Source organism: Triticum aestivum, chromosome 5B (assembly GCF_018294505.1).
Source record: "Triticum aestivum cultivar Chinese Spring chromosome 5B, IWGSC CS RefSeq v2.1, whole genome shotgun sequence".
In the NCBI taxonomy this organism is placed as follows: Eukaryota; Viridiplantae; Streptophyta; class Magnoliopsida; order Poales; family Poaceae; genus Triticum; species Triticum aestivum.
Window position 1 is genome coordinate 660,010,639 of NC_057807.1, and position 144,179 is coordinate 660,154,817.

At 46.8% G+C, this 144,179-nt stretch overlaps 7 protein-coding genes across 8 annotated transcripts; 3 read left to right on the forward strand and 4 right to left on the reverse strand.

The window, feature by feature from the left end:
- Positions 1–37,283: 37,283 nt before the first annotated feature.
- LOC123115204 (zinc finger protein ZAT12-like) lies at positions 37,284–40,415 on the reverse strand. Its single transcript, XM_044536433.1, has 2 exons — positions 40,398–40,415; positions 37,284–37,742 (listed from the first exon to the last, which is right to left on the reverse strand). Exons 1-2 carry the CDS (start codon positions 40,413–40,415, stop codon positions 37,284–37,286), a joined length of 477 nt encoding a protein of 158 aa, XP_044392368.1.
- Positions 40,416–43,919: 3,504 nt separating this feature from the next.
- On the forward strand, positions 43,920–46,228 carry LOC123113977 (anaphase-promoting complex subunit 11). 2 transcript variants are annotated; one of them, XM_044535324.1, is made up of 2 exons: positions 43,920–44,230; positions 45,724–46,228. In XM_044535324.1, the coding sequence occupies exon 2, from the start codon at positions 45,746–45,748 to the stop codon at positions 45,998–46,000; it is 255 nt and encodes an 84-aa protein (XP_044391259.1). In that variant the 5' UTR covers positions 43,920–44,230; positions 45,724–45,745; the 3' UTR covers positions 46,001–46,228. The 2 variants fall into 2 exon arrangements, with proteins under 2 accessions (XP_044391259.1, XP_044391258.1); XM_044535323.1 differs by having other exon boundaries at positions 43,973–44,230; positions 45,737–46,228.
- Positions 46,229–49,144: 2,916 nt separating this feature from the next.
- On the forward strand, positions 49,145–52,613 carry LOC123113978 (dihydrolipoyllysine-residue acetyltransferase component 4 of pyruvate dehydrogenase complex, chloroplastic). The gene is made up of 6 exons (XM_044535325.1): positions 49,145–50,123; positions 50,220–50,411; positions 50,518–50,605; positions 50,710–50,780; positions 50,897–50,980; positions 52,267–52,613. Exons 1-6 carry the CDS (start codon positions 49,236–49,238, stop codon positions 52,369–52,371), a joined length of 1,428 nt encoding a protein of 475 aa, XP_044391260.1. The 5' UTR covers positions 49,145–49,235; the 3' UTR covers positions 52,372–52,613.
- A 32,173-nt stretch (positions 52,614–84,786) lies between these two features.
- Positions 84,787–92,638, forward strand: LOC123113979 (NEDD8-activating enzyme E1 regulatory subunit AXR1). Its single transcript, XM_044535326.1, has 12 exons — positions 84,787–84,947; positions 85,047–85,210; positions 86,426–86,536; positions 86,696–86,775; positions 86,877–87,027; positions 87,119–87,212; positions 90,582–90,670; positions 91,150–91,223; positions 91,329–91,491; positions 91,591–91,676; positions 92,237–92,320; positions 92,410–92,638. Exons 2-12 carry the CDS (start codon positions 85,154–85,156, stop codon positions 92,636–92,638), a joined length of 1,218 nt encoding a protein of 405 aa, XP_044391261.1. The 5' UTR covers positions 84,787–84,947; positions 85,047–85,153.
- A 2,771-nt stretch (positions 92,639–95,409) lies between these two features.
- LOC123117482 (zinc finger protein ZAT5) lies at positions 95,410–96,159 on the reverse strand. Its single transcript, XM_044538227.1, has one exon. It carries the CDS (start codon positions 96,095–96,097, stop codon positions 95,582–95,584), a length of 516 nt encoding a protein of 171 aa, XP_044394162.1. The 5' UTR covers positions 96,098–96,159; the 3' UTR covers positions 95,410–95,581.
- A 7,487-nt stretch (positions 96,160–103,646) lies between these two features.
- On the reverse strand, positions 103,647–104,551 carry LOC123117483 (zinc finger protein ZAT12-like). Its single transcript, XM_044538228.1, has one exon. It carries the CDS (start codon positions 104,359–104,361, stop codon positions 103,855–103,857), a length of 507 nt encoding a protein of 168 aa, XP_044394163.1. The 5' UTR covers positions 104,362–104,551; the 3' UTR covers positions 103,647–103,854.
- A 32,974-nt stretch (positions 104,552–137,525) lies between these two features.
- LOC123117484 (zinc finger protein ZAT5-like) lies at positions 137,526–138,328 on the reverse strand. The gene has a single exon (XM_044538229.1). It carries the CDS (start codon positions 138,247–138,249, stop codon positions 137,716–137,718), a length of 534 nt encoding a protein of 177 aa, XP_044394164.1. The 5' UTR covers positions 138,250–138,328; the 3' UTR covers positions 137,526–137,715.
- Between the last annotated feature and the right edge of the window lie 5,851 nt (positions 138,329–144,179).

The following is a 144,179-nucleotide window of genomic DNA, read 5'->3' on the forward strand; positions in this document are numbered from 1 at the left end:
TGAAAAGCCTCCCCGAAAACTCAATTGGGAGTTGGGAGGAACTTGAGGATGCTTTCAAGGCAAATTTTCAAAGGACCTATGTCAGGCCTCCAGATGCTGACGATTTAACTCACATAATACAGCAGCCCGGAGAGTCAGCCCACAAACTTTGGAACAGATTCCTCACTAAGAAGAAATCAAATTGTCGACTATCCAGATGCCGAAGCCTTAGCGGCCTTCAAACACAGTATTCGAGACGAGTGGCTTGCAGACACCTCGGCCAAGAAAAGCCGAGAATGATGGCAGCCTTAACAAACCTCATGACCCGATTTTGTGCGGGCGAGGACAGCTGGTTGGCCCGTAGAGGCACCAGCGACCCGGGTACATCAGAAATTCGAGACGGCAACGGGAAGCCACGGTGCACTAAGCACAGGTGTCGGAGTGGCGATAGTCCGGACAACACGGCGGTTAACGCCGGATTCAGGGGCCCTCAACCTGCTCAAGGCAAGAAGCCATACAAAAGCAGTAAAGAGGGGCCATCTGGCCTGAACAAAGTCCTGGACAGATTGTGCCAAATCCATGGCACCTCTAAAAAACCTGCAAATCATACCCACAGAGAATGTTGGGTCTTCAAGCAGGCCGGCAATTTAAACGCCGAACACAAGGGAAGCCAAACACCAAGCGAAGACGAGGGCGAACCTCGCCAGCCGAACACCGGGGGCCAGAAAAAATTCCCACCGGAAGTCAAAACGGTAAACATGGTACACGTAACTCACGCAGAGTTCGTAGCCCCCCAATTCAATCTCTGGGTGACTTGCCCGATCACTTTTGATCACAGGGACTACCCGGCCAGTATCCGGCACGGAGGATCGGCTACATTGGTGCTCGACCCGATAATTGATGGATACCATCTTACTCGCGTCCTAATGGACGGCGACGGCAGTCTTAATCTGATATATCAAGACACCATCCGCAAGATGGGGGTAGACCCATCTAGAATAAGTCAAAATAACGCCACCTTCAATGGAGTAATTCCAGGCGTGGTAGCCCACTGCTGGGGCTCCCTCGTATTAGAAGTAACATTCGGTTCTCCCGACAACTTCAGAAGCGAGAACCTACTCTTCAACATCGCCCCTTTCAGCAGCGATTATCATGCATTGCTTGGAAGAACGGCCTTCGCTTGCTTTAACGCAATACCAAACTACGCATGCCTTAAACTCAAGATATCCGGTCCACGCGGCGTCATCACGGTTAGCAAAAACACAGAGCAGTATGCGGTAGCTCCCGCTGCCGGACTCTAGGCGGCCTCTCCCTCCGAAACGCATTATCGGTCGTCAAGACCACGGACACGGTTAGACGAGTCCAGTACACCATTTTTTACAACAGCTCGGATAAACCTGCGCTAGGGGCTGTGCATGTGTCCCCATAAATAATACGAGGGGCTGCAAACATGTAGCAAAAGCCCACAGTTCGGCTTAACTCATTAATAGGCCGGATGACGAAACATTCCTCGAGCATAGCTAACTTTTCGCATGTCTTCTTTTTTTTCGTTCCTACAGACACTACTAGTGCGACACCCTTTCAGGATATGGCACAACGGAGACACAGGCGCAGACGTGCAGCAGGGCCCCGCCCACAGGTTTCTCTTTAGATTAAGCCCCTGCGTAAACCTTCTTTACTGTCTCTTGTTGCTCGACATCCCATGGGCATTTCATAAACCTATAAGGGATACTGGTGTTATAGGCTTTTTGCCACGACAGATAATTGCACGTACCTGGAATCACAAGGTCAAGGGCGTTATTCAACCCAATATATGTTATAAAGTCCGAATACCTTTGGGAGTGTTCGGCGTCACGAGTTTGGCCTTATATGCATCAGCTCCGAATCATGTCTTTGGTCAAATGTTGGGTTAGTCCGGCTCCTGGGTTTGCTACCTTACATTCCGTTCTATCGGCTAAGGCGGCCAAAGGAGAACTACTGCGATTGTACCCTAGTTATTCCGGTTGAACACCTCGGTAGAGAAAGCCGAAAACTGACTGTCATGATACAGTGAGAGACTGGTCACTCGAGGACTCATCAGAATCTATAGGATTCCTCCGCATTAACGAAGGACCGGTCTACCGGTCAAGTATGCGCACCGTATCCGGACGCTCGCGGAAGTGCCAGGGGCTAGATTGTAACCCCACCTTTCAAACTCCTATGGCTAAGTGGAAAGTGTTACAGCTATATAGTCTGGTTGCCTGGTTCGACGTGCGATCACCTCCTTAATAGACCAAGATGTTGGATCGAGTGTGTTCACACATATTTTCTCGAACACCCCCGCATTATGTGTGTGGGGGCTGAAGCCAACGACTGCTAACTTTCACGTTATATGCATACATAAACAACCGCACAAGAGACATTATAATACTTTCAGGAAAAAGTATAGACAACAACCTCTACAATCAAACACATAATTGTTTACACTTAATAGAATCGTCACTCAAACATGACATTCTTTGAGCACTGTGCCTCTATTCTACGGACACCTTCTATGACCTGCTCAAAATAGTGCTCGGCTGGGTCTTGGCTTCCTGCCGGACCCTGGGTCGCAATGCTGATGGCCTCCATATCCGCCCAGTATGTTTTCACACGGGCAAGAGCCATCCGTGCACCCTCTATGCATGCCGATTTCTTCACGGCATCGATCTGCGATCTGGCGCCAAATAATTGTTGCACCAAACCAAAGTAACTATCCGGCTTCGGCCCCTTCGGCCACAGATGGTCTATCACAGACCTCATTGCAAGGCCGGACAGCCTATGGAGCTCGGCTATAGCTGCCATCTTCTCACTCAAGGGCAAGGAGCGCGCTGGCGCATTAAACTGCGACCAGAACAGTCTTTCTATTTTATTATCTTCATGGTCCTTTGATACATCCCCAAAGTATCTATAATTTTTGATCCCTTCATGCTACTTTGTCTACTGTTTCGGACTATATTGGGCTTTATTTTCCACTTTCATATTATTTTTGGGACTAACCTATTAATCGGAGGCCCATCCCAGAATTGTTGTTTTTTGCCTATTTCAGTATTTCGAAGAAACAAAATATCAAACGGAGTCCAAACGGAATAAAACCTTCGGGAACGTGATTTTCTCACCGGACGTGATCCAAGAGACTTGGACCCTACTCCAAGAAGTGCCAGAGGCGGTCACGAGGGTGGAGGGCCCCCCCTGGGCGCGCCCCCCTGCCACGAGGGCCCCCTATTGCTCCACCGACGTACTCCTTCCTCCTATATATACCTATGTACCCCCGTCAGATCAAATACGGAGCCAAAAACCTAATTCCACCGCCGCAACCTTCTGTATCCGCGAGATCCCATCTTGGGGCCTTCTGTATGCCGGGGAGGGCATCTACCATGGAGGGCTTCTACATCAACACCATAGCCTCTCCGATGAAGTGTGAGTAGTTTACTTCAGAACCTTGGGTCCATAGTTATTAGCTAGCTGGATTCTTCTCTCTTTTTGGATCTCAATACAATGTTCTCCCCCTCTCTTGTGGAGATCTATTCGATGTAATCTTCTTTCTGCGGTGTGTTTGTTGAGACCGATGAATTGTGAGTTTATGATCCAGCTTATCTATGAACAATATTTGATTCTTCTCTAAATTCTTTTATGTATGATTGAGTTATCTCTACAAGTCTCTTCGAATTATCCGTTTGGTTTGGCCAACTAGATTGGTAGTTCTTGCCATGGGAGAAGTGTTTAGCTTTGGGTTCAATCTTGCGGTGTCCTTACTCGGTGACAGAAAGAGTTGCAAGGCACGTATTGTATTGTTGCCATCGAGGATAACAAGATGGGGTTTTTATCATATTGCATGAATTTATCCCTCTACATCATATCATCTTACTTAAAGCGTTACTCTGTTTTACTTAATACTCTAGATGCATGCTGGATAGCGGTCGATGAGTGGAGTAATAGTAGTAGATGCAGAATCGTTTCGATCTACTTGTTTTGGACGTGATGCCTATATACATGATCATACCTAGATAATCTCATAATTATTCACTTTTCTATCAATTGCTCAACAGTAATTTGTTCACCCACCGTAGAATACTTATGCTCTTGAGAGAAGCCACTAGTGAAACCTATGGCCCCCGGGTCTATTCTTATCATATCAATCTCCATTACTTTATTTACTTGCTTTGTTTTTACTTTGCCTTTTACTTTTTACTTTGCATCTATCTATCAAAAATACCAAAAATAGTATCTCTATCAGATCTCACTCTCGTAAGTGACCGTGAAGGGATTGACAACCCCTAAGCGTTGGTTGCGAGTTGCTATCATTTTGTGTAGGTACGAGGGACTTGTGCGTGGTCTCCTACTGGATTGATACCTTGGTTCTCAAAAACTGAGGGAAATACTTACGCTAGTTTACTGCATCATCCTCTCCTCTTCGGGGAAATCCAACGTAGTGCTCTAGAGGTAGCAAGAAGAATTTATGGCGCCGTTGCCAGGGAGTTCGCGCAAAAGTCAACTATACCAAGTACCCATCACAATCCCTATCTCTCGCATTACATTATTTGCCTCTCGCTTTCCTCTCCCCCACTTCACCCTTGCCGTTTTATTCGCCCTCTCTTTCCCAATCTCCTCCTCTCTTTCTCTTTTGCCTTTTTCTCGTTTAACTTTGCTTGTGTGTTGGATTACTTGTTGCCATGGCACAAGATAATACCAAATTGTGTGATTTCTCGAATACCAATAATAATGATTTCCTTAGTACTCCGATTGCTCCTCTTAATAATGATGAGTCTTGTGAAATCAATACCGCTTTGCTGAATCTTGTTATGAAAGATCAATTCGCCGGCCTTCCTAGTGAAGATGCCGCTACTCATCTAAACAATTTTGTTGATTTGTGTGATATGCAAAAGAAGAAAGATGCGGATAACAATATTGTCAAATTGAAGTTATTTCCGTTTTCACTTAGAGATCATGCTAAATTTTGGTTTTCATCTTTGCCTAAAAATACTATTGATTCTTGGAACAAGTGCAAAGATGCTTTTATCTCTAAATATTTTCCTCCCACTAAGATCATCACTCTTAGGAATGATATTATGAATTTTAAACAACTTGATCATGACCATGTTTCCCAATCTTGGGAAAGAATGAAATTGATGCTTCACAATTGCCCTACTCATGGTTTGAATTTATGGATGATCATACAAAATTTTTATGCCGGATTAAATTTTGCTTCTAGAAATCTTCTAGACTCGGCCGCGGGAGGCACGTTTATGGAAATTACGTTAGGAGATGCTACAACATTGCTTGACAATATTATGGCTAATTATTCTCAATGGCATACCGAAAGAACTTCTAGTAAAAAAGTGCATGCTATAGGGGAAATCAATGTTTTGAGTGAAAAGATGGATCAACTTATGAAAATGTTTGCTACTAAAAATACTTCTCTTGATCCCAATGATATGCCTTTATCTACTTTGATTGAGAATAATAATGAATCTATGGATGTGAATTTTGTTGGAAGGAATAGTTTTGGAAATAACGCGTATAGAGGGAATTTTAATCCTAGGCCTTATCCTAGTAATCCTTCTAATAATTATGGAAATTCCTACAACAACTCTTATGGAAATTTTAATAAGATGCCCTCTGAATTTCAGAGTAGTGTTAAAGAGTTTATGAATGCACAAAAGAATTTTAATGCCTTGCTTGAAGAAAAATTGCTTAAAGTTGATGATTTGGCTAGGAACGTTGATAGAATTTCTCTTGAAATTAATTCTTTAAAGCTTAGATCTATTCCTCCTAAGCATGATATCAATGAGTCTCTCAAAGCTATGAGAATTTCCATTGATGAGTGCAAGGAAAGAACCGCTAGGATGCGTGCTTCCAAAGATGCCTTTATTAAAGCGTGTTCTTCCGATTCCTATGAAAATCAAGATGAAGATCTAAAAGTTATTGATGTGTCCCCTATTAAATCCTTGTTTTGCAATATGAATCTTGATGAAACTGAATATGATCTTCCTTTACCTAGAAGGCATCCTAAGAATTCTGAGTTTCTAGATCTCGATGATGAAATTGATGAAAGTGGGATTGAAAGAAATAAAAATCTTGATGTTGCTAAACCCACTATTTTGGATCTCAAGGAATTTAATTATGAAAATTGCTCTTTGATTGGTTGTATTTCCTTGTTGCAATCCATGCTAGATTCTCCTCATGCTTATAGTCAAAATAAGGCCTTTACCGAACACATTGTTGATGCCTTGATGCAATCTTATGAAGAAAAACTTGAGTTGAAAGTTTCTATCCCTAGAAAACTCTATGATGAGTGGGAACCTACTATCAAAATTAAAATTAAACATTATGAGTTTCATGCCTTGTGTGATTTGGGTGCTAGTGTCTCCACTATTCCCAAAACTTTGTGTGATTTGCTAGATTTCCGTGACTTTGAAGATTGCTCTCTAAACTTGCATCTTGCGGATTCCAGTATTAAAAAGCCTATGGGAAGAATTAATGATGTTCTTATTGTTGCCAATCGGAATTATGTGCCCATAGATTTTATCGTTCTTGATATAGATTGCAATCCTTCATGTCCTATTATTCTTGGTAGACCTTTCCTTAGAATGATTGGTGTGATTATTGATATGAAGGAAGGGAATATTAGATTCCAATTTCCCTTGAGAAATGGTATGGAACACTTCCCTATAAAGAAAATAAAACTACCATATGAATCTATCATGATAGCCACCTATGGATTGCCTACCAAAGATGGCAAAATTTAGATCTATCTTCGCTTTTATGCCTAGCTAGGGGCGTTAAACGATAGCGCTTGTTGGGAGGCAACCCAATTTTATTTTTTGTTCTTTGTTTTTGCTCCTGTTTAGTGCTAAATTTTGTTTCTATTTTCTGTTTAGATGTGGTTTTGTGTTTTAATTAGTGTTTGTGCCAAGTAGAACCTATAGGATAAGCTATGATGATAGTTGATTTGATTCTGCTGAAAAACAGAAACTTTGCGCTCACGAGAAAAAATTCAAGAAATCACAGGAACGTGCTTTTGCATTGATTCTTTTTGGTGCTGATCAATAAACAAATTGTCCAGTACGTCCTATTTTGGTAGAATTTTTTAGAGATCCAGAAGTTTGCGTTAGTTACATATTGCTACAGACTGTTCTGTTTTTGACAGATTCTGTTTTTCGTGTGTTGTTTGCTTATTTCAATGCATCTATGGCTAATAAATTAGTTTATAAACCATAAGGAAGTTGGAATACAGTAGGTTTAACACCAATATAAATAAAGAATGAGTTAATTACAGTACCTTGAAGTAGTCTTTTGTTTTCTTTCACTAACGGAGCTCACGAGATTTCTATTGAGTTTTGTGTTGTGAAGTTTTCAAGTTTTGGGTGAATTCTTTTGATGGATTATGGAACAAAGAGTGGCAAGAGCCTAAGCTTGGGGATGCCCATGGCACCCCCAAGATAATCCAAGGACACCAAAAAGTCAAAGCTTGGGGATGCCCCGGAAGGCATCCCCTCTTTCGTCTACTTCCATCGGTAATTTACTTGGAGCTATATTTTTATTCACTACATGATATGTGTTTTGCTTGGAGCGTCTTTATTATTTGTGTCTTTGATTGTTAGTTTGCCACAATCATCCTTGCTGTACACACCTTTTGAGAGAGCCATACCTGATTTGGAATTTGCTAGAATACTCTATGTGCTTCACTTATATCTTTCGAGCTTGATAGTTTTGCTCATAGTGCTTCACTTATATCTTTTGAGCTTGATAGTTTTGCTCATAGTGCTTCACTTATATCTTTTGAGCGTAATAATTTTTGCTCTAGTGCTTCACTTAGATCTTTAAGAGCGCGGTGGTGGATTTGTTTTAAAAAAACTATTGATCTCTCATGCTTCACTTAGATTATTTTGAGAGTTGTTAATAGCATGGTAATTTTCTTAAAGTTAATATACTTGGTATTCAAGATTTGTGAAACTTTCTTTTGAGTGCATTGAATACTAAGATAAGTTTGATGCTTGATAATTGTTTTGAGATATGGAGGTGATAATATTAAAGCAATGCTAGTAGGGGTAATTATGAATTTAAAGAATGCTTGCGTTGAAGTTTGTGATTCCCGTAGCATGCACGTATGGTGAACCGCTTGTGATGAAGTCGGAGCACAATTTTATTTATTGATTGTCTTCCTTATGAGTGGCAGTCGGGGACGAGCGATGGCATTTTCCTACAAATCTATCCCCCTAGGAGTATGTGTTTAATGCTTTGGTTTTTGATGACTTCTAAATTTTTGCAATACGTGCATGAGTTCTTTTGATTAATGTTGAGTCCATGGATTATACGCACTCTCACCTTTCCGTCATTGCCAGCCTCTCTAATACCACGCACTTTTCGCCGGTATCATACACCCACCATATACCTTCCTCAAAACAGCCACCATACCTACCTATCATGGCATTTCCATAGCCATTCCGAGATATATTGCCATGCAACTCTCCACTGTTCCGCTCATATGACACACATTACTTTTGTCATATTGCTTTTTGCATGAACATGTAGTTGACATTGTATTTGTGGCAAAGCCACTGTTCATAATTATTTCATACATGTCACTCTTGATTCATTGCATATCCCGGTACACCGCCGGAGGCATTCATATAGAGTCATATCTTGTTCTAAGTATCGAGTTGTAATTGTTGAGTTGTAAGAAAAATAAAAGTGTGATGATCATCATTATTAGAGCATTGTCCCAGTGAGGAAAGAATGATGGAGACTATGATTCCCCCATAAGTTGGGATGAGACTCCGGACTTTATGAAAAATAAAAGAGGCCAAAGAAGCCCAAATAAAAAAAGAGGCCAAAGAAGCCCACCAAAAGAAAAAAAAGAAAAGAAAAAAAAGAAAAAATGAGAGAAAAAGAGAGAAGGGACAATGCTACTATCCTTTTTCCACACTTGTGCTTCAAAATAAGCACCATGATCTTCATGATAGAGAGTCTCATATGTTATCACTTTCATATACTAGTGGGAATTTTTCATTATATAACTTGGCTTGTATATTCCAATGATGGGCTTCCTCAAAAGTGCCCTAGGTCTTCTTGAGCAAGCAAGTTGGATGCACACCCACTTAGTTTCTTTTGTTGAGCTTTCATATACTTATAGCTCTAGTGCATCTGTTGCATGGCAATCCCTACTCACTCACATTGATATCTATTGATGGGCATCTCCATAGCCCGTTGATACGCCTAGTTGATGTGAGACTATCTTCTCCTTTTTGTCTTCTCCACAACCACCATTCTATTCCACCTATAGTGCTATGTCCATGGCTCACGCTCATGTGTTCACTACTAGGAAAAGGGCTATAGATGGGATTGACACTAATGGCGCACCAGAAAGATGGTGCGCCATTAGTATATACTAATGGCGCACCACAATCTGATGCGCCATTAGAGTTTAAACTACTAATGGCGCACCATGCTACGGGTGCGCCATTAGTATCAAAAAAAAATTTAACTAGTGCGCCTGTCCAAACATACTAATGGTGCATCCGGGCAAAGTGCGCCATTAGTAGTTGTAACTACTAATGGCGCACCAGTCAGCAGGTGCGCCATTAGTATAGAATTTTTTTTTGAACTAGTGCGCCTATCCAAACATACTAATGGCGCATCCTGCCCAAGTGCGCCATTAGTAGTTGTAACTACTAATGGCGCACCAGGCAGTGGGTGCGCCATTAGTATAGAATTTTTTTTTGAACTAGTGCGCCTATCCAAACATACTAATGGCGCATCCTGCTTAAGTGCGCCATTAGTAGTTGTAACTACTAATGGCGCACCATGGAAGAGGTGCGCCATTAGTAAGTGGGCAGCAACAAGATATTTGGGACAGCCTCTCCTACCCACACACTCACTTTCTCCCCATTTCATTCTCTCCACCTCCTCCTTGTCTCGGGTGCCTCCTCTTTTTCACCTCATTTCCACCATAGATTCATTCAAATTAAGTGGTTAAATTACCTTGTTTTAATAGGTAAGTAAGGGGGGAAGCTATATTTAGGTTGTTCTCCTTACAACAATGTGCACATGCACTTTTTACGGCCTAGCTAGATCTATGTATGTTCGTGGTGTTGCATATGTTTGTGGTGTTGCATATGTGTTTGTGTTTGGAGGTGTACCGGTATTTGATATGCGATAGTTGCCAATATTTTGCCGGAATGTTGATTCATTTCCGTTTCGGCGAGAATTTTGGCATTAAGCATTCTTTTTGGTCCTATTTTTAGGGAAAGTCATGCCAAATTTTTGTTTGGTTCTAAAATATCGTTTTGCTCTACCCCGCAGGCGACCATGGTCCGCACGATGACCGAAGGCATCGTGAATAGGTTTTTGAGGTCCGCGAAGGCCAAGATGCTTCAAAAGAACGAGACGGAGATAAGATGTCCGTGTCGAAGATGCAAGCTGAAGAGCCTTATTGCGGACCCGGATTCCGGGCAGGTGCGGGACCACCTGCTGTTGCGTGGTTTCATGGATGGCTATCGGTGGCAAGGTGATGAAGATGACTACGAAGTCGTCCATGCGGGCCGGGCAAGAAATGAGGAAGGGCAGCAAGACAACCACCGCGGCTCGGGCGGGCGAGAAGACGAAGAATCCCCAGGAGATGATCACGACTGTGATGCTGTACACAGTCATCATGTAGAAGATGCAGGACATGATGATGAGGAAGATGCTGGAGCAGGCGACGGGCATGATCATGAAGATGATGATGCCGGCGGAGCAGACGATGCTGGACCATCGATGGGCTGGGTGCAGGACCCTCATATTCAAGAGCTGCTTCTCAAGCAGACGGATAACGCAAGAGCTGCCGCCCGAGAGAAAGCCAAGATGGATCAACTTGAGTTAGACGCGGTTACTCCATTGTATGAAGGATGCAGGCCCGAGGATACCCGCCTGAAAGTAACGCTCATGGCCCTGGAGATGAAGGTAAAACACAAAATGACCGACGCATGCTTCGACGAGAACATGTCATTCTGGCACGAACGTCTTCCCAAGGGGAACAAGTGCCCGACCAGTTTGGAGGAGGCGAAGAAAATCGTGTGTCCTCTGGATTTACCGCACGTGAAATACCATGTGTGCATGAACAATTGCATCATTTATCGGGACGAGCACGCGGAGTCTACCATATGTCCGGTGTGCGGCGTCACTCGATACAAGAAGAGGAAGAAAGCTCCTCGAAAAGTGGTGTGGTACTTTCCGATCACTCCTCGTCTGCAGCGCTATTTTGCGGACCCTAAGGTAGCAAAGCTCCTGCGTTGGCACGCGGATAGGGAGGAGAAGAAGCGGGAAGATGACGCAAATGATCCGGAGATAGATAAAAAAGACAAGATGCTGAGTCACCCTAAGGATGCGAGCCAGTGGCAAGCGTTGAACTTCGAAGACTCGGAATTTGGGAACGATCCAAGGAACATCGTGCTGGGCGCGAGCACCGATGGAGTCAATCCGTTTGGCAGCCAGAGAAGCACACATAGCACCTGGCCTGTGTTTGTGTGGATGTACAACCTTCCCCCCTGGTTGTGCATGAAGAGGAAGTACATTCACATGAGTATGCTAATTGAAGGGCCGAAACAACCAGGGAACGACATCAATCTGTATCTGGGGCTACTGAAAGAGGAGCTTGACACGCTGTGGAAAACGCCAGCCAATACGTGGGACGCCGCAGAGAAAGAATATTTCCCTATGAGAGCCGCACTGCTCACGACGGTGCACGACTATCTCGGTTACGGATATCTTGCGGGGCAAGTAGTCCACGGATTTTCTGGATGCGTAAGGTGCATGGATGACACAACGTATCGCCAGCTAGATAGAGATCCCGGGTCTTCGAAAACCGTGTTCATGGGACATCAAAGGTGGCTTCGCGACGATGACCCGTGGAGGAAACGCAAGGATCTGTTCGATGGTGAAACCGAACCCCGAAAACGCCCGTGTACGAGGAGCGGCGAGGAAATAGACAAGCTGTTGAAAAATTGGAAAGACTGCCCACTGCCGGGAAAGAAGCAAAAGGCGCCAGAGCCGGGAAAGAAGCGAAAGGCGCCAGAGCCGCTGCTGAAGGTATGGAAAACGAGGTCTGTTTTCTGGGACTTGCCGTACTGGAAGATCCACCGTGTGCCTCACAGCCTTGATGTCATGCATATCACGAAGAACGTGTGCGAGAGTCTGCTTGGTACCCTGCTCAACATGCCAGAGAGGACCAAAGATGGGCCGAAAGCAAGGGCAGACTTGAAATCAATGGGCATCAGGCAGGAGCTTCACGCTATATATTATGATGATGATGATGATGATGATGATGATGATGATGATGATGATGATGATGATGAGGCGAAGCAGGACACAGAAAGTCGTCGCAAAGGCAAAAAGGCCAAGAAGACCGGAAATGACTGCCCTCCCGCGTGCTTCACTCTAAGTCAGGAGGAGATCGAGCAATTTTTCACCTGCCTCCTAGGAGTAAAACTTCCTTACGGTTACGCGGGGAAGATAAGCAGATACCTAGACCCAGCGAAGCAGAAGTTCAGCGGGATGAAGTCTCACGACTGTCACGTGTTGATGATACAGATACTTCCAGTTGCAATCCGTGGGATCATGGACGCGCATGTCCGTGAAACGCTATTTGGCCTATGCAACTTCTTCGATGTCATCTCTCGGAAGTCGATTGGCGTGAGGCAACTCAGAAGGCTACAGGAAGAGATCGTGGTGATACTATGCGAGCTTGAGATGTACTTCCCGCCCGCATTCTTCGACGTTATGGTGCATCTGCTGGTCCATATAGTGGAGGATATCATCCAACTCGGGCCGACGTTCCTGCACAGCATGATGCCGTTCGAAAGGATGAATGGTGTCATCAAAGGATACGTTCGCAACATGTCACGTCTAGAAGGAAGCATAGCCAGGGGCTTTCTGACCGAAGAGTGCATCTCCTACTGCACGAATTATCTAGGCATCGAGAACCCCGTTGGTCTGCCCGTCAACAGGCACCTCGGCAGGCTCGCTGGATGGGGTCACCGTGAGGGTCGCCGCGAAATGCATGTTGACTTCGAGGGTCGACTCGCCGACTTTGAAAGAGCAAACCTAGTCGCGCTACAACACATAGACGTGGTCGATCCTTGGGTGGTAGAGCACAAAACGTTTATTAAAAAGACGTACAATGACGGAAGGACCGGCGCCCGATCGTGCTCCGCACCCTCAAGGAGGAAGTTACTGAAGTGGACTCCAACGGGAATCCAACGGCGCCCGAACGAATAGTCAAGGGGTACTCGCTTCAGCTCGGGTGCATTGTCCGGAGCACCGTCTCGATCAACACCGAGAACCTGAGGCATCCTGACCGAGGGAATTTGCGCCACCTCCTCTTCACGAAGCTGCACGAACGATACAAGTTCCCCGCTGAATTCGAAAACACAAGCCTCAAAGGGAATAAAGTGAACAATGCTGCCCTCACGAAGATGAGCAAGGCCCTGTCTACTTGGAAAAGCAATGTGAAGAGAATGATCGAGAAAGGTGAGAGTTATGAGAAGATCAAGGAGAAAAATCCTTCGATCACCGAAGATGACTACAACGACTTCAAGATCAATTGCTCGAGCACCGCAAGCTCCCAATCAAGTGAGTGGGGGAAACAAATGCGGGAGCTGAACATAGGGGAACACACACTCGGTCCCGGCGGTTATAGAGTGGCGGAGCCTATATGGGACAAGGAGGAGGCGGACCGTGCCGAGCAAGGCCTACCGCCCCTCTTCGATAAATACGGTGACAAGCAGACCAGGAACTTTGTCAGGGCCCGGTACAAGAAGGACCCGAAAACAAAGGAGCTTACCACGGATCCGAAGACCAGGCGGCTTGAGCTTGTTCTGGTAAGGAATACACCCCCGCGTAATTAGCTCCATATGGTTGCATTCTAATTAATGAAGCCGAATTTCTAAATGGTTCACATTCCTTCCGCAGGCGACTGAAAGCAGTAGCGCGGGGTCGACTCAGAGCAACCCTTGGGACATCACTCTAAATAGGGGGTTGAATATAATGAAGAACAAGGATAAGCTCAGTAAGCCGACGTCAGCTGGTCGTGTGGCCGGCAAAGGCTTGTAGACAAAATGGGGGTCATACTATACCGCTGGTGTGCGGAAGGAGAAAAAGACCAGCTCGGAAAGCCAGGTGCGAGAGGTTCAAGAACTCAAGGCACAGGTGGCGCGGATTCCGGAGATTGTCCAAGAGCAAGTGGAACAACGACTCGGAGCGACGATCACCGCCCTTGTGCCTACCTTGATCTCGGGGTTGAGTGCATGGATTGCGGGCGGCCAACAGGGGCCGCCCCCGATTCCTAGCTTCACGGCCAGCAACTCGCATAATGCGATGGCGGGGCCATTGGTGCCTCCGGCGGAGGCGGCATTGGTGTCTCCGACGCCGGCACGGGAGCTTAATGCACCCGGGTGTACGCCGGCCGGCACCTCTTCAGCAAGCGGCCGCTCCGTCAACTGCACGCCCGCCGTTGGCGGTGCCTCTACATTAGCCGAGCTCGACGACATCATCACGGTAACTAATTAAGCCTCTCTCGGCCGAGGACTTCATCTCCTTGCCTTTGACTGGGCATCCCTGATGCCCTACATGTTTTCGCAGGGCGCCGCCGACGTTCCGTGCACTCTCCTCCACTTCGTGAACAACGAGTTGGTCGATGTCGCCAAGGGAAAAATCGTTCAACCGGGCAACCCCTTGTTCCATGGTACCCAGATGCCACCCAACTTGTTTAGGGTTCAACTGGTTCGGGTGCTGCCAGGCTGCGACGACTTGTTACCCCCGATTCGACCCGTCGGGGCTGATGATGATGACGTGATGACCCTCAGCGCCTGCCTGAGCTGGCCCCTGCTTTGGCCGAAGAGCCAGATTCGTTTGGGGGCGGGGGACACCACCCCAAAGACAACACCGCCAGTCGTGCCGGCGCCAAGTCGGCCCCATGGCAAGACCGCCGTAACGGTGCCGGACATCCCTATGCCACTGGATCCAAACATGCATATGGCACAGGATCAGAACGACGACGACGACGACGATGATACATTTGGCAACGTCGATCAGTACTTTGCCGAGCATGGGTACGATGGCGACTTCATGGGGCCTCCTTCTCAAGAACCAAACCCAACAAAAGACGTGTGCGATCTAGCTCGTACCGCGGAGAGGCCAAGTTGCAACAGGCGCCGTCTGGCGTTCAGCTCTCAGGAGACGCCTCCAGCTGCCGACTTCACCGAGCCTCAGATAGGCGAGGTGCAAAATATTATCAGCCCCAACACACTCAAGAAGGCGGTCTGTGAGCAAAACTCGGTCCCATTACAGGAGAAGAAGAAGGCACGCAAAAGAAAGAGTAAGAAGGGTGCGAGCCAGCCGGCACCGAGTATGATCCGTGCTCAGGACGGGCCACCTTCACCTAAGGATATCTCGAGGAGGGTGCATGTGGCGGGTAGGGCGATGCTACCACCAAATATGCTCAATGCTGCAACCGGTGCTATGCGGAGTCTGCACGACAGTGTTCTTTCTTTGGAGAAGCGGCGTCTCAGAGAGAAGGATGTGGCATACCCGGTTTTCGTGGCCAAGGTGCCAGAGGGCAAGGGCTTTGTGGATGGCAACATCGGGGGTACGATCGTCCTGCGGTTTGATGACATCTTTGCTATGTTTAACCTTCATCCGCTGCACTACACCTTCGTTCGGCTATTTTCGCTGAGTATGGAGATGCGGATCATTCGCGACAAGACCCCGGACATCGTGATAGTCGACCCCTTCTACATGCGTGCCAAGATCTTGGGCAGCGCTGGGGACCGGCAAGTCGCGAGTTCTTACCTCGAAGGCGTCATTCTGGCAAACCAAGATAAGGATAACTTCCTCGTGCCTTACTTTCCCGAGTAAGTCCTCCCCTCAACCGGCCCGTAACATATGAATTCTTACATTTCGATCGTTTTTCTTTTAACATTCCGTGTTTTCTGCAGTGACACACGTTGCACGCTCATCCTCCTAAGCCCCAAATATTCCATGGCCACGTATTTCGACCCGGACCGTCAGTCGAACGTAGACTACACAAATGTCAAGAAGGTTCTTGATGATGTTCTCCCCGGCTACGCCAAATCTGGAGGCACCTTCACCAGGCCTATTCGTAAGTACGGCAAGCACGTGTTCTCCCACAATACGATGTTCTGCTGCGTCAAGCAGCCGCCTGGCGGTCAGAAGGGTGCCTACTACGCCATCCATCACATGCGGGCGGTCGTACGGGACCATCATCAACTTCTGCTACCGAGTAAACTCCAAGATTGGGCCGCGAGCGTGTCGGCAATCCAGGACGCGGACCTCCGACAAGAATTCTTTCGCATCCAGTCGGAGTTTGCGGAAATCATCCATCAAGATGTCCTTCGTACCTCGGGGCAGTTCTACCTCAGAAATCAACCGTCCAACAGTGACATCGACACAATGCTACAAATGCAGGATGACAACGCCCGTTCTTTCATGACTCCCACGATAGACGGCGGCTTCATCCACGCTCCGGTCCCTTGAGTCGAGTTGTCTAGTTCTGAAATATCGATTGGCTCATGTTGTAATTAAACTTTAATGAACTTGTAGTATGTCTCTTTGGTTTCGAGAGTCGTTCAACTTAGATGTAATCGATGCTATTAATGTCTTGCTTTTCTCTTCCGATCGTTCTGTTGCATACTTATATATTGCTTATGTATTGTCTGTGAATTGGTACTAACGTTTTGTTTGGCTAGTGCATAGCGATGCCGATGTATGTCGTGTACAAGGGTAAGGTTCCCGGAGTCTACGGTGACTGGGAGGAGTGTCGGAGACAGGTTCACCGATTCGGCGGTAACAGTTACAAAGGGTACACCACTAGGGCCGAGGCCGAATCTAGATACGCCCGCTATCTAGCGGGAGAGGGGAGGGAGCGTTGGAGGAACCGGATGAAGACGAGTTTCATCGTGATGATGCTCATCGTGATGACCGCAGCTCTCTTCTATGTGATGGTAGTTTAGATGATCGATATCGACTTGTAATGCGAAGATAAACTCGCTACTCGCGGTCTCGAGACTTGTAATATAATGTTCTATCTTTGTTCGGTCTTTTCAATTCGGAGACTAATATGATGAATTGTATTCGGAGACTAATATGATGAATTGTATTCAAAGACTAATCTTCTATTGTATTTGATGAATCTATTGTTGATGTGTGCTGTCTATATTTTGTCAAATTATACATTTTGTAACCTGTGCAAAAAACAGAAAATAAAAAAATAAAAAAAACCTAATATTCATACTAATGGCGCATCACATGACAGTGCGCCATTAGTATGACAGTGCATACTAATGGCGCATCACCGGGTAGTGCGCCATTAGTATGCTGCGGTTACTAATGGCGCATCCAGAGGTGGTGCGCCATTAGTATGCCAAAGCACCTGGGTATACATGCCCCCTGGGAGGCATACTAATGGCGCACCCTCGCATATACTAATGGCGCACCAGGTGGTGCGCCATTAGTATACCAGATACTAATGGCGCACCAGGTGGTGCGCCATTAGTAAAAATTACTAATGGCGTGCTATCAATGGCGCACCAGTGATGCGCCATTAATGGCCATATTAGGTGCGCCATTAGTAGTGGTATTTCTAGTAGTGGTTGCGTGAAAGTTGAAAAAGTTTGAGATTTCTAAAGTATGAAACAATTGCTTGGCTCGTCATCGGGGTTTGTGCATGATTAAATACTTTGTGTGATGAAGATAGAGCATAGCCAGACTATATGATTTTGTAGGGATAACTTTCCTTAACCATGCTATTTTGAGAAGACATGATTGCTTTGATTAGTATGCTTGAAGTATTATTACTTTTATGTTAATATGAACTTTTGTCTTGAATCTTTTGGATCTGAATATTCATGTCACAATTAAGAAGATTTACATTGAAATTATGCCAAAGTATCACTCCGCATCAAAAAAAATTATCATTTACCTACTCGAGGACGAGCAGGAATTAAGCTTGGGGATGCATGATACGTCTCCAACGTATCTATAATTTTTGATTACTCCATGCTACTTTGTCTACTGTTTTGGACTATATTGGGCTTTATTTTCCACTTTCATATTATTTTTGGGACTAACCTATTAACCGGAGGCCCAGCCCAGAATTGTTGTTTTTTGCCTATTTCAGTATTTTGAAGAAACAGAATATCAAACGGAGTCCAAACGGAATAAAACCTTCGGGAACGTGATTTTCTCACCGAACGTGATCCAGGAGACTTGGACCCTACTCCAAGAAGTGCCAGAGGCGGTCACGAGGGTGGAGGGCCACCCCCCCTGGGCGCGTCCCCCTGCCTCGTGGGCCCCCTGTTGCTCCACCGACGTACTCCTTCCTCCTATATATACCTACGCACCCCGGTCAGATCAGATACGGAGCCAAAAACCTAATTCCACCGCCGCAACCTTCTGTATCCGCGAGATCCCATCTTGGGGCCTGTTCCGGAGCTCCGCCGGAGAGGGCATCTACCACGGAGGGCTTCTACATCAACACCATAGCCTCTCCGATGAAGGGTGAGTAGTTTACTTCAGACCTTCGGGTCCATAGTTATTAGCTAGATGGCTTCTTCTCTCTTTTTGGATCTCAATACAATGTTCTCCCCCTCTCTTGTGGAGATCTATTCGATGTAATCTTCTTTTTGCGGTGTGTTTGTTGAGACCGATGAATTGTGAGTTTATGATCCAGCTTATCTATGAATAATATTTGATTCTTCTCTAAATTCTTTTATGTATGATTGAGTTATCTCTACAAGTCTCTTCGAATTATCCGTTTGGTTTGGCCAACTAGATTGGTAGTTCTTGCCATGGGAGAAGTGTTTAGCTTTGGATTCAATCTTGCGGTGTCCTTACTCAGTGACAGAAAGAGTTGCAAGGCACATATTGTATTGTTGCCATCGAGGATAACAAGATGGGGTTTTTATCATATTGCATGAATTTATCCCTCTACATCATGTCATCTTACTTAAAACATTACTCTGTTTTACTTAATACTCTAGATGCATGCTGGATAGCGGTCGATGAGTGGAGTAATAGTAGTAGATGGAGAATCGTGTCGATCTACTTGTTTTGGACGTGATGCCTATATACATGATCATACCTAGATAATCTCATAATTATTCGCTTTTCTATCAATTGCTCAACAGTAATTTGTTCACCCACCGTAGAATACTTATGCTCTTGAGAGAAGCCACTAGTGAAACCTATGGCCCCCGGGTCTATTCTTATCATATCAATCTCCATTACTTTATTTACTTGCTTTGTTTTTACTTTGCCTTTTACTTTTTACTTTGCATCTATCTATCAAAAATACCAAAAATATTATCTCTATCACATCTCACTCTCGTAAGTGACCGTGAAGGGATTGACAACCCCTAAGTGTTGGTTGCGAGTTGCTATCGTTTTGTGTAGGTATGAGGGACTTGTGCGTGGTCTCCTACTGGACTGATACCTTGGTTCTCGAAAACTGAGGGAAATACTTACGCTACTTTACTGCATCATCCTCTCCTCTTCGGGGAAATCCAACGCAGTGCTCAAGAGGTAGCATCCTTGAACAACTTGGTTGCATCAGCCGCACTCTTCGCCAAGTCTACATACTTATCTACGGCACTCCATAGCTTATCCAATGGAGCATACTTTGGATCTAAAAACTTCATCCGCAACAAACAAGGATTTCCGGCCGCGATCTCCCGGGCTTGTTGAAGTTCCTCCCGCGCGTCTCTAATCTGAGAGCGCGTCTATTTAGCCGAGTCCAGCGCCTTCTTCAGGTCAGCCGCCTTCGCCTGATTCTCTTTCTCGAGAAGCTCATACTGGCCGGCGGCGTCCCTCAGCTCCACAGCCATCTCGGCTATCTTTTCTTCGCTTCAGAGATGAGCGGCCTGTTCGGCTTTCAATTCTTCGGCTGCCTTTAGAGCAGCCGCATTGCTAACCCGGGCTTGTTCCTTGGCTAGGGCAAGCTCCGCCCTCAGGGCCTCAACGGCAGCAGCTCCGCCTGCAACTATATCACATCACATTAATATTACAACCTTCTTGCAATTTCCCAAAATAGATGTGGATATAGGAAAGCATACTCTGCGACTCCTCTAATCGCTTGTTAACAAGCATGACGTCGGCCTCCACCACGTCAATCTGCCACCTCAATTCGGCGCATTCAGCGGCCTGGTCTATTGCCGAACCCTTAGCAACCTGCACATCAATACAAGTGCGATTATTATCTGGGAGTATGATCCTCCATTTGCCGCCATCGTCTGGCACCCACAATCTCAGGGGCTACTATCTATACAAAGCGCATGTATCGCATGCGGTACAACTAAAAGCTGCGTATTTTTGCGGCTTACCTCAAAGCCTTTGAGCAGGATCCTTAAAGCTTCGTTTAAACCGCTTGTGGCAGAGGAGATTTTCTCCAACACCGTACCCATTAGTGTACGATGATCCTCCAAGAGAGCAGCTGACTCCAGGAGGCCCGTCAGCGTGTTCGGCCGGACACCGGACTCTCCCGGACCCTTTTCATTGTCCGCCACGGGAGCCGAACGCGCCGGGCTCGGGGCGGCCGAAGTGTTAGCTTCCAGCCCCATTGTATCTGGACTCCTCCGTGACGATACCTCAGGGTCGCCCGCTTCACGGGACGGGGAAGCAGGTGAGGGTTCACTCTCCATCATCTCCGGAAGAAGATCCCCCGAGGATGAGCCCTGTTGAGATGAACTGCTGACCGGACTACAAAAAACAGGTCCTGGTTATTACTCTCAGAGGAAAAAGCAATAAGTTCCTTGTTTAATTAAACTTACAGCTCGGTGGAGGGCTAGCCCGTTTGCGGGCACTGTGCGGTGAGGACGCCCTTCGGGGCAGCGCCCTTTGGTGAAGTTCTCTTCCCTTGTTTAGGCGCCCCCGTCTCCAAATCTTCGGAGGCGGCCCTCTTCTTCCCGCGGGGAAGGACACCATAGATTGGCCTCCCCAATTGTCCTCCTCCATGGAGACGTTAATTCCCCTGGTTCGGATGTGCAATGTGTGAGGCCCACTCTTGACTCCCCACTCTACCCTTCAGCTTTTTCTGGTGGCACTTGACTTAGTGTCCATTTAAGAATCCGGGCCATTGCCGGACCGGGCGAGCCTTCGGGAAGCGGGGCCGGACACCTGATCCTCTCCGCCTTACTAAGCCAATCCTGGTTGCGGACAGTATTCAGAACAATGCTATGACAAATATAATCAAGGTGTTCGGTTATAGGTTACTTACTTAGGTATCTAGGCGATTGCAGCTCAGGCCCGCATCCTCGGTGGTGTCCGGACACTTTATTCATGGTCCGAAGAACAACTTATACATCCCTTCGGGCGTCATGCTGAAGAAATATTGAATGGTTCGCGGACCTTCTGGATTGAGTTCCCACATCCGGAGAGGCCGATGTTTGCATGACAGGATCCACCGAACTAGCATTACATGGATTATTTTGATAAGACTAATGTCCCTCTCGAGGAGCTCCCGAATGCGGCTTTGTAGCATTGGTACATCATTCGTAGGCCCCCGGTTTAGTTCCATGTTGGCCCACGATGCTAGTTGAGGTGGAGGGCCCGAGCGGAAGGCGGGCGCGGCCGCCCACTTTGAGCCTCGAGGAGCTGTGACATAAAACCACCTCCATTGCCATAGATCAGATACCTCCGGGAAGGAGCCTTCGGGCCATGGGGCATCGATGTTCCTACTTATTATGGCGCCTCTGCACTCTGCGTGTCACCCCTCAATCATCTTCGGCTTCACATTGAAAGTCTTGAGCCATAAGCCGAAGTGGGGGTGATGTGGAGGAAGGCTTCACACACAGTGATAAATGACGAGATGTGGAGGATGGAATCCGGAGCTAGATCGTGGAAACCTAGCCCGTAGTAGAACATGAGCCCCCTCACGAAGGGATCAAGAGTAAGACCTAAGCCCCGGAGGAAGTGGGAGACAAATACGACGCTCTCGTTGGTCTCGGGAGTGGGGATAACCTGTTCGGGAGCAGGAAGCCTATGCTTGACATCGGCGGTCAAATACCCAGCCTCCCTGAGGTTCGCAATATCCTCCTCTATGACAGAGGAAGCCATCCATCGGCCTTGATAGTCAGATCCGGACATGATCGAAGATTCGGGGTGCTTAGGCTCGAGCTTTGGGTGTTGGAACTCAGGGTGCGAGGTGTACGAACGTGGAGATAGATGGGTAGGCCTCGGCTCCTTTATAAAGGGGGAAGAATATCAAGCGTCCCCGAACGTGGTCGTTCGGGACTTGCCTAAAAACACGGGGTCATGCCAACAGGCACGATTGGATTACCCATACCCGTATTGATGAGAATCCCGTAGTAAGGAGGACACGATCTCTGCTCTGACAGGACGTTCCAAAGAAACCGCCTCGTGGTGTGTGCGGTAGCAAGTTGTAAAAACGGTTCGAATAAAAACCGGACCATGGCGTGATGTCACTTTTCAAAGAATTGTCAGCAGATTAGATTCATGGATTATTATTCTCTCTACGGTGGTATATGGAATTTATCCTACAGAGCCGGACACGGTCCTTGTGTTCGGAATTAATTTTGGAGTATTCGGAGGTGGAACCTGCCTCGCAATGTCGAAGACAATCTACGCGCCGGACTCATCGTCATTGAAGCCTGGTTCAGGGGCTACTGAGGGAGTCCTGGATAAGGGGGTATCCGGACAGCCGGACTATACACTTTGGTTGGACTGTTGGACTATGAAGATACAAGATAGAAGACTTTGTCCCGTGTCCGGATGGGACTCTCCTTGGCGTGGAAGGCAAGCTTGGCGAATCGGATGTAGATCTCATCCTCTGTAAACCGACTCTGTGTAACCCTAGCCCCCTCCGGTGTCTATATAAACCGGAGGGTTTAGTCCGTAGGACAACAACAATCATACCATAGGCTAGCTTCTAGGGTTTAGCCTCTCTGATCTTGTGGTAGATCAACTCTTGTAATAATCATATCATCAAGATCAATCAAGCAGTAAGTAGGGTATTACCTCCATCGAGAGGGCCCGAACCTGTGTAAACATCATGTCCCCAGTCTCCTGTTACCATTAGCCTTAGACGCACAGTTCGGGACCCCCTACCCGAGATCCGCCGATTTTGACACCGACAGTCGTCCGCCCTATGGGGCGGGGAAATCTGTGGAGGCGTTTCGCTCTCCATCATCTCCGGAAGAAGGTCCCCCGAGGAAGAGAATTGTTGAGGGAGGCTACATGCCGAACTGCAAAATATATATTTTAAATATTACCCTTGCAACCAAGAAAGAATGGGGTATGTTTAAAACACCCTTGTTCACTTACAATTCGTCTAAGGCCGGTCCCTATGGAGGAACTGCGTGGCAACATCACCTCCCGAACCAAAACCCCCTGACAGGGATTTCTTCCCTCGCTTGGAAGCCTTTATCTTCAAGTCTTTGGAGGCGGTCCTCTTCTTCCCATGGGGAGAGGGGATGTCAGTTTCTCCTTCCCTTTCATCTTCGGAAAAGGGAGTTCCAATCTCCCCAGACGCGGTGCCTGACATACCCCTAGAGTAGGGGCCACTCTGGACCTTCCTACTCCTCTCCTTGTCTTCCTCTGATGGCACTTGATAGGGTGCCGGATCCAGCATCCTTGTTAACACCGGATCCGCTGAGTCTACGGGAAGAGGGACCGAACACCTGATCCTCTCCGCCTTCTTTATCCAGCCCTGGCCGAGTATGGTTTTCTCAGTATATTGTTATGAGAAATTTAACTAAACTGTGTTCAGGAGTCGAGTGCTTACCGAGGTATCCGGGTGGTTGTAGTCAAGGCATGCGTCCTCTGTGGTGTCCGGACACTTTTTTCGTGATTTGAAGAATAATTTATACATCCCTTCGAGCATCGTGCCGAAGAAGTGCTGAAGGGTTCGAAGTCCTTCCGGATTGAACTCCCACATGCAGAGAGGTCGTCGCTGGCACGGTAGGACCCGATGGACTAGCATTACTTGGATTACCTTGACAGGACCGGTGTCCTTCTCAATAAGGTTACGAATGTGGCTTTGCAATGTCTGCACTTCATCAAGCGATCCCCAGTTCAGCCCCTTATTAATCCATGATGCAAGCTGTAACAGAGGGCCAGATCGGAATACGGGTGTAGCCGCCCACTTTTTACCACGGGGTTCCATGATATAAAACCACTCATGTTGCCATAGGTCGGAAGTTTCTGTGAAGGAACCCTTTGGCCAAGAAATATTGGTAAGTTTGCTTATTGTAGCACCTCCACACTCTGCATGTCTCCTGTCGACTACCTTCGGCTTCACATTAAAGGTCTTGAGCCACAATCCAAAGTGTGGGGAAATACGGAGGAAGGCCTCACGATAATAAATGACGAGATGTGAAGGAAGGAGTCCAGAGCTAGATCATGAAAATCTAGCTCACAATAGAACATGAGCCCTCGGACAAAGGGGTGAAGAGCAAACCCTAGCCCTCGGAGGAAGTGAGAGATGAATACAACTCTCTCATTGGATCTGGGAGTAGGAATAACCTGCCCTTGAGCAGGGAGCCTGTGGAGGATTTCCGCGGTCAGGTATCTTGCCTCTCGGAGCTTTGTGATATCCTCCTCTATGACAGAGGAAGCCACCCACCGGCCTTGAAGGCTGGGTCCGGACATGACTGGGAGGCGTGAAGCAATTGAACCTTGGGTGCTGGAGCTCGAGGTGGGAGAGGTTGAGGAAAGAACTAGCATAAAAGAGAAAGGATGGGTCTTAGCCCTCTTATAGAGGCAAAGGATATTAAGCGTCCCCTCTTAGGCCCTAAAAACTGCCTATTCCCAAGGAATCTTGCCAACAGAACGGTTGGGTTATCCACACCCGTATTGATGAGAATCCTGCAATAAGGGGACACGATCTCTGCTTTGACAAGACGTGCCAATAAAAGCGCATCTTGAAATATGGAGCGGTGGGCTAAAAATGGTTCAAATAAAGACCGGACGGCGACGTGACGTCACGCTATGAAAAGTTGTCAGCGGATTGGACTCATGAAATATTATACTCTCTACGGTTGTGTGTGGAATTTTTTTTGCAGAGCCGGACACATTTCCTGTGTTCGAAGGAAGATTTGGAGTATACGGAGAAGGAACCCGCCTTGCAATGCCGGAGACAATCTGCACCCCGGACACCTCGTCATTGAAGCCTGGTTCAGGGGCTACTAAGGGAGTCCCGGACTAAGGGGTCCTCGGACTGCCGGACAATTGATGTGGGCCGGACTGATGGACTATGAAGATACAAGATAGAAGACTTCGTCCCGTGTCTGGACGGGACTCTCCTTGGCGTGGAAGGCAAGCTTGGCGCTCGGATATGAAGACTACTTTCTCTGTAACCGACTTTGTACAACATTAGTTCTCTCTGGTGTCTATATAAGCCAGAGGGCTTAGTCCATAGAGGGAGATACACAATCATAATCCCCATAGGCTAGACTTCTAGGGTTTAGCCATTACGATCTCGTGGTAGATCAACTCTTGTAATACTCATATTCATCAAGATCAATCAAGCAAGAAGTATGGTATTACCTCCATAGAGGGCCCGAACCTGGGTAAACATCGTGTCCCCCCTCTCCTGTTACCATCGACCTCGGACGCATAGTCCGGGACCCCCTACCCGAGATCCGGCGGTTTTGACACCGACAGCCGGGGCTCCTCATCATCGTCCTCGCTTTACGACCCCTTCTCCTTATTCTCAGCATTTAACTTGCCGGCCTGTTTAAAAACCCAACACTCTCTATTGGTATGATTGGCTGGTTTATCAGGAGTGCCGTGGATTTTACATGGACGATTGAGTATGCGGTCCAAGTTGGACGGGCCCGGATTGTTTCTTTTATATGGCTTCTTCCGCTGGCCGGACATAGAGCCACTGAATCCGGTGTTGACCGCCGTGTCCTCGATGTTTTCACTGCTGCTTCGATGCTTGTGTCTGTTGCGTTGGGGCTTGTCGTTGCTATTCTGGCTTCAGAAGTGCCAGGTTCGCTTGTATTCTTGTTGCTACAGGCTAGCCAGTTATCCTCGCCCGCACAAAAGTGGGTCATAAGTGTCGTTAGGGCTGCCATAGACTTCGGCTTTTCTTGGCCGAGGTGTCGGGCGAGCCATTCGTCGCGGATGCTATGTTTAAAGGCCGCTAGGGGTTCGACATCCGGACAGTCGACGATCTGGTTCTTTTTAGTTACGAATCTAGTCCAGAATTTCCTGGCCGACTCTCCGGGCTGTTGAACTATGTGACTTAAGTCGTCGGCATCCGAAGGTCGGACGTATGTACCCTGGAAGTTGTTGAGGAAGGCGTCTTCCAGGTCCTCCCAGCTGCCAATTGAGTTTTTTGAAAAACTGTTCAACCAGTGCCGAGCAGGTCCCTTGAGTTTTAGCGGGAGGTATTTGATGGCGTCAAGGTCATCACCGCGGGCCATATGAATATGGAGGAGAAAATCCTCAATCCGTACCGCGCGGTCTGTTATCCCATCATATGATTCGATGTTCACAGGTTTAAACCCTTCTGGGAATTCATGTCCCGTTACTTCATCAATGAAGCAGAGGGGGTGTGTCGCGCCTCTATGTCGGGCCACATCACGATGCAGCTCGGGTGGAGTTAGTCTGCAGTATTCGGCCTGGACATGGTTATATTTGTCACATCCGGCCGGATGGCCGTCGTCGCGCATCAGGGCACGCCCCCACGATCCGTAGATCGGTCTGGTCTGACCCGCTCTATTTTCCAGGTCATGCCGCAGGTCATAGGTGTATCCCCGAGCTGTTGTCTCTTTGTTTTTATGATGAGGTAGTGCAGGCTGGTGTTCGGCTTGAGTTGCCGCTTTGTCCCGGCCACGTGGTGGTCGGTCAGCCGCATTATGCGCTGGTAGGACGGGCTCCAACACCTCGTCATCGAATTGGGGTAACAATTTGCGCTTCAGGTAAATTTTGGTTGGGCGCTTAAGGCCGTATTCCTCGGCTGCCAGGACATTAGTCCATCTGTCATTGAGTAGATCTTGATCAGCTTGAAGCTGCTGCTGCTTATTTTTCAGGCTCCTTGTAGTGGCTATGAGCCGGTGCTTAAAGCGCTCCTGATTGATGGGCTCCTCAGGCACGATAAAGTCTTCGTCGCCGAGGCTCGCCTCATCCTCGGAGGGTGGAAGGTAATTGCTGTCCTCCGAGTCTTTGTTAATGGCATGTTCGTTAGGGCTGACTCGCCCATCTTCCCGTTCATCATGTTCGGAAGTTGGCTCAACGGGGTCTTCGTTGTCTTCGGCATCGTCCGGAGTGTTTTCTCATGTGCCGGTATTGCTGTTTTATCCATGGCGTGGTCTAGAGCCGCGCCGCTGATGTCGGCACTTTGGCTGTTTCTCCGGAGGCTTATCCTCGACTGGATCCTTTTTATTGTCGCCATTGTTCTCTTTGGGTGTATCCACCATGTATATGTCATACGAGGAGGTGGCCGTCCAGCACCCTGTACGTGGTGGTTCTTGTGCCTGCTCCTCTCCGGCATCGTCGTCCATACCGTCGATGTCTTTGGAGTCGTAACCGAGCATGTCGGTTAAGTCTTCGATAGTGGCTATGAAGTGGGTGGTGGGTGGGAAGCGGAATTCACCGCCCTCAGCTTCCAATCCAAACCGGATATAGTTTGCTGAGAATTCCCTGATAGGGAGAGCGCTTTTAATGAGTTTAGCACATAGCCAAAAGGTGAGTGCCGGAAGATGTCCGCGGAGCTGAACTCAACAATCGGCGCCTGATCAGGTTCGATGGGCACGGATGCACGCGGCTTGGAACCAATGGCCGGAGACGAATCTGAGATTCTGGTAACACAGGCCCTGCTCGAGGTCAGATCTGTGTGCGGCACCAACGTCGATCAGTCTGCGGCTTCCGTGGCAGGGTTGAGCTTCCCGTCCTCGGACGACGCAGTCTGCTCTGGACCTAGGGCTAGAGCAGTTACAGGCGCTATCTCCTGGGCACGGTCCGGTGACAGATCTAGGTCATGTTCATCGTGGCGGCAGGGAGCGGCTGTCATGGGCTCGAATCCGTCGAAGATCGAGTCTCCGTGGATATCGGCAACATAATTCAAGCTTCCAAATCTGACCTAATGGCCAGGGTCGTAGCTGTCGATCTGCTCTAGATGGCCAAGCGAGTTGGCCCACAGTGTGAAGCTGCCGAATATGAAGATCTTTCCGGGGAGGAAAACCTCACCCTAGACTGCATTGTTGTAGATGATTGATGGAGCCATCAAAAACCTTTTGGTGACGACGCAGCGGAACTCTCAATGAAAGCACCAATGTCGGTGTCAAAACCGGTGGACCTCGGGTAGGGGGTCGCGAATTGTGCGTCTAAGGTCGATGGTAACAGGAGGCGGGGGACACGATGTTTACCCAGGTTCGGGCCCTCTCTATGGAGGTAATACCCTACTTCCTGCTTGATTGATCTTGATGAATATGAGTATTACAAAAGTTAATCTACCACGAGATCGTAATGGCTAAACCCTAGAAGTCTAGCCTGCATGATTATGATTCTTCCTCTACGGGCTAAGCCCTCCGGTTTATATAGACACTGAAGGGGACTAGGGTTGTACAGAGTCGGTTATAGAGAAAGGAATCTTCATTATCCAGACGCCAAGCTTGCCTTCCACGCCAAGGAGAGTCCCATCCGGACACGGGAGAGAGACTTCGGTCTTGTATCTTCATAGCCCAACAGTCCGGCCCATGCTTCACAGTCCGGCCGTTCGAGGACCCCTTAATCTAGGACTCCCTCAGTGACCCTGCTGGGCACAAGATACCAGGGTGCGCCTGGCTTGCCAGGCGCGCCTAGATGGGATATGCCACCTCGGGTACCTTCCGGACTCCATTTTTCTTCCATTTTCTTATTTCCCAAGATAAAAAATCTTTATATACCCCCCGAACCTGTTGACCTCCGTATCACGGAGAAATCTCCTGTTTTCTTTTCTCACTGTTTTTTGTCAGATCTGTTGAGCCAGGCATCATGTCTTCTTCTCCCTCTAACAATATGGAAGAGGATGCTTGGCTGATGAAGATCGAGCTGAAGAGGGAAGAGCCCGTTGGAGCAGCCAAGGAGGACAAGATCAAGGAGGCCACCGGAGATCAAGTGCCGAAGATCGAGCAAGCTGCTACCTCTTGAGCTTGTGTTGGTTTTCCCTTGAAGAGGAAAGGGTGATGCAGCAAAGTAGAGTAACTATTTCCCTTAGTTTTGTGAACCAAGGTATCAATCCAGTAAGAGACGATGCACAGGTCACCGAATACCTGCCCAACAATCAAGAACTTGCAACCAACGCGATAAAGGGGTTGTCAATCCCTTCATGGTCACTCACAAAAGTGAGATCTGATAGAGATAGATAAACGGTAAAGTAAATATTTTTGGTATTTTTGGTTTATAGATTGGAAAGTAAAGATTGCAAAATAATAGATCGGAAACTAGCAAGATGTAATCGAGATTCAGTAATATGGAAAAGAGACCCGAGGGCCATAGGTTTCACTAGTGGCTTCTCTTGAGATAGCATATATTACAGTGGGTGAACAAATTACTGCCGAGCAATTGATAGAAATGCGCATAATTATGATGACATCTAAGGCAATGATCATAATCATAGGCATCACGTCCGTGTCAAGTAGACCGACTCCTGCCTGCATCTACCACTATTACTCCACACATCAACCAATCCAGCATGCATCTAGAGTATTAAGTTCATAAAGAACGGAGTAACGCATTAAGCAAGATGACATGATGTAGAGGAACTAACTCAAGCAATATGATGAAAACACCATCTTGTTATCCTCGATGGCAACAATACAATACGTGCCTTGCTGCCCCTACTATCACTGGGAAAGGACACCGCAAGATTGAACCCAAAGCTAAGCACTTCTCCCATTGCAAGAAAGATCAATCTAGTAGGCCAAACTAAACCGATAATTCGAAGAGACTTGCAAAGATATCAAATCATGCATAAAAGAATTGAGAGAAGAATCAAATAATATTCAAAGATAATCTTGTTCAGAAATCCACAATTCATCGGATCTCGGCAAACACACCGCAAAAGAGTATTACATCGAACAGATCTCCAAGAACATCGAGGAGAACATGGTATTGAGAATCAAAGAGATAGAAGAAGCCATCTAGCTAATAACTATGGACCCGAAGGTCTGTGGTAAACTACATCAAAGAGGTAATGGTGTTGAGGTAGAAGCCCTCCGTGATCGAATCCCCTCTGGCAGATCGCCGGAAAAGGCCCCAAGATGGGATCTCACGGGTACAGAAGGTTGTGGCGGTGGAAAAGTGATTTTGTGGCTCCCCCTAATGTTTTTAGGGTATAAGAGTATATATATAGGCGAAGGAACTAGGTCAGGGGAGCTATGAGGGGCCCACGAGGGTGGGGGCGTGCCTACCGCCCCTGGGTGCGCCCTCCTGCCTCGTGGCCGCCTCGTTGCCTCTCCGACTTCATCTCCAAGTCTTCTAGTTTGCTTTCGGTCCAAGAAAGATCATTGCGAAGGTTTCATTCCGTTTGGACTCTGTTTGGTATTCCTTTTCTGCAAAACTGTAAAATAGGGAAAAAAAGAGAAAGTGGCATTGGGCCCTCGGTTAATAGGTTAGTCCCAAAAATAATATAAAAGAGCATATTAAAGCCCATTAAACATCCAAAACAGATAATATAATAGCATGGAACAATCAAAAATTATAGATACGTTGGAGACGTATCACAAGCCCTGCCTGCCGATGAGGAAGAGGAAGATATCGTTGGACCTTACTATGCTCATGTTAACCCCACTGAGATTGCAGCTTTCAGGATCATTGAGACGGTTCATGTGCAAAATAAGTACCTCACCCGTGAAAATATTCTGCATTAAGAGCACATCACCTTCCTCGGGAGCGTCATCCGTAGATTGGAGAATCTCTTGGTCCTTAAGGACCGGGTCGCTTCTACTTAATCACCACCACCTCCTTCTTCATCACCAAAAGAAAATTGAGTATCGGGTATGGGCACTCCCCTTGGCTTTTGCCAAGCTTTGGGGAGGTGCCCCGGTATTGTATCATCTCCACAATCATTTGCCTTTACTTTTCTTTGTTTGATCTGTTGTTATCTTTTGCTTTAGATGAATAAAAGTTTAGTTCGATCCTTTCTTTTCGAGAGTTTGCTTAGTGATCTATCTTTGTAATCGAGTGCGTGATATATAATAAAGTTTAGTTTGAGTTTTGCTTTCTTTACTTTCTTGTTTCAATAAAAAGAAAGGAAATAAATGAAAAAGATCATATGCTAATCTTGTGGTAAGTGACGACATTACACATGGAAAAGTATAAGTAGTAAATTTTATTGTAGATTGACAAACATAACATTGGTTAATGATGCAACTCATGTAAGAATTAATAAGGGAAGAGAAGATTCACATGCAAATACAGTATCCTTGAAATCTTTTGTGATTGTGAGCACCCATCAAAATATTATATGCCAAAATTGTTGACGTTGGACAAGGAAGACAGCGAAATGATTTATGTTTGTTCATATTCACATAGAAGTTATATTGTCATAGATCCTTCACCATGTGGTGTTTGCCCCTATATTTGCTAGCCAAAAATTCCGCACTAAGTAGAGATACTACTTGTGCATCCAAAACCCTTAAACCCAAATCTTGTTTTGAGAGTCCACCATACCTACCTATGGATTAAGTAAGATCCTTCAAGTAAGTTGTCATCGGTGCAAAAAGGCAATAAAATTGCTTCTAAAGTTTTGTGATCATTTAGTGTAAGGGAAAATTGAGCATTGTACGAACTTGTGATGGCGAAGAATAAAAGCGACAGACTGCATAATAAAGGTTGCCATCATAAGGGGCAATATAACGTGACATTCTCTTGCACTAAGGGGTTGAGCATACAAACAAAAAGCACATGGCAACCTCTGCTTCCCTCTGCGAAGGGCCTATATTTTACTTTTATGTATTTAATTTCATGCAAGAGTCAAAGTTTTCTCTCTATTCCCTTTTATTTTCTCCTTTAGCAAGCATCATGTGGTGAGGAAAGATCTAGGCACATATATCCAGTTGAATATGGGTAGCATGAGTTATTATTGTTGACATCACCCTTGAGGTGAATACGATGGGAGGCGAAACTATAAGCCCCTATCTTTCTATGTGTCCGGTTGAAACGTTTTGCTCATGTGTACGCGGTGAGTGTTAGTAATCATAGAAGACTAAATGATGGTTGAGTATGTGAACTTGCCAAAAGGCTCCGATACATGACCCTTCCTGAAAAGATGATGAATTGTAGTTGCAAGGTTGAATGAGAACATAGTTTATTGGTTTCCAATGGAGTTTATGCTTTATACTTCGATGTTGTGATGGATTGTTACTTGTTCATGAGAAGTCTATGATAAAAGTTCTATGATAAAAGTTTTATGTTAAAGTTTGTTGCTGTTATAATAAGTTACATGATGTTGCTATGTACGTATCTTTGTTTTTATCGACACCTCTCTCTCTAAGCATGTGGACATGTTTTTCAATTTCGGTTTTCACTTGAGGACAAGCGAGGTCTAAGCTTGGGGGAGTTGATACGTCCATTTTGCATCATGTTTACCTACTGTTATTTATGTTGTTTTATTGCATAATAATGCTTTTTGGAGTGATTCATACCTTTTCTCTCATAATATGCAAGTACACATAAAAGGGGAGAATTCTGGCAGCTGGAAATCTGGACCAGAAAAGGCTACGTCAGGCTACCTATTCTGCACAACTCCAAATGAGCTGAAACTTCATGAGGATTTTTTATGGAATAAATAAGAATTTTTGGAGTCAATAAGTACTAGAGGGGCCCCACCAGGTGGGCACAACCCATCTGGGTGCGCCGGGGAGCCCAGGCGCGCCCTGGTGGGTTGTGCTCACCCAGGCCCACCTCTGATGCCCCTCCTGCTATATAAGTCATTTTGACCTAGAAAAAAAATAAGGGGAGGGGACTTTCGGGACAAAGCGCCGCCGTCTCGAGGCGGAACCTGGGCAGGAGCTCTTTTGCCCTCCGGCAAAGCAATTCCTCCTGGGGAACTTTCCTCCCGGAGGGGGAAATCATCGTCATCATCATCACTAACAACTCTCCCATCTTGGGGAGGGCTATCTCCATCAACATCTTCAACAACACCAACTCCTCTCAAACCCTAGTTCATATCTTGTGTTCAATCTTTGTCCCTGTTCAAGAATTCATCCTCTCAAACCCTATGATATGTATGTTGTGATTCCCTTAGTGGTGTCATGTGAATGTCGACTACATGACACTTCACCATATTTGGGCCTAAGGGAATGCATTGTGGAGTAGTTATTAGATGATGGGTTGCGAGAGTGATAGAAGCTTAAACCCTGGTTTATGCACTATTCTGTAAGGGACCGATTGGATCGAAAAGTTTAATGCTATGGTTAGAATTTATTCTTAATACTTTTCTCGTAGTTGCGGATGCTTGCGAGGGGGTTAATCATAAGTAGGAGGTTTGTTCAAGTAATAATAGCACCTAAGCACTGGTCCACCCACATACCAAATTATCAAAGTAGCGAACACGAATCGATCCAACATGGTGAAAGTGACTAGATGAAATTGCCGTGTACCCTCAAGAACACTTTGCTTATCATAAGAGACCGTTTTGGCATGTCCTTTGCCTCAAAAGGATTGGGCTACCTTGCTGTACTTTTGTTACTACTACCGTTACTTGCTCGTTACAAATTATCTTGCTATCAAACTACTCTATTACTTACAATTTTAGCACTTGCACGCATTACCTTGCTGAAAACCACTTGTCATTTCCTTCTGCTCCTCTTTGGGTTCGACACTCTTACTTATTGAAAAGGCTACAATTGACCCCATATACTTGTGGGCCATCAGCTGTATAGGTTACATCTGGTAATGGGCCGCTTTTGTCTTGTCTTTTTTTCTTTTCTACTGGCCGAGCTGTGGTCGAGTTGTAGTTCGCTCACTCGTTACAACGGTTGTTCACTCTTTTTTCTTCTTTGTTTCTCTTTTATTCATTTAACATTTTTTTCTCTTTTTCTTTTCTAGATTTTTTATTATCGACGATTTCCATTTCTGTATTTTAAGCTGACAAGAATATGTAATTGATACTTAGATGATTTTAGTTTATCTTAACCAACAACATACCATACTGTTGGCTCTGTTCCTAAATATACGACGTTTTGGTAGCCCAACAAAACGTCATATATTTAGAAATGGAGTGAGTAGTTGCAAATGAGAGTTGTAACTACACATTCACAAAACGGGATTGTAATGACAAGTTTTCAAGTTGATGTCAGAACTATAAGTTTTCAAGGCAAGTTTTTGGACAGTTCAATGTCTACCATTAGACACACGCTAGTGCAAGCGGTGTAACTCGACTGAAACTGCATGGGCCACTATGTGACATCAATTGAGGGTGCGAGGGGTTTGCTGGGCCAATTGCATGTCCACCACTACATACGCAACTACAGGTGTTGTAAACTGGTCGCAACTTGCATGGACCCCAATACGACCGCCATTGAGACTTGAGAGAGTTGTTGAGTCAGTTGCATATCCATCACTAGACACCCAATTGCAAGTGTTGTAATATGACTGGCAGATGAAAGTGTTGTAACCTGACGCGCAACTGCAAGTGTTGCAACCCGACGCGCAACTTCAAGTGTTGTAACCTGGCCTACAACTGCAAGTGTTGTAACCTGACCTGCAACTGCAAGTGTTGTAACCCAACACGCAACACAAGTGTTGTAACCCGACCTACAACTGCAAGTGTTGTAACCCGGCGTGCAACTGCAAGTGTTGTAACCCGGCACGCAACTGCAAATGTTGTAACCCAACTTGCAACTGCAAGTGTAGTAACATGATATGCAACTGCAAGTGTTTAACTCGACTGCAACTATGCAACCCTCAAAGAGATTGAGGAAAGGGGTTGTTGGCCAGTTGCATATCCACTAACAGACATGAAACTACAAGTGTTGTAACCCGATTGCAAGTGCACGGACACAGAAAGCGGCTACAACTGGGTCAAGAAGGGGTTTGGTCGCCTAGTTGCATATCCAACACCAGACATGCAACTACAAGTATTTTAAGCCGACCGCAATAGCACGACCGACAAAGCAACCGCAACTATGGCTGGAGGGGGTTGTCGACCAGTTGCATGTCCACCACCAAACATGAAACTGCAAGTATTATAACTCAACCGCAACTAGGCGACCCACAAAGTGATTGCACCTAGGTGGCATGAATGGATTTGGTCTGCCAGTTGCATGTCTAACACTGCGTATGCAATTGCAAGTGTTGTAAGTCGACTATAACTACACGAGCTTCAAAGCGATTGCAATTGAGGGTGATAAGGGATTGTCGGTCGGTTGCATGTCAACCACCAGAATGCAACTGCAAGCGTTGTAACTCAACCGCAAAAGCACACGACCATAAAGTGATCTTAACTAGGGGCGACAATGGGAAACCTATCGGCTAATTGCATCTCCAACACTACACATGCAATTGCAAGGTTTGTAAACATGATGAACATTTTTCTTAGATATGAGATGAGCCTTTCTTTAACATGCGGCGAATATAATTTTTGCGGAAAAGGCGGTGAGCATTTTTATATACGCGGTTAACAATTTTGAATATGCGGCGAACATTTTTTCAAATGTGTGATGAAACATTGTTTTGAAATAAGTGACAATGTTTATTTCAACTACGCGGTAAGCTTTTTTAGAACGATTTCATTTTCTGCATTATAAATATTTTTTTGTTGGTTATCATTTCTAAAATAATTTTTAGATATTTTAAAACTAAATGAATAATTAATGTGTAGGACGGAATTGATCCTGCGCGGCAGAGGCATCATGCTGGCTACTACTGCAGAAAACTGGAAGAAAAACAAATACACCAAATAAAACACTCATTTTTTTAGACAACGAAGAAAACACTCGAATATTGGGTTCGGCAAATATAAACAAGTTGTAGAGGTAGGCACACTAGGCCCAGTTCTTTTACAGGATTCTCCCAGAATCTGCCCCTCTCTAACTTCTCCTAGAATCTTTGACCTCCTTTTGTTTTATAATTCTACCTAATTAGATCTTAACTAGATAGGATTGTAAAATAAATAGGGCTCAAAGATTCTGGAAGAATCTGGGTAGGGATCGGATTTTGGGAGAATCTGGTAAAAGAACTGGGCCTAAGACATACATACATTGCATTCTAGATGTGACCGCCGACGAGATTCCGAACTTCTTTTAATTCAATAAAGCGGCGGCATTTATCCTAAAAAAAGTTCAAAAACAAAAAAAAAGACGTACATACATGCTTGTCGTATGGACTCGTACATTTGCTCTGGTACGAGCGACAGGAGAAACAAAAGGCCAAACCCAAAAAGAAACACGATACATGCAAATCGTGAGCAGAAGAAAAAGTCTAGCCGACGTATGTGATGATGTCACATGAATGAGACCATAAATAATCAGGTGCTCCCATTCTGTACACTAGTGCATGCATTTGCATATGAAAAGAAGGTTGGAGGAATCATTTTTATGTCCTGGTAACTTCTATGCAAACAACATGATAATATACACAGTGCAGATGTGATAACTTAGTTAGCCTAGACGTGGTAACTTTTTGCCTGAAAAAAAATGTCATCGAAACATACCAACATGGAATCTAGTTTTTAAGATTTCGTCACGACGAATCTTTTATGTGAAAACAATTTTCAATCAGAGCGACGGTTAGAGCTATAGATTAGAACTATAAAACATTTTGAATCTTTGAATTTGGTGGAATCTCAGTAACATCAGCATTTTCGTCTTATATGCACGGATGGAACAACTAGGAGAGGGAATGAGAGGGAATGCGTTGAATGTGTCTGGCATGCAGCTTTTTTCAAAGAACTAACGCATGCATGCAACTGCTAAGAAAATCTTCCGCATGGAGGGTCGTTCGGATCTACTCCCTCGGTTCCTAATATTTGTGTTTTTAGAGATTTCAAATGATCTACTACATACGGATGTATATATACATGTTTTAGAATGTAGATTCACTCATTTTGTTCTGTATGTAGTCATTTGTTGAAATCTCTAGAAAGACAAATATTTAGGAACGGATCAGAAAGTTTGATGGATATAAACAGCCCATCCTTTTTTGGGGTGGAAAAATCCAAATCAATCAATTGACAGCAACCAATATTGTACAAGAAAGAAACTCCACACCCCCCTAGGTTAGAGAAGAGTAGTAGGAGGGGAGCTATTGCAGAAGGAACAGCAGCCCACCGGTCCTCGGTTCGGTCAGGCCCAGAGAGAGAGGTCCATGGCCTGCTCAGCGGGAGTAGCGTTCAGGTCCAAGCCCAGCAGCAGCCCCCTTCTTGTCTCGCCGGGCTCCCGCTCGGCGACTACCGGCCCGTGAGTGCTCCCCTCCTGCTCGTGGGCGCGGTGGCGCCTCATGTGCCCGCCCAGCGCCTGCCCGAGCGCGAACTCCACGCCGCACACCGTGCACCCGTGCCTCCTCGCGGGCACCGGCGCCGGCGCCGGCGCCTGCTCGCTGATCGGGTCGCCCCGCGGCCGCTTGTGGCTGGCGCGGTGGCCGCCGAGCGCCTGGAACGACGGGAACTGGCGGTTGCACGTCTTGCACTCGAACGCGCGCGGCCGCGCCACCGCCACCGGCTCGCCGCCCCCCATCGCGGCGCTCCGCGCGGCGAGCAGCATCATCACCTCATGGGCTATGGCGGCGCCGTCCACCTCCGCCTCCTCGCCAAACCTCAGCCTCTTCATTGTCGGATCGATGGACTGAGATGGAGCTCTTCGCGTTGTGTGCTACTACTAGACGACGACGTAACGTATTTATACTATAGGCTGGCCGCATCCATTATGTAGTAGTACGAGCTAGTTCGTTAGCTCGGAGAATGATACGACTACTAATTAATCATACAAGTGTTATACTAGCTACTATAGTACTTGTGGACCTTTCAAAAAATTATGCTACTTGTAGCATTGTCTATGCATCTTTTGTGAAAGTCTCTCAATCATTATCTGTTCGCTTGGACTTTGGGTGCTCTGTGATGACAGATTAACGCGTGGTGCGACTTCGTAGGAGTTGACAAGCTACTGCTCGTTGGTTGAGATCGATAGAGCAGTTGTGAGGAGTTGACTTGGATACATTTTAGATCAAGCACTCCTAATAATTTGGGATGATAGATGATACTACTAGATAAGTTTGCAGCTCCGAGTGAAATCTGACTGACTGCAGCACCCATGCGCGCAGTGAGAGCGACTGGTGTTTAGTATAATTGCCTTTTCTAGAGAAGTATATATATTTGCCTTCTTTGTACTGCACTAGCTAGTTACTACCTCCCCTCAAATGAAGTTCTTATATTGATTGCACTACATCATACTCATAGCAACAAATAAGTAGGCTGAGTTCATTAGATTTATCAATCCCATCCTTCACTAGATTGGACTTTAGATTGATAAACCCATCCTTCATAGCTGCTGCTCCGGTGCTCCCTTTCGTCCAGAGTTTTAGAGGAAGGCGGTATTCTATATATGCCTAATTATGTATGTATGCAGCTGGTTACCCAATTTCATAGTTTTGCTCTAGTCAATAGTGTTCAAATTAAGCAATTGAAACGAGCGCCGTCCTTGGGATATTTTTTGTCGTCTGAACTTTTTTCTTGCCCTGTGGATGTTTATCTTCTTTTACAATTGCATTATTAGTTCTCCTGAGCTCACCTCATACTATCATAGTCATAGCAAAAGAAGTTGAAGACTTTATAAGTTGCAAGCAATAAAAATGAGCAGCCAGTGATTCTTATTTGTCTTATCTGCCGTCCTTTGTATTCTTCTGTCCTCCTCCGAACTTATTCTCCCCTGGATGCAGCTTATCTATCCATCCTTTGACTATTTAAGATTTCTTCTGACTTTGCTAAAAAAACAGCTTGGCCGGGAACTCTGAAGCTCAACGATGCATCTACAACTACCTCGCCACGCCGCTCAGTCCAAGAATAAGTACATAAATAAATTATACTTGAATGGAGAATTATAACATAGCTAATGACCAATCCGGGCTAACGTAATCCATGACCTGCGCAACTCGAAGTCATACTTAGTGCAGCTGACTTGGCCAGCAGAGTTCAATCCCATTCGTTCTCTCATTATATATACTCTGCAAAGCATCTTCAGAGCCACGAAAAATGCAGCCACTGCCGTCCACATACAGTGCATGTCAACCAACTCCCTCGTCACCGATTGTCTCCACCATTTTTTGTCAAACAAGAAAGCCCGCGTTGACTTTGTTGCTGTTTGAAGGTTTATGGTGGTTGAGGAAAATAAGAAGCGTCGAGCAAAAATAATCAAACAGTGAAAAAACATAAGGTGCCAACAGAAAAGTACCAAATAGATGAGACCAGTACCAAATATAGCAGTACGAGTACCTACATTGTTTCCTTTTATTTATTTATTCAATGGTAGATCTATAATTTTGCTATTGTAGAAGGATGGCTGGGACTGTGTGTGTCTCAACGAGAATCAATCTGTTCATGTGCGTTTGGTGGATCAATCGGCTAGCATAGTGTAGCGACCCGATCCCAATGGATCGAAATCTCTGTGCTTAAGTGTCATCCCTGAATTGGTATGCTGACACACACAGTACTCAAGGAATTATAACAGAGTTCAATCACACACTTATTACATCGAGGTCCTCATAAAGAGTATTTATTACAAAAATAATATGACTGAAGGCCATCTAAATAACTGCGGAAGCTTCGAAAATAAATGAGTCCATCAACTCCACGGCATAATTGAGTGCATGACAACGACCTAGCGCATCTTATTCTTCGTCGGAAAACTCTGCAACACGTTGCAGTCATGTAGGTCAGCACATGAAATATGCTGGCAGAGTCACACTATAGAGCAAATGAATGAAAGAAACTATATCTACATGCATATTTGGCTGGTGGAGGCTCTATGTTTAAGTTTTGCATAAAGCTAATTTTCCCCTAGAACAAAGGAGTAAATTTTATTTACTACCAAGTTTATACCATTATTGAGAAGGTTCCTCCAACTCAATCCCAAAGTTACCAAGTATAATTAATAAACCCAATACATTAATTATAGAGTGAGGAGATTAATAAATAATATTCACTTCCAGATACTTAAACTGTCCATACTCGGGGACAAGGCTAACCATGATTAGTTTATACACTCTGCAGAGGTTTGCGCATTTTTCCCAGAAGACTCGACCGCATCCATGATCGGAAGATCGAGACATAGTCTTTCTGAAGCATTAACTCTTTACTCTGGGTAGACCGGTACACCTACTTTCCCCTACATCTGTTAGTCTACCACTGAAAGAGGTCACACAACTTACTCAACTATGCCAGAGCCCATAATGGCTTGTGGCTGCACACGGAAGTTTCTAGGCATGAAATATCATATGATCCCTTTGAGTTTGGGTGGCGAACCTAGGGTAATCACACGGGTACTCCGGGATTTCCATGGGCAAGCGCTGGTTTCTCCAGGTGCCCCAAACAATTCACCCAAATGTGTATTAAAGTTGCCACCTTAATATTGTCCAAAATTATTACCTCTGGCAACTTACATGAATCTCACAAACCAATCCTCGTCTACGAGCATGCTAAGCAATATATGAGCATAACGTATTCTCGGGGTGATCAAGGCAATAGGTTCCTACCTCAAGAACTACAACCAAACCACATGCTCCCAATCCTACTCATGCAAATCTTTGAGGGTATAACTAATGCATAGTAAAAACTGGGTATTAAAGAGTATGATCAAAGTGTAACTTGCCTTGCTGACGATCGGAAAACTCTAGGAATTTGTAGTAATAAGCTTCGCACTCTGGAAAATCTATCATAAACAAACAATAGCATACATAAGCACTCAAGCAAAAGATGCAAAAAGAAATCGAAGAAAAGATCCAGAAAACTCAAAAACAAGCAAATAACTAATCTAAATAGAAAACAAATTTTAACAATATTATATTTACGTGGATTAGATCTTAACAGAAGGTACAAGTGATTAGCTACGATTTGCAAAAAGAATCAACTAAAACGGAGCTACGAAACTCAAGATACGAACAAAACAAGATTAAATTCAAATATGAACTAAACTCAATTTTTAAAGTTTCAAAAACATGTTCAAGTTGGTTTACTGAATAGATGGGATCGCTCTGAAGATTTTGGCGTTGGTTTCATCGAATTCTGACATACGAGCAAAAAGTTGTGCTAGTTTGAAACACACGGACTAATCTGCAAATGAAACTACGAATAGGTCCCTGGCAGAAAACTAAAATTAAAAAAACTATCAAACAAACGTTTGCTAAAGAACCTAACAGAACAAAAACCGTTCGTTTCAGAATCTTAAGCGATGAACGTTCACTAAATAACGAAAACGAGAAATACAAACGAGATCTAACCCGTCGGATCGAGATCCGATGGTCGAGATGAGATCAGGGGCTACCGCTGGCGGCGGCGGTCAATGGCGACCAAGCGGACGGCGGCGGCGGTGGCTTGCGGGGCGACGACGTCGGCTTGTGGGACGACGGCGTCGGCGACTAACGGCAGCGGCGGTAGCGGCGCGGGCTTGCGGCGGCGCCGTCAGCGGCTCGATGTGGATAGGAGGTGCCGGGGGACCCGGTATTTAAGGAGGAGGGCGGTGACTTCTTGGGGAAGTGATAGACAAAGGGTTTTAGGGTTATGGGCTTCGACACCTCTAGGATTCGGCCACAATAACATATATATATATAACAAGGGGGGTACCTCATCGGATACAGATACAATTGTACAGAGTTTACAATACGTACAAGTCTACAAGTCTAACACCCTCCCTCAATCTTAACCGTGATCTGAAGAATTCAGAAGATTAAGATTGCGACGACATCCCTCAAACTGAGGTAGTGGCAATGGCTTCGTGAAGATGTCGGCAAGTTGATCCTTCGATGGAATGAACTTGATCTGAAGCAACTTCTGTGAAACTCGTTCTCTGACAAAGTGATAGTCAACTTCAATGTGTTTCGTTCGGGCATGAAATACCGGATTTGAAGAAAGGTACGTAGCATCGATGTTGTCACACCAAAGAACATGTGGGTGACGCTGAGAGACTCTCAACTCTCGAAGCAAGGCCTGAACCCAGATAAGTTCAGCGGTGGCATTGGCAACTACTTTGTATTCAGCTTCAGTACTGCTAGAGACAATGTAGCTTGTTTACGAGCACTCCAGGCGATCAGATTAGGACCATAGAACACTGCATATTCCCCCGTGGATCGCCTGTCATCTGGGCTACCAGCCCAATCTGCATCAGAAAACGCCGAGAGGCTACCAGAAGGGGCAGACCGAAGATGCAGGCCCAGAGCAGCAGTCACCCAAACATAGCGCAGAATGCGCTTCACAGCAGTCTAGTGAGTATCCCGAGGAGCATGAAGAAACTGGCACACGCTGTTCACCGCATAAGAGATATCAGGACGAGTAATCGTCAAATACAATTGTACAGACAAAGGGTTTTAGGGTTATGGGCTTCAACACCTCTAGGGGTCGGCCACAATAACATATATATAACAAGGGGGGTACCTCAGCGGGTACAGATACAATTGTACAGAGTTTACAATACGTACAAGTCTACAAGTCTAACAGGGAGGGGGCAAGGCGGTGGGGGTGGAGTCTGAGCGGGACTCGGCGGCGGCAGCGAGTGCTCCGGCCGGACTCCAGCCGAAGTCGGTCGGGCGAGGTGAACTGGGCTGGGCCGCGGCCTGGCGGGGTGCTGGGCCGGCCCGGTCCAGCAGGGAAGTTTTTTTAAACATTTTTCCAGAGAGATAAAAACACAAAAACAAATAAAAATAAGAATCTAAAAATACCAGAGAAATTCACATAATAATACGGCCTTATTACTGACCTAGTGAACATTTTGCTGGGCCTAAATGCCTAAACTAAAAATAAATATTATAGTACTAATTACTCCGCAAATAAATAAATTCGCAAATAAAATCAAATAAATATCCAAAAATTCAAAATTCAATTTCCAATATTTCTTTGTTGTTTTTTAAGAAGTCCTTTTATCTTCTCTCTTTATTTTGAATCAATTAGAAAAGAATTTTGAAAAACAATTTGATCCAATTTAGCAATTTTGATAAATCAAAAATGGTCTTTTTGTGAAACCTCCAACTCTCTCAAATTGGTCCTTGAGTTGCTTAAGGTCTCTTGGATCAGAATGCAACTAAAACAAATGCAACAAAATATATAAATCATGGATGCATATGAATGATCTATAAATAACATCTAAATTGAAAATTGGGATGTTACACATAGCTAGCTAACCTCCGACGGAATTCATCTAGCAACTCCGCAACTTGGCCTCTGCAATGACACAAATATAAGACCTAGTTGAGATGCTCAGGATACACACAACCAAACAGGGACGAGTCTATGTTTTTAGTTTAAAGTATTAAGAGTTAAGTTCCAATCACACATTCTTAGTTAGGGATGTCTAATAATTATTGTTTTTCTCTAAAATATATATTATTGTCGATCAATGCTATATGACTATAAAGACTAATATAATAGCAGATTGTAATAGTATAACTACCTCAAATAATAACCAAATTCCAGAGACTCCATCAACATCTGCATTTAAATTATGACCATGTTCCGGTCTGAGATGAAGTTTGTACCCTTGATTTTCATTGACATCAACTTGAAGATGAAAAGAACCTTTTAAAGCAACGTACCTTTTGTGATTCAATAAACTGATTGTCTCTTTTTTTTCCTTTCCTCGGAACCTGACAAATGCTGGCTGCAAACTGCAAACTGGGCTGCTGGCTGCAAACTGCAAACGAGTCTAGCCCAAGTCCTCCCTTCCATTTCATTCATTTATTCTCTATATAATGTTCTTACCAGGCCGAGCCCAATTGCTGGGTGCTGGCTTGTTACGAGATCCTGGGCTCCCTCCAGGCCTCCACTCCCTCGTCTCTCTCCCTCTCGATCCGGCCTCTCTAGCGTCTCGCCCTCTCGAACGCCGCCGGCCGCCGCCTCTCCCCCGTCCCTCTCTCGTCTCTCCCTCTCCGGTGCCGTGGTAGACCGAGCGGAGAGGGGACGGCAGCCGGGAGGCACGAGCGGCTGCGGCGGCTTCTACGGCGGGCTAGCAGTGGGGCGGCACGAGCGGCTGCGGCGGCTTCTACGGCGGGCTAGCAGTGGGGCGGCACGAGCGGCTACCGGCGGCGCAGACAGGTACGGTCCACGTCCACCCCCTCCTCCGCCCTTTTACTAGCAAGCAACGCCCATCTCATGTTGCCTCCTTGTACCCCACCCGAGAGAGAGATAGAGAGGAGATTGAGATGGGAATTATGGCCATATACTCTCTGTCCAATATTCTGTACTCAAAATGCAATGTATGCTGCTGTCAAATATCTTTGAATCCACGATTAGAAGTCATTGGTAGCCATATTTTTGATAGCACGCTCGATGTGTAGATGGTCAAGAAATGAACAAAAGAAAAAAGGATGATTAGGGGAGCCGCTGTTTTTGTTGCACTTGTTGGAATGTCTGTCATTGTTCGGGCTATAATAAGGAAGAGAATACCTCGTATTACCTATGGCTCGATGCATGAAAAAGAAAATTTGGCAATGTGATGTGATGTGTAAAAACATGTTAAGGTTTGAAAGAGCTCCATTCTTTCGATTGTGTGACATATTGAGGGATTGCAAGTTGCTTTTAATAGTCCACATGTAAGTGTGGAGCAACAAGTGGCGATGTTTTTGCATACTATTAGACATAAACCTTCAGAATAGGGTTGTTTTTCCATATTACCATATATTATTGCCTTAAAACAAACCATTGGCACCAATATTTGTTTTTTTTAAGGAAAATTCCACCTAGTTGATGCCGGTTATGGAGCCAAGCCCGGGTTCTTGCCACCATTTCGTGGTGTGAGATACCATTTGAACTAGTGGGGCAGCAATCCGGTCCAAAACGAAAAAAGGAGCTATTCAACCTTTAGCACTCATCTCAAGAGGTGTTTCAAATTTAAAACAAAATTTGAATGGTTCAAAAGTCACAACTACTAGCATTCAGAAAGCGACATGCTCTACAAATTTCCTCATGATATGCAGGGGTGGACTTAACACGAGACATAGGAATACAGTTGAGCCGTAGAGTTCACAGAAGAAACATGATAACTAACTTGGACGCAAAAGTATATCAATGGAAGTAGGAATAGTCAAAAGGAATAGAGCACCGTTTCCCCAGCATCCTCCTCCTTTACACGGCATCATCCTTCTTGAGCCATTTGAATCCACCCCCCATTAGGTTCTTCCCCAGCATAGTCAATCTCAGTTGAGCCATAGCAATTGATGTGCAAGCGCAGCTTATTTTCCGTAAAATCTATGGTTCGACTGTATTCCTACGTTTCGTGTTAATCCATCCCCTTCATATTGTGAGGAAATTTGTAGAGCATGTCGCTCTCTGAATGCTAGTAGTTGTGATTTTTGAGCCATTCGAATGGTGTACTCATTTATTGATTTGTATCCTTGTAGCTATCTATCATTCTATCTTTACCTGCAAGCTGCATCTTCAGCCATAAAATTGAAGACATGAAAGCTAATACATGTGTCCTTTTAGACCATTTAATTTAGTGAATTTCTCTTTCCTGGCTGCCTTATTCCTTCTTGATTGCAATCTGACTGCAATTAGTAATGTTCTCATGAGTCATGTATTGCACCTAGTGCTGTATACCAGGTAACAACCATGAAGGTCAAAATTCTTCAGTGGCATGCGGTGGCTTCTTGGACATGGGACGCACAGGATGAGACATGTGGCATATGCAGGATGGCTTTTGACGGCTGCTGCCCTGACTGTAAGTTCCCTGGTGATGAGTGCCCAATCATCTGGGGTGCCTGCAACCATGCTTTCCATCTTCACTGCATACTCAAGTGGGTCAATTCTCAAACATCAACCCCCCTTTGCCCCATGTGCCGTAGGGAGTGGCAGTTCAAGGGCTAAGGACATCTCAAACTGTGTCAGTACCAAGCATTTTCATATCTCATAGAGCACTAGAATGGATGTTTAACTGGAATGTAGTTGTGTTGTCTTGTAAGTGGTTGGCATACTTTCTGAAATCAGGCATCTTTTAAGTGAAATTGTGAGACCTGAGCCACAGCTGTTGTGCCTTTTCAAGTTGTGACCATGCAAATGCAATGATTGACTTTGAAAGGCCTAAGCAGCCTGAGATTGTGGCATTTTTTCTTGTTCCACTGTTTACCTGCAGATGGTCACCCATGTAGTAATTCAATTCTGGTTGGATAGTATATACTGTAGGTATAACAAGTACTCCCTCCGTCCCATAATATAAGAACGTTTTTGACACTACACTAGTATCAAAAACGTTCTTATATTTTGGGACGGAGGGAGTAGCACTTTAGCAGGCAAATAGCTTGTTCTGCTAGACTTTATATTCATTTTAACAGTGACACCTATATCAGCAGGTTTTAAGTTATTAACATGATTTGATGATCATTTGTGTGGCTATAAATTGAAACGTATCGCGCATGAGCAAGTTACACTGGTTATCTTGTGCCAATTATGCCAGCAGATATCATCTAGACTTGGATTTTATCATGTAAAGTCAAGCATGTTTTAGGCGAACAAGTAAAGACTTATCATGCTTAGTTCATGATATTTACTTTACTACACGCAGGTAATTTGGAGAAAGCATTAGGAACGGTGCATATGATTATATCTAGCATCTGAAACAGCAATCGGTATTGTGCTTATGATCTAGTTTCAGAACTTTGAGGTACTCAAAAAGCTTCTTCATTAGATATATGTATTTTGTGCCGGGATAAACGGTGACTTGAATGGATCCTGTAGTGATATACAAGGCATTTGACCTTAGGTGTGGCAATATTCTTAAACATCTGAGAAATAGCATCAATCATGTCACTACTTTGATTTTCTTTTTCCTTAAAGGCAAGTGGTGTGTATTTTGATGAACATTTTAAACCTGTACAGAAATAATAGATCTGTTCCTCACTATTATTTGGCCATCAGGGTCGCTTCTGATCAGTTGTAATGAAAATATTATTTGGCCATCTTGAATAGCAGTGTGCAGTATTATTTAGCCAGATATACCCTGATCCCTACTTATATGCAAGATATCATAATAAGAATATGGATTGTCCAATGTAAGATTCAATTCCAAGTCTGCCACCTTCCTTGCTACTTCATGAGAGCATTATAATTCTTGAAGGTATATCATGACTACAGAAGAAAGTGGAAATCTTTTGGTATTCATTGGTTAAGTCACAAGAATAATGATCAAATTAAAGCAAAAGAAGGAAATTGTTGTTTAGAAGGCTATTATTATGGTAAATAATATATTGGTGGTTAGAACTTAAGCAAATGGACATTGTGGATGATTTCTACTAGCATTTTGGAGATGCGTCTACAGTTATATTTACGTGTCATAAGTTGGTTCTTTTAGAAATTTTGTGTGCTTTACATTGCATAAATGGTCCACATTGTATGTCATGCTACTCTTCGCGGATCTTGTCTTATGAGTTAGGGTGGAAAGTCAGCCAACAAGCACTAGCATCTTTGGCATTTTTATTCAGAAGAACAAATGTGAACACCATGGGGAGGTCAGGGGTAAGACCCAGGGGCGCATGGTGGTGAGAGTAGCCACACATTTTGGGAAGAGATGTTCTCTAGATGAGTAATAGCCCGGCCTGGCCCGACGTTTGAGCCAGCTTTTTTAGGCCCGGCCCAAAGCACAGCCCGAGTTATGGCCAACTATACTCATGATAAAGGATTGCTATCCTGGAGGTGCTCACGCAAAACATTCATGTTCCAGCATCTGTTGACATTATCAATGAGCTCGGAGACAAACTCAGGCGGGTGGATGCTTCTTGGGTGTACTGATCGTAACATATGATCCCTCGGGATCCAATTATCATTCCAAATATTTGTGCTCTGCCCATTATCAATAGACCTTGTTTTAAGACAGAAGTACCCTCGCAAATTGCTCTCCAAATCTGAGAAGGGTGGCTTCCAAGCTCTGCATCAAGCAAACCAGATTTGAGGGTAGTAGACTGCTTTCAAAATTCTAGCACTAAGAGAGTCTGGATCTTGCAAAAGTCTCCATGATTGTTTTGCTAGCATCGCAAGGTTAAAGACGTGAGTGTCTCGAAATCCCAGTCCTCCTAAGTACTTCGGCATGGTTAGAGTCTCCCATGACACCCAGGCCACCTTCCGCACACCATTTGTGTCGGCTGATTTCATTCATGAGAAACAGGAGATGAATATTGAAGCTCACAAACTTTCAAAAGCAGTAACAACTTTAACTTTTGGTCGCCATGTGTGGCTCTCTACTTTACCAGACTGTATTTGTATTCCTGAGCACATTCTTAGTTAAATATAGTTTCGTTTACCCCTAAAAAAAAGAAAGATAAATGACTGCTCTATAAACCCCCTTTGCTCTAAATGAAAATCTAGGTGGGGAAACTTTGTCCCCCCTCCCTGTTGACGTTTCAATAAAAAAAAACAATGTTGGGTTGGATAAGGCAACATTTTTCTATAGCAAAATCAAGCTTAGAAAGGTGAAATATTTATTACCTGCTTCTCGGAAAAGTTGCAAGCAACGGTTGCTTGAAATTTTATTTACTGAAGAAATCGTCAAGGGTTAAGTTGTTAGGTCCAAGAATAAATATCAAAGCGAACATTTGATCAAACAAATTCCTGGGCAGTCACCTACATTTTCAAAAGGAATACTCCCTACATTTTTTTTCTCCAAAAGAAGGTTGAAACCCCTGGTCTCTGCATCCAAGGATGCACACAATCATTTTTATCAGCTTGCTGAACAAAAGTATAAAACCACGTTTGAGAATTATCAACTGAACAAAAGTATAAAACCACGTTTGAGAATTATCAACAATGCACATATAATCACCGAGAAGGAATTGTCGGGGGGGGGGGGGAGAAAAACAAAGCACCAACAAAAACAAGAGATGACATTTTGGAGAAACTCTCACCAGGCGGCGCAGGGTCTGATGCTGTTCAATGGCACTTTGTACCATTGTTCGCTTCGCAGGCATTTGGTCGAACACAAGTCGAGTGCCAGCCATGCCAAACTCCGCCCCTCTCGCCTCGCTTTCTCCGCCCCCGCCTCAAATACCCAGACCCAACCAAACCCCGCTACCCTCCTCGCCCCGGCGCCCCCCACCCTCGAGCGAGCTCTGCAATGGCGGCGTCCACGGCCCCCCTCGCGTTCTCCGCCTCCGCCTCCGCCCTGTCCGCGCGCCTGCGCCTCGCCGCTCCGCCGGCGCCGCCGTCGTGCGCGGCCACGACGCGGCGCCGCCGCCCGGTGGTGGTCCGCGCCAAGATCCGCGAGATCTTCATGCCGGCGCTCAGCTCCACGATGACGGAGGGCAAGATCGTGTCCTGGGCCGCCGCGGAGGGCGACCGCGTCGCCAAGGGCGACGCCGTCGTGGTCGTCGAGTCCGACAAGGCCGACATGGACGTCGAGACCTTCTACGACGGCATCGTCGCCGCCGTCCTCGTCCCCGCGGGGGAGACCGCCCCCGTCGGCGCCCCCATCGCCCTGCTCGCCGAGTCTGAGGAGGACGTCGCGCTCGCCGTCGCCCAGGCCCAGGCGCTCTCCAGCAAACAGCCCGAGCAGCAGGCCCCTGCTCCTTCCGATGCCGCCGCTTCACCGCCCCCGCCGGCGGCTCCGGTGGCTGCTGCTCCGGCGCCTGTGGCCGCGGGGACGAAGGGCGTTGCCACGCCGCAGGCTAAGAAGCTAGCCAAGCAGCACAGGGTGGACCTTGCCAAGGTGACTGGCACCGGGCAGTTCGGCCGAATTACGCCGGCTGATGTTGAGGCAGCCGCTGGCATCCAGCCAAAACCAAAGGTGGCTCCCACTCCTGCTGCTGCGCCTGTGGCCGCAGCTTCACCAGTAAGGGCTGTGCCGCAGGCGGCCGTGCTTCCGCCGGTGCCCGGTGCCACGGTGGTTCCGTTCACTGCGATGCAGGCTGCAGTGAGCAAGAACATGGTGGAGAGCCTGTCAGTGCCAGCATTCCGTGTTGGTTACCCCATTCTCACTGATAAGCTCGATGCGCTGTATGAGAAGGTGCTGCATCTGGAGTCTTAATTTGGGCTGTGCAATGCCTCTCTGCTTTTCGACCGTGACCAGGTGGTGATGGCTGGATTGATTTTGTTTTATCAGGTCAAGCCAAAGGGGGTGACGATGACTGTGTTGCTTGCAAAGGCCGCTGCTATGGCGCTTGCGCAGCACCCTGTGGTGAATGCTAGCTGCAGGGATGGGTCGAGCTTCACTTACAACAGTTCTATCAATATTGCTGTGGCTGTATCTATTGATGGTGGACTCATCACACCCGTCCTGGAGCAAGCTGATAAGGTAAGAACAAGTGACCTCTGCCTCTGATAAATGTTGTGTTATTTAGGTATACTGCAGCATGCTAGTTTACTGAATATATAGCTTACGAAATGCCACAATGATGCAGCTGGATATATATTTACTCTCACAAAAGTGGAAGGAACTAGTCAAGAAGGCACGGGCAAAACAGCTTCAACCGAATGAGTACAACTCTGGTATGGAAACTATTGGACTGCATAGGATGCTAATTACTAGATTGTATTGCAAACTTATCATGATCATGGAAATTGTACTTACCTGAATGTTTGGTGGTTTGCAGGGACATTTACTCTGTCCAACTTGGGCATGTTTGGTGTAGATAGATTTGATGCAATTCTTCCACCTGGCCAGGTGATGTTTCCTTGCTCCTATTCTACTACTATGTCTAGTAATTTCTAGGTGTTGGTAGAGGTATTATTGTTTTAACGAGGTCGTGGGTCTAAGAATTTGAATGTGGATGACTGCAGGGAGCTATAATGGCTGTTGGAGCCTCAAAACCTACAGTGGCGGCTGATAAAGATGGTTTCTTTAGTGTTAAGAGCAAAATGATGGTGAGTTGTCTTTCACATATTATGAAGGGTTTTTTAAGCGCTAGCCCCTGAGGTAGCGTTTTGCCTCCGCCTTGTACTTCTCTGACCAAAGTGCACCTTAAGTGCAATGAAGTGCTAGGCATTTTGCCTCCGCTCAACGCCTAGGAACTAGTACCAGGGACATTTACACCTTGTGCTTGTGTTCACGCCTAAATTTTCAATTCATATAACTTGTGTGTGTTAAAGCGGTAAATTGGTTCTTCCCCGAGCCACCAGAGCTAGGTGACGCGGGGGTCTGGTTGGCACCGCAACAATGTAGTAATGCTGAGAGAGTGTGTTGACCGCTTTGGACTATTGTTGACATGCCAAGTAAGCCTAATTGGGACCCACCGCATAGGATTAATTATTCCCACAATACTACAATACCTCACTGTTTAGCTAAAGACCGAGTACAAGGTCGAGTAAGAAACCTGTCGCCTAGTCTCATACTGAAAAAAATAGCGCGCTATAGCGTCGCTAATAGCACGCTATAGCGTATTGAGAATTGTCTCGTTAAATATATCAGTGTACAACGTCTCGCCAATAGCACGCTATAGCACGCTAATAGCGTATTTTGAGGTCGGCGCTATTTTGCTGTAGCGCGCTATTTTTTCCTCTCAATACCTTGGTAACATGACTTATGGGATAATATCACAATAAGTATGTCTAGGTAATCTTACTATTCACCGTTTTATAAGTCTTAGATTTATTTACCTGAGCATATGATGAGCTAGACATGATACCTGCATGTTACTGCGAAAATCAGTTACAATATGTTTCAATGAGATTTGGTTATATGGAACATTAATATTTGGTTTAGTAATATGGCAACTTAAACTAAGAACACATAATAATTTATTGTATTTGATTATGATATAGTTGTACAATATTTTTAAAATATAAGTATTATAATAGAATGGATTAGATAAATCTTTTACCATGCATGGTTACAGGTTGAATGTTTTTTTTTGAGAGTACGCAATTGCGTACCATAGTTTTATAGAAGGCAGAATGTTGAGGGGAGCTTTTTTCGTGCATAGTTGCATGTTGGGGGTGGCATGGTTACATGTTGAGAAAAATATGTTATTGGGGATCACCTATTTAGTTATATATGATATCTTTACCATATCAATATATTATCCGTGTGTATGTACCTTTAATCTGTCTCTAGTGTTTGTTTGATCTATGTGTGAATAATGAGTATTTATGAAGAAATATTACCTAAAATTGCCATCATACATAACTAAGTTGATGCAATTTTTCTTCAGGTCAATGTCACGGCTGATCACAGGATTGTTTATGGTGCTGATTTGGCTGCATTCCTGCAAACTTTTGCGAAAATTGTTGAGGATCCTGAGAGCCTAACTTTGTAGGATGTTCTTGGAAGTGGTCTATGAGTTGTTCAACCGTCAGTTCATTTCCAGTTGGAAGTCTATCGCTGAGTTTGTTTTTCGTTTTCCTATCTGTATCTTTGAGTACTCAAGGGGACATTGCTTTCCTGCTGTTTGTACTATTTTCACTTGGAAATACTGGATACTGCTGGAAAGGGGTTACTCTGCTGATGTTATGAAGTTTTGGAAAGAAATAAGTTATATTTGTAGAATAGTTTGCAGTCCATCATTTTGCCTTAGTTCTTCGTATTCTGATTCCCCTTATTTTATTTATTTATTACTTGTTGAATATGTTCGTAAATTTTCTGAGAGAAAAGAACCTGAATAAGAATAAGCAAGGTCCCAAACTTACATCCGTTATCCATAACTCCAGGGGGGCAATAAATCTCAGTGCCCTTTCCTGAATTCTGGCAATACTCCTAAGGCTCTGTTCGTTTGGACTTTTGCTTCTACTTTTGGAGCTTTTCCACTTCGGCAAAAAAGCCAAAAATGCTCCTAAATAGGTGTTTTTTTGCTTTGGCTTTTGGCTTATACCAGCATATAGCAATATTGATTCAAAAGCCAAAAGCCTAAGCAAAAAGCTCCTATTTAGGAGCTTTTATGGCTTTTTTGCCAAAGTGAAAAAGCCGCAAAAGCAAAAGCAAAAACCCAAATGAACAGTGCCTAAATCTCTCCTTGGAGGTAATAACAAACTTCACCTAGGGGTTCTGCCTAGGGCTGCAAGAAAAGCTTGAGGCTCGTGAGCCGCTCGAGATCGACTTGAGTTTTGGATTGACTCGAAATGTGAGCCGCTCGAGATCGACTTGAATTTTGGATTGACTTGAAATGAAATGAGCTGAGTATGAACACATTGACTCGAAATGAAATGAGATGAGTATGAACACTTTAGGTAGCTTGATCGAGAAACGAGTTGATCTTGAGCCAACACTAGCTCACTCGATAGCTCAATTTAGTATAATTATATGAAATAATCTTGACATATATTTAAAAAATTTATAATTTATTGCCATACATGCCGTGTACGATTTTTCTCTAATTTACATACTAGCAAACATGGAAGCTTAATTAAGCACGAAGATAATTAAGCCTCAATATTGTACGAGGTTTGCCGTGTGTTAAATATCATGTTATTCTTAGCCAAAGTTTTATAGTGGAGGCACCTTCATTTTTCGATCTTTCTAGTTCATCCACGAATTTTATAGTGGTTTCTTATGTTGTGTTGTGGCATATCTTGTTTGAAAATTGAATAAGATTATTAAGAAAACCATCTTATTCAACTAGCTCGAGATCGACTCGAGATTGTTATAAGTTGAGCATGAGCAACTTTCTATAGCTCGATCTTGAGGTTCGCTTACTTTAAGCTCGCTCGAATTTTAGTATAAGCTGAGTTGAGCCTAGTCCAACTCGCTCAAGGTCGACTCGTTTGCAGCCTTAATTGGAGTCCGTGTGGCCAATTGTCAAAGTTAACTCAAGTTGAGGAAAGTCCAAGTAGCCAGTCTTGGTCAAGAAGTCAAAGAAGAGAATAAACTAAAAGGAAACACTTCCTATAAAAGGCAAATTCAAAACTCAAGTTGAGAAAAGTGCTCAAAAACGAGGAGAAGAAATAAAAGGCAAATTTAAAAAATAACATTAGGTCAAGGGATGAGTGGGCTAATACGCCATGGACCTTGCCCCCCTCCCCCCCCCCCCCCCCGGCTGTCATCCATAGCCCACCATAGAGTAGTGTGTTGGAAATATGCCCTAGAGGCAATAATAAAATGATTATTATTATATTTCCTTGTTCATTATAATTGCCTATTGTTCATGCTATAATTGTATTAACCGGAAACCGTGATACATGTGTGAATACATAGACAACAACATGTCCCTAGTGAGCCTCTAGTTGACTAGCTCGTTGATCAACAGATGGTCATGGTTTCCTGACTATGGACATTGGATGTCATTGATAACGTCAAGATCGTTATCAAGATCGTGTAGTTCGTTTGCTAAAGCTTTTCTAATGTCAAGTATCAGTTTCTTAGACCATGAGATTGTGTAACTCCCGGATACCGTAGGAGTGCTTTCGGTGCTCCAAACGTCACAACGTAACTGGGTGACTATAAAGGTGCACTACAGGTATCTCCGAAAGTGTCTGTTGGGTTGGCACGAATCGAGACTGGATTATGTCACTCCGTATGACGGAGAGGTATCTCTGTGCCCACTCGGTAATGCATCATCATAATGAGCTCAATGTGACTAAGTGGTTAGTCACGGGATCATGCATTATGTAACGAGTAAAGTGACTTGCCGGTAACGAGATTGAACGAGGTATTGGGATACCGACGATCGAATCTCGGGCAAGTAACGTACTGATTGACAAAGGGAATTGCATACATGATTACTTGAATCCTCGACATCGTGGTTCATCCGATGAGATCATCGTGGAACATGTGGGAGCCAACATGGGTATCCAGATCCCACTGTTGGTTATTGGCCGGAGAGCTGTCTCGGTCATGTCTGCGTGATTCCCGAACCCGTAGGGTCTACACACTTAAGGTTCGATGATGCTAGGGTTATTAGGAAGACTTGTATGTGATTACCGAATGTTGTTCAGAGTCCCGGATGAGATCCCGGACGTCACGAGGAGTTCCGGAATGGTCCGGAGGTGAAGATTTATATATGGGAAGTTGTCATATGGTCATCGGAAATGTTCGGGGGCATACCGGTATTGTACCGGGGCCACCGGAGGGGTTCCGGGGGTCCACCGGGAGGGGCCACCTCTCCCAGAGGGCCTCATGGGCTGTAGAGGGAAGGGAACCAACCCTTGGAGGGCTGGGCGCAACCCCCCTTGGGCCCATGCGCCTAGGGTTGGGGGGGGGACCCTAAAGGGGGCACCCCCCCCTTGCTTGGGGGGCAAGCCCCCTCCCCTTGGCCGTCACCCCCCCCCCTCTAGATCTCATCTAGAGGGGGTCGGCCCCTTCCCCCTTCTCCTATAAATAGAGGGGCGAGGGGAGGGTTGTAGCACCACATCCAAGGCGCAGCCCCTCCCCTCCCCAACACCTCTCCTCCTCCGTAAGAGCTTGGCGAAGCCCTTCCGGAGTACTGCCACTCCATCACCACCACGCCGTCGTGCTGCTGTTGGAGCCCTCTTCCTCAACCTCTCCCTCCTCCTTGATGGATCAAGGCGCGGGAGACATCACCGGGTTGCACGTGTGTTGAACGCGGAGGTGCCGTTGTTCGGCGCTAAGATCGGAATCCACCGCGATCTGAATCGCTTCGAGTATGACTCCTTCATCCGCGTTCTTGTAACGCTTCCGTCTCGCGATCTTCAAGGGTATGAAGATGCACTCCCCTCTCTCTCGTTGCTAGTTACTCCATAGATTGATCTTGGTGATGCGTAGGAATTTTTTAATTTCTGCAACGATCCCCAACAGTGGCATCATGAGCTAAGTCCATGCGTAGTTTCTATGCACGAGTAGAACACAATTTTGTTGTGGGCGTAGATTTTGTCAATTTACTTGCCACTACTAGTCTTATCTTGTTTCGGCGGCATCGTGGGATGAAGCGGCCCGGACCGACCTTACACGTACGCTTACGTGAGACAGTTTCCACCGACTGATATGCACTAGTTGCATAAGGTGGCTAGCGGGTGTCTGTCTCTCCCACCTAGTCGGATCGGATTTGATGAAAAGGGTCCTTATGAAGGGTAAATAGAAATTGGCATATCACGTTGTGGTTTTGGCGTAGGTAAGAAACGTTCTTGCTAGAACCCTATAGCAGCCACGTAAAAACATGCAACAACAATTAAAGGACGTCTAACTTGTTTTTGCAGCATATGCCTTGTGATGTGATATGGCCAAAAAGGATGTGATGAATGAAATATATGTGATGTATGAGATTGATCATGTTCTTGTAATAAGAATCACGACTTACATGTCGATGAGTATGACAACAGACAGGAGCCATAGGAGTTGTCTTTATTTATTGTATGACATGCGTGTCACTCATGTAATTACTTTACTTCATTGCTAAACCGTTAGCCATAGTAGTAGAAGTAATAGTTGGCGAGACAACTTCATGGAGACACGATGATGGAGATCATGGTGTCATGCCGGTGACGATGATGATCATGGCGCCCCGAAGATGGAGATCAAAAGGAGCAAAATGATATTGACCATATCATGTCACTATTTGATTGCATGTGATGTTTATCATGTTTTTGCATCTTATTTGCTTAGAACGACGATAGTAAATAAGATGACCCCTCATAATAATTTCAAGAAAGTGTTCCCCCTAACTGTGCGTCGTTGCGAAAGTTCGTTGTTTCGAAGCACCACGTGATGATCGGGTGTGATAGATTCTAACGTTCACATACAACGGGTGTAAGCCAGATTTACACATGCAAAAACGCTTAGGTTGACTTGACGAGCCTAGCATGTACAGACATGGCCTCGGAACACAAGAGACCGAAAGGTCGAACATGAGTCGTATAGAAGATACGATCAACATGAAGATGTTCACCGATGATGACTAGTCTGTCTCACGTGATGATCGGACACGGCCTAGTTGACTCGGATCATGTATCACTTAGATGACTAGAGGGATGTCTATCTAAGTGGGAGTTCATTAAATAATTTGATTAGATGAACTTAATTATCATGAACTTAGTCTAAAACTTTTGCAAAATGTCCTGTAGATCAAATGGCCCACGCTCATGTCAACCTCAACTTCAACGCGTTCCTAGAGAAAACCAAGCTGAAAGACGATGGTAGCAACTATACGGACTGGGTCCGGAACTTGAGGATCATCCTCATAGCTCCCAAGAAAGCATATGTCCTAGAAGCACCGCTAGGTGAAGCACCCGTCCCAACAAACCAAGACATTATGAATGCTTGGCAGTCGCCTGTTGATGATTACTCCCTGGTTCAGTGCGGCATGCTTTACAGCTTAGAATCGGGGCTCCAAAAGTGTTTCAAGCAGCACGGAGCATATGAGATGTTCCAAGAGCTGAAAATGGTTTTCCAAGCTCATGCACGGGTCGAGAGATATGAAGTCTCCGACAAGTTCTACAGTTGTAAGATGGAGGAGAATAGTTCTGTCAGCGAGCACATATTCAAAATGTCTGGGTTGCACAACCGCTTGTCTCAGCTGGACATTAACCTCCCTGATGAGGCGGTCATTGACACAATCCTTCAGTTGCTCCCATCTAGCTACAAAAGCTTTGTGATGAACTACAATATGCAGGGGATGGTGAAAACCATTCCTGACGTATTTTTGAAGGAAGTATGCCCTAGAGGCAATAATAAAGTTATTATTTATTTCCTGATATCATGATAAATGTTTATTATTCATGCTAGAATTGTATTAACCGGAAACATGATACATGTGTGAATACATAGACAAACATATAGTCACTAGTATGCCTCTACTTAACTAGCTCATTAATCAAAGATGGTTATGTTTCCTAATCATAGACATGTGTTATCATTTGATTAATGGGATCACATCATTAGAAGAATGATGTGATTGACATGACCCATTCCGTTAGCCTAGCACTTGATCGTTTAGTATATTGCTATTGCTTTCTTCATGACTTATACATGTTCCTGTAACTATGAGAAATATGCAACTCCCGTTTACCGGAGGAACACTTTTGGTACTACCAAACGTCACAACGTAACTGGGTGATTATAAAGGAGTACTACAGGTGTCTTCGAAGGTACATATTGAGTTGGCGTATTTCGAGATTAGGTTTTGTCACTCAGATTGTCGGAGAGGTATCTCTGGGCCCTCTCGGTAATGCACATCTTTATAAGCCTTGCAAGCAATGTGACCAAATGAGTTGGTTAAGGAATAATGCATTACGGAACGAGTAAAGAGACTTGCTGGTAATGAGATTGAACTAGGTATTGGATACCGACGATCAAATCTCGGGCAAGTAACATACCGATGACAAAGGGAACAACGTATGTTGTTATGCGTTTTGACCGATAAAGATCTTCGTAGAATATGTAGGAACCAATATGGGCATCCAGGTTCCGCTATTGGTTATTGACCGAGAATAGTTCTAGGTCGTGTCTACATAGTTCTCGAACCCGTAGGGTCTGCACGCTTAACGTTACGATGATAATTTTATTATGAGTTTATAAGTTTTGATGTACCGAAGTTTGTTCGGAGTCCCGGATGTGATCAGGACGTAACGAGGAGTCTCAAAATGGTCGATACATAAAGATCGATATATTGGAAGCCTATATTTGGACATCGGAATCGTTCCGGGTGAAATTGGCATTTTACCGGAGCACCGGGAGGTTACCGGAACCCCCCGGGGGGTTATTGGGCCTACATGGGCCTCGAGGGAGAAGAGGGAAGGAGGCAGGAGGGGGCCGCGCGCCCCTCCCCTTCCTAGTCCGAATAGGACAAGGGAAGGGGGGCGGCGCCCCCCCTTTCCTTCCCCTCTTCCTCCTCTTTCCCCCCTTCTCCTATTCCAACTAGGAAAGAAGGGAGTCCTACTCCCGGTGGGAGTAGGACTTCCCCCTTGGCGCGCCCTCCTTGGCCGGCCGCCTCCTCCCCCTGGCTCCTTTATATACGGGGGCGGGGGGCACCCCATAGACACACAAGTTGATCTACGGATCGTTCCTTAGCCGTGTGTGGTGCCCCCCTCCACCATATTCCACCTCGGTCATATCGTCGCGGAGTTTAGGCGAAGCCCTGCGCCGGTAGAGCATCATCATCGTCACCACGCCGTCGTGCTGACGGAACTCATCCTCGAAGCTTTGCTGGATCGGAGCCCGGGGATCGTCATCGAGCTGAACGTGTGCTGAACTCGGAGGTGCCGTACGTTCGGTACTTGGATCGGTCGGATTGTGAAGACGTACGACTACATCAACCGCGTTGTCATAACGCTTCCGCTTACGGTCTACGAGGGTATGTGGACAACACTCTCTCCTCTCGTTGTTATGCCATCACCATGATCTTGCGTGTACGTAAGAATTTTTTTGAAATTACTACATTCCCCAACAGTGGTATCAGAGCCTAGGTTTTATGCATTGATGTTATATGCACGAGTAGAACAAAAGTGAGTTGTGGGCGATACAAGTCATACTGCTTACTAGCATGTCATACTTTGGTTCGGCGGTATTGTGAGATGAAGCGGCCCGGACCGACATTACGCGTACGCTTACGCGAGACTGGTTTCACCGTTGCGAGCACTCGTGCTTAAAGGTGGCTGGCGGGTGTCTGTCTCTCTCACTTTAGCTGAATCGAGTGTGGCTACGCCCGGTCCTTGCGAAGGTTAAAACAGCACCAACTTGACGAACTATCGTTGTGGTTTTTATGCATAGGTAAGAACGGTTCTTGCTAAAGCCCGTAGCAGCCACGTAAAATTTGCAACAACAAAGTAGAGGACGCCTAACTTGTTTTTGCAGGGCATGTTGTGATGTGATATGGTCAAGACGTGATGCTATATTTTATTGTATGAGATGATCATGTTTTGTAACCAAAGTTATCGGCAACTGGCAGGAGCCATATGGTTGTCGCTTTATTGTATGAAATGCAAACACCCTGTAATTGCTTTATTTTATCTCTAAGCGGTAGCAATAGTCATAGAAGCAATAGATGGCGTAACGACAACGATGCTACGATGGAGATCAAGGTGTCGTGCCGGTGACGATGGTGATCATGACGGTGCTTCGAAGATGGAGATCACAAGCACAAGATGATGATGGCCATATCATATCACTTATATTGATTGCATGTGATGTTTATCCTTTATGCATCTTATCTTGCTTTGATTGACGGTAGCATTTTAAGATGATCTCTCACTAATAATCAAGAAGTGTTCTCCCTAAGTATGCACCGTTGCGAAAGTTCTTCGTGCTGAGACACCACGTGATGATCGGGTGTGATAGGCTCTACGTTCAAATACAACGGGTGCAAAACAGTTGCACACGCGGAATACTTAGGTCATACTTGACGAGCCTAGCATATACAGATATGGCCTCGGAACACGGAGACAGAAAGGTCGAACGTGAATCATATAGTAGATATGATCAACATAGTGATGTTCACCATTGAAACTACTCCATCTCACGTGATGATCGGACATGGTTTAGTTGATTTGGATCACGTGATCACTTAGATGACTAGAGAGATGTCTGTCTAAGTGGGAGTTCTTAAGTAATATGATTAATTGAACTTAAATTTATCATGAACTTAGTACCTGATAGTATTTTGCTTGTCTATGTTTGTTTGTAGATAGATGGCTCGTGCTGTTGTTCCGTTGAATTTTAATGCGTTCCTTGAGAAAGCAAAGTTGAAAGATGATGGTAGCAATTACACGGACTGGGTCCCTAACCTGAGGATTATCCTCACTGCTGCACAGAAAAGTTACGTCCTGGAAGCACCGCTGGGTGCCAGGCCTGCTGCTGATGCAACTGACGACGTTAAGAACGTCTGGCAAAGCAAAGCTGATGACTAGTCGATAGTTCAGTGTGCCATGCTTTACGGCTTAGAACCGGGTCTTCAACGACGTTTTGAACGTCATGGAGCATATGAGATGTTCCAGGAGTTGAAGTTAATATTTCAAGCAAATGCCCGGATTAAGAGATATGAAGTCTCCAATAAGTTCTATAGCTGCAAGATGGAGGAGAATAGTTCTGTCAGTGAACATATACTCAAAATGTCTGGGTATAATAATCACTTGATTCAACTGGGAGTTAATCTTCCTGATGATAGTGTCATTGACAGAATTCTTCAATCACTGCCACCAAGCTACAAGAGCTTCGTGATGAACTATAATATGCAAGGGATGAACAAGACTATTCCCGAGCTCTTCGCGATGCTAAAAGCCGCTCTGGTAGAAATCAAGAAGGAGCATCAAGTGTTGATGGTTAACAAGACCACCAGTTTCAAGAAAAAGGGCAAAGGGAAGAAGAAGGGGAACTTCAAAAAGAACAGCAAGCAAGTTGCTTCTCAAGAGAAGAAACCCAAGTCTGGACCTAAGCCTGAAACCGAGTGCTTCTACTGCAAGCAGACTGGACACTGGAAGCGGAACTGCCCCAAGTATTTGGCGGATAAGAAGGATGGCAAAGTGAACAAAGGTATATGTGATATACATGTTATTGATGTGTACCTTACTAATGCTCGCAGTAGCACCTGGGTATTTGATACTGGTTCTGTTTCTAATATTTGCAACTCGAAATAGGGACTACGAATTAAGCGAAGATTGGCTAAGGACGAGGTGACGATGCGCGTGGGAAATGGTTCCAAAGTCGATGTGATCGCGGTCGGCACGCTACCTCTACATCTACCATCGGGATTAGTTTTAGACCTAAATAATTGTTATTTGGTGCCAGCGTTGAGCATGAACATTATATCTGGATCTTGTTTGATGTGAGACGGTTATTCATTTAAATCAAAGAATAATGGTTGTTCTATTTATATGAGTAATATCTTTTATGGTCATGCACCCTTGAAAAGTGGTCTATTTTTATTGAATCTCGATAGTAGTGACACACATATTCATAGCGTTGAAACCAAAAGATGAAGGGTTGATAACAATAGTGCAACTTATTTGTGGCACTACCGTTTAGGTCATATCGGTGTAAAGCGCATGAAGAAACTCCATACTGATGGGCTTTTGGAATCACTTGATTATGAATCACTTGGTACTTGCGAACCGTGCCTCATGGGCAAGATGACTAAAACGCCGTTCTCCGGAACTATGGAGCGAGCAACTGATTTGTTGGAAATCATACATACTGATGTTTGTGGTCCAATGAATGTTGAGGCTCGCGGCGGGTATCGTTATTTTCTCACCTTCACAGATGATTTGAGCAGATATGGGTATATCTACTTGATGAAACACAAGTCTGAAACATTTGAAAAGTTCAAAGAATTTCAGAGTGAAGTGGAAAATCATCGTAACAAGAAAATAAAATTTCTACGATCTGATCGTGGAGGAGAATATTTGAGTTACGAGTTTGGTATACACTTGAGAAAATGCGGAATAGTTTCGCAACTCACGCCACCCGGAACACCACAACGAAATGGTGTGTCCGAACGTCGTAATCGTACTTTACTAGATATGGTGCGATCTATGATGTCTCTTACTGATTTACCGCTATCGTTTTGGGGTTATGCTTTAGAAACGGCCGCATTCACGTTAAATAGGGCACCATCAAAATCCATTGAGACGACGCCTTATGAACTGTGGTTTGGCAAGAAACCAAAGTTGTTGTTTCTTAAAGTTTGGGGCTGCGATGCTTATGTGAAGAAACTTCAACCAGATAAGCTCGAACCCAAATTGGAGAAATGTGTCTTCATAGGATACCCAACAGAGACTATTGGGCACACCTTCTATCACAGATCTGAGGGCAAGATGTTCGTTGCTAAAATCTGATCCTTTCTAGAGAAGGAGTTTCTCTCGAAAGAAGTGAGTGGGAGGAAAGTAGAATTTGATGAGATAATTGTATCTACTCCCTTATTGGAAAGTAGTTCATCACAAGAACCGGTTCCTGTGACAACTACACCAATTAGTGAGGAAGCTAATGATATTGATCATGAAACTTTAGATCAAGTTTCTACTGAACCTCGTAGGTCTACCAGAGTAAGATCCGCACCAGAGTGGTACGGTAATCCAATTCTGGAAGTCATGTTGCTTGACCATGATGAACCTACGAACTATGAGGAAGCGATGATGAGCCCAGATTCCGCAAAATGGCTAGAGGCCATGAAATCTGAGATGGAATCCATGTATGAAAACAAAGTATGGACTTTGGTTGACTTGCCCGATGATCGGCAAGCAATTGAGAATAAATGGATCTTTAAGAAGAAGACTGACGCTGATGGTAATGTAACTGTCTATAAAGCTCGACTTGTTGCGAAAGGTTTTCGACAAGTTCAAGGAGTTGACTACGATGAGACTTTCTCACCCGTAGCGATGCTTAAGTCTGTCAGAATCATGTTAGCTATTGCTGCATTTCATAATTATGAAATTTGGCAAATGGATGTCAAAACTGCATTCTTGAATGGATTTCTGGAAGAAGAGTTGTATATGATGCAGCCAGAAGGTTTTGTAGATCCAAAAGGTGCTAACAAAGTGTGCAAGCTCCAGCGTTCCATTTATGGACTGGTGCAAGCATCTCGGAGTTGGAATAAACGCTTTGATAGTGTGATCAAAGCATATGGTTTTATACAGACTTTTGGAGAAGCCTGTATTTACAAGAAAGTGAGTGGGAGCTCTGTAGCATTTACTATATTATATGTAGATGACATATTATTAATTGGAAATGATATAGAATTTCTGGATAGCATAAAGGGATACTTGAATAAAAGTTTTTCAATGAAAGACCTCGGTGAAGCTGCTTATATATTGGGCATCAAGATCTATAGAGATAGATCAAGACGCTTAATAGGACTTTCACAAAGCACATACCTTGATAAAATTTTGAAAAAGTTCAAAATGGATCAGGCAAAGAAAGGGTTCTTGCTCGTACTACAAGGTGTGAAGTTGAGTCAAACTCAATGCCCGACCACAGCAGAAGATAGAGAGAAAATGAAAGATGTTCCCTATGCTTTAGCCATAGGCTCTATCATGTATGCAATGCTGTGTACCAGACCTGACGTATGCTTAGCAATAAGCTTGGCAGGAAGGTACCAAAGTAATCCAGGAATGGATCACTGGACAGCGGTCAAGAACATCCTGAAATACCTGAAAAGGACTAAGGATATGTTTCTCGTATATGGAGGTGACAAAGAGCTAGTCGTAAATGGTTACGTCGATGCAAGCTTTGACACTGATCCGGATGATTCTAAATCGCAAACCAGATACGTGTTTTTATTAAACGGTGGAGCTGTAAGTTGGTGCAGTTCTAAACAAAGCGTCGTGGCGGGATCTACATGTGAAGCGGAGTACATAGCTGCTTCAGAAGCAGCAAATGAAGGAGTCTGGATGAAGGAGTTCATTTCCGATCTAGGTGTCATACCTAGTGCATTGGGACCAATGAAAATCTTCTGTGACAATACTGGTGCAATTGCCTTGGCAAAGGAATCCAGATTTCACAAGAGGACCAAGCACATCAAGAGACGCTTCAATTCCATTCGGGACCAAGTCCAAGTGGGAGACATAGAGATTTGCAAGATACATACGGATCTGAATGTTGCATACCCGTTGACTAAGCCACTCTCACGAGCAAAACATGATCAGCACCAAGACTCCATGGGTGTTAGAATCATTACTATGTAATCTAGATTATTGACTCTAGTGCAAGTGGGAGACTGAAGGAAATATGCCCTAGAGGCAATAATAAAGTTATTATTTATTTCCTCATATCATGATAAATGTTTATTATTCATGCTAGAATTGTATTAACCGGAAACATGATACATGTGTGAATACATAGACAAACATATAGTCACTAGTATGCCTCTACTTAACTAGCTCATTAATCAAAGATGGTTATGTTTCCTAACCATAGACATGTGTTGTCATTTGATTAATGGGATCACATCATTAGAAGAATGATGTGATTGACATGACCCATTCCGTTAGCCTAACACTTGATCGTTTAGTATATTGCTATTGCTTTCTTCATGACTTATACATGTTCCTGTAACTATGAGAAATATGCAACTCCCGTTTACCGTAGGAACACTTTGGGTACTACCAAACGTCACAACGTAACTGGGTGATTATAAATGAGTACTATAGGTGTCTCCGAAGGTACATGTTGAGTTGGCGTATTTTGAGATTAGGTTTTGTCACTCCGATTGTCGGAGAGGTATCTCTGGGCCCTCTCGGTAATGCACATCTTTATAAGCCTTGCAAGCAATGTGACCAAATGAGTTGGTTACGGAATGATGCATTACAGAACGAGTAAAGAGACTTGCCTGTAACGAGATTGAACTAGGTATTGGATACCGACGATCAAATCTCGGGCAAGTAACATACCGATGACAAAGGGAACAACGTATGTTGTTATGCGGTTTGACCGATAAAGATCTTCGTAGAATATGTAGGAACCAATATGGGCATCCAGGTTCCGCTATTGGTTATTGACCGAGAATATTTCTAGGTCATGTCTACATAGTTCTCGAACCCGTAGGGTCCGCACGCTTAACGTTACAATGACAGTTTTATTATGAGTTTATAAGTTTTGATGTACCGAAGTTTGTTCGGAGTCCCGGATGTGATCACGGACATAACGAGGAGTCTCGAAATGGTCGAGACATAAAGATCGATATATTGGAAGCCTATATTTGGACATCGGAATCGTTCCGGGTGAAATTGGCATTTTACCGGAGCACCGGGAGGTTACCGGAACCCCCCCGGGGGGTTATTGGGCCTACATGGGCCTCGAGGGAGAAGAGGGAAGGAGGCAGGAGGGGGCCGCGCGCCCCTCCCCTTCCCCTCTTCCTCCTCTTTCCCCCCTTCTCCTATTCCAACTAGGAAAGAAGGGAGTCCTACTCCCGGTGGGAGTAGGACTCCCCCCTTGGCGCGCCCTCCTTGGCCGGCCGCCTCCTCCCCCTGGCTCCTTTATATACGGGGGCGGGGGGCACCCCATAGACACACAAGTTGATCTACGGATCGTTCCTTAGCCGTGTGCGGTGCCCCCCTCCACCATATTCCACCTCGGTCATATCGTCGCGGAGTTTAGGCGAAGCCCTGCGCCGGTAGAGCATCATCATCGTCACCACGCCGTCGTGCTAACGGAACTCATCCCTGAAGCTTTGCTGGATCGGAGCCCGGGGATCGTCATCGAGCTGAACGTGTGCTGAACTCGGAGGTGCCGTACGTTCGGTACTTGGATCGGTCGGATCGTGAAGACGTACGACTACATCAACCGCGTTGTCATAACGCTTCCGCTTACGGTCTACGAGGGTATGTGGACAACACTCTCTCCTCTCGTTGCTATGCCATCACCATGATCTTGCGTGTACGTAGGAATTTTTTTGAAATTACTACATTCCCCAACAATTTTCAATGCTGAAATCAGCGGAGGTGGAGATCAAAAAGGAACATCAAGTGTTGATGGTCAATACAACCACTAGTTTCAAGAAAGGCAAGGGTAAGAAGAACTTCAAGAAGGACGGCAAGGGAGTTGCCGTGCCCGGTAAGCCAGTTGGCGGGAAGAAGCCAAAGCACGAACCCAAACCTGAGACTGAGTATTTTTATTGCAAGGGGAACGGTCACTGGAAGCGGAACTGCCCCAAGTACTTAGCAGATAAGAAGGCCGGCAACACCAAAGGTATATGTGATATACATGTTATTGATGTGTACCTTACCAGTACTCGTAGTAGCTCCTCGATATTTGATACCGGTGTGGTTGCTCATATTTGTAACTCAAAACAGGAGCTGCGGAATAAGCGGAGACTGGCGAAGGACGAGGTGACGATGCGCGTCGGGAATGGTTCCAAGGTCGATGCGATCGCCGTCGGCACTCTACCTCTACATTTACCTACGGGATTAGTTTTAAACCTCAATAATTGTTATTTAGTGCCAGCTTTGAGCATGAACATTGTAACTGGATCTCGTTTAATACGATGGCTACTCATTTAAATCCGAGAATAATGGTTTTTCTATTTATATGAGAGATATGTTTTATGGTCATGCCCCGCTTGTCAATGATTTATTCTTAATGAAACTCGAACATGTTACACATATTCATAGTGTGAATATCAAAAGATGTAAGATTGATAATGATAGTCCCACATATCTGTGGCACTGCCGCCTTGGTCACATTGGTCTCAAATGCATGAAGAAGCTCCATGCAGATGGACTTTTGGAGTCTCTTGATTTCGAATCATTCGACACGTGCGAAACATGCCTCATGAGAAAAATGACCAAGACTCCGTTCTCCAGAACAATAGAGCGAGCAACCAACTTTTTGGAAATTATACATACTGATGTGTGCGGTCAAATGAGCGTTGAGGTCGCGGTGGCTATCGTTATGTTCTCACCCTCACTGATGACTTAAGTAGATATGGGTATGTCTACTTAATGAAACACAAGTCTGAGACCTTTGAAAAGTTCAAGGAATTTCAGAATGAGGTAGAGAATCAACGTGATGGAAAAATAAAGTTCTTACGATCAGATTGTGGGGGAGAATATTTAAGTCACGAGTTTGGTACGCACTTAAGGAAATGTGGAATTGTTTCACAACTCACGCCGCCTGGAACACCTCAGCGTAACGGTGTGTCCGAATGTCGTAATCGCACTTTATTGGATATGGTGCAGTCTATGATGACTCTTACCGATTTACCACTATCATTTGGGGATACGCTTTAGAGACAACTACATTCACTTTAAATAGGGCACCGTCTAAATCCTTTGAGACGGCACCGTATAAATTATGGTTTGGAAAGAAACCTAAGTTGTCGTTTCTAAAAGTTTGGGGATGTGATGCTTATGTCAAGAAACTTCAACCTGAAAAGCTCGAACCCAAGTCAGAAAAATGCGTCTTCATAGGATACCCTAAGGAAACCATTGGCTATACCTTCTACCTTAGATCCGAAGGCAAGATTTTCGTTGCCAAGAACGGGTCCTTTCTGGAGAAAGAGTTTCTCTCGAAAGAAGTAAGTGGGAGGAAAGTGGAACTTGATGAAGTACTACCACTTGAACCGGTAAGTAGCGCAGCTCAGGAAGATGTTCCTGTGGTGCCTGCACCGACTAGAGAGGAAGATAATGACGATGATCAAGATACTTCGGATCAAGTTACTACTGAACTTCGTAGGTCCACACCAGAATGGTATGGCAACCCTGTCCTGGAAATCATGTTGTTAGACAACGGTGAACGTTAGAACTATGAAGAAGCGATGGCGGGACCAGATTCCAACAAATGGCTTGAAGCCATGCAATCCGAGATAGGATCCATGTATGAAAACAAAGTATGGACTTTGACAGACTTGCCCGATGATCGGCGAGCGATAGAAAATAAATGGATCTTTAAGAAGAAGACGGACGCGGATGGTAATGTTACCATCTATAAAGCTCGACTTGTCACTAAGGGTTATCGACAAGTTCAAGGGGTTGACTATGATGAGACTTTCTCTCCCGTAGCGAAGCTGAAGTCCGTCCGAATCATGTTAGAAATTGCCGCATACTATGATTATGAGATATGACAAATGGATGTCAAAACGGCATTCCTTAACGGCTATCTTAAGGAAGAATTGTATATGATGCAGCCGGAAGGTTTTGTCGATCCTAAGAATGCTAACAAGGTATGCAAGCCCCAGCGATCCATCTATGGGCTGGTGCAAGCATCTCGGAGTTGGAACATTTGCTTTGATGAGATGATCAAAGCGTTTGGGTTTATGCAGACTTATGGAGAAGCATGCGTTTACAAGAAAGTGAGTGGGAGCTCTGTAGCATTTTTCATATTATATGTGGATGACATACTTTTGATGGGAAATGATATAGAACTTTTGGACAGCATAAAGGCCTACTTGAATAAGTGTTTTTCAATGAAGGACCTTGGAGAAGATGCTTATATATTAGGCATCAAGATTTATAGAGATAGATCGAGATGCCTCATAGGTCTTTCACAAAGCACATACCTTGATAAGATATTGAAGAAGTTCAATATGGATCAGTCCAAGCAGGGGTTCTTGCCTATGTTGCAAGGTGTGAAATTGAGCTCGACTCAATTCCCGACCACGACAGAAGATAAAGAAAAGATGAGTGTCATCCCCTATGCCTCGGCCATAGGGTCTATTATGTATGCCATGCTGTGTACCAGACCTGATGTAAACCTTGCCATAAGTTTGGTAGCAAGATACCAAAGTAATCCCGGCATGGAACACTGGACAGCGGTCAAGAATATCCTGAAGTACCTAAAAAGGACTAAGGATATGTTTCTTGTTTATGGATGTGACGAAGAGCTCGTCGTAAAGGGTTACGTTGATGCTAGCTTCGACACAGATCTGGATGACTCCAAGTCACAAACCGGATACGTGTATATTTTGAATGGTGGGACGGTAAGTTGGTGCAACAACAAGCAAAGCGTTGTGGCGGGATCTACATGTGAAGTGGAGTACATGGCAGCCTCGGAGGCAGCACATGAAGCAATCTGGATGAAGGAGTTCATCACCGACCTAAAAGTTATTCCCAATGTGTTGGGGCCGATCACTCTCTTCTGTGACAACACTGGAGCTATTGCCCTTGCCAAGGAGCCCAGGTTTCACAAGAAGACCAGGCACATCAAGCGTCGCTTCAACTCCATTCATGAAAATGTTCCAAGATGGAGACATAGATATTTGCAAAGTGCATACGGATCTGAATGTCGCAGATCCGTTGACTAAACCTCTTCCGCGAGCAAAACATGATCAACACCAGAACTCTATGGATGTTTGATTCATCACAGTGTAACTAGATTATTGACTCTAGTGCAAGTGAGGGACTGTTGGAAATATGCCCTAGAGGCAATAATAAAATGATTATTATTATATTTCCTTGTTCATGATAATTGTCTATTGTTCATGCTATAATTGTATTAACCGGAAACCGTGATACATGTGTGAATACATAGACCACAACATGTCCCTAGTGAGCCTCTAGTTGACTAGCTCATTGATCAACAGATGGTCATGGTTTCTTGACTATGGACATTGGATGTCATTGATAACGAGATCACATCATTAGGAGAATGGTGTGATGGACAAGACCCAATCCTAAGCATATCACAAGATCGTGTAGTTTGTTTGCTAAAGCTTTTCTAATGTCAAGTATCAGTTCCTTAGACCATGAGATTGTGTAACTCCCGGATACCGTAGGAGTGCTTTGGGTGCTCCAAACATCACAACGTAACTGGGTGACTATAAAGGTGCACTACAGGTATCTCTGAAAGTGTCTGTTGGGTTGGCACGAATCGAGACTGGAATTTGTCACTCCGTATGACAAAGAGGTATCTCTGGGCCCACTCGGTAATGCATCATCATAATGAACTCAATCTGACTAAGTGGTTAGTCATGGGATCATGCATTATGTAACGAGTAAAGTGACTTGCCGGTAACGAGATTGAACGAGGTATTGGGATACCGATGATCGAATCTCGGGCAAGTAACGTACCGATTGACAAAGGGAATTGCATACGGGATTACTTGAATCCTCGACATCATGGTTCATCCGATGAGATCATCGTGGAACATGTGGGAGCCAACATGGGTATCCAGATCCCCCTGTTGGTTATTGGCCGGAGAGCTATCTCGGTCATATCTGAGTGATTCCCGAACCCATAGGGTCTACACACTTAAGGTTCGATGACGCTAGGGTTATTAGGAAGACTTGTATGTGATTACCGAATGTTGTTCGGAGTCCCGGATGAGATCCCGGACATCACGAGGAGTTCCGAAATGGTCCGGAGGTGAAGATTTATACATCGGAAGTTGTCATACGATCACCGGAAATGTTTGGGGGATACCGGTATTGTACCGGGGCCACCGGAGGGGTTCTGGGGGTCCACCGGGAGGGGCCACCTCTCCCGGAGGGCCTCATGGGTTGTAGAGGGAAGGGAACTAGCCCTTGGAGGGCTGGGCGCAACCCGCCCCTTGGGCCCATGCGCCTAGGGTTGGGGGGGGGGGAACCCTAAAGGGGGCGCCCCCCTTGCTTGGGGGGCAAGCCCCCTCCCCTTGGCCGCCGCCCCTCCTTCTAGATCTCATCTAGAGGGGGCCGGCCCCCTTCCCCCTTCTCTTATAAATAGAGGGGCGAGGGGAGGGCTGCAGCACCACATCCAAGGCGCAACCCCTCCCCTCCCCAACACCTCTCCTCCTCCGTAAGAGCTTGGCGAAGCCTTGCCGGAGTACTACCACTCCATCACCACCACGCCGTCGTGCTGCTGTTGGAGCCCTCTTCCTCAACCTCTCCCTCCTCCTTGCTGGATCAAGGCGCGGGAGACGTCGCCGGGCTGCACGTGTGTTGAACGCGGAGGTGTCGTTGTTCAGCGCTAAGATCGGAATCCACCGCGATCTGAATCGCTTCGAGTATGACTCCTTCATCCGCGTTCTTGTAACGCTTCGGTCTCGCGATCTTCAAGGGTATGAAGATGCACTCCCCTCTCTCTCGTTGCTAGTTACTCCATAGATTGATCTTGGTGATGCGTAGAAATTTTTTAATTTCTGCAACGATCCCCAACATAGTAGGCCCAATTTGCTTGTTGGCATCATCTGAGAAATCTTGTACGACCCAGAGTCGAGCTTGGCTTGAGAGGCTTGTGTCATACCTTTTCGTACAGAGTGACCTTTGGTCGTTATTACAAAATAGTAAAACAAAGCTAGCTACAGCCATCCACAGCAATTTGACGTTTTCAGCCGTCTGATCTCACGTACGAACGCATCAGATTGGTTTACCCTCCCACCGCACGCACCACGACCATTTTAATCTATTACCGCACACATCATCTTCGGCCCAACATCACCGGGCCACTGCTCCGAGGGATGAGCTGCGCGCTCTCTCATCATTTGGACCAAGAAACAGTTGCTGGGCCTTCATTCTAGCCCACTGTGCGGTTCGTTTCCCTTGTGTTCCTTTCCTTAAAAAAAGGTCACCTCAACAGTAACTCCCAAACCCTCCAGCGGCACGCACGCCGCCTCCACCAGCGGCGGGGGCGCCGGCCGCCGGCTCATCCCGCTGCTCCCCACAAGAAAAGAATTCAGGCAGAACACCGAGCAATTGCGACAAGGTGGCAGTGGTACCTGCTGGCGATGGCGAGTGAGTTTGCGACTGCGATGGCGCATGGCAGCGTTCTTTACAAGCGGACAAATTGTTTTCCCCTCTTCCAAGATGGTTTCACCATGTACTCTGTGTCAGATCTTTTGTTTTAATCTCCTGCATGCCCTATCTTGTTATTGATTCTTTACTGATTTGGAGAATTGTTTTTAAGGTTTGCTGTTGGTGCTGAATTGGGGAAGAAAGCCCGCTACCGTCTGCCACAGTTCCAATCGAAAATCTGTATTGTTTTCTCCCTATGCTCCAAATTGTTCATTAGTGGTAAGAGTTAATACATGAGGTTCTTTTGTACGCCGACATTTCACTCAGTTTGCCTGTTTGATTTAAGATATGAAGTTCCGACTATGAGATTGCAGTATGCGTACCTAGCTAATTTTTACTAAATGTAAATGTTAGGAAGGATTTACATCAGTTCACATGTTTTCATCTCTTGGTATTTCTTCCACTAAGTTGAAGGTTTGTCCTATGACACGGGAACCCACAAAAATTATTCAAGTTATGAACGATGAGGTAAAATACTGCTTCATGGCATCCGTATATAAAGCACAAGCCAAGTGTTGCACGGCAATATGCAACCCTCGGTCCCATTAATTTCCTTATGCTAACAACATTTTGTATATAAAATGATTTCAGCTGCTTGATGGAAGAAATTAATACACAGTGATGCAAACAACGGACAATATGATGCTAGATGAATAAGGTGCTTATTCGATATCATTTCTTCTCCCCCCCCCAAAAAAAAGATAAAATTTCTTCTGCTTGGAATATGTGATGTTAAATTGAGCCCTTGACATGTGCCCTGGATATCATACATCCATGGCACCAATGCACATTTTAGGTTTAATATTATACCCACTTCTGTAGCTTGACACTTCTATAACTTATGTAGTTTCACTTAGAATTGTAAATTAAGTATACTTAAGCTCAAGTGTAAAGTCCAGTATTATATGTCATTTCTGTACGTGATGCCACAACTCATTATTTTCACTCACCTACAATTTTTTAAATGTTTCCTTCTCTATCTTCTATCTTAGGGGTCTGTAGAAGATTTGTAAAATCTCATGCGGATTAACTTGTTCAATAATATTTGATGATTATTTGAACTAGCCCTTTAGTAGGGGTATTCAAAATATTTTTTTAATCTGGTATTAAAAATATATTGTTGTCCATGCTAAAAATTGAGGCGTTCAATTCATTTCTTGATTGACAATTATACTTTTCTTTCTCTGATAAGTAGTTATATTGCCATTAATATGGTAGGGCGCGGCAACGCGCGCCTTGATGTTCTAGTGCAAGACTACAACAAACTGTGCCAAATCCCACACAACTTATTTAGGGGAAACCACCCCTGGAAAAAGCCTACACGAACTAACTATGAAAACCCGTGAGCCATGGATGCCAAACCCTAGCTAAGAAGATGGTTAGCATATGGATTTGTGGGCCATGGATGCAAACCATATCAACATGCCATCGATTCGAAACCCTAGCAAAAATCTATGGCGAAACCCTAGAAAAAACAATGTGTTTCTAATGGATCAGACGACCATGTTGTTGGGGAACGTAGCAGAAAATAAAAAATTTCTACGCTTCACCAAGATCAATCTATGGAGTCATCTAGCAACGAGAGAGAGGAGTGCATCTACATACCCTTGTAGATCGCGAGCGGAAGTGTTCAAGAGAACGGGGTTGATAGAGTCGTACTCGTCGTGATCCAAATCACCGAAGATCCTAGTGCCGAACGGACGGCACCTTCGCGTTCAACATACATACGGTTGGGAGAGACGTCTCCTCCTTCTTGATCCAGTAAGGGGGAAGGAGAGGTTGATGGAGATCCAGCAGCACGACGGCGTGGTGGTGGAAGTAGCGGGGATCTCGGCAGGGCTTCGCCAAGCTCACCGAGAGGGAGAGGTGTTACGGGGGGAGAGGGAGACGCCAGGGACTAGGGTACGCAGCCCTCCCTCCCCCCTCTTTATATAGGGGCCCTGGGGGGCGCCGGCCCCTAGAGATCCAATCTCAAGGGGGGGGGCAAAGGGGGGGGGGACTTGCCCCCCAAGTCAGGTGGGGCGCCCCCCATCCCTAGGGTTTCCAACCCTAGGCGCAAGGGGAGGCCCAAGGGGGGTGCACTAGCCCACCAGGGGCTGGTTCCCTTCCCACTTCAGCCCATGGGGCCCTCCGGGATAGGTGGCCCCACCCGGTGGACCCCCAGGACCCTTCCGGTGGTCCCGGTACAATACCAGCAACCCCCTAAACTTTCCCGGTGGCCAAAACTGAACTTCCTATATACAAATCTTTACCTACGGACCATTCCAGAACTCCTCATGACGTCCGAGATCTCATACGGGTCGCCAAACAACTTTCGGGTTACCGCATACTAATATCTCTACAACCCTAGCGTCACCGAACCTTAAGTGTGTAGACCCTGCGGGTTCGAGAATCACGCAGACATGACCGAGACAGCTCTCCGGCCAATAACCAACAGCGAGATCTGGATACCCATGTTGGCTCCCACATGTTCCACGATGATCTCATCGAATGAATCACGATGTCGAGGATTCAAGTAATCCCGTATACAATTCCCTTTGTCAATCGATACGTTACTTGCCCGAGATTCGATCGCTGGTATCCCAATACCTTGTTCAATCTTGTTACCGGCAAGTCACTTTACTTGTATTGTAATGCATGACTCCGTGACCAACCACTTGGTCACATTGAGCTCATTATCATGATGCATTACCGAGTGGGCCCAGAGATACCTCTCCATCATACGGAGTGACAAATCCCAGCATCGATCCGTGTCAACCCAACAGACACTTTCGGAGATACCTGTAGTATACCTTTATAGCCACCCAGTTACGTTGTGATGTTTGGTACACCCAAAGCACTCCTACGGTATCCGGGAGACATTAGAAAAGCTCTAGCAAACGAACTACACAATCTTGTGATATGCTTAGGATTGGGTCTTTTCCATCACATCATTCTCCTAATGATGTGATCCCGTTATCAATGACATCCAATGTCCATAGTCAGGAAACCATGACTATCTGTTGATCAACGAGCTAGTCAACTAGAGGCTCACTAGGGACATGTTGTGGTCTATGTATTCACACATGTATTACGATTTCCGGATAACACAATTATAGCATGAATAATAGACAATTATCATGAATAAGGAAATATAATAATAATCATTTTATTATTGCCTCTAGGGTATATTTCCAACAGTCTTCCACTTGCAGTAGAGTCAATAGTCTAGTTACATTGTGATGAATCGAACACCCATAGAGTTCTGGTGTTGATCATGTTTTGCTCGCGGAAGAGGTTTAGTCAACGGATCTGTGACATTTAGATCCGTATGCACTTTGCAAATATCTATGTCTCCATCTTGAACATTTTCACGAATGGAGTTGAAACGACGCTTGATGTGTCTGGTCTTCTTGTGAAACCTGGACTCCTTGGTAAGGGCAATAGCTCCAGTGTTGTCACAGAAGAGAGTGATCGTCCCCGACGCATTGGGTATGACTCCTAGGTCGGTGATGAACTCCTTCATCCATATTGCTTCATGCGCTGTCTCCGAGGCTGCCGTGTACTCCGCTTCACATGTAGATCCCACCACGATGCTTTGCTTGCAACTGCACCAGCTTACTGCCCCACCATTCAAAATATACACGTATCCGGTTTGTGACTTAGAGTCATCCAGATCTGTGTTGAAGCTAGCGTCGACGTAACCCTTTACGATGAGCTCTTTGTCACCTCCATAAACGAGAAACATATCCTTAGTCCTTTTCAGGTACTTCAGGATATTCTTGACCGATGTCTAGTGTTCCATGCCGAGATTACTTTGGTACCTTCCTACCAAACTTACCGCAAGGTTTACATCGGGTCTGGTACACAGCATGGCATACATAATAGATCCTATAGCCGAGGCATAGGGGATGACACTCATCTTTTCTCTATCTTCTGCCGTGGTCGGGCATTGAGCCGAGCTCAATTTCACACCTTGCAACACAGGCAAGAACCCCTTCTTGGACTGATCCATATTGAACTTCTTCAATATCTTATCAAGGTATGTCCTTTGTGAAATACCTATGAGGCGTCTCGATCTATCTCTATAGATCTTGATGCCTAATATGTAAGCAGCTTCTCCAAGGTCCTTCATTGAAAAACACTTATTCAAGTAGGCCTTAATGCTGTCCAAAAGTTCTATATCATTTCCCATCAAAAGTATGTCATCTACATATAATATGAGAAATGCTACAGAGCTCCCACTCACTTTCTTGTAAACGCAGGCTTCTCCATAAGTCTGCATAAACCCAAACGCTTTGATCATCTCATCAAAGCGAATGTTCCAACTCCGAGATGCTTCCACCAGCCCATAAATGGATCGCTGGAGCTTGCATACCTTGTTAGCATTCTTAGGATCGACAAAACCTTCCTGCTGCATCATATACAGTTCTTCCTTAAGATAGCCGTTAAGGAATGCCGTTTTGACGTCCATTTGCCATATCTCATAATCATAGTATGCGGCAATTGCTAACATGATTCAGACGGGCTTCAGCTTCGCTACGCGAGAGAAAGTCTCATCGTAGTCAACCCCTTGAACTTGTCGATAACCCTTAGCGACAAGTCGAGCCTTATAGATGGTAACATTACCATCCGCGTCCGTCTTCTTCTTAAAGATCCATTTGTTTTCTATCGCTTGCCGATCATCGGGCAAGCCTGTCAAAGTCCATACTTTATTTTCATACATGGATCCTATCTCAGATTGCATGGCTTCAAGCCATTTGTTGGAATCTGGGCCCGCCATCGCTTCTTCATAGTTCGAAGGTTCACCGTTGTCTAACAACATGATTTCCAGGACGGGGTTGCCATACCATTCTGGTGTGGAACGTGTCCTTGTGGACCTACGAAGTTCAGTAGCAACTTGATTCGAAGTACCTTGATCATCATCATCAACTTCCTCTCTAGTCGGTGCAGGCACCACAGGAACATCTTCCTAAGCTACGCTACTTTCCGGTTCAAGAGGCAGTACTTCATCGAGTTCTACTTTCCTCCCACTTATTTCTTTCGAGAGAAGCTCTTTCTCCAGAAAGGACCCGTTCTTGGCAATGAAAATCTTGCCTTCGAATCTTAGGTAGAAGGTATACCCAATGGTTTCCTTAGGGTATCCTAGGAAGACGCATTTTTCCGACTTGGGTTCGAGCTTTTCAGGTCGAAGTTTCTTGACATAAGCATCGCATCCCCAAACTTTTAGAAACAACAACTTAGGTTTCTTTCCAAACCATAATTCATACGGCGTCGTCTCAATGGATTTAGACGGTGCCCTATTTAAAGTGAATGTAGCTGTCTCTAGAGCGTATCCCCAAAATGATAGCGGTAAATCGGTGAGTGACATCATAGATCACACCATATCCAATAGAGTGCGATTACGATGTTTGGACACATCGTTACGCTGAGGTGTTCCAGGCGGTGTGAGTTGTGAAACGATTCCTCATTTCCTTAAGTGCGTACCAAATTCGTCACTTAAATATTCTCCTCCACGATGTGATCGTAAGAACTTTATTTTTTGATCATGTTGATTCTCTACCTCATTCTGAAATTCCTTGAACTTTTCAAAGGTCTCAGACTTGTGTTTCATCAAGTAAACATACCCATATCTACTCAAGTCATCAGTGAGGGTGAGAACATAATGATAGCCACCGCGAGCCTCAACGCTTATTGGACCGCACACATCAGTATGTATAATTTCCAACAAGTTGGTTGCTCGCTCCATTGTTCCGGAGAACGGAGTCTTGGTCATTTTACCCATGAGGCATGGTTCGCACGTGTCAAATGATTCGAAATTAAGAGACTCCAAAATTCCATCTTTATGGAGCTTCTTCATGCGTTTGACACCATTGTGACCAAGGCGGCAGTGCCACAGATATGTGGGACTATCATTATCAATCTTACATCTTTTGGTATTCACACTATGAATATGTGTAACATCACGTTCGAGATTCATTAAGAATAAACCATTGACCAGCGGGGCATGACCATAAAACATATCTCTCATATAAATAGAACAACTATTATTCTCAGATTTAAATGAGTAGCCATCTCATATTAAACGAGATCCAGATACAATGTTCATGCTCAAAGCTGGCACTAAATAACAATTATTGAGGTTTAAAACTAATCCTGTAGGTAAATGTAGAGGTAGCGTGCCGACGGCGATCACATCGACCTTGGAACCATTCCCGACGCGCATCGTCACCTTGTCCTTCGCCAGTCTCCGTTTATTCCGCAGCTCCTGTTTTGAGTTACAAATATGAGCAATCGCACCGGTATCAAATACTCAGGAGCTACTACGAGTACTGATAAGGTACACATCAATTACATGTATATCACATATACCTTTGGTGTTGCCGGCCTTCTTGTCCGCTAAGTACTTGGGGCAGTTTCGCTTCCAGTGTCCGCTTCCCTTGCAATAAAAGCACTCAATCTCAGGTTTGGGTCCATGCTTTGGCTTCTTCCCGGCAACTGGCTTACCGGGCGCGGCAACTCCCTTGCCGTCCTTCTTGAAGTTCTTCTTACCCTTGCCTTTCTTGAAACTAGTGGTTTTATTGACCATCAACACTTGATGTTCCTTTTTGATTTCTACCTCCGCTGATTTCAGCATTGAAAATATCTTAGAAATAGTTTTCACCATCCCCTGCATATTGTAGTTCATCACAAAGCTCTTGTAGCTAGGTGGGAGCGACTGAAGGATTCTGTCAATGACCGCCTCATCAAGGAGGTTAATGTCCAGCTGGGACAAGCGGTTATGCAGCCCAGACATTTTGAGTATGTGCTCACTGACAGAACTATTTTCCTCCATCTTACAACTGTAGAACTTGTCGGAGACTCCATATCTCTCGACCCGGGCATGAGCTTGGAAAACCATTTTCAGCTCTTCGAACATCTCATATGCTCTGTGTTGCTCAAAACGCTTTTGGAGCCCCGATTCTAAGCTGTAAAGCATGCCACACTGAACGAGGGAGTAGTCATCAACACGCGACTGCCAGGCATTCATAACGTCTTGAGTTGCGGGGAAACCGGGTGCTTCACGTAGCGGCGCATCTAGGACATATGCTCTTTTGGCAGCTATGAGGATGATCCTCAAGTTCCGGGCCCAGTCCGTGTAGTTGCGGCCATCGTCTTTCAGCTTGGTTTTCTCTAGGAACGCGTTGAAGTTGAGGGCAACATTAGCGTGGGTCATTTGATCTACAAGACATATTGCAAAAGTTTTTTAGACTAAGTTCATGATAATTAAGTTCATCTAATCAAATTATTAATGAACTCCCACTCAGATAGACATCCCTCTAGTCATGTAAGTGATCCATGATCCGAGTGAACTAGGCCGTGTCCAATCATCACGTGAGACGGACTAGTCATCATCGGTGAACATCTTCATGTTGATCGTATCTTCTATACGACTCATGTTCGACCTTTCGGTCTCTTGTGTTCCGAGGCCATGTCTGTACATGCTAGGCTCGTCAAGTCAACCTAAGTGTTTTTGCATGCCTAAATCTGTCTTACACCCATTGTATGTGAACGTTAGAGTCTATCACACCCGATCATCACGTGGTTCTTCGAAACAACGAACTTTCGCAACGGCGCACAATTAGGGGGAACACTTTCTTGAAATCATTATGAGGGATCATCTTATTTACTACCGTCGTTCTAAGCAAATAAGATGCAAAAACATGATAAACATCACATGCAATCAAATAGTGACATGATATGGCCAATATCATTTTGCTCCTTTTGATCTCCATCTTCGGGGCGCCATGATCATCATCGTCACCGGCATGACACCATGATCTCCATCATCGTGTCTTCATGAAGTTGTCACGCCAACGATTACTTCTACTACTATGGCTAACAGTTTAGCAATAAAGTAAAGTAATTACATGGTGTTTATTCAATGACACGCAAGTCATACAATAATTAAGACAACTCATGTGGCTCCTGCCGGTTGTCATAATCATCGACATGCAAGTCGTGATTCCTATTACAAGAACATGATCAATCTCATACATCATATATATATATATATATATATATATATATATCATTCATCACATCCTTTTGGCCATATCACGTCACAAGGCATATGCTGCAAAAACAAGTTAGACGTCCTCTAATTGTTGTTGCATGTTTTTACGTGGCTGCAATAGGGTTCTAGGAAGAATGTTTCTTACCTACGTCAAAACCACAATGTGATATGCCAATTTCTATTTACTCTTCATAAGGACCCTTTTCATCGAATCCGATCCGACTAAAGTGGGAGAGACAGACACCCGCTAGCCACCTTATGCAACTAGTGCATGTTAGTCGGTGGAACCTTTCTCACGTAAGCGTACGTGTAAGGTCGGTCCGGGTCGCTTCATCCCATGATGCCGCCGAAACAAGATCAGACTAGTAGTGGCAAGTAAATTGACAACATCTACGCCCACAACAAAATTGTGTTCTACTCGTGCATAGAAACTACGCATAGACCTAGCTCATGATGCCACTGTTGGGGAACGTAGCAGAAAATAAAAAATTTCTATGCTTCACCAAGATCAATCTATGGAGTCATCTAGCAACAAGAGAGAGGAGTGCATCTACATACCCTTGTAGATCGCGAGCGGAAGCGTTCAAAAGAACGGGGTTGATGGAGTCGTACTCGTCGTGATCCAAATCACCGAAGATCCTAGTGCCAAACGGACGGCACCTCCGCGTTCAACACACATACGGTTGGGAGAGACGTCTCCTCCTTCTTGATCCAGCAAGGAGGAAGGAGAGGTTGATGGAGATCCAGCAGCACGACGGCGTGGTGGTGGAAGTAGCGGGGATCTCGGCAGGGCTTCGCCAAGCTCAGCGAGAGGGAGAGGTGTTACGGGGGGAGAGGGAGGCGCCAGGGACTAGGGTGCGCAGCCCTCCCTCCCCCCTCTTTATATAGGGGCCTTGGGGGAGGGGGGCTCCTAGAGATCCAATCTCAAGGGGGGGGGGCAAAGGGGGGGACTTGCCCCCCAAGTCAGGTGGGGCGCCCCCCACCCCTAGGGTTTCCAACCCTAGGCGCAAGGGGAGGCCCAAGGGGGGCGCACCAGCCCACCAGGGGCTGGTTCCCTTCCCACTTCAGCCCATGGGGCCCTCCGGGATAGGTGGCCCCACCCGGTGGACCCTCGGGACCCTTCCGGTGGTCCCGGTACAATACCGGTGACCCCCGAAACTTTCTCAGTGGCCAAAACTGGACTTCCTATATACAAATCTTTACCTCCGGACCATTCCGGAACTCCTCGTGACGTCCAGGATCTCATCTGGGACTCTGAACAACTTTCGGGTTACCGCATACTAATATCTCTACAACCCTAGCGTCACTGAACCTTAAGTGTGTAGACCCTACGGGTTCGGGAATCACGCAGACATGACCGAGACAGCTCTCTGGCCAATAACCAATAGCGGGATCTAGGTACTCATGTTGGCTCCCACATGTTCCACGATGGTCTCATCGAATGAACCACGATGTCGAGGATTCAAGTAATCCCGTATACAATTCCCTTTGTCAATCGATACGTTACTTGCCTGAGATTCGATCATCGGTATCCCAATACCTCGTTCAATCTCGTTACCGGCAAGTCACTTTACTTGTACTGTAATGCATGACCCCGTGACCAACCACTTGGTCACATTGAGCTCATTATCATGATGCATTACCGAGTGGGCCCAGAGATACCTCTCCGTCATACGGAGTGACAAATCCCAGCCTCGATCCGTGTCAACCCAACAGACACTTTCGGAGATACCTGTAGTATACCTTTATAGCCACCCAGTTACGTTGTGATGTTCGGTACACCCAAAGCACTCCTACCGTATCCGGGAGTTACACGATCTCATGGTCTAAGGAAATGATACTTGACATTAGAAAAGCTCTAGCAAACGAACTACACAATCTTGTGATATGCTTATGATTGGGTCTTTTCCATCACATCATTCTCCTAATGATGTGATCCCATTATCAATGACATCCAATGTCCATAGTCAGGAAACCATGACTATCTGTTGATCAACGAGCTAGTCAACTAGAGGCTCACTGGGGACATGTTGTGGTCTATGTATTCACACATGTATTACGATTTCCGGATAACACAATTGTAGCATGAATAATATACAATTATCATGAACAAGGAAATATAATAATAATCATTTTATTATTGCCTCTAGGGCATATATCCGACACATGTGGCACACGAAATCAAAACGAACAAATCGCTGCCCCCTGCGAAAGAAGAAACACAAAAAAAATTTGTGGGGGGTGAGGGGAGGGAGAGGAGGTGAACGACACACCTCGGAGAAGAATGCCGAGCAGAGGGACAACCTCTACCGGCTGTCAATCTACATGCTGAAGGACAGGAAGGGAAGATGATGATCGATCTCGCGAAGAAGGAGAAGGAAGAATGGAGAAAAGAGGAAGGAGAAACAGAAATGGAGTAGTCTCCATGCGAAGCAAAGTGATAGAAGAAGCAGTCCATGTGAAGCGACGAAAGTGGCATGGATTTCTTCCACGAGAGGCATGACCGTGCCTCTCAAAAAAGAAAAAAAACATATATTTTTTCGTTCCGCAAGAGGCATAGTCACGCCTCTCAGAAAAGGAAATGAAAATGTATTTTTATTTTTTCCCTTCCACGAGAGGCACGGTTGTGCCTCTCGAGAAAAAAACATGTTTTTTTCGTTCTGTGAGAGGCATGGTCGTGAATTTTTTCCTTGCACGAGAGGCATGGATTTACTTTTCGTGGAGGCGATCGTGCCTATTGGAAAAGGGAATAAAATGTGCTTTTTTCCGTACACGAGAGGCACATATTTACTACTCATGAAGGCACAAATGTGCTTCTGCGAGAGGCATGGTCGTGCCTTTCGAAAAAAAAACATATTTTTTTCGTTCCGAGAGAGGTACGGATTTACTTCTCATGGAGGCATGAATTAGTTTTCACGAGAGGCATGGTCGTGCCTCTTGAAAAGGATAAAAAATATGTTTTATATTTTTTTCCTTCCGTGAGAAGCATATGTGCTTCTCGTGGAGACTCGGATATACTTCTGCGAGAGGCACGGTCGTGACTCTCAGAAAGGAAAAAAACACGTGCCTCTTTGAAAATGAGAAAAAAATGCTTCCGATTTGTTTTTTCCATGAAAAAAAGTTTGTAAAAATCTATTAACATGAACGTAGATTTGAAGACCTCGACACGAGGAATCCAGTTATGAAAATGGTTCAAGATTTGAACACACGATTTAAGAGATAAAACATTTGAAGAAACGAATCCATGAAAAAAAACTCTTAGGTTGCGACAAAGTAGGGCACATACAACGCATCACTTGTCACAATCTGATAAAGTGAGAGAGTGATATTTGCAAGAAGTAATTTTTTTAGAGATGCAAGGAGTACTTCTTAATTAGTTTTTTTGAGATAAAATATTCTTTTTGTAGGGGTTGAGACAAAGTACTCCTTAATTAGTTTTTTTTGAGACAAAGTACTCCTTAATTAGTAATTTCGTAACAATGACTAGTGATGTAAACTCGAATCGGGCCTTCCTGATATCCTTCTGGGCCAGGCCGACACAAGCCTAGTAGGCCTGTCCTGGTACGTGGGCCGAGAGAATTGGAAATTGGGCCAGGATGGGCTCTGCGGAGAACTTCTAGCTGGCCCGACGCATTCGCCACAGTACGGAAAGCGAATAAATGCCCTGCCCCCCCCCCCCCCCCCCCCCTGGCTCCGCACTTACACTTCCTCGCCGGTGAGGAGGCGGCGCGGCCCGGCGCGGCGGAGACCACCACACCCCACACGGGGAAGAGACTCCGCCTCCACCTCCGCAGCTATGGCCGCCGCCGCGAGCCCAAGACCAAGTACGATCGCCAGCTCAGGTAACGCGTCGGCGCCCTCCACTGCACCCCGCCCTCGGTTGCATCTCCGCGGCGTGACTGGTGGAATCACGCTCTCCTCTCGGGCCCGGTTTCGGTAGGGGCGGCGTGTGGTCTAGGGTTCTATGCTTCCGCTGTGATTCGGCCTGAACTGTCCGAGGGAAGCGGGTGCCCTGCTTCTAGATTCGAAGGCCTGTCGCGGGCCTTGCATTGCAGTCGGGGTGGCTGTTGTTGTTCGGGATTTTGAATCCCTGTTTGGGTCCTGATTGGAGCCAGTGTTTGGTTTCTGGTTCAGACGACCCTACTTGTTATGTTTATGATGATGTTCAGAACTTCAGATGAATCGTGCTTACATGGGTCATGGGTGGTTCGAGTTCCTGTGCATATATGGTACAATAACATGTTGACTGTCCACATTTTTGTAGCTCTTTTAGTCTGCACAGAATTTTGAAATTGAGCTATTTGGAACCAGCAATTCAGCTTATTCAAACCTAATTATCCATGACATCAGGATAGCAACAACATTTACTGACACAAATCTTTGGTGCTCATCATTGCAAACCAAAACTATAATTCATGACAGTCTTTAGTTAATTAATTTAATATGACCCACATTCTATTGTATGGCCTTCTGCCCTTCACTTTTTCTCAATAATGTCTTACAATAGATGTTCATTATTATCTGCTTAAGTTTCTCCCTACAAAAGCTTATGATGAACAAGCATGTACATATATTGAAAGCTACATGGTCTTGTAAATATGAAGTACAGGATATGGGGTGATCAAGGACAGGCTGCACTGGAGAAGGCTAGCATATGCTTGCTTAACTGTGGCCCTACCGGAACTGAAGCGCTGAAGAACCTTGTGCTTGGAGGAATAGGGAGTGTTACTGTTGTTGATGGCTCCAAAGTCGAACCGTCAGACCTGGGAAACAATTTTTTGTGTAATGCGAATATGCGATGCTGTTCCTTCCGTTCCTTCAATTCATTTCCGTAAAAGTGATGGAATTCATATTTACTGAGTACTCTGTATTTCCGTACAGTGGATGAAGGGTGCTTGGGTCATTCAAGAGCAAAATCTATCTGTTATTTCCTACAAGAGCTCAATGATGCTGTCAAAGCCAAATATGTTGAGGAGTCTCCAGCGACAATGATAGATACAAATCCTTCCTTCTTTTCCCAGTTCACTGTTGTCATTGCGACACAGGTATGTGTTTTGATATACTCTTAATATAAGCTGCAAACATAGTGATTCATTTGCTGATGCTTTCTGTGTAGAGTTTTAGCTGAATGAACACTTGCGTTTTTTTTAAGCCAAAAAATTGAAGTAATCAAAATCTTGGATTGTAGATTAGGCGGTTTGTAGGGTCAGGGTTATGCATTAGATATATATAACTGAATAACCTATGTAGCTTATTTTCTATTACAAATAGTTGTACGCTGGGAAAGAAGTGAATACTTTTGTATATTTAAAGCTGGGAAATATATGGATCGTGGTGGGTGACTACCTGAAATGCCTATTTCATATTAGAGAATTTGATGATTTGAGCCTGTGACCACGGATATTAAGCAGTGTTTTCAACCTGCCATGTTAAAAGTTGTAACAAGTCTTTTGTTTTTTGAGGAAATAAATTAAAGTTAGATAAATATATTTATCCTCTCACATGTTTGGAAAGCAATACTACATTTGTTTGCAACTTGATTAAGAAAAAAAAGTTGGTCAAACAACCAAATATATATTTGGAAGCTGTTCAATCAAACAGGGTTACCATAATCTAGTGTCAGATAAGTGTCCTCTTAAGGTGAATTGGCATGACACTTTATCTAGTTATATGCAATATGTTACCATAATCCAGTGTCAGTCTGTCAGTAAGACTTAAAGTGACCGCTTAAGGCGAATTGGCACGACACTTTATCTACTTATGCAAATATGTGAGTGAACTTCTCATAACATAGTGGTCTCAAGAAAATTGTTACTAGTAAATCTCCCGACCCATATAGTTACTGGAATTTTCATTTGCGCCAAAATTTCATTGCACTATGCCCAATGCAAAATAAATAAATAAATGCAGGCTTCTGAGTTAGCATTAAATTAAATTTCTCTTAATGTTCCCTTAAGGATCTACTAACTGCTGTGTGCATAAGAAAATATATGATGTGGTCCACATACTTCATATTTGGCCATGTTTGCAATTGATTATTTATCGAATAGACTGATGATTCAAATGTTTGGTATGTTGTTGTTAGCGGCAAACCTGTTTTCAGTTACTTCTCCCGTACTTTTGTGAATGTAAATGGAAGAAGAGTTTTCTAGTTTGCTGTTGAAGTCTTTTAGCCAATTTCTAGCAAAACATGTATATGCAGTGTTCCGCTGATCCGCTCTCAAACTAAGTTACTAATACCAAAGTTTTCACTACTGCAGCTTCCTGAGAGTTCTTTATTGAAATTAGATAGTATCTGCGGGAGCGCAAATATTGTTTTGGTTGCTGCGCGTTCATATGGTTTAACTGGCCTTGTCAGGGTCAGCATCAAGGTACTCACGCAGGACTACTTCATGCATGAGCCTTAGTTTGTATGACTTGTTAACAATGTTTGGTAGTTAATTATGCTCTGGGAGCCTAACCGTCTTGGGAGAGTCCTGGGCCAAATCATTTTGAGAAAGTTGACCTTTTTCCTTGCAATTTGTTATTAGGAGCACTGTGTTATAGAATCAAAACCAGACCACTTCTTGGATGATTTGCGGTTGCACAATCCCTGGACTGAACTCAAGCAGTAAGAATGTATTCATATCTTGATTGTTCACAGAACAAGTTGCATGATAATTATTTCATTCTCAACGAAATATTTGTTGCCGACTTGCTATTGACTTTCAGATTTGCAAAGTCAATTGATATATGCGACAAGGATGCCGTTGTGCACAAGCATACTCCATACATTGTTATCCTCGTGAGGCTTGCAGAAAAATGGGCAGATGCGCATGATGGGCAGTTACCTTCGACCAGGCAAGAGAAAAGGGAATTTAAGGTACATGTTTTTTGTTTTGTTTTGCTGGCCGAATAATTGAAAATAAATTCTAGGAGTTTCTGATTGTTGACAAAGCTACTGTTTTTGGCAGGACCTAATTCGAGCCCATATGCTTAACGTAGATGAAGACAATTACAAAGAAGCAGTAGAATCTTCATACAAAGTTTCAGTAACTCCAGGAATCAGTGAGTTGATTTATATAATTGCTTTCGTGAATGTAACTTTAACATGATTCACAACTTACTTTTCTTAGTACTGTATGACAAAACTACTTGAATCACTGTGACGCTACCGAACTGTGGTCTACATATATAATTAGTGTGACCTATGTGCCCCCACAACCTGTTCATACTAAGCATTTACATAGTTTGCATTCGGATTCGTAATGGTTTAGGCCTCTTCCAGCCCGTCGGTTGTGTTAAAGTATACTTAAATCACCTACCGAATATTGTTGTGATTCGGTTAGCATCTCCTTTGGTCTCCAAGGCTTGTAACCCTATATAATGTTAACATATTGGCGCCCTAGGTGTGGCGTTTTGGCCGAAACACATCGTTTACTTGTTATCAATTTCCAAACCACGACCCTCCATTCGATCTCCACCAACACCATCGCTATGTCCACCGCACCAGGGACCAGCCCTTCCCTCGCCACCCATACCCTCCCCGCCACGATCAACTCCACCATCCGCGCTCATCTCCGCCCCCATGCCCGCTTTTGCCTCACCGGCGATGAACGTGGCTAGCGTTCGCACCCACGTGTCGGTCACCCTTAGACCTCCACGCCTCCAACTTCTCAAAGTGGCGGATGCTGATCCGTATTCTCCTTGGCAAGTATGCCTCCTTCCCAACGTCAACACCACCATCGTCGACGCCGATCGCACCCTAGATTGGACTTGCGAGGACTACATCGTCGAGTCGTGGCTCTATGGCTCCATCTCCGATGAGATTCTCGACATCATCATGGCGGAGGATGAGACGGCTCAAGATGCATGGGCGCTCATCACCAATCTCTTCCTCGACAACCACATGACACGTGTCGTCTACCTCGAGGTGGAATTTTGCGGCGTTTTGCAAGGTGAGCTCTTTGTCACCGTGTACTGCCACCGCCTCAAGGCTCTCTCGGACGCCCTTAGCGATGCCGACACTCCCGTCTCGGATCAAACACTCGTCCTCAACTGTTTCCGCAGCCTCAACCCTTGCTTCTCCAACATCACAACCATCATCACCATGCAAAACCTGCTCCCGTCCTTCGCGCATACGCGCTCCCTCCTCACCTTGCGTGAGACCCAGCTCGCCAACTCCACGACGATGAGAAACCAAACCGCTCTCTACGGCGGCGCCCCCTCCCACGGCTCCGGCAACTCTAGCTACAACCGCTGTTCGGACCGCGGCTACGGGAACCAGAGTGACAACAACTACAATGGTGGTCACCATGGTGGCAACCGCAATGGCGGTGGTAACTGGTGCAAGAAGAACGCTGGCAGCAACCAGCTCCGGCAGAGGAAGTTCCGGAGGCAACTTGAACGGCGATGACGATGGCAACACCTACCATAGCGCTTCTCATACGGTCGGTCCGTGGGTGTGTTTCAACCCATACACGGGCCAGGACAAGCAACCTCAGGCGCCCCCGACGATGGGACCCAATAGCGGGTTGGTGCCGAAGGCTTGACCATGCAGAGGGGTGAGCGAGATGAACTCCTAGGCACAGGGGGCATCGCCGAGGCCGTGGACCAAGTAGGCCGGCCCTGCGGGTCGCATCGCTGGGGGCGCCTGAGGCTGCTAGGTCTGGCCCGTGTATGGGTTGAAACACACTCACTGAGCAACCGTAGGAGGAGCGCCATGGTAGGTGTTGCCGTCGTCGCCGCTGTTCCGGTTGCCGCCAGAACTTCCTCCGCCGGAGCTGCTGTCGGCGTTCTTCTTGCGTCAATTACTGCTGCCGTTGCGGTTGCTACCATGGTGACCACCGCCGTAGTTGTTGCCGCTCCGGTTCCCGTCGCCGCGGTCCAAGACACGGTTGTTGCTGGAGTTGCCGGAGCCGTAGGAGGGGGCGCTGCCGTAGAGAGTGGTTTGGTTTCCCACCGCCTTGGAGTTGGCGAGCTGGGTCTCACGCAGGGTGAGGAGGGAGCGCACATGCGCGAAGGACGAGAGCGGGTTTTGCATGGTGACGATGGTGGTGATGCCGGAGAAGCAAGGTTGAGGCCACGGGGACAGTTAAGGACGAGCGTTTGATCCAAGACGGGAGTGCGGACATCGCTGAGGGCGTCCGAGAGAGCCTTGAGGCGGTGGCAGTATGCAGTGACGGAGAGGTAACCTTGCACAAGCCCGCGAAATTCCCCTCGAGGTAGATGACACGTGTCATCTGGTTGTCAAGGAAGAGGTTGGTGGTGAGCACCCACGCCTCTTGAACCGTCTGGTCCTCCGACATGATGATGTCGAGGATTTCATCGGAGATGGAGCTATAGAGCCATGACCGGATGATTTAGTCCTCGCGAGTCCAATTTAGGGTTTGGTCGCCCTCGGCGGTGGTGGTGTTGATGTGGGGAAGGAGGTCATACTTGCCGAGGAGAACACAGATCAACATCCGCCACTTTGAGAAGTTGGAGGTGTGGAGGTCGAGGGTGACATGCACATGGGTGCGGACGCTAGGTACGTTCGCCGCTGGTGAGCCAGAATTGGGCATGGGAGCAGAGATGAGTGCGCCGGTGGTGGAGTTGATCGTGGCGGGGAGGGTAGGGGTGGCGAAGGAAGGGTTGGTCCCTCGCGCAGTGGACATGCCGGCGGCGTGGTGGAGATCGAAGGGAGGATCGTGGTTTGGAAACTAATATCAAGTAGTTTAGGCCAAAACACCACACCTAGGGGTGCCATCGTGTTAACATTGTATAGGGTTACAAGCCTTCGAGACCAAGGGAGATCCTAACCGAATCACAACAATCTTCGGCAGGTGATAACATTCCTATACAAATCAGCTATACAAAACTATACTTTAACAGCGTCACATAATTACTGAATCGTAACATGCAGTTGTTTGTGGATGCGCCCACATCGGTTTCTTTTTAAGAATAAGAACTTATCTGCTTCAGGCTTTGTTCTAGATAGTGTGATTGCTTGGTATTAGTGATTTGAGATGGTTGATCAAAGGTAACCTGCTTTGTTACAGTGTATTTGAGTACTATCTGACTGTCCTGTAAAAATTAACAGTATTGTCACCTGGTATTTTTTGTCATTTTGAACTGTATATGAATACCGACTCACTTGCTGTTCTCTATCCTGTCCGTACCAAGGCATGGGTGTCAACCGTATATGAACACCGACTCACTTGGCTGTTCTCTATCCTGTCAGTACCCACCTGATGGTAGCACGCTAGATGTCACTTAAATAATGTTAGTCACGTGCCATCTGAAACGATTTATTACATTAATTGTTGGAAAAAAATTGTCTTCACGATTTACTCTGAATAGTCTTATTTCCAGATGATGTGTGTTCTGTTATTTATTTGATACAGGAAACACAGCTATGCAGAATGAAAATTCTGACTCATGACCGTTTTCTGCTAGGTAATGAAATCCGTCAGATAATTGATGATAGCTCCTCTGAAGTCAATTTTTCTTCTTCAGATTTTTGGGTTTTAGTGTCTGCTTTGAAGGTATCTTCATTATGATTCGCAGCATAGTAGATGTGATAGCCCATGCTACTTTAATATTCTGTTATATGAAATAGCAGCCGTTCTTGATACTCTTTGATGTTGTTGACACAAGTTCAGAGAGCTGTTTTTTTTTTTTTGTGTGTGTGTGTGTGTGTGTGTGTGTGTGTGTGAAGTGTAAGCATCAGCTGAAGCAGATGACAGGTAGTTCATAACTTGTTTTTTATTGGGTAAAGCCAAGCTAAAGCCACGTATGAGTTGTGTTATACTGAGAGGACCCATTTAGTAGTGCAATAAGCCTATATGCGTGAAATGTGGGGAGCTGTTTAAAAAAATGAATGTGAAGTGATGAACTATTCACATACAACTGTTACCTGCTGAAGTGGCACAGGGTTTCCTTTGCCCATCTTTTGTGCAATCATTTGTCTTTCTTACCATGGTTTCCTTTTCTTAAGTTGCATTGCCTTCTTTCCATTTTACAGGAATTTATCACAAATGAGGGTAATGGTGAGCTACCTCTCGAGGGAACAATACCTGATATGACATCACTTACCGAGTCAGTTTCTTGCGACACTATCATCCCTCAGGTTCAAGTTTGTTGGCATGACTGTTTCTTCTATTGCATGAATTTTGTTAAGTATTTGCTTTCTGACCAATGCAGGTATTATGTAAGCCTACAAAAGATTTACCAAGCTAAGGCTGAATCTGATTGCCTTGCCATGGACCATCGTGTGAAGAGTATTTTGAAGCGGATTGGTAGAGATCCTGAGTCTATTTCAAGGGCATATATCAAAACATTTTGCAAAAACACTAGAAAACTCAAAGTAAGATGCTTTCTTAAGGGGCATATATATTTGTAACTTCTTTTTAGTGATTGCGTCAACTATATGTGCTCTCATTGTTGAGTGGTTTCTGTTCTCTAGGTCTGTAGATACCGCAGTATGGAGGAGGAGTTTAGCTCTCCAGTCCTATCTAAAGTTCAAAAGTACTTTGCCGACGAAGACAGTTGGTCAGCATCTATTACTCTTATGTTTCGGCTTCATCTCTTCATATGTAATTAACACGGGAAATTATTATACATGTTCCACATTCCATGCTATTAGTATTACTCCATATTCTGTAACATTGTTAGTTACTCCCTCCGCCCCATAATGTAAGATGTTTTTTGACACTACACTAGAGTCAAAAAACGTCTTACATTATGGGACGGAGAGAGTTTCTTTTTGACAAATATGTCATTCTAGAACTTGCCAATTCATAATGCCGTAGAAATAGCATTTTTTCAAGGCAATAAAGCATTTTTTTGTGGAACTACTGTAACACGCGGCCCTTGTGTTTATCTAGCGTAGCGGCATGAGTTTATTTCTTGTTAAAAGTAAATGTTCTTTCAGCAGACCATATTGCAAAATGCATTGCAACTTTTGTGCACACATTGGTATATGTCTCATGATCAGCTTTGAATTGTGCGTGACTTTATGTTGGAGTTGTTAGCCTCTGGTTTATTTGCATTCCTTTTGTATGTTCTAAATGAGTTAGCTTCTCTAATAACAAACAATTTTATTGATGCAGCTACGCAATGAACTTCTATGTTCTGCTACGTGCTGTTGACCAGCTTGCTGCCAGCTATAACAGATTACCTGGAATATTCGACAGGTACATGAGAAAAATGCGCATTCACGTATGGTGATAAGTATGATATCATGCTTTTAACGTTGATCCTGTTTTTTATAATACTGATAAAGCATTGGGTCCACTAGTGAGATTGTTGAGGATGTTCCTAGGCTGAAGGCGGCTGCTGTCTCGGTGCTGAGTGACATGGGTTTGAAGGGAGCATCCTTGTCTGAAGACCTGGTTGCTGAAGTGTGCCGTTTTGCGGGTGCAGAGATTCACCCCGTTGCTGCCTTCATTGGCGGAGTGGCCTCCCAGGACGTAATCAAGGTATGGTATCCTATCTTCACAGAGATTTATTGAGCTGGAACATGCCGGGTAGTAATCAAGGTGTGTGTGTGCGCGCGCTTGTACCTTTCTAACGTGTTGTATCCGCGCCCCTTCTCCAGCTGGTGACCAAGCAGTTTGTGCCGCTGAATGGAACATTCATATTCAACGGAATCGACCTCAAATCCCAAGTCTTGGCCTTATAACATGGCTTGCTATCTTCTATAGCATTTTGGAACGGTCATCCAATTGGTTGCATACTTGAGTAGAACTAGAAGACTCTGCGTCACGGCTTTGGTGCAATGAGAGCATTTTGTCCATTTATTGGGATTTGGACTATACTAAATTTCGCACCGAGGTAGTGTAATTCGCACAGCGCGTAGTTTATGTGCCGGTTGGGAATCAGCTCTATATGAATTTGTAGCATTTCCCCCCTTTTCTGCCGTTCCTCCTTGCTGGCAGTGGAATGTGAATTGGTGCCTAGCTATGTGGCGGCTTCAAGTGTCTTCGTGGCGAAGCAAATATTTCTTGATGACGAATCTAGGCATCTTTGTGCCCAGCGTACAGTTGAAATAGTTGATGGAAATGGGTTGGTGTGTCGCTCTCGCAGCAGGGTCGCAATGCAGGGTCGGACAAGGAAACAGTCGTCCTATGTACGGCCAAAGTGGCACCAGGAAGCAAGCAAGCAAGATGCAGATTGCAGTCTGCCTAGCTACCAGCGACCAACCATGCAACAGAAGCAGCACCAGGAAGCAATGGGCTACGTGCTGCTTCAGTTAATTGTGTAGTTACATTTGCATGCTTATTCAGTTGTTTGGTTACCTTTTCCTAGCATTCTGTCAGCACATGGATAAATTATTTATTGCGTTTACTGGGTTTTGAACCCTGTACTTCTTGGTTGTAAGTTTATGCATCTAAGGCAGCACATTATACGTCAACAATGTGCCCAGCAGACACTAAAAAAAAGTGTATATAATGGTTTTGTGACAGAACACGGGGCCGGCGGAAATTGCCTGGTGCGTCGCTCTTGCGATGTGCTCTCTCTGCACCTGGCGTTGTATGTCAGCATCTGGAACAGGGCCGCAATTTCTCGCAGGGGAGGGGACGACCATGAAGCGAGCGGTCTGCCCATCGGCGACCAAGCACTAGCTAGGAAGCAAGATACAGTCAGGCTGGGATTTTGTAGTGGATCGACATGCTGCATGTGCGCAAGCTAACAAAACCGATTACGTGCTGCTTTGGCTGCTTAATCACATTTTCAAAGTATAAAAGCGCTACTGCATCATCAAACTGCTGCCTCATCCCTGACACATCTTCAAATAGATGTGAAATCACCGACGTCGCCGCACACTGATTACTGATACTGCTTAATTTTACGGTGTGATGAGTACGGAGTTTGCACACTCGCCCGGTAAAGATACTTGTCTGATCAATCCAAAACTGTTAGACTTGGGTATGCATGCATGGGTCAAGACCCCGCGTCTTCGATCAGGTTGGATGCACGTACAGGTCCAGGAGTTGGACATGTCGAGAGATAATTAATTAATTAGCTTTTGCGCGGCCAAGGACAAGCATAACCGGTTGCGCACACTTGCCCATCATGCCCGAAACTTGCCCGAACCTGCATGTCCAGCATATGTCTATCATATCAAGAACGAAGTAAGTACTCCCTCCGTTTCTAAATATAATTCTTTTTAAAAAAATTCAATATGAACTACATACGAAGTGAAATAGGTGAATCTCACTTTATAATTCATCTATAGACATCTGTGTCTAATCAACATTTTGAAATTTCTAAAGACTTATATATAGAAATAGAGAGAGTAGTACGCACCTTCTCACTGCACACTTTGAGACGTACACAAATCAGAAAACGCATGCTGTGGGTTCAAATACACTCTACTATCTAACGTGTTCTATTTTTCTTTTGCGCAGATATATTAACAATTTAAGAAGCACAGAATCGCCACCCACACAAACAAATTACTAACATGCACACACATCTATGCTGACGTCATCTCGCATTCATGCATGAGCTTGCAACGTAGTGCCTCTTTTCCTTTTTCTTTTTTGCAAACATTCTTTGACGCAATTACCTCGCATGTGGGTCGAGCGTTGAGATCGAGAGTATTGAGGCGGCCGGGCTAGTTTTTTTAAAATACTGTACAAACGCAAGCGCTCATATACACACGCTAGTTGCACAGTCAGAGTGAGTTCGCAGGCACGACTATGTACGTATTCGAGGCGTAATTGAGCACGTAAGTACCTGCCGCTACAATCTCGTCGTTTACGTAGGCATAGGGGTGGAAATGGAGAGATCGAGCCCAACGTGCCACTTGCCAATCTAAAGGGAATCTGCAACTTGCCACAATATACCATTCGATCGTTCCTCAAAGAAGAAAAAAAACATTCGTCCCGTTTGAACAGGCCTTGCCTACTTGGCCAGCTGCATACGAAATAGACCGGCACTGGCCTGACAACGAGTGTATATGTACGTAGCACCAGGGCGTACACACCAACACGACACGACACGGCCGTACGTGTACGTAATCAGTCAATGCCGTGGGCAGTCCGCACGGCATGCTGGAAGCATATATTGATCAGATGTACGTGTTCGTGGCCATTGAATCGGAATTGCTAAATATCAGTCGCCTGAGACTTAAGTTTTTTTTCCTTGCATGTTATGTCATTTGACTTAAATTTGATTAAGTCTGAGTCTATGGAGACCTAGCCACACCCTGATTGAATTATTGCATTTGGAGGAGTGGGATGCACGGTCGAATGAGCAAAATAATTTTCTTCCGTGAACGATTCAGACCGAGCAAATTTCCCAATAACCGAAACTCTAATGAGCTATAGATGAATTCGTAATTACAAGATCAACCAATTAGTGAACCTATATACTGTGTCATATTTACATGCCCGTCCACACATTAGGAAACAAAGCGTGTCGTCCTTCTTTCCAGCTAAGCTAGCTGCCTAGACGAACAGCTCGAGCAAGACGGGTGGCTGGTCGGCGGCGGCCTGGTGGTGACCCGCCTCCTCTTGATCTGGCAGCAGCGCGGTCCACCGGTCGCCGGCGTCACTGAGTGCTGCTATCTCCTCGCGGTGCCGCCTCATGTGTCCCCCCAGTGCCTGGCCCATCTCGAACCCAACTCCGCAGATGCGGCACTCGTGCCGCTGCTTTTTCCGCTCCTTGATGCCCTTGGCGACGCCGGCGCCGAGCTCCAGCCCGTGGCGGCCGCGGAGGTGGCTGGTCCGGTGCCCGCCCAGCGCCTGGAACGTAGGGAAGGCCCGGCCGCACGTCTTGCACACGAACTCCCCCTCTCCCGACGTCGCCACCACGGCGCCCCTCCTGCGCTTGGCCGGCGCACCGGCGCCCGAGTCCGTGCTCAGCGACGTCACGGCAGAAGACGTCGAGGAGTCTGTGCCAAGCGACAACGCCAGCGACACAGTTGGCTCCTCCCCTCTCGCGCGCTTCATCCCAGCTCCCATGGATTCGCTTTTCGATTTCCTGTCCTTGGTAGGCTTCCACAGCTTAGCTTGCTGTCGTGTGAGAGAACTAAGAAGCGAGAAGGAATGTTGATCGGCCGGGGCGGCGTGGTTATATATCGGCTGTGTACTACGCACGACGCGGTAGCTTGGTGGAGCTTAATTACGTTACGTGGGTGTCAAGTTGGTGTGAGGCTAGGAAACTAACCGCCATTTTGTTTGCTTCGACTGAAAAGCAACCGAGATTCAGCAATCTACTCCACCCTAAGTAAACTAGGGTCAAGTTCAATTTTTTTTAGTAAACTAGGGTCTTAGTATTGTGATGACACCGCCGGCGTAATTTACTTACCGAGTGCGCAGCTTGAGGTCCTATGTTAATAATAAGGGTATGTACAATGGTTCTATCTTAAGACTGCCACGTAGGATAATTGATGAGGTGGAAGGGAGAGAAATCATAAGAGAAAGCTCGTTTTCTCTTATTTAAGAGAAGACAAAGAGATGATCTCTTAGCATAATTTGTCTCACCATACTTTTAGAAATAGCTAGTTATTGAAGATGAGACTAAGAGATGACCCACTGTAGACATATTTTTTTTTATCATCTCTAAACTACATGCAAGACATAAGATAAAACTATCTTATCAATCATTGTCCATGCCCTAAGTACTCCCTTCGTCTCAAATATAAGAACGTTTTTAACACTTATGGGACGGAGGGAGTAAACCAAATGCTGGATCACCCGTGCGCCCTCCCTAAAATAGTGCTTGTAATTACCTTGCCGCGTGAGCACATGGTTTGCATACTTGCCTGTAAAAATGCTCAGTATCTTCTAATCAGTCCAAAACTACTAGCTAGGTTCAGATATATGCATGCATGCATGGTGAAGACTTGGTCGTTGACCTGAAGATTCGATGCCCGTGGACCGACTGCATATTGATGATTGGCTTCAGTTTGGACAGGCATAACCGTGTCAAGTGCGGAACCTGCACAAGGCATGGACGAAACTTGTCCGAACCAGCTGTCCACTATCCAAGAACTAACCAGGAGCAACGTCGATTGGGACATCAAGTAATTAAAGCCAGATTATATCCTCAAATCACCCTTACATATCATTTGCGGGAGTCCGAACACTTTTTGCCATCTAATTATATCCTCCAAGTGTCCAAAAACATGTTTGGACGTCCAAACTCTCACAAAGGAGGGAGGGAGGGGGATTTGGGAGTATCCAGACATCCGTCTAGCTAACCAAAAGCCACCACGTCGAACCATTCGCAAAGGCTGCCAAGCACACACCTGCCAAGCCGTGCCCAGCCGCTCGATTGCCTCGCGATTTGCGAAGTTGTGGAATCCCGCACGAGGGCATAGTAAGTTTAAAGTTTCGGTCGTTGAAACTTACAATTTTACATCTAAAATTTGCTTGTATTTATGCTCAACTAAATTTTGGCCGGTTCTAACCGCCCCTAAAGTTAGTGGAGTAAAACATAATTTTGCATAAATTCAACCTAGTTTCAACCAAAATTTACATACATTTAAACATAAGTTCAACATAGATAGTCTTGGCAACCGAACATTTAACATAAATTCAAACTTAAACTACACTAAACTTAAACGACACTAGACTACTACTCATCTTCATCGGCCATAGTGGAGGTCGAGCCCATCTTTCCCGAGAGGCCACAGTCGGCGAGACATGCGTCCGGGCTGGTGTCGTCGTCGTCGCAGTCGGGGAACATACTCCACCACTCCTCGACGTCGATATCCTCTTCTCCGCCCTCCTTGCCGGCCTCCTCGCCGCCTTGCACCATGTCGTCGGAGATGACGATGACCTCCCCGTCATTGTCGGTGAATATATCGCCCGCTCTGCCTCCATGAGCTCGGGGTTACTGGCGGCGGATATCCTCCATGTACGCCTCGTCGGCGGCCTCCGCCTCGAGGCACTCCCTCCCCTCTGGGTCCTCCCGAGCCATGGCTGCGCTCACCACACCCGGCTCCAGTGGGATGAGATGGACCGACGCCATCCTAAACAGGAAGTTCAGCTTCGCGGCAGAGCCATGGAACCAGACTTGACACCGGTCGTATTCCATCGCCGCGACCTCGGCCGTGTGGAATGATCTGGCCCACTTTCTCTAGTGGGTCTCCCGATCGGTGATATCCACCACCCATGTCCCCCACAACCGTTGCCAGACACGGAGGTATGTCCTCTATGGCAGCCGCGGCGAAGGAAGATCCGAGAAGTCGACGAACCAGGTGGGAGCGGGAGGATTGAGGATGTGCCCCTAGACGACAAACCACGGGCATGGCGGATCTGCTGCGGATCGGCGGCGAGGACCTTCGGCCACCGCGTCTAGCCATTGGGTGGAGAGGAGGCAGCGGGGAACGGCGGTGGGGGGAGGGGGGGGGGGAGGGAGGAAGTGGAGGGGAAGAGAGAGCGAGATTTTTTACTCGGTCGTCGAGCGGTGGAGTAAATATAGGGAGATTCGCAGCAGCCGAGTATAGAGGTATAACCGGGATTTTACTCCTCTAACTAGTTATTGGGGATCAATTAGAAATGCCCACGATGCACTATCAGGTTGGCTAGTCTTTGACACCTTTGTTGCCACACAAATCGTGCAACTCATTGCTATATTGGGAGGGCGAATTCATTAGGGAATCAATAACATCCGAACGTGCCTTTTTTTGCGTTTTCGGGCCTACCACGCGAGGAGCAGTTCGTCAACTTTGCACGAATCTTGGCGTCCGATTGTTGCCACGTAGGACAGCCACCGCCGTTCGGGCTAACGGCCCCTCGCCATGAATGCCTCCCCACACCCCCTTGCGTCCACTTCATCGGGCAGTTGGCGTCCACTACGGCGAAACCACCGGAGCAGGCTCCCATTTCCCCTTCCCTCCCCCTCCTGCTCCCATTCACCTTCCCACTCATTCTTATCCGCCCGCTCTAGCGCTCTAATCCAACCACCCCTTCTATCCGTGTCTCTGGCGGCTCATCGACAAGGGGTTGGGAGTCGATGGATATCTCCTCCGTACGCCGTTTTTGTTGGCTGGGGCTCGTGATTCTGCCACGAATTTTGTTCTCTTTTCATCCGGTGCGAAGATCTTCTGCCGGCCGGTCTTGTCGTCTGTGAGGCGCTGAAGGTTGCCGGGGGCTTGTCGCAAAGTCGCATAAACACGGGCATTGCTCGTCGGGAAAATCATCTCCATCAACTGTGGAAGCTTCTTCTACCCGTAGAGGTTAGTCGGTACCACCGCCAATTTGTCGCGCGCTTATGCTGAATCCCGTGCCGTGCAATTTTGATTGTCCCATGGGGTTTGTGTCGTGGCAGTTGCTGCTGGCTTGCGTGGTCTTTTGTGGGTGGTCGTTGATGGTAGAAATGCACCGTGGTTTACCTTATTTTATTGCGCGGGCATCTGCTAGTTGTAATATTCCTTTTCAGCAGTCGTTGTGATGTTAATTTGTTAAGTTATTTGGTTCAAATCGACGTTGTCACTGTTAGATCCAGTGTGGTATGGTTACATCCAGCGGGGTTGGTTGCTAGAGACCTGTTGGTTGATGTAGAGATTTAGGACTTTGTGGATTTGTTAGCAAACACAATGCCAATTTCGATACAACATTTTACTCAACTAACTGGATCTGTATGGCAATTTTAGTGCCGACCATATTGTTATGGATGGCAACCTTTTCATTGTCATCATCCGTTTGTAGCTCATCCCAAAGTATGATGCATGGATTTTCTGTACTTAGCTGATATCAACTTTCATTTTAGTACGCAATGACCACAAGTCTCGGTTGATGCATTTACTTGCTTTGATGTCAATTTTAATGTGCACTGTACAATTTTGGATGGCAACTCTTCATTGTCACACCAGATGAATTTTCTGTACTTAGCTGATATCCGTATGGCAACTTTCATTTTAGTACGCAATGAAAACGTTGATGCATTTACTTGCTTTTGGATGGCAATCTTAATGTGCACTGTGAAATTCTGGATGACAACTTTTCACTATCATACCAGATGAACACATTCCACACTTTGGTGTTGTATGAATTGTGTGCTTCATTGTCAGTTAGATGGCAACTTGTCATCTTGTTAATGCATTTACTTTATTTTTCTTGGATGGCAACTGTGGTGACATACACATTTATTTTCATTTTTACCCACAACTTTATTTATAAATGACATCTTTAACTTTTTCATATGACATGATGACTTTGTAACAAGTTACATTAAGATGGCAGTAAAATAGTATATTTTATTGACATTTATATGGCAACTTTAAATATCATACCAAGCGAAACTCACCTAAGTGATTTGAAGCACCAACTTATGGTGATAATCACTATGTCATGCTTTTAATGTTGATCCTGTTTTTATAATACTGATATAGCACTAGGTTCACTAGTGAGATTGTTGAGGATGTTCCTAGGCTGAAGGCGGCTGCTGTCTCGGTGCTGAGTGACATGGGTTTGAAGGGAGCATCCTTGTCTGAAGACCTGGTTACTCAAGTGTGCCATTTTGCGGGTGCAGAGATTCAACCTGCCGCTGCCTTTATTGGCGTAGTGGCCTCCCAGGAACTATTCAAGGTATGGTGTCCTTTCTTCACTGAAATTTATCAACCGCGGGTATGTTGGTAGTATCTTGTGTGGGCGCACTTTATCTTACTGACGTGTTGTCCCCCCCTTCTTCAGATGGTGACCAAGCAGTTTGTGCCGCTGAATGGTACATTTGTATTCAACGGAATTGGCTTCAAATCTCAAGTTTTGGCCTTATAACATGGCTTCTCATCTTCTACGGCATTTTGGAATGGTCGTCATCCTATAGGTTATACTTGAGTAGAAATAGAAGGTACTTTGTCCATTTGCTGGGTTAAATTTCGTACTGCTTTATCTGGTGGTTGCGAATCATCTCTATGTGAATTTTTGAAGCCATTTCCCTTCTCTTTTGCTGGTATGAATACATCTACCGTTCCTACTTGTTGGTAGTGTAATGTGAATTGATGCCTATGTGAATGTAAATTTGTGACACACTAAGCCTTCACGGTGAAGCAAATCTTGCCTACATCTTTGTGCCCAACATATATACTTTAAAATAGTTTATCGTAAACGTGTATGAAATAGTTTGTCGTAAAGAAATCCTAAGGTTTTGAGGCCGAGTCTGTTGATGATGAAACTGGCTAGTGCGTCACACTCGCATTGTGATTGATGATGCATGTGCAACAGCGTCGCAATTTCTTGTTGGGCAAGGAAGCAGACCGCCTATCGACGACTAAAAGCAAGATGTGCCTACCGGCGACCAAGCATGCAGTGCAGAAGCAACACAAAGCAATGGATTACGCACTGCTTCAGTCGTTTGGTTACGTCTGCTTATTCATTCAGTTTTTTTTTTTGAGAATTGCTTATTCATTCAGTTGTTTGGTTACTTTTTCATCGTGTAGTTGTTTACTTAGTACAGGTACTACTTAGGAAAAGGCATTTGTGTTGTGCTGAGCTCTGCTTTTCCATGAAAGGTAGAGCACGTAAGCACCGACGTCGCCTCGCATGCATCTAGATAGGACCAGAGAGCCGATGTATCTATTGGTTGGTATATATATGTGCTAGTTAGTCTCTGTCAGCACATGGGTAAACAGTGTTGCAACATGACAGTTAATTACGCCCACTGTTTTACCCGAGTCATGCATGTCTTCAGCAGTAACGTAACGCAGTACTCCGTTCCGTTCCAGAAACACAAGGACTGGTATTATGGATCGATTGCTCGATGGTGGCACCACCGTACCGCATAATTTGCCCACTGCATGCAGAGTTTGTGTCCTAGCACAAGGTTTGCACGCTTCTTAGTCAGTGCAAATTAAATTAAGCGCGCTTCTGTGTGAGTCTTGTTGGCTAAGAAAATCTTGCTTGATGACCAATCTAAGCACCTCGGAATCCAATCATGTGCTCAACAGACACTCGAAATAGTACTATCATGGTTTCGTGGGAAGAGCGGAAATTGCCTGGCGCGTCGCTCTCGAGCGCGAGGTGCTCTTTCTGCACCTGACGGTGCATGTCAGTATGTGCAGCAGCGTCGCAATTTCTTGCAGGGGACGACCATGAAGCGGTCCTGACCACCACCTATCGAAACCAAGGACCGGAAGCAGGACGCATGTTAGTCACCAAGCACTAGCTACCACGAAGCAAGATGCATTCGGTTTGGGATTTTGTAGTGGATCTACAGCATGTGCACAGGCTAACGTAATCCATTACGTGCTAGTCTAATCACTCGTTCTTCGTGGATGAACTTGTTTAATCAGTGGTATACTTGGGGAGAGAAGGCATGTGTAGGCGTAGCGAGGAGAGGTTCCATGGGAGGGAGAACGTATGCACCGACGTCGCCGCACACGGCGCACCGCACCGCCCTGACCAGAAGCGATGCATCGGTCGATGTACTTCTAGTCTAGACAGTCTCTGTCAGAAGATGGACAGTGAACGTACGGTGTTTTCTCATAGGCCAAGACACACGAATATGGCTTATCCAGCTATGTCCAGATGTTCTCGGAGCAATTGTCGGCATGGGATGTTATGGATTCATCGTCCATTGATCGATGATGGCACCGTACTCTGCCGCGTCATTTATCGGGTGCATGCATAGCTTGTAGTATACCAGTACTCCACCGTCTCTCCCAATAAACAATTATAGTACGTAGTTTTATTACCTTACCGTGTGACTACAAACTGTAATTTCACACTTACCAGGTAAAGATACTTGTCGTCTAATCGATCCAAAACTGTTAAACCTGGATATATATATATGCATGGGTCAGGACTCTGCGTCTTTGACCAGGTTGGATGTATGCCCAGGACGTCGACATGTCGACATTAGCTTTTACGCGGCCAATGACAAGCTTAACCGCGTCAACTGTCCAGACTCAGGCATATAGTTTGGATAGAGACGTCCGTCATTCCTGTAATTATCGGATCACTCACAACGAAACTTGTCCGAACCTGTCTAGCATATATCTAGTTGTGCAAGCAGCTTACCTAGCAGTCATGCAGAGCACGACTACGTACGTACTCGAGGCATAAATTGAGCACGTACCGCTACGTTCTCATTGTGTATGTACTCCCTCCGTTCCGAATTACTTGTCGCACGTATGGATGTATCTAGATGTATTTTAGTTCTAAATACATCCATTTCAGCGACGAGTAATTTGGAACGGAGAGAGTACTTCGTAGGAATGAAAAGGGAGGGATCGAGCACAATGTGCCACTTGCCAATATCTTGAAGGGAATCTGCAACTTGCCATCAGTTGGTCAAATGCTTATCGTACCGCCACAATATACCATTCGTCCCGTTTGAATGAATAGGCCGGCCACCTTAATTAGTGCTTGCCTAGTTGGCCAGCTGCACGCGTGCGAAACAGGCCGGCACTGACCTGACCACTACTCCAGTGTATGGGTACGTACGTAGTCAGTCAATGCCGTGGCCGCTGCCGCTTCCGACGAGCTAAAACGGAACCACCCCGGCCGGCCGGGAAGTTTCATTCAATATAATCATTGCATTCGCAGGAGCCGGATGGTGGAATATACAAAATAATTTTCTTAGTTTCGAGTGAAACCAATGAATGGACGACGATCCAGACCGAGCAAAATTTCCAATGACCGAAACTCTAACAAGCTAGCTATAGCTATGAATTCGTAATACAAGATCGCCCAATGAACCTATATACGCCATATTTACATGTCCATTAATTCACGCATTAGGAAACGAAGCGTATCTCCTTCTTTCCAGCCTAGACGAACAGCTGGAGCAAGACGGGCGGCGGCTGGTCGGCGGCGGCATGGTGCCCCGCCACCTCCTGATCCGGCAGCAGCGCGACCCAGCGATCGTCGGCGCCGCGCGGCGCCATCTGCTCACGGTGCCGCCTCATGTGCCCTCCGAGCGCCTGTCCCATCTCGAAGCCGAGCCCGCAGATGTGGCACTCGTGTTGTTTCTCCTCGCGCTTTTTCCGTTCCTTGATGGCTCTGGCGACGCCGACGCCGAGCTCCAGCCCGTGGCGGCCGCGGAGGTGGCTGGTCCGGTGCCCGCCCAGCGCCTGGAACGTCGCGAAGGTCCGGCCGCACGTCTTGCACACGAACTCCCCCTCCCCCGACGTCGCCACCACGGCGCCCCTCCTGCGCTTGGCCGGCGCACCGGCGCCCGAGTCGGAAGACGTCCCGGCGGAAGGCGCCGAGTCCGTGCCCAGGGACAGCGCCAGCGACATGGTTGGTTTTGGTTCCTCCTCCCTCGCGCGCTTCATCCCAGCCTCAGTGGATTGGTTTGTGGATTTTGATCCCTCGATTTCCCGTCCTTCGTGGGCTTCCCCAGCTTAACTTGCTGTCGTGTGAGAGAAGAAGCGGGAAAGAATGTTGATCCGACGGGGCGGCGTGGTTATATATAGGTTTACGACGCGGTAGCGTGGGTGCCAAGTTGGTGGGGGTATGGCAGACAAACCGCCATTTTGTTTGCTTCCACTGAAAAGCAATTGTGATGACACCGCACGGCGTAGTTTACTTACCGAGTGCGCAGCTTTGGTCCTATCTTAAGTAAACCAAATGCTCGATCACCTGTGGGCCCCTAAAAACTAGTGCTAGTAATTACCTTGCCGCGTGAGTAATTACATGCATGATTTGGATGCTTGCCCGTGAAAATACTCAGTATCTTGCACGCATGGATGGTGAAGACTTGGTCGTTGACCTGCATGCCCAGGACATGGACGTGGACGTGGACGGACTGCATGTATCTCGAGTTGACTGGCTTCAGTTTGAACAGGCATAACCGTGTCGACTGTCAAGACTCGCGAGGGACGTCGTTGCTGCATGCACTTTGTCTTTATCCAAACCTGCATAAGCCATGGACGAAGCTCGTCCGAACCAGCTGGCCAGTATCCAAGAACCAACTGGGAGCAACGTCGCTCAGGACATGAAGTAAGCCAGATTATAGCACATGTATATATACGGCTACCACACCGCCCATTATCCTCTCTCTAGCCGGTATGAATACCTGTACCGTTCATACCTACTGGCAGTGGAAGTGAGTTGGTGCCTAACCGAAATATGCAAGTCTTGTTGGCTAAGAAAATCATGGTTGATGACCAATTAACCGAAGCACCTCATATTCGATGATGTGCCCGGGCACACCCTTAAAAAAAGTCGAGTCCGTCAATGCGACGGGAGGAAATTGCCTAGCACGTCGCTCTCGCAATGTGCAGTGCACCTGAGGATATATGCATGTAGCATGTGCAACAGCGTCGCGGTTTCTTGCAGGGCAGCAGGGTACGTGGACTAGGTTGAGATTTTTGTAATGGGTCGGCATTGCACGCATGGGCACAAGCTAACAAAACCGACTACTGTGCTGCTTTGGTTCGATCACTTTAGTGGAGCGGTGTAAGTACTAATTTGTGTTTTCCCCTTTTCCAGAGAGCGAGAGCAAGTAAGCACCGACGTACGTGTGTGTTCTATGACAGTATTGGATGTTCCATTTCAGCTGTACCAATTTGATAAATATATTGTGATAAATGTATTTTGTATGGCAGTAACTTATCTGACTAATTCCAGATTATGTGTGTTCATAATGTGTGCTGCACATATAAGGTCAAATGGGGATCCAAATTAACATGGTCTGCTCGTATGGTTAATTTTTTTGTGATATGTGTAAGCCAATTTTGGTGGCCAAGTGCACCCCTGCTTGTTGTCAGACTTGTGGTATTGACATGTAATGAATTGGATGGAAAAGGAAAAGGCAAATTGGGATGCACAACTTGTGTGTAAGTTGCTGAACATGCATTATTTATGATTGAAATGGACCGGCACTGGCCTGACAACGAGTGTATATGTACGTAGTACAAGGGCGTACACACCAAGGCGACACGGCCGTACGTGTACGTAATCAGTCACTGCCATGGGCAGTACACACGGCATGCTGGAAGCATATATTGATCAAATGTACGTATTCGTGGAACCGCAATCTGATGGGTCCAAGGGGAGATTTCTGATCACAGCAAGAGAGATCCATTGAATCATTGCATTCGCATGAGTGGGACGCATCACTAGTAGAAAAAGAGGCTTCCGTCCAGCCCCATTAGTCGCGAAACTGTAGGAACCGCGACTAATGAAGTCTTTAGTCGCGGTTCGGCAGATGAACCGCGACCAAATGCCTGGGCCCAGGGCGCTCGCGGGCTTTAGTCGCGGTTGGCCAGGCCAACCGCGACTAAAGGTGCCCAAAGGCCTTTAGTCGCAAAATCTCTCTGAAATTTGTAAAAATGGGCATAACTTTTGCATACTAACTCGGATGAAAAAGTTTTTTATATGAAAAATCATCTACTCGAAAAGTTACATCCAAATTTAACTGGGGGAACCCCGTTAAACATTTTCAAAATCCTCAAAAACCTAATAGAAAAAAAGTTACGGGGCTTGTAAGATCTAGAGTGGAAAAAATTGAAAAATATTCAAACAGTGGGCAAACTATGGTCAAACAATGGTCAAACTAATTATTCTAGAATATTAGTGTTACTAAATAATTATTTTAATTATTTCAATTTTGGTCAAATCTGGTCAAACTGTGGTCAAACTGTGGTCAAACAATGGTCAAACTAATTATTCAAGAAATATTAGTGTTACTAAATAATTATTGTTTTTTAAAACAATAGTTTCAAACTCAAACAGTGAAATGTGCCACTTCATGCTCAAGCAAAATTCCTGAAGGTTAATAGGATTGACATCTTATTATTGTCAGGAAAACAACAAGTGCAGACTTGGAGCGTGGGAGAATAGAACCCGAAAGTTAAGCGTGCTTGGGCTGGAGTAGTGAGAGGGATGGGTGACCGGTTGGGAAGTTAGATGATTTGGAATGATGAGGGGTGATAAAAGAATAAATTGAGAAGTGACGAGGGGTGGTGATTAGAGACTAGAGGTTAAAATAATTCAGAAATTTGAAAAAAAAATTCATTTTTTTTTCAAAAACCTGTGGCGGCCTTTAGTCGCGGTTAGCCACAAGAACCGCGACTAAAGGTCCTCCGCCCACGTGGACGGGCCTTTAGTCGCGGTTCTTAAGCAACCGCGACTAAAGGGGGGGGCCTTTAGTCGCGTCCGTCTGGTCGCGGTTGCGCAACCGCGATTAATGGCAGTTGCGAACCGCGACCAAAGGCCCTTTTTCCACCAGTGCATGGTCGGACGAACAAAATAATTTTCTTCTATGCACGATTCAGACCGAGCAAAATTCCCAACAACCGAAACTCGAATGAGCTATATATGAATTCGTGATTACAGTATACACTATGTCATTACTAGTATTTACACGTCCGTCGACGCATTAGGAAACAGAAGCGTATCTTCTTTCAGCTAGTTGCCTAGGTGAACAGGTCGAGCAGGACGGGCGGCTGGTCGGCGGCGGCATGGTGCCCCGCCACCTCCTGACCCGGCAGCAGCGCGACCCAGCGATAGTCGGCGCCGTGCAGGGCCATCTGCTCACGGTGCCGCCTCATGTGCCCCCCCAGCGCCTGGTCCATCTCGAAGCCCAGCCTGATGTGACACTGGTGTTGTTTCTCCTCGCGTTTTTTCCGTTCCTTGATGGCTCTGGTGACGCCGACGCCGAGCTCCAGCCCGTGGCGGCCGCGGAGGTGGCTGGTCCGGTGCCCGCCCAGCGCCTGGAACGTAGCGAAGGCCCGGCCGCACGTCTTGCACACGAACTCCCCCTCCCCCGAGGTTACCACCACGGCGCCCCTCCTGCGCTTGGCCGGCGCACCGGCGCCCGAGTCGGAAGACGTCCCGGCGGAAGGCGCCGAGTCCGTGCTGAGGGACAGCGCCAGCGACACAGTTGCCTCCTCCTCCATCGTGTGCTTCATCCCGGCTCCCATGAATTCGCTTGTGGATTTTGATCCCTCGATTTCCTCCGGTCCTTCCACAGCTTAGTTTGTCTGTGGTCTGAGAGAACTAAGAAGCGAGAAGGAATGTTGATCGGCCGGGGCGGCGTAGTTATATATAGGTTTACGACGAGGTGCCGTGGGTGCCAAGTTGGTGGGGTATGGCAAACAAACCGCCATTTTGTTAGCTTGGACTGAGGGTCTACTCCACCCTAAGTAAACCATTGTGATGACATCGCACGGCGTACGTAATTTACTTACCAAATGCTCGATCACCCGTGTGCCCCTAAAAACTAGTGCTTGTAATTGCCTTGCCGCGTGAGTGCTAGGTTCAGATATATGCATGCATGCATGGCGAAAACTTGGTTGTTGACCTACAGGTTCGTGCAATGTCGAGGACATGGACCGGCTGCATGTTTCTCAAGTTGTTTGGCTTCAGTTTGAACAAGAGTATCTACAACCGGACCTCTCAAACCCGCCTCATACGTTCGGGCGGGCCGCCAGGTCACTGTCCGGTCACGATTTTTTGATCCAGATGGACCCTTCAAACTGCCGGGCTGACCGGCCCCATATCCAGTCCAAATATGGGGCGCCTGGGCACGCCGTGCACGCCCGCCACGTTGGCCCCGACCCACGCTGGCCCACCCGACCCCACATAAAATTTTCATCCGCTAGCCGGACCAAACCCTAGCCACTTCACTCCCCATGTGCCACCCAAACTCGTCTCCGACTCCATCCGGTCATCTCCGGCATAGCGGGCAGCGGATCCGAGTCCTTCACCTCTATATCCGTCAACCCCAAGCTCATCCCGCACGGCCCCAAGGAGGAGATGGCCGTCCGGCTTGCGCTCAGCCGCGCTCGAGAGGGGAGGCCTGCGGACGGCTGCGCTCGAACTCCATCCGTTGGGGATCCATTCCGTCCGCCCAAATGGGGCATGGATCCGGCGCAAGGCCGGCCGTAGCTGCCTCGCTGGAGGCCATGCGGTCCATGTGGCGTCCGAACACGCTGGCGGAGGCGCAACCCCTCCGGTAGCGCGCCGATATTGGGGACGCACCATCATCCCATGAGGCCATGGTACGGCGTGCACGCCGTGCAAGGCACCGGGCGCGGGAGGCGCGACGGCAGCCCTCGCGACGGCGGACGTCGGTGAGATGGAGTCACATTCTTCGGCGCAACATATGGTGCATCAGTCCGGGCGCCGCAACCGCATCGTGGTGGTCGTCGGCGGCTCGTCCCCGGACGAATCCATCATCGATCTAACATCCACCGGCACCATTCGGGTTCGGGTTCCCGACGAGGAAGAGTAGGGCAAGGGAGACGGCGGGGCCTTGAGTCCCGTGAGCCAGCTCGTGTCCCATGCCCTATCCTACCTTGCCGGCGACCGGCCCAACACTTTGAGGAGCGCAGCCGGCATGGACAAGGCACAACCTGGCGAGCGGGGAGCGGAACCGGACGATCTCCGCATAGATTAGGTTTCACGTTGCAGGTAATAATATGTATTTGAGGTATCCGGATGTGGAATGCGTTTTTTAGGGGTGATCGGTCACTGTCCGCGGACGCGCCTGGACGCGTCTGCGGTGTTTGAGGGATCAGATTTGACAAGTCCGGCTGTAGATGATCTAACCGTGGCAACTGTCTAAGACTGGCGAGGGACGTCGTTCTTGCACTTTGTCTTTTCCAACCATGCACAAGCCATGGATGAAACTTCCCCGAACCAGCTGTCCACTATCCAAGAAGGATGTGGCTAGGCCTCACTTGATTGTGACTTAATCAAGTCTTAGTCAAATAACATAACATTTACGAAAAAAAATACTTTTGCTCAGATCTCAATATATAAGATCTCATAAATATATTATCGATTGCGACATAACCAAGTCTCAAGTCTCGTTCGGGCTACATGTATCTCGAGTTGATTGGCTTCAGTTTGAACAACTGTAACCGTGTCAACTGTCAAGAATCGTGAGGGACGTCGTTCCTGCACTTTGTCTTTATCCAAACCTGCATAAGCCATGGACGAAACTTGTCCCAACCAGCTGGCCAGTATCCAAGAACCAACTGGGAGCAACGTCGCTCAGGACGTGCACACTCCGAAAAAGGGTTTCCCCGCTTTATATTATAAAGCACAAACCACAACAACAAAGCATCCGATGCAAACGCACACCACACACCCAAGACAAGATACATGAATGCCGGGCACCGACACACAACCACAACGAGTACAAAGCACCTAAAAGATGAGCAAAACTAAACCACTAAGAGCAGACGGAGAACACCACCACGAGGAGCGATCGTCCGGAAGGATGTGTAACGGACATGCCGGACTGAGGACTCCAAGACGGTGCCTCCAGGAAGGGTACGACCATGAACGTCGCCACCGTCCGATCCGAGGATCGAGTTTTCACCCGGAGTAAGATGGAAGAGGAAGAAGCACCACGACGGAGCCTACAAGGAGAACACGACATCCACGGACGCCGTCATCGTGGACCAGACACGGACTGGGTAGGTGATGAACCCTGGTGCTTTAACACTTCCGCCGCCCCGGTCCGACAACATCCGCAGCCACGCCGCCCAAGCGGCCATGGCTGCCTGCCCGCATCCGAGCCGCGCAGCCCGCCCACGACCAACGCGCGACTCCCGCCGCCAGGGCCGCCGCCCCGCCATGAGACCACCCCGAAACCACCAAAGGCCATGACTTTGCCCGGATCCACGACCCCAACCACCTCCAGATCCACCACCAGCCAAGCCGCCTCGAGGAGAGCCGCGACCACATCGATCGGGGGAAGGGGAAGGCAGAGAAGTGGCCCATGGCCACGACCGACACCCATGTCGGCTCCAACTTCGGAACTGAGTTCCGTCCCCGTTTCGAAGGGCCAGAGCATCAGGAGGAATCGGTCGTCGCCTGAAGCCGGAGAGGGAGGGTAGCGGGGCCGCCTCCACCGCCGCCTGAAGACGCCACTGGTGGATCCACCCGAGCCGAGCGCCGCAACCCAGCCGCTAGGGCCCGACTGGGTGGGGGCAGCCCACCACCACCGCTGCCGCGCCGCCGCCCCACCAAAGCACCACGGCGAGAGGGCCGCCCGCGGCCCGGTCAACCACGACCCGCGGCGTCGGACGCGACGCCGAAGCGCAGCCGGGGGCACCGCCGCCGACGCCACCACCGGCCCGCACCACCACCATGCCGCCCGCCGCCTGTCGAATGCCACCATCGCCGGCCTGCTCCGGGGTGCCGCCGCGCCGCCGTGCCCGGCATCGAGCGCCGCGCCCAGTCGCTAGATCTAGCCCACGCCAAACCCTACGGGCGAGGGACGAAGGAGCCCCGCCGCCGCCGGCGACGACCGGGCTTCGCCCGGCCACGCCCCTTGGCAGCGGCGAGGGTGGAGGAGGGAGGAGGAGGAGGGTGTGGCGACCGGGATCGGGAACCCTCCCCGACGCCTCGCGAGTGGCGGCGGGGGAGGGGGAGGGAGGGATTGTCAAGGACCTCAAAACGGGCACTACTCAAGGAGTCGTCGTAACTTCTTGGCTCCAAGTTCGGACGTGCACACTTACTGGCAGTGAAATGTGAATTTGGTGCCCAAGTGACAAATACAAGTCTTGTTGGCTAAGAAAATCTTGATGACCAGTTACTCCACCAGTGATTCTATCATGTGCGTCGAAGCATCTGTGTGCCCAACACACACTTAAAATAGCCTTAGCCTTGAGCAAAGCCTATGCTTCGGAGTCAGAGAGGAAATTGCCTAGCACGTCGCTCTCGCAATGTGCAGTGCACCTGACGATGTATGCATGCAGTACGTGTAACAGGGTCGTGGTTTCTTGCAGGGGTACGTGGACCAGGAAGCTGTCAGCCTCGCGGAAGCAGCACTAGGAAGCAAGATTCTGGTTGGGTTTTTGTAATGGGTCGGCGTTGCATGGGCACAAGCTAACGAAACCGACTACGGTGCTGCTTTGGTTCAATCACTTTCTGTTAGTGGAGTGGTGTAAGTACTAATTAGTACTTTTCCCTTTTCCAGAGAGCTAGAGCAAGTAAGCTCCGACGTACGTAGCCGCACAAGCACGATGCACACGTCAAATAGGACACAAGCTTTGTATCTGCCCGTCTACTTGGTTAGTCCGTTGTGAGGCTGTCCTTAGTGTGTAGTATCATAAGTTAGCATCATACATACTCCCTCCGTCTGAAAATACTTGTCATCAAAATGAACAAAAAAAGATGTATCTAGAACTAGAATACATCTAGATACATCTCCTTTTATTTATTTTGATGACAAGTATTTCCGGACGGAGGAAGTATGATACTATGACCCTGTTCGGAGGCTTTCCACTCAGCGACTCCGCTCCCGGAGTGGCCGGAGCCATAGTTAAAAATCACGGAGTGGGCAAAGAGGTACTCTGCAGATCCTTGTATTCTGCGGAGCTAGGGGAGTGCCGAACAGGGCCAATGTCACGACTACAAGTACTACGACGCCGGGCTCAAGTACCAGTGAAGCAGGCTGGCCCAAGAGGAAGAGACGGCCCAATCGCCACTTCGACCCTGAGACTTGGGAGATGTAATATAGAGCCGTGCGGCCAGCGTGTGGGGGGTATCGGTGAACTATTGGATGTATCGCTTTCCCCTTTCCCATTCTCCTCCTCTGAACCTTAGTTGGTATCCATGAGCTATTGGATGTATCACTTTCCCCTTCTCCTCCTCTGAACCCTAGTTCTTCCTCGTCCCTACCCTAATTCCTCTGATCTACCCCAGATCTTTCCTCTGTATTGGAACGTTGTACTAGATTGAGAAGAGGAACACAACATACGATATCACATTTGCTGGGTTACCTCAAAAAACTCACACCCACATACACCACGCGTCAGCAGTTGCAATCCTTGGATATGGAGCAGAAGGTGGACGAGTTGGCGGCGTTGCTCAAGTCGATTAATCTTGCTTATCCTTATCGATTAACTAGTAGGGACTATATAGCCCAATTATAAATTGATGGCTAAGGAATGATAAAATGCAACTCATAACTAATTTGGAAAAAGAGGAGGACCTTTGATGGGACTAAGAAACCTACCACACCCAAATCCTCTTTCGTAACAACTCTACCTTTGATGGGACTAAGTAACCTTTGATGTGTTTTGTCTTGGGTCTCCTCCTACCTTGGTAAGCGAGACCCCATCAAACTACTCTACCTTTCATCACATCACAATGAGCGCGGGGAGGAGCAACGACTTTAAGGAAAAAGGGTTTCCCTCCGCTTTATATTATAAAGCACAACCACAACCACAACAACGAGCATCCGATATAAACACACGCCACACTGACCCAAGGCAAGTTACATCAATGCCGGGCACCGACACGCAACCTCAACGACACAAAGCATCTAAAAGATAAGCAAAAAAAAGATCCGCTAAGAGTCGACCGAGACCACCACCAAGGAGCGCTCGTCTGGGAGGATGCGCGCCGGACACGCCGGACCGAGGACTCCAAGACGGTGCCTCCAGGAAGGGCACGACGAAGAACACCGCCACCGTCTGATCCGAAGATCAAGTTTTCACCCGGAGTAAGATGGAGGGAGAAGAAGCACCACGACGGGGCCTGCAAGGAGGAACACGACGTCCACGGACGCCGTCACCGTCGACTAGAACGGGACTGGGTAGGTGATGAACCCCGGTGCTTCAGCTCCCCCGCCGCCACCCCGGTCCACCAACGCCAACAACCATGCCGCCCGAGCGGCCATGGTTGCCTGCCCGCATTCGGGTCGTGCGATCCTCCCACGACCAACTCGACTCCCACCACCAGGGCCGCCGCCCCGCCATGAGACCTCCCTGAAGCCCCCAAAGGCCACGCCTTTGTCAAGATCCACAACCCCGACCACCTCCAGAACCGCCGCCAGCCAAGCTGCCTCGAGAAGGGCCGCGACCACATCGATCGGGGGAAGGGGAAGGCGGAGAAGTGGCACATGGCCACGACCGACACCCGTGTCGGCTTCAACTTCCCCCCAAAACCGTGTTTCGCCCCCGCTTCGAAGGCCCGGAGCATTAGGAGGCATCAGCCGTCGCCGTCGCTGCCTGAAGACGCCACCAGGGGATCCACCCGAGCCGAGCGCCACCACCCAGCCGCGAGGGCCCGACTAGGTGGGAGCAACCCACCACCTCCGCTGCCCCCCCCCCCACCAGAGCACCACGGCGAGAGGGCAGCCCGCGACCCGGTCAACCGCGACCCGTGGCACCGGAGGCGATGCCGAAGCACTGCCGGAAGCACCGCCGCCGACTCCACCACCGGCCCGCACCACCACCACCATGCCGCCCGCCGCACGTCGAACGCCACCATTGCCGGCCTGCTCCGGGGCGCCGCCGCGCCCGGCACCGAGCGCCGCGCCCAGCTGCGAGATCTGGCCCGCGCCATACCACACAAGCGGGGGCCGAAGGAACCCCGCCGCCACCGGCGACGCTCGGGCTTCGCCCGGCCGCGCCCCTTGGCGGCGGCGAGGGAGGGGGAGGAAGGAGGAGGGGTGTGGCGGCGGGGATCTGGAGCCCTCCCCGGCGCCTCGCGGGTGGCGGCGGGGGAGGGGGGGGGGAGGGAGGGAGGGTGGTTCAGAGAAAGGAGAGTTTTCGTGATTGGATAAATCAAATGCATTGGACTTTCCGTGGTACAAGAATAGAATTGTGCAACCTTCATGTGATTTTCATCGACAAACTTCTACCATGCTAACCTCAACACCGTACTTGCGGCCATCAAGGTTTCGAAGCTTCACAAACTTGCTGTTGTGCCAAGGGAGTCAGAGATGTTTTCAAGGGAATCTGCAACTTGCCATCAGTTGGCCCATGCTTAACGTACAGCCACAGTATACCATTCGTCCCGTTTGCTTACTTCCACTTGGCCAGCTGCATGCGAAACAGGCCTGACCACTAGTGTATACATGTCTATTACTCCGTTGATATAGAATTTTCTCGAGATTGGTGTGGGTTTGATCGACCCAGCACCAGGGGGCGGTGGAGATTAGCTAGAGATAGTATCCTGTAAAACGCCCGTATTACTCCGTTGATATAGAATTTTCGGGTGTTACGCGTCCACACTTGACACGGCCGATGGGGGCTCTAAGCGCGCGACTTCCAGAACAAGTAAACACAATCCACTTACTTGGTCACGATTGCATAACACGTGCTGCATGCATGCATGCGCGAGTACATGTGGGAGCTTGATCGACCCAGCACATATGAATCCATGCATCATGCATCCCCAGACACAGACAAAAAAAAAAAGCATGCAAACCTGCCTTTGGTCAACTCTTAACCGCCACGAGTCAACAACCCCATCGTCTAAAAAGCAAGTGGATACCTCTACTGTTCACACACTTGCTGGCAGAGTGGCAGTGGAATGTGAGTTGGTGCCTAAGGCTGGTCACAGTGGGGAGGAACTTAGGAGTAACATCACACACTTCAATACAACTTTACTTATGTGGCACGTATTTAATGAAGAGAGAGGTGCTTGTGGTAACTAGCTAAGTTACCGGAACATCACACACTTCAAGAAACAATGAGTCTATAACCTAATAAATACATCATTGCATGACACTACATAGATGTTCCTACCCACTATGAAGATAGTAACATAGTCTAGAAAAGTGTGAAGTTACTAGCTTATGTTCTTACCCATTGTGACCAGCCTAAGTGGCAAACATAAGTCTTGCTGGCCAAGACAATCTGCTTGCTTGATGACCAATTAATCTAAGCACTCCAGATTGGTTCATGCGCGTCGATCGAAGCATCTCTGTGCCCTCACACACTTAAAAAGTTAAAATATCTTCTTAATCTTGATCAAAGCTCATGCTTTGGAGACAGAGTCCGTCAATGGAACCAGCGGAAATTGCCTAGCACGTCACCCTCGCGATGTGCAGTGTTAGACTGTATATGTACGTAGACTTGTGTATACACCTTGTATATTGTACCCTTTGGTACTTATATATAATGAGATAGCCGCACCCCCTTGAGGTGTCGAGCAGTCCACCAGAATATTTGTTTAACATGGTATCAGATTAGGTTACGATGTCATCCGCTTCCGCCGCCGCCGCCGCCGCCGCCGCCGCCGCTGCCGCACCGACCACCGTCGTTGCTCCCGCCGCTGACCCGGCGCTGGCCCTTGCCTCACCGTTCCTTGCCTCGCGGCCCCTCGCGATGGCCTACGGTGTCTCTGCGTCTTCGTCATCTCCAGGCGCGCCGATCTCCCAAGCCGCCGGGGTGGACCCTTCCACGGGCAGCGCCCCTGCCTCTGTCCATGGCGGGCCGCCACCGTCATCGTCCCATCCGGCTCCGCCCTACGGGGCTCCGCCGCCGCAGGGCTCCCCCATTGCCCTGCCACCAGGTTACGGGGCGCCGCCGCCGCCGGAACCCTACGCCGCCCCGCCTCCAGGCTATGGGGCGCCGCCGTCGCTGCCGCCGTCCTACTACGGCCAGCCGCCGGCCGGATACGGCGCCCCGCCGCCACCCTACGCCGCGCCCCCGATGCATCACTACCCGACGTCGCCCCTGCCCTACTCGGCGCTGCCTCAACCCGGCGCGGCGTCGCATGGGGTTGCGGCTGCCTCGCTGTACGGGGCTCTGGGTGCATCCCCAGGGCACTACCCGCCCTACTCGGCGCCTTCCGGGGCGGCGCCCTCGCTGGGCCACTATGCGCCGCCGCACGCTCCTAGCGATCTGACTGCGATGCCGGCGCCGTTCTACTTCTCGCACCTGTTGCCGGTGAAACTCACGCCGGACAACTACTTCTCCTGGCGTGCTCAGGTGATGCCTCTTCTGCGGAGCCGCTACCTGGAAGGCTATGTTGACGGATCCATCCCGTGTCCGCCTCCTCATCACCCGGCCTATCACACCTGGGTGGCCCAGGATCAGGCCATCCTCTCCGCCATCCAGTCCTCGCTCACCCCGAGTGTCTCGTCGCTGGTCATCTTCGCCGCTACGTCCCGAGAGGCGTGGGCGGCCCTTCACACCAGCTTCGCCTCTCAGTCTCAGGCGCGTGCTCACTCTATATGCACTGAGCTGGGCGAGACTAAGCTTGGTGACCTCAGCATCACGGACTACTTCAACAAGATGCGGGGTCTCGCTGACACGTTGGCCTCCGTTGGCCAGCCACTGCAGGATGAGGAGTTCACCACCTTCGTGCTCAACGGGCTTGATGATGACTATGACAACCTCGTTGAGAACGTTCATGGCCGTGATGATCCGCTCCCACCTCGGGAGCTCTATGCACGCCTACTCGGTCGTGAACAGCGCATCAAGGCGCGCCGCGCCACCCCTGGTTTCGCCTCCGCCAATGCGGCCACTCGTGGCAAAACCCCCCGGGCGTCATCTTCAGGGGGTAGACCGGCGCCATCTTCACAGCCGGCCTCGCGGGGCAATGCTCCGAACATCACGGGTGGTAACGGCCGGTGGCATGTTGCTCTTCCTGCGGAGCTCCGCAGGCCTGTCAGCTCTGTGGCATTGAGCACCACGTTGCGTCTCGCTGTCATCGTCGTTACAAGCAAGACTTCCTAGGCCTCGACAACAATGGCAAAGGGAATGAAAAGCAAGTCGCGGCCGCCGTGACGGGTCCTGACCATGGCCGCACTCCGTCTTACTCCATTGATCCTACATGGTACATGGACACGGGTGCTACGAACCACCTCACCAACGACATGGGCAAGCTCTCCACTCAGGAGCCGTATCGTGGCCATGATCAGGTGCACACCGCTAATGGAGCAGGTATGCGCATCTCTCATGTTGGTCAGGCATCACTTCTTGCACACAATTCACGAAAACTGCATCTTTCTAATGTTCTTCGTATTCCCACTGCCTCACGTAGTTTGTTATCTGTTCCACAACTTACTCGTGATAATAATGTCCTTGCTGAGTTTCACCCTTTTCGCTTCTTTATCAAGGATCGGGACACGAGGGCCGTTCTGCTTAGCGGTCGTCTTCGCGGTGGCCTGTACGCACTTGACGCGCCCACCGCACCTCCTATGCAGTTTTCTCCACAAGGCCTCAGTGGTGTTCGTGTGTCTCCTACACATTGGCATGCGCGCCTTGGTCATCCTGCTGTTCCTATAGCTCGTCATGTGTTACATCGCCATGAGCTACCAGTTGTGTCAAATAAAACTGCTGAAACTATTTGTGATGCCTGTCAGTAGGGCAAGAGTCACCAACTTCCGTTTTCAGAGTCTAGTCGTGTTGTGGAACATCCTCTTGAGCTTGTTTTTTCCGATGTCTAGGGTCATGCCCAAACGTCCGTTAGTGGACACAATTATTATGTCAGTTTCATTGATGCTTACAGTCGGTTTACTTGGCTTTATCTTATTAAGAAAAAGTCTGATGTGTTTGATGTTTTTCTACAATTTCAAGCACACGTTGAGCGTCTCCTTAGTCAGAAAATTATTCATGTTCAAACCGACTGGGGGGGTGAATATCATCATCTCAACTTGTTCTTTAACAAACTTGGGATCACACATCGTGTGTCTTGTCCTCATACACATCAGCAGAATGGGGCTGCTGAACGTAAGCATCATCATCTTGTAGAAACTGGCATTACTTTATTAGCTCATGCCTCCGTTCCTTTTAGGTTCTGGAGTGATGCTTTTTCCACTGCCTGTTTTTTGATAAATAGGCTGCCCTCACGACTACTGAATATGAAAACTCCACTTGAACTCTTGCTCAATGAACTTCCAGACTACACCTTTCTTAAAGTTTTTGGGTGTGCTTGTTGGCCACATTTGCGTCCGTATAACAAACATAAGCTAGAGTTTCGGTCGAAAAAGTGTGTTTTCCTTGGCTATAGTTCCCTTCACAAAGGGTACAAATGCCTTCATATTCCCACCAATCGCATTTACATCTCTCGTGACGTCGTGTTTGATGAGAATGTATTCCCTTTTCGTGCACTTCCGAACAACTCTACCACTCCTCAACCGGACGTTTCCTCTATCACACCTTCGCCTGGTCAATTTGTAGATGTTGCATATGCTCCTGCGTTGCTTCCTAATCATGCTGCAGGTGTTGGACGTGGTGCTCGTCTTGAGCTCCTTGAGGAACAGCCGCCGCCGGCAACCCTGGACCTGGACGTCGGTCCTCTGCATGGGGCATGCATACCGGGTGGCGCCCACCTACCCGCCGGGGCTGCACCCGCGGCCACCACCCGGGCGTCGCTCCTGCCCCCCTCGCGGGCTTCCCCCGAGACGGCCGCTGTCTCGGCGCGGGCATCTCCCGAGCCGGCCGCTGCCTCGGGGCAGGCCTCCCCCGAGCCGGCCGCCTACTCGCCTGGATCAGGCGCTTCTGCACAGGGGCTGGGTCTGGCTCCATATGGGCCGGTCTCGCGGGCCCCAACGCCGCCTGGCTCCGATGTGAGCTCAGGCGCGGGCTCCACGCCGCCCGGCTCTCCTACATCACCAGGCTCGGGTGGCTCGGCCTCTCCTCTGTCGCCACCCGAGTCTAGTCCGGTGTTGCCGCCACCTGCTGCTGCTCCTCGAGCCCGCACACGCAGCCAGACAGGAGTGTTCCAGCCAAAGATCCGTACCGATGGGACTGTCGCGTGGCTCGCTGCTTGTATGGCTCATGCTGTGGAGGATCCTACTGCTGAGCCTCGTCATTTTCAGGCTGCCCTGAGCATTCCTCACTGGCGTGCTGCGATGGAACAGGAGTTTCAGGCGTTATTGCAGAATGATACATGGCAGCTTGTTCCTCCAGTATCTGGGATCAACATTATTGATTCCAAATGGGTGTTTAAAGTCAAGAGGCATGCTGATGGCTCCATTGAACGCTACAAAGCGAGGCTCGTTGCTAAGGGTTTCAAACAGAGGTATGGTCTTGATTATGCAAACACATTCAGTCCGGTTATCAAGCCCACTACTATTCGTTTGCTGTTGTCCCTTGCTGTTACTCGAGGATGGTTCCTTCGTCAACTTGATGTGCAGAATGCTTTCTTGCATGGAGTTTTGGAGGAGGAGGTTTATATGCGGCAGCCCCCAGGGTTTGTTGATCCTGACCGTCCTCACCATCTCTGTCGTCTTGTCAAGGCGCTATATGGACTCAAACAGGCTCCCCGTGCATGGCACGCACGTCTTGGATCTGTTCTGCGGGCGCTTGGTTTCATCCCCTCCACTGCTGACACATCACTGTTTCTGCTTCAGCGACCTGAGGTTACGATGTACTTGCTGGTCTATGTTGATGATATCATCCTCATCAGTTCCTCAGATGCTGCTGCCGATCGTCTTGTTGCTGCTTTGAGTGGTGATTTTGCTGTCAAGGACCTTGGTGCTCTACACTTCTTCCTTGGCTTGGAGGTTTCACGGTCTTCTGTTGGGTTAACTCTTTCTCAGAAGAAGTACGCTCTTGACCTGTTACGTCGTGCTGGTATGTTGAAGTGTAAACCTTCCAGTACTCCGATGTCTGCCACTGATCGGTTGTCTGCTCTTGATGGAGATCCTCTTTCATCTGATGACGCCACTGAGTACCGCAGTCTTGTTGGAGGTCTGCAGTATCTTACTATCACCAGACCAGATGTCTCTTATGTAGTCAACCGTGTCTGTCAGTTTCTCCATGCACCCAGGACTTCTCATTGGTCAGCTGTGAAGCGTATCCTGCGTTATGTCTGTCTCACTGCTTCTCATGGTTTGCTCCTCCAACCTGCGCCATCTTCTGAGATCTCAGCCTTCTCCGATGCAGACTGGGCTGGTAGTCCTGATGACCGGCGATCCACGGGGGGGTATGCAGTGTTTCTTGGTTCTAACTTGGTTGCTTGGAATGCTCGCAAGCAGGCTACGGTGTCTCGCAGCAGCACGGAAGCTGAGTACAAAGCAGTGGCTGATGCGACAGCTGAGATCATTTGGATCCAGTCCTTGTTGCGTGAGTTGAGAGTCTCTTCAGCTCATCCTCCAGTACTTTGGTGTGACAACATTGGTGCTACATACTTGTCATCTAATCCTGTGTTTCATGCTCGGACGAAACATATTGAGGTTGACTATCACTTTGTTCGAGAACGAGTTGCACAGAAGCTACTTAGCATCAAGTTCATCTCATCAAAGGATCAACTTGCTGACATCTTCACGAAGCCTCTTCCTCAACCACAGTTTGTAGGTTGTAGGCGCAATCTTAACTTAGTTTGTACTTCGGGTCACAGTTAAGATTGAGGGAGGGTGTTAGACTGTATATGTACGCAGACTTGTGTATACACCTTGTATATTGTACCCTTTGGTACTTATATATAATGAGATAGCCGCACCCCCTTGAGGTGTCGAGCAGTCCACCAGAATATTTGTTTAACATGCAGTGCACCTGGCCTGACGGTGTATGTGCAACAACGTCACAGTTTCTTGCGGGGCTGGACCAGGGAACAGTCTGCGTGTGGCCGACCAACCTTGCAGAAGTAGCACTGGGATTCGGGTTGGGATTTTGTAATGGATCTGCATGCATGTGCACAAAGCTACACGAAACTGATTACGTGCTGCTTTGGTCGTTTAAGCACTTTTTCTTAATGGTGTGTGTGGTGTAATTAGTATTCCCTCCGTCCGGAAATACTCCCTCCGCCCGGAAATACTTATAGTAAAAATGACTAAAAATGAATATATCTAACACTAAACTACGTCTAGATACGTTCATTTCCCGACAAATATTTTTGAACGGAGGGAGTACTTGTCATCAAACTAAATAAAAGAAGATGTATCTAGATATATTTTAGTTATAAATACATCTTTATTTATTCATTTTGATGACAAATATTTTTGGACGGATGAAGTACATACTTGGAAAAGGTTCATTTTTGCATGGAGGGAGACCACGTAAGCACCGACGTACCGTATATGCAGATGCACACCTCTCAGATAGGACCTCAAGCTTTGTACGTAACTTACCCGGTAAACTGAGTGCTGCACCGTAAGTGTCGTTGTTTTAATTTAAATTTAAACTAGAGTCATGAACTTATTTTGGGACAGAGGGAGTATTACCTTACGGTGCGAGTGCTACGCTGCACACTAGCTTCTTGACCAGTAATGGTATTTTCCAGTGAATCCAAAACCGTCAGACTTACATATGTACGGGTCAAGTCTCTTCATCATTGATCAGGTTGGATGCCGAGGACACGGACATGCCGATAGATTAAATTTTCGCGTTCCCAGTTTGGACAAGCTTAACGGTGCCAACTAGTGTCCACTGCCCAGACTCGAGAGATAGTTGGACAGAGACATCCTTCTTGTACATATCCGTTCATCCACGAAATTTGTCCGAACCTGCAGTCCAGCATATATCCAAGACCTAACTAGGAGCACACGCATGCTAAAGAAATACTAGCAGTACACGCGTTCTCTTGGGGCACAGGCAGATTACTCGTAAAATGTTACTACATGCATGCATCCATGGTGAGATGCAGTGTTGGTGCCATGACGTCATTGCGCGTGCATGCGTATGCGTGGGCTCATGTCGAGCGTTCAATTTGAATATCGTAAAGGCCCGGCTAGCTAGATTCACGGCTTTGGAAGGAGTGAATGGCAAGAAACCACCACATTTGCGGCTTATCTTGCAGAAAATAACGTAGTCGCTAATCATTTGCAAAAGCCACCGCGGATTCAGTAACAGTGTTGCAGATTGCACTGAACCAGTAATTTGGCGCGTTTGAGGGCGTTTCCGACAGGTGGGCACCAATAACTGTGACGTGTCCTAACGTACGCGCCGACGGCGCCGTTTCCTTTAAGACAAACGCGGTCGGGTCGGCAGAGACAGACCGCGCGCGCCCGACCACAACTCTCTGCTCTCACGCTCGCTCTCTCTGCTCCGACGCTCGGTCGCTCCCCTTCGGCCGCTCTCCTCTCCGGTCGCCGTCGGCGGCCGTCCGCCATGGTGTCCTGGAGCGACAGTGAAAGCACTGAGGGCTCTGCCGCGCAGTACATCTCCTCCGACGACTCCCCTCTCAAGGTCAGAACCTCTCATTTGTGTTCTAGGGTTTCTAGGGTTCTTCATTTGCTCGATTTGAACAAGTTTTTGTTTGATTTCTCAGATCCCAGCTACAATTGATGAGCCGTCGTTCGAGGGTCTTGCTGACGACTTGAATGTGATTTGTGAGCATGGGAATCCAGGGAGGAAATATGTTGCATTTGAGGGGATAAGCACTGGTAGGAGGAAATTTGTTTGCAGCATTCCAATTCTTGTTCATGTTCTAGGGTTCATAGGTACATTTGATGTTCTAGGCTTCATAGGTACTGTTCATGTTCTAGGGTTTATACATATTGTTCATGTTATAGGGTTCATAGTTACTGCTGATGTTTTAGGGTTCATAGTTACTTAATTTTGTTCTAGGGTTCATAGGAACTGGTCCATGAACTGAATCAACTATGTAACTAAATCTGTAAGTAATGTCTGTAATTTTGAACTGAATTTTTGTATTGTGGGGTGTTGAAAATTGTGGATTAGTGCAGTGGGTAGATGAGCATTGGCCAGAGCATCTACAGAATGCTATTCATAAGCTGTGGCTTATGTATGAGCATAGCCAGCATGCTAAGAAGATGGCATGCCTGGAGCATTCAAGCACTGTACACAATCTCACACAGCAGGAGAAAGATTTGCAGGAGACATATGAGAAGCTTGTTGAAGATGTGAACAACCTACTGGATTATAAGGATAGCCAGCCTGAGGTAAACCAGAAGAATGATGCTAAGAACATTTCAGTGAGTGTGGAAAGCAGCATGACAAAGGATGCTGGGATCAAAAAATTGAAGGCTGTTGTTGACCAGTTAAAGCAAATTCATGTAGCTCAAGCCATCTTAAAGAGAAGGAAAAGTTGAGCTCTGATAAGAGGACTTTGGAGATTTGCTATGTTGACCTGAAGAAAGAGAAGGATAAGCTGGATTGTTGCATTGCTGAGCTGATGAAAGTGAAGGAGAAGTTGACCATGGAGAAGAGCACTCTTGCTTCCTGCATTGTTGAGCTCAAGACAGCAGGTGATAGCAACAAGAGGAAGCTTCACCAGATCAAGGCTATACGTGATGAGGACTAAGTTGTGTTGTTGTCTGACCATGTGTGTCAATGATGTCTTTTGTACTAGCTATGGAGGAAAGCTTGGAATGTGTTAAGCTTTATTGTGGTGAACCTTGGATTGTATCTTGTTTGTGAGAGTACTATGTTTCTCATTAATTATCAGGTTGGATTAAGTTTAGTTTGTCATTAATTATCAGGTTGGATTAAGTCCAGCTTGTGCCTAGAATACTAACATAATATAGTTGGCCTGGCTATATATAGTACCTGCATATATAGTACCTGCATAGATAGCCTTACATAGATAGCAACTTCATATATGGATAGTACCTTCATAGATAGCCTTACATAGATAGCAACTTCATACTGCTGGCATACATAGATAGTACCTGCATATATAGCCTGACATAGATAGCAAGTTCATACTAACATAGATACTACCTGCATATATAGCCTGACATAGATAGCAAGTTCATACTAACATAGATAGAACTGACATAGGTAGAACTGGCATACTAACATACTAACGAAACTGAACTTTTTCTTCTTCTGACGAAACTGAAAACATCATGTTACTCCTCCTTCTTCAGCATCTTCAGGCGTTGGGAGCGCCGCACGTCATTGTTGATCACCGCCGCCCTCTTCTTCTTGGCCGGAGCTGGCTCCAGCACATCTTCACCGATGCCATCCTCTTCTCGCTTGATGACGACGACCTCCGGCAGCTTATCCGCAACAATTGGGCTGTTCTTCTGCCCCTCCACGGCGTGGAGGACGGGCGCCAGGAGCTGGACATCAGGATCGTCGGAGGAGGAGTTGTCGGAGAGTACGACGACCTCGTCCACCTCGTTGTCAGAGGAGTAGCCGTCAGCGGAGTAGCCGTCAGATTCGTCAGAGTCGTAGTCGTCAGAGGACTCGGATTCGGCGTCAGAGTCCTCGTCTGGCCCGAGCACCCATGGATTGCGCCTCTCCCAGTAGGCGTTGTTGATGGGGGCTGGGAGAGCGAGGACGGCGTTGGTGATGTCATCCGCGGCGGCCGACGGCGTGGTGGATGAGCGGTACATCCACCAACGGGCGCGTTGCCTGGGGTCGGCGGAGCGCTGCACCTCGCGCATCGCCCAGAGGAGAATGGTCGCCGGCGGGATGGTGCGGCCGGCAGGGAATGCACGCTGCCTTTCGGCAGATGTCATCACCTTCACCAGACCGCAGGCATGGTTCCTCAGCATCGCCAGACTGGGGAACCAGCGCACGATCTCTTTGTACTGCACGCACAGCTTGTGGTTGTTGCCGGCGAGCTCTTCGATGGCCAGCTGCCAGTCCATGGCGACGGCGTTGGTTTCGTCGGGAGAGAGGGGGAAGAGGAGTGGGCGGTGCGGTCGGCGAGTGGGCGAGTGAGCGAGGAGAGCGGTAGGTGGACACGTATTAAGGGCAGAAACTGAAACGACTAGTTATACTAAACGGACGTTCACCACGCTGTCGGCCTCAAAGCACTCTCAACACAGTGCCTAACTAAATATAAGTAAAATTGCGGATGGTAGTAAAACAACATCACTAGCACTATCCCATTGGTATTGAACCCCTGGTTACTACCCACTGGTCCTGGGTTTGATCCCCAGGCCAAACTATTTTTGTGCAATTTTTTTTGGGTTTATAAAATTAATATGTCAGTTACTTCTTAGGGTTTTTTGGGTTTTGTCAACACATCATATCAACAACATGAAAACTAAGATCATCATCATATCAACAATGAAGCTATGCTCATCATCACAACAACAAAATGAAAACATCATAACTAATAAGTTCATCATCATAACCAGAGTATCATAGTGCATCACAACCATTAGGTACATTACATAGTCCACCACTTGGACATGAACTTACTGGTTTCAACATGAAATTCTTAATATTCTTCATTACAAACTAGCCAAAATAGGCTGAATTTAACATGTTTCAACATTACATCACTTCTTGCTGACTTGAGAACAATTGAACCATTCAGACATCTTGTATGATGGCTTTCTCACTCTTCCAGTAGCTGACAGTCTTGGTGGTATGAATGTTTTCTTTGCCCTTGACCTAGCAACACTAGCAGAAGATGAACTAGGCCTATCAGCAGCAGCAGAAGATGAACTTGGCCTTGTTGGAGCACAAGCAGAAGGAGCTGCCCTAGGTACAGCCCTAGTTGCAGCCCTAGTTGCAGTTGGAGTAGGAGCAGAAGGAGCTTCCCTAGGTACAGCCCTAGTTGCAGCCCATAGTTGCAGTTGGAGCAGGAGCAGAAGGAGTTGCCCTAGGTACAGCCCTTGCTGCTGGTGGAGCTGTCCTTGGTGTTGCATTGGTTGCAGCAGGAGCTCTTGCACTTGCTGCTGGTGGAGTAGATGGAGCTGTCATTGGTGCATCAACTCTCCTGTTTTCCTGCAATGACAACATATAGACAGTTTAGAACACAGTATTAAATACACACAAGATTTAACCTGCAGTGACAACATATAAACAAGATTTAACCTGGTGTTGGTTCCTTCTCATTGCTAGTGCTGGCTTCAGATTTTTGTGGCAGCTAGTGTACCTATGTCCTGTCAAGTTGCAATTGCTACAGGTTATTGTTGCCATCCTTGAAGTATCGAGCAGAAGGAGCTGCCCTAGGTACAACCCTTGCTGCTGGTGGAGCTGTCCTTGGTGTTGCATTGGTTGCAGCAGGAGCTCTTGCCCTTGCTGCTGGTGGAGCAGATGAAGCTGTCCTTGGTGCATCAACTCTCCTGTTTTCCTGCAATGACAACATATAGATAGTTTAGAACATAGTATTAAATATACACAAGATTTAATCTGCAGTGACAACATATAAACAAGATTTAACCTGGTGTTGGTTCCTTCTCATTGCTAGTGCTGGCTTCAGATTTTTGTGGCAGCTAGTGTACCTATGTCCTGTCAAGTTGCAATTGTTGCAGGTTATTGTTGCCATCCTTGAAGTATCTTTGGGAGCTGGCTTCTCAAACTGATTCTTTCTCCTCTTAGTCTGCTTCTTTCCTCGCTTGTCTCTGAAAACTGGTGGCTCTATGTCAGGGGTCCCAGTATTTGGCCATAGATCAGGCCCAGGCACAGGATACACAATTGGATTGTAGGCTGCTTGGTACATTGGTTTCTTGAAGAAATCACTAACAAAATCTTCTGGATGAAGTTTTGCCTTGTTAATTGCAGAAACACCATGCTTGCAAGGAACACCAGTCATGTCCCATTTGCTACACCCACATGTGTGAACTTGCAGATTTACTGCATATGTGCTTTCTCCACTGCTAACCTGGTATAGATCAGGTCCTGCTTTGATTGACTGACAATATCTAGCATGGTGTTTTGCTTCTTCTAGCTTCTCAGCATATGTTGGGCATATCTGCCACTTGGCTGTCTCAGTCTTGGTTCTATTGGCATTGAACTTAACTAGCAATTTAGTTCTGATGCCATCAACCATGGTTTTAATTGGTTTCCCCCTCACATCAAGTATCATTTTGTTGAACACTTCACTAATACTGTTAACAACCAAATCAGTTTTACAATTCTTGTCCATAGCATGTCTAGCCCATGTATGCTTGGGTATCTTTCTAAGCCATTTCCATGCTTCCTCACACTCTCTTTTCATGCCTTCCATTGCTTGATCAAAACCATGCTCGTTATATGAATAACTAGCCTGATCCATATACTTCTTTAACTCTTCACCTCTAAAGCCAGCTGTTTGAAAGTTTTGATAAATATGTCTAAGGCAGTATCTTTGAGGGCAATTTGGGAATATATTGTTTATGGCTTTAAGAAGGCCCTGTTTAAATAACTAGTGTTCAAAATATAGTATAACAACACACTATTTGACAGTAAAAATAAGAATGATGTATGAGGTACCTTTTGTCTATCAAATATGATAGTGTACTTGCCATACTTCCCTGACTCACCACCAAGAGCATACTTGAGCTGGGTTAGAAACCAGGAGCAGCTGGCAGTGTCTTCCTTGTCAACAATAGCAAATGCAATGGGAAAGATGTTGTTATTACCATCTCTTCCAGTTGCAGCCAATATTTGTTGGGAAAGCAACCATCAACACCTACAACCAAACATAACACATTAGCACCAAACATAAACAAAAGCAATGGCAAATAAGTTGGGAAAATAATTATGCAAGTACCTATGAAGGGTCTGCAACCATTTAGGAAGCCCTCTTTGCAAGCATTGAGGCACATGAACAAGCCATGAAATCTAGGGTTTTTGCTAGGATGAAGTTTTAAATGCTTTGTTGTGACAATGCATCTACTTCCAGGATTGGTATCCAGCACAGCTTGGAGGTAATCCCTTATCCTAGTGTATTGTGCCCTCTGATCTCCTTGGACAACCTCCTTAGCTGCTTTCCTTGCCCTGTAGGACATGTGAATGGACACTTCAATTCCATGTTTTTTCTTCAAATTGTCAATTATTGCCTGGACTGGTGTGTTTATGTCAGACCTTAACTGTTGCTCACACTCATGTGCCAACCATCTTGCAGTGACTTTGGTGCTCTCTCCAACAACACGACAGTTGTGGTACAAGTTAATTTTCTTCATGCAAAATGTCTTCTCATGTGCAATTTTGGAAGCAGCAATGAAAAAAGGACAGTCATCTGTACTGCAAACTACAATAACTCTATCTGAGCAATTCCTATGAAATGAGTAGTTCCTGTTTTGTGAGATGTGAAATGTAAGGACTGCCCTCCTGAACTGCTGGACATCTAGAAAACAAAGTTGCTTAACAAATTGTTCTTGTGGGTTTTCCCTCTCCTCATCATACTAAACCCTAACTTTATTCTTTTTGTCCCTGCTCTTCCTACTATTTGCTAGCTTAAATGGTGGAAGCTGAGCACAATCATTCTGTTCCTGACTTAAGTCACCTGGGTTGCTCTCCTCATCAGATGAAGGTGCCCAGTCTTGCTCTATGATTTGATCCAAACTTGCATGGGATCTTGTTGTTGGCCCCTTCTCCCTCCTCTTACTTCCTCCTGTGCTGCTGCTACCTCCTGCACTGCTTCCTCCTACATTGCTTCCTCCTCTCAAGCCCTCATCTAGTGTCTCATCCTGTCCTTCCTCTTCTTCTCTTCCTTCATTCTCCTCCTCCTCCTCATCTGGTCCATATAGATCTTCTACATCAGTGTCTCCTTCAAAGTGATATAGTGGATCATCCCTATGCCTCTTCATTGCCTCCAACCTAGCTAATATGTCCTTATCTTCTAGATCTTCATCCTCACTTTCACTATCAGTGAACTCCTCAGCAAGCAGCTGTGGGAGTTTTCTTTTTGCTGCCTTGTACTTCTCTCTTTGTATCTTATTACTCCTGTACCTCTGAATTTCTTCATTTCTTTTCTGCTCCATTATTTGCTCAATGTGCTCTTGCTCTTGGTCTCTCTCCATGAAATACTCATGCCTCTCATTACCATAGTCTAAAGCAAACTCAGGTTCACTTGGGCCCTTTTGCTTCAACAAACAAGAGCTCTCCTGTGTGTTCATTACTTGGACTGGCTGTGGTTGGGGTTTCACTGGACTGGGGAAAAGAACTCCTGAATTGTCTACCTCATAGACAACTGGTACACATATTTCTTACAAAGGAACCTGCTCTTCATAAGCATGACAAATGTTCAAATCAACTGGTCTAGGTGCATCACTTCTCATAATTGTAATGTTAACAACATTCTTTCCTTTGCTAGCTATGTGATCCAACATTTCTTCCACCTTGTCATCATCAGTTAATTCTTCCATTCCTGACACCCCAACTCCTGGATCTCTAACATAATACATAAAATCACTTGAACTATAGCCTTCTACCTCTATTAGGGCAATGAGATTCCAGAAGGTTATGTCTGATAAACAGATTGTTCTTTCCAAGTTATCTCTGTCTAGGAAATGGAACCTCACTTCCCATTCTTCATCGTCCAAGCTACAAATTCAGATAAAATGCATTTAACAGTGTTCACAATTATTGTTAATAGGTCTCATTTGTGGCAACAGAAATTCAGTCTACAATGTTAAAATCCAGTTAATAGTGTAAACAAAATTCAGTTAACAGTTAACATTCATTTAACACTTATCAGTTATCATACAGTTTTCAATATATTCAGTTAACAGTTAACAGTGTTCACAATTGTTAACAGCTAACACTATCCCTAATGCTAGAACCATAACCCTACAACCTTAACCGTACTACAACTACCCAAGAACACTAACCATAGAACCCTAACCCTACAACCCTAACCCGGAATACCAATTGGGGAAATGACAAAGGAGGAGGAGGATGACTTACTCCACACCGCCGAAGGAGGAGGCAAAATGGTTGTTGCCCGTCGGATTGGCCTTCACCGCCTGGGCGAACGCAGTAGCTGCCGCGTATTCCAACGACTTCGCGGGGACGGCCGTTGGGGAAGAGGCAGCGCGCTCGAGGGATTGGAGCTCCCGCAGAACTCCGGTGGATCTCCAGCACCGCCGCCCAGAGCATCCCCACCGGCAGCAACTCCCCCGCCGCCGTCCACGCCACCAGGTTTCGTCGTAGCCATGGATTGGAGCTGGAGGGAGAGGAGGGAGGAGATCTGGTCGGGCGCGGGCGCGGTCGGTCGGTCTGTCCGGCTCGACCAGATGTACGCGCAAACGACGCCCTCGGCGCGTCCGTTAGGACACGTCACATTTATTGGGGCCCACCTGTCGGAAACGCCCTCAAACGCGCCAAATTACTGGTTCAGTGCAATCTGCAACATTGTTACTGAATCCGCGGTGACTTTTGCAAATGATTAGCGACTACGTTGTTTTCTGCAAGATAAGCCGCAAATGTGGTGGTTTCTTGCAATTCACTCCTTTGGAAGCAAGCTACTCCCTAGATTAGTGATCTAAATATTTTTATATTTCTTTACAAAAAGAGCTGGTCTGAACTTTATACCTCCCGTCTAAAAAATTTTGTCTTAGATTTTTCTAGTTACAGATGTATCTAATACTAAAATGTGACTTGATACATCTGTATTTAAACAAATCTAAGACAAGAATTTTAGAATGGAGGGAGTGTTTCTTTACAAAGAAAGTTGGTCTGAACGTAACTGAAGTGGAAGGTCTGTCAGCATCTTGTCCTAGTCAAGGTGTAAGCAAGTATCGCTGCATTCTCATCGTTTACGAACGTTACATGGGCATGGAGGCGAGAGAAGTCTTATGGAATTGGCCGACACCGCTAGGACATACTCCGCCTTGATGCATGTTTTGATAGGCATGGAGGCGGAGAATGTATTATGTGCGTGTCCGCCCGAACAATACACGTGTTCGAACAAGTTGCCTTCGATTGGGCTAACCGATCAGTATCAGCTATGGAAACATAGGTGACCTTTTTTTTGCGGGCAATTTAGAGAGCTTTATTCAAAATAGAGCATTCCTAGGACAGTCAACCATAAGGCTGGTCACTAGGAAGCTAGGAGTTACATTCATCCAGCAATCGGTCACATTCAGAGTGCAAGTGTGCTTCGCGCAGAGATGCGTCGGTAAGTTTGCTGATCTACTAATATGCTGAATATCAAAAGAAACAAAATGAGTACTAAGCTCTCCTATTTCTAGCAGAATAGGAGCCACAATTAAACGAGAATTGTGACGAGTGTTCTAGAATGTCACTAACTCCGCGTAGTCAACTTCCATTATCACATGCGAGATTCCTCGTAGGGTGGCAAATAAGACTCCGTCTCGCAGAGAGAAAGCCTCCATGATCAAGGGGTCTGAGATCCCCATGTATGGCTTGCACCAAGCACCTATCAAGGCCGAAGAAGAACATGCAACACCACCTGCGCCGCCCCGTCCCTCAGCAAAGTTCAGTGCACCATCCGTCGTAATTTTTATAGTAGTATCCTCAGGTGGCCTCCAGCCATAACCAGGTAAAATAGTGGCTGCCTTTCGTGGAAGTTGCAGTATGGCAAGGGCCTCCTTGATAGCTCTGATCGTCGATGTTGGATCCCTCCCCTCTTCGCTGTGCTTGACTCGGTTCCGAGAGTGCCATATTGACCACATGATAGTGGTAATTTTGGCTCGGTCATCATTAGAGAACCTAGTGTCACAAGTGATGTCGCGAGCCCATGAGTCCGGATGGAGGCGTGGTAGACGTATACCGAACCATGCGCATGCCTCACCCAGAATCGTTGTGCATGAGAACAATGGATTAGAGCATGCTCCAGATCCTCCCTCATCGCTAAGCAGACTTTGCACCGGCTAATTGGTGCAATATGACGATTGTTGAGAGTAGCTTCATCCGGAAGAATCCCACGAAGAACTCTCCACCAGAATACCCTCACTTTCGGTATGACATTCAGTTTCCACAAGGCTTTCCACAGCTGCTGATCGTCTACTGAGGTTCCGGTAACCGTCCCTTCCTCTAGAGCCAAACGCTTGTTCTGATTCATGAGAGCACGGTACGCTGACTTCACAGTGTAGTTGCCTGATTTCTCGAATGCCCAAGCAAAAGAATCCTCAACCCCTCCACCTTGCCTGATCGGGATGTTTAGAATGGCTTCGACATCTGGGGCGATGAAAGTTTCCCTAACCAAATCTTGCCGCCAAGACCAGTTGCTCATGTCAATGAGCTCGTCCACTGTTTCAATAGTAATGTTCGGCGGTCTGAAGATTGGTTTCATTGATATGGTTCCAGCAATCCATTTATCATTCCAAACTGATATCGTGCTGCCATCTCCCACACAGGCTATCAGCCCGACCCCTAGGGCCTCTCTTCCCGCCAAGATCGCCTTCCAAGTGGCTGAGGCCGACTTTGGAGCAGAAGCATGCATAAAATCACTGTCTGGGAAGTATCGGCCCTTGAGAACTCTAGCACACAGCGATGTAGGATTTGTCATTAATCGCCACCCCTGTTTGCCTAACATAGCAAGATTAAACTGATGCGGGTCTCGAAACCCCATCCCTCCCTTGCATTTAGGTGTTGCCAACTCTTTCCAGGACACCCAATGCATAGAGTTTTTATCCAGAGAACTGCTCCAAAAATATTTCGCCATAGGAGCAGTTATGCTCTTGCACACTTTCTTTGTCAGTAAGAAAGTGCTCATTGGATAGATCGGAATAGCCTGGACCACCGATTTCAGTAACACCTCACGGCCGGCACAAGTTAATAATTTTTCTGACCATCCTTGAATGTTTCCATGAGCTCTCTCACTGATGTGTTCAAATGTGCCACTCGAAATGCGCCCCACAGCAGTTGGGAGACCGAGATACTTTGCGTTGAAAGCTTCAACTTGAATATTCAAGGTTGACTTCAGAAGTTGCCGCAATGAATCAGGTGTGTTAGTACTGAAATAGATAGAGCTTTTTTCACGATTTACACACTGACCTGAGGCCTCACCATAAGTTGACAAAATGTCATTGAGACGAAGTGCACTTGGGTTGCTTGCATTAATGAAGATCAGACTATCATCAGCAAAAAGGAGATGGGTCACCCTCAAGCCTCTGTCGACAACTCCCCCATTGTAATACTTCAGCAATGAGGAAAATCCTTCTGCACAGAGAAGGAAAAGGTACGGCGAAACTGGATCTCCTTGTCGGAACCCTCGGGAAGGTGTGAAATAAGGGAGTAACTTGCCATTAACCCGTACGGAGAACCGGACAGAAGAGACACATTTCATAATAAGCCTGACAAAGGACATATTGAAACCCAACCGGTGCAATATTGCTTCAAGGAAATGCCACTCGACACGGCCGTAAGCCTTCATCATATCGAGCTTGACCGCGCAAGAATAATTTTTGCCTTTTTTCCTTCTCTTCATTGTGTGCACACTTTCGTATGCAACTAACACGTTGTCTGTGATGAGACGGCCAGGCACAAACGCGCTTTGCTCCTCGCTAATAACGTGTTCCATGATGCCCCTCATGCGGTTAGTGATAGCCTTGGCTGCTATCTTATACAAGACCGAGCAGAGGGCAATGGGACGGTATTGGGAGATCGATTGGGGGTGTCTAACCTTTGGTATGAGGGTGAGTGATGTATCATTCAGGCCAAGTGGTAGTTCACCTCTGTTTAGGAAATCCAAGACTGCTTTGGTCACGTCCGCCCCCAGCAGCTCCCAATGTCTTTGATAGACACCAGCCGTAAACCCGTCCACCCCGGGAGCTTTCGATGGGGCCATTTGGAACAGCGCCGATCTAACCTCGTCGGCGGTGTAGGGTTTTGTTAACTCCGAGTTCATGGCCTCAGTTACTTTAACCGGCACATATGATAACAGGTTTCCAGCATCCGAGTAGCCTTGTGTCTGGTACAAATTTTGGTAGAAGCCCAACACTTCAACCTTATCATCGTCTTCGTTCGCGCACACAGATCCATCAGCTCTCGTTAGCCCCCGAATTTTGTTCATCCGTTTCCGCTGAGCAGCTTGTGCTTGGAAATATGACGTGTTACGGTCCCCCTCTCTGAGCTAAGGGACACGAGAGCGTTGTCGTAGCCACATCTCCTCCTGGAGGAGCGCATCTCTTAGTCGTTGTACTATCCTCCTCTCTTCATCTGACGGCCCCCTGCCCATAGAATGGCACCTGATGCGTTCCAGCTTCTTCTGAAGATTGCGAACTGTCCGTGTCAGGGAGCCAAACTCTTTTGCTCTCCATGGCTCTAAGGTGGCCTGAAGTGTACCCAGTGCATTGGAAATACCTCGCAGCCCCGGAACACGTTGGATACCTCGCCACGTATCAGCCACCAACCGATCATAATCGGCATGAGTTTGCGTGACGTTTTCGTAACGAAACTGTTTCTTGCTTCTAGTTCTCTCTGGCAGACTATTGCGAAACTCAGTCACAACAAAACAATGATCGGACTCGACCGAAGGGAGATGTCTGACCCTTGTGTGTTGAAATATTTGTCTGAACTCCTCGTTGGCAAAGGCTCGATCCAGCCTTGCCTTCATGTTTGCCTCTCCAGATTGATTGTTATCCCATGTATAAGCCGTACCTGACCAGCCCAGGTCCTGGAAGGAAACCTCATCCACAACTTCCTTGAATGCTCGCATTTGACTCTCAGAATGAACAGATCTACTGAAGTGCTCACACGCAAACAGGGTCTCGTTAAAATCACCAACACACATCCATGCTGAGTGTGGTAACTGATAAAGATTGCAAAAACCGCCAACTGTGATGACGATCTTCCGCACGCGGTTCTCCATAGAAGCCTATGAAGCGCCATACCGAATTGTTTTGATCGTTGTTCTGAACAACAACATCAATATGTTTCTGACTGAAATTTTTCAACTCCACGATAACATCACGGGACCAAGAAAGACCAATGCCGCCACTAAGCCCAGCACTGTCCACAGCATAGCATCCTCCAAAACCTAGAGAGTGCTTTAGATCCTCTACTCATTTCGCTCTGATTTTCGTTTCCATTACAAAGAGCAGAGTGGGTCCTTCTTGCTTCACAATGCTGCGAAGCTCACGAACTGCCTCGGGGTTCCCAAGCCCCCGGCAGTTCCAGCTCAAAACGCTCATTGGGACGGGCAGGACCGCACTGCGGTCTCTGCCGAATTTTCTGGGGTTGGTTTCTTTTTCTTTTGCACACGGTCAAACTCACTGCCCTCGCCATCGTTACTGGTCGAGGTTGAGTCCTCCTTTTGAGTGGCAGCCTCGCCCTCCATCGCACCCGTTCCTCCATCTGTGAGCATCAAAGTTTTGGCCACCGGCCGATAAACTTGAGAGAGGGCCTCTTTCCTTTTTGGTGGCTGTTTGTGCTTCATGGGGGAAACCACCTCCTCGCCTGGATCCTTGTTGGTGCTCGAATTTTTAGTGGTCGGCTTGCTACTGGCACCCTGCTTGGTATCACGTGACGAATTCTCATTGGACGCCGATCTCCTGTACTCGTCCGGAGCGCGAAGCTTAGGACCAAAAGGAAGATCCCCTTGCTCGTCACGGGATCCCGGCGTCTGACAATATAATTCAGAATGTCCCAATCTGCCACAGGAGAAGCAAAAGTACGACAACTGCTCATACTGGATATCATACATGTCCACCTTCTTTCTCCTAGCAGAATCAATAAGAATCCACCTTCTAAGGGGCTTCTCAACATCAATGGTGATGCTTGCCTGCAGAAAGCCTCCATCATGATCAAACTTGGCAAATTGTGCGTGTTGGTCCATCTGCTTTGCTATAGGAGTCCACCAGGCTTCATCTCTCAGATTGTAGGGCAAGTTCATAACCCTAGCCCAGATACGCAGCTGATCAAACTTTACCTCGTCGGGCTTCATGCATTCATCGAAATCTGCGAGCACCACAGCGTTCTTGTCGATGTGCCATGGAGACCCGTTCCACACCAGGTCCCTATCTCTCTGATTCTCAAACTCAGCAACAAAAGTATTGGTTCCTGCCGAACGAAACTGCAAACCTCGTGGGTTGCCCCACGCCGGCCGAAGGGCGTTGGTGATTGTCTTGATGTGGAGTTGGTTGCGATGGAAAACTTTGCCAGCTACCAACCACTTCGCCGGACCGCTCTCAACTCGATCGTCGATCACCAGAGGAGTCGCTTCTTCTTGGGAGATATCCAATTTGCCCAGAGCCTCCTCCAGTTTCCGTCGAGCGACGCGGGCGGACTGGTCGTCCGCCGCCCCCGCTCCCGTACTTGCGCTCGGAGTGGCCATCGCCGACCCCGATCCCTTGTTCTGTCTCACCCCGCCGGAGATCCGCAGGCGAGAGGCTTGTTCCACGTCCAAAACCCTAGATCGCCTCGAGCGCCGCCCAAGGGTTTTAGGGTTTGGGGGAAAAACTACCCCCCTTGGCCGTTGTGTGTGGAGAAACTTGCTTGGAAACATAGGTGACCTGTGGGGTGCAGCAAGTGAAACACCGCCCGGCGTGAAGTATAGATACGCCGCATACATCGATCATATTCGTCGAACTGAAATCTGATGGCTGATCGATAACAACATTTTGAGATCAAATTGCTGAATGAAGAAACACATTTTCCTCGAACGACCTATTCACCAATTAACTGGAAATAAAACTGCATCAATCACTTTGATCAAGGGCCCTTAGATCTACATACAATGGTCGAAACAATGTCACGTTACTCTTCATCTTCTACCTCCAGCCTTTCTTCCTCATGCAGCCGCCGGCCTGCCTAGGCCTAACCACCTGCCTCTGCCCTCCCCCAGCCGACAGCTAGAGCCATCTCGCCGCCCCGCCCTCCCCTCTACCTCCCCCCACTGGCGTGCTGGCCGCCCCCGGGCATCCCTCTAAGCTCCGCCGCACTGAAAAACAAAGTCGGCGATCCTCTGCACCCCCACCCCCTAAGATAGCTAATGGAGCCACGGCTCCGCCATAAGATAGTGGGGTTCACTTTTACGACGAGTTCTCCGGCGAGGTCCGGCGTGAAGAAGGAAGGAAGGAAAGAGGTGACCGACGCGAGAAAAATTTCAGGTACCTAACGAACAGCAAAACCGAGTTTCCTGTGAGCCCTCAATGGATTTAGTGAATCCCGCCCAAAGGTGTATACGGTTCAAAAACTGAAAGATCCTTGGCAAAATTCATCACTCCTCAGAAACGCTAACAATCTCTACTCGTGCATAGTATATACTCCCTCTTTCCCATAAAATTAGTATAAAGTTGAGTCACTTATTTTGGGACGAAGGGAGTAGTATATAGTATGAATTTCGTATTTACAAGATCGAATAACGAACCTATATACTACTTCATTCCAATCAAACTCATTTACAAGTGGTCCACGCAGCGTGCTCCACTTGTAAATGTGTTTGACCACGCATCAAGAAAAAAAAGTGCACTGTCTTCCTTCTTTCCACCTAGCTACCTAGACGAACAACTTAAGCAAGACGGGCGGCTGGTTGGAAGTGGTCTGGTGCCCCGTCACCACCTGACCCGGCTGTAGCTCGACACCGCGACACACCCACTGCTCGTCGTCGCCGCGGCCGCGAAGTGCCATCTCCTCGCGGTGACGCCTCATGTGTCCCCCGAGCGCCTGGCCGGTCTCAAACCCCATGCCGCAGATGCTGCACTCGTGCAGCTTGTTCTCCCGTCTTCTCCGTTCTCTGATAGCCCTGGTGACGCCGACGCCGAGCTCCAGCTCGTGCCGGCCTCGAAGGTGGCTTGTCCGGTGGCCGCCGAGCGCCTGGAACGACGCGAAGGCACGGCCACACGTCTTGCACACGAACTCCCCTTGACCCGATGTCGCCACCACGGCGCCCCTCATGCGTCGCCGTGCTTTCTTCGCCGGAGACCCGGCTGAGTCCGCTGACGTCGTGGACGACGTTGATGAGTCCGTGGTCGGTGCCAGCTTCAGTGACAATACCTCCTCGTCCCTCGAGCGCTTCATCCCAGCTCCCATGGAGTTTGATGATTCTCCGACTTCTTGTCCTTCGTATAGACTTCCAGCTAGCTTGGTTGTCTCTGTGGGGGAATGGAGAATGAACTGAACTAGTTGATATGGCATATGGGTGGCTCATGTCATATATAGGTACGTGGGTGTGGAGTTGGTATGGGCTGGCAAACTAAACGCATCTAGCTTTTTTTTCTGAAAACACAAACGCTCATGTACACGCGCATACACTCACCCCTATGAACGTACACACACACACCCTATCTCTATAAGCACCTCCGAAAGACTTAGCCGGCATATCATCTTGAAATTTACGAAATCACCGTAGGCACCTCGTCGTCGACGGAAACGTCTCCTCCCACTTAATGCGCATCGCCGGAAATTCTGAAATAAATGCGAGCACCAGGATTTGAACCCTGATGGACTGGAGATATCACAGTCCCTCTAACCACCCAATCACAAGTTGATTCGCCTAAAAGCATCTAGCTTGCTAATTAAAATACAACAATGTATTCTACCTTAGGTAAACTACGTACGTACTACTTACTGATGATGGTACCGCACCGCATAATTTATATACCGAGTGCGCAGCTTGGATCCTATCTCAAGTACTCAGTAAACTAATAAGGTCTCAACCGTGTGTCCCTAAAGAGGTTACTAGTATAGTATACACCTTGCCGCGTGAGTACAATGTTTAGTTTGCGCACTTGCAAGTAAAGACACTAATCAGTCCAAAACTGTTAGATTGCTCTCTTTCACCAGGTTGGATGCCAATATATGGACATGTCGACAACTTAACTAAGTAATCTCCTTATGAGAGGCAAGCACAACCGTGTCAACACGGTCATGACTCGAGTCTCGAGAGATATAGTCGGAAAGAGACGTCGTCTTCGTACTTGTCTTTATAATACACATGGTGCCCAGAACATCGACGAAACTTGTCCGAACCAGCGTTCCACTATCTAAGAAGGAGCAACAAAACTTGGGACACAAGTAGATTAGCACATAGAATCGGCATGCACATATATGGTGACGTCACCGCGTGCTCATTGATCTAATCTATTGGTGCAGCTAGTTGAAGTGGTAAGTCGTACTGCGAGGAGGCTGCGCCGCCGGCTTCCAGAGCACTGAAGAACAAGTAAACCAAAATCAAATCCTGAGGCAGATCGGTCAGCATTTCCCAGCTTGGAGCCTTGAGGTCACGTTTAGGTAAAGCGTACAGACTGGCCGAGCGATGTTCTAGAACCTAAACGAAAGTTTATTGGCGCGTACGTGTTCTCACTTAGCGCGTAGCTCACTCTAAGTTGGGACACAGAAGCGAAATCAAACAGGCTAAACCACAGTAGCTACATCCACAGGTAGAAAAAGAGGCTTCCGTCCAGCCTCATTAGTCGCGAAACTGTAGGAACCGCGACTAATGAAGTCTTTAGTCGCGGTTCGGCAGACGAACCGCGACCAAAGGCCTGGGCCCAGGGCGCTCGGTGGCCAGCTGGTGTACGTGAGGGGCTTTAGTCGCGGTTGGCCAGGCCAACCGCGACTAAAGGTGCGCAAAGGCCTTTAGTCGCGGTTGGCCAGGCCAACCGCGACTAAAACTCCTCCCCTATATATACCAGTTCAGCACGCTCACTTAGCCATTTGGTGCCACTTCTCTTCACAAGCTTCACAAGGGGGTGTAGGTTTGCTTTTGGTTCCTCTTATGCACACAAGGTGTTTGATGAAATGCCCTAAGAGGGTGAAACAAACATGATATGAAGTGTTGGAGCCACACTTGAGGTTCCTCATTTATTTTTTCCTCCTCGATCGCGGTTAGCAACTTGAACCTTTCATGCATGTGTGTCATTGATAAAATATGCATGTGTGCAGTCCATTGTTTAATTTATATTGTTTGTAGCTAGTTAGTTTAACAAATGCATGATGGTTAATTATATATTTTATATTATAATAATGCAGATGAATCGGCAATGGATGTACGGTAACCGACTCTCCGGCGAGTTCACTACGGGTTTGAAAGATTTCCTCGTAGTGGCTAATGCGAACAAGCAGGGGGGTTTTGTTATCTGTCCATGTGTTATCTGTAAGAATCAGAAGGGTTACTCTTCCTCAAGAGATGTTCACATGCATCTGCTTCGGCACGGTTTCATACCAAGCTATAATTGTTGGACCAAGCATGGAGAAAGAGGGGTTATAATGGAAGAAGATGAAGAAGGGGATGATTTCATCGATGAAAGCTATCTTGCTCATTTCGGTGATACTTTCATGGAGGATGCTGAAGGTGAAGGGGAAGGTGAAGAAGAGGCACGTGATGATCCCGTTGATGATCTTGGTCGGACCATTGCTGATGCACGGAGACGCTGCGAAACTGAAAAGGAGAGGGAGAATTTGGATCGCATGTTAGAGGATCACAGAAAGGCGCTGTACCCCGGATGCGATGATGGTCTGAAAAAGCTGGGCTGCACACTGGATTTGCTGAAATGGAAGGCAGAGGCAGGTGTAGCTGACTCGGCATTTGAAAACTTGCTGAAAATGTTGAAGAATATGTTTCCAAAGGATAACGAGTTGCCCGCCAGTACGTACGAAGCAAAGAAGGTTGTCTGCCCTCTAGGTTTAGAGGTTCTAAAGATACATGCATGCATCAACGACTGCATCCTCTACCGCGGTGAATACGAGAATTTGAATGAATGCCCGGTATGCACTGCATTGCGTTATAAGATCAGAGGCGATGACCCTGGTGACGATGTTGAGGGCCAGAAACCCAGGAAGAGGGTTCCCGCCAAGGTGATGTGGTATGCTCCTATAATACCACGGTTGAAACGTCTGTTCAGGAACAAAGAGCATGCCAAGTTGTTGCGATGGCACAAAGAGGACCGTAAGTCGGACGGGGAGTTGAGACACACCGCAGATGGAACGCAATGGAGAAAGATCGACAGATGGTTCAAAGATTTTGCAGCTGACGCAAGGAACATAAGATTTGCTCTAAGTACGGATGGCATGAATCCTTTTGGCGAGCAGAGCTCCAGCCATAGCACCTGGCCCGTGACTCTATGCATCTACAACCTTCCTCCTTGGTTGTGCATGAAGCGGAAGTTCATTATGATGCCAGTGCTCATCGAAGGTCCGAAGCAACCCGGCAACGACATCGATGTGTACCTAAGGCCATTAGTTGATGAACTTTTACAGCTGTGGGGTGGTGTCCGTGTGTGGAATGAGCACAAACAAGAGGAATTTGACCTACGAGCGTTGCTTTTCGTAACCATCAACGATTGGCCTGCTCTTAGTAACCTTTCGGGACTGTCAAATAAGGGATACAATGCATGCACGCACTGCTTACATGAGACTGAAAGTGTACATTTGCCAAATTGTAAGAAGAACGTGTACCTTGGGCATCGTCGATTTCTTCCGAAAATTCATCCAGTAAGAAAGAAAGGCAAGCATTACAACGGCAAGGCAGATCACCGGCCGAAGCCTGCGGAACGCACTGGTGCTGAGGTATTTGATATGGTCAAGGATTTGAAAGTCATCTTTGGAAAGGGTCCTGGCGGACAATCAGTTCCGAAGGGAGCTGACGGGCACGCAGCCATGTGGAAGAAGAAATCTATATTCTGGGAGCTAGAATATTGGAAAGTCCTAGATGTCCGCTCTGCAATCGACGTGATGCACGTTACGAAGAATATTTGCGTGAACCTCCTAAGCTTCTTGGGCGTGTATGGGAAGACAAATGATACAAAGGAAGCACGGCAGGACCAGCAACGTTTGAAAGACCCTGATGACCGGCATCCGGAATGGTTTCAAGGTCGTGCCAGCTACGCTCTGACCAAAGAAGAGAAGGTCATCTTTTTTGAATGCCTGAGCAGTATGAAGGTCCCGTCTGGATTCTCGTCCAATATAAAGGGAATAATAAACATGGCGGAGAAAAAGTTCCAAAACCTGAAGTCTCACGACTGCCACGTGATTATGACGCAATTGCTTCCGATTGCTTTGAGGGGGCTCCTGCCGAAAAATGTTCGAGTAGCCATTGTGAAGCTATGTGCATTCCTCAATGCAATCTCTCAGAAGGTAATCAATCCAGAAGTTCTACCACGGTTACAGAACGATGTGATCCAATGTCTTGTCAGTTTCGAGTTGGTGTTCCCGCCATCCTTCTTCAATATTATGACGCACCTCCTGGTTCACCTAGTCGAAGAGATTTTCGTTCTCGGTCCTGTATTTCTACACAATATGTTCCCCTTCGAGAGGTTCATGGGAGTATTAAAGAAATATGTTCGTAACCGTGCTAGGCCAGAAGGAAGCATCGCCAAGGGCTATGGAAATGAGGAGGTAATTGAGTTTTGTGTTGACTTTGTTCCTGACCTTAAGCCGATTGGTCTTCCTCGATCGCGGCACGAGGGGAGACTAAGTGGAAAAGGCACGATCGGAAGGAAATCAACGATATGTATGGACGGCCATTCTCTGACTGAAGCACACCACACTGTACTGACCAATTCCAGCTTGGTGGCTCCGTACTTTGAGAAACACAAGAATATTTTACGCTCGGACAACCCGGGGAAGCCTGAATCCTGGATTAGGAAGGCCCACATGGAGACTTTCGGCAGTTGGTTGAGAAAACATTTAATGAATGACAATGATGTTGTAGATCAGCTGTACATGTTGGCCAAGACACCATCTTCGACTATAACGACTTTCCAAGGGTACGAGATAAATGGGAATACATTTTACACGATCGCCCAAGATAAAAAGAGCACCAACCAAAACAGTGGTGTCCGCTTTGATGCAGCAACCGAGAATGGGCAAAAGGTCACATATTATGGTTACAGAAGCCGTAAGAGAAAGATGGATCGGGAAGCAGATGTTGTGGCGCGGTTGGCATCGGAAATTGATGTGATGAAGAAAACCATGAGTGTACTAGTAGCCGAAAGAGATGCAGCTCGGGTGCAGCATGAAGATCATCCAGCGGATCTCGGAAGCCAGCAGCGGAGAAGCAGCGTGGCTTCCACGGAGGCCCCACCGGCTGGTGCAGATGCACCGACGATCGAAATTACTGCACCGGAGCCTCTGGTGGTCCAAATTACTGCACCGGAGCCTCTGGTTGTCGAAATTACTTCACCGGAGCCTCCTCGCTACCCCATGGACGATATAAAGGAGATGAAAGAATGTCATCTGTATTATCCTATCGGGAACATGTCCATGAAGGTAGCCATCGGCAGTGCTTTACCATGTTTACCTGGAGCACTCCACCACAACAACCCCATTCAAGATGGCTATGCTCGTGTCACGGTGGAGGACATAGTCCAAGGGTTTGAGGACCTGGAGATTGACATTGCTACACCTGAAGGGGAGAAAAGACTTGGAGATGTCAAGCGCCATTTCATTCTATGGCAAAAGAAGTTTATCAAGTTTCCAGGCGAGGCGCCAAGGACAACAAGTCCACCCCCCTACGGTGGTGGTGGTGGCGGTGGCGGTGGTGGTGGTGGTGGTGGTGGTGGTGGTGGTGGCGGTTCACCTACACCTCCGTCACGTCAGCCGACGCCGCCCCCCAGTCCACAACATCCGGCGGGTGATCAGCCGCCGCCCCCCAGTCCTCGTCCGGCGGGTGATCAGACGCCGCCCCCCAATCCACCTCCGGCAAAGAAGCAGAAGCAGTCCTGGATTATTAACCCGGACCCTTATGTACCTAAGACCACAAAGGTACCGGAGCCATCACTGAAGCCTCTCCCCACAAGGCCTTGGGAACGTAGTGCCGAGGAAGTCGACGCGGCCGCGGCTGCTGATTTGGAGAAATGGAAGGCGGACTGCAAGAAGAAAAGAGAGCCCGAGCCCAAGCCAGTATTTTCTGATGAGCAAAAGAAGTGGGCTAAGTCATTTTTGAGCACACCGTCCCAAGCCGCGAAGAATCTGCCTAACGACTATGCACGTGAACTTCGCAGGCAGGCACTCATGTTCAA

What these genes read in the sequence shown, in the direction of transcription:
- LOC123113977 (XM_044535324.1), top strand. Translation starts at nt 45,746, where the DNA reads ATGAAGGTCAAAATTCTTCAGTGGCATGCGGTGGCTTCTTGGACATGG.
- LOC123113978 (XM_044535325.1), top strand. Translation starts at nt 49,236, where the DNA reads ATGGCGGCGTCCACGGCCCCCCTCGCGTTCTCCGCCTCCGCCTCCGCC. An exon ending in TCGATGCGCTGTATGAGAAG is followed by an intron (nt 50,124 to 50,219) that starts GTGCTGCATCTG and finishes TTGTTTTATCAG; the next exon opens with GTCAAGCCAAAGGGGGTGAC. An exon ending in CAATTCTTCCACCTGGCCAG is followed by an intron (nt 50,781 to 50,896) that starts GTGATGTTTCCT and finishes GGATGACTGCAG; the next exon opens with GGAGCTATAATGGCTGTTGG.
- LOC123113979 (XM_044535326.1), top strand. Translation starts at nt 85,154, where the DNA reads ATGATAGATACAAATCCTTCCTTCTTTTCCCAGTTCACTGTTGTCATT. An exon ending in CTGTTGTCATTGCGACACAG is followed by an intron (nt 85,211 to 86,425) that starts GTATGTGTTTTG and finishes TCACTACTGCAG; the next exon opens with CTTCCTGAGAGTTCTTTATT. An exon ending in TTTGCCGACGAAGACAGTTG is followed by an intron (nt 91,677 to 92,236) that starts GTCAGCATCTAT and finishes TTATTGATGCAG; the next exon opens with CTACGCAATGAACTTCTATG.
- LOC123117482 (XM_044538227.1), bottom strand. Translation starts at nt 96,097, where the DNA reads ATGGGAGCTGGGATGAAGCGCGCGAGAGGGGAGGAGCCAACTGTGTCG.
- LOC123117483 (XM_044538228.1), bottom strand. Translation starts at nt 104,361, where the DNA reads ATGAAGCGCGCGAGGGAGGAGGAACCAAAACCAACCATGTCGCTGGCG.
- LOC123117484 (XM_044538229.1), bottom strand. Translation starts at nt 138,249, where the DNA reads ATGGGAGCTGGGATGAAGCGCTCGAGGGACGAGGAGGTATTGTCACTG.